This window comes from Rhipicephalus sanguineus, chromosome 11 (genome assembly GCF_013339695.2).
Source record: "Rhipicephalus sanguineus isolate Rsan-2018 chromosome 11, BIME_Rsan_1.4, whole genome shotgun sequence".
NCBI lineage: Eukaryota > Metazoa > Arthropoda > Arachnida > Ixodida > Ixodidae > Rhipicephalus > Rhipicephalus sanguineus.
Genome location: NC_051186.1, coordinates 36,959,988 through 37,104,166, shown reverse-complemented (window position 1 = coordinate 37,104,166; position 144,179 = coordinate 36,959,988). Strand labels below are relative to the sequence as shown.

General features: G+C 47.2%; 1 protein-coding gene across 1 annotated transcript; it reads left to right on the top strand.

Moving 5' to 3' along the window:
- Positions 1 to 59,479: 59,479 nt before the first annotated feature.
- On the top strand, positions 59,480 to 104,807 carry LOC119374171 (dihydrolipoyllysine-residue succinyltransferase component of 2-oxoglutarate dehydrogenase complex, mitochondrial-like). The gene is given in 20 exon segments (XM_037644232.2): positions 59,480 to 59,621; positions 69,115 to 69,224; positions 73,019 to 73,052; positions 78,364 to 78,406; positions 85,301 to 85,368; positions 85,488 to 85,562; positions 86,217 to 86,272; positions 87,469 to 87,580; positions 88,325 to 88,483; positions 89,092 to 89,147; positions 89,344 to 89,452; positions 89,599 to 89,742; positions 93,061 to 93,127; positions 93,129 to 93,171; positions 94,270 to 94,367; positions 97,303 to 97,436; positions 98,257 to 98,324; positions 100,466 to 100,717; positions 102,845 to 103,038; positions 104,355 to 104,807. Coding segments are annotated over 19 exon segments (1,905 nt in total). The 3' UTR covers positions 102,980 to 103,038; positions 104,355 to 104,807.
- Positions 104,808 to 144,179: the final 39,372 nt, after the last annotated feature.

Here is a 144,179-nt window from a genome sequence, read left to right as displayed (position 1 = left end):
GCGCAGCTAGGTGGCCCTCCTTGTTTCTCTTTATTTTTCTTTCTTTCTTCTCTTGCTTCCTGTCTGTGTCTTGTATCTCTTATTTGTATCTGCTTCTTTTTACTAATTTCTTTCTCTCTTTATCTATTTCTTTCTCGCTCCTTCTATCTTTACTTCTCTTTCTTCCCTTTCTTTCTCTCTTTCTTTGTTTCTCTTCATTTCTTTTTTTCTTGCTCTTCCTGTTTTGCTCTGTTTTTTTTTATCTCCTTTTCGTGTCTGTTTCTTTCTATCTCTTTCTCGCTCTCTTCCATGTCTTTCACTGACTGTCTATCTTTTCATGTCTTTATTTTTTTATTGCTCTCTATTTTCTCTTTCTCTCCCTTCCCATCGCTTTCTTTCTCTCTCTCTCTGTTTTTTCTTCCTCTTTCTTTCTACCTCTCTCTTTCTTTCACGTGTTTCACGTGCTCCATTTCGCCGAGAAGAGTTTTCGTTTAACACCTGCTGTACTCGGAAGTGCGGTTTGCACAATTTCTGTGGCGCATACCCACCTTTGGAGTTTTGCACGACGGAGAAAAAGTTACCCATAGCTCAAACAGCTTTGCCGTTAAAAGAGTCTGCCGTTACGCTACTCTAAGAAATGGAGCAACACACGATGGTGACGAACTTGTGACGAAAAGCGGGGACACTAGGGGTCGCCGCTTTTTTCAATGCTAACAAAAGATAATCATCAGCGTATTCATCACAAGTATAGATTAACTACCACTACGCAGTCGGCATCAGCGGACGGAAGTTCGTAGCCACGCCTGAGTACACGTGTGGATAAATTTGTGAAAGATTGTTAAATTCAAGAAGAAGTTGTTCTCCGCACGATACTGGCCACAATGAGCCAATGAGAAAACATGGTTCCCCAAACATCCCTTTCTCTCTGCCAGCTCAGTCGCAGGCGTGCAGTAGCAGGCCTTCAACTAAAAGTCCAGTCACCGTCTCCTCAACTGAGCTGGTCTTGCGGCATTCCACCATCCAGGCCAAACAAATTGAGTGCAAGCCGTTTCACGATCCACTAAAGCGCACTCCCTAGTTCCCAACTAACCCCCAGTTCGTTCTCAGCCAAACAAGCCGAGTGCAAGTATTTTCCCCCATCCACTAACGCTCGATTCCAGCTCCTAACCAGCCATCGGCGTGTTCTCAGACACGTCGCGTTCTTTAATTTTTTTTTTCGATAATCGAAGAGGAATGACCCAACCCCGGTATGCCTACGGCGAGGACCAAACATCGTGGGCAAGTGGTCAAATTAGGCGCGACACGCTCACCACATCCGAAACACGTCAGAGTAGGAAAAAGAAAGAAAAAAAGGTTGACAGCCAAACCCGGAACAGGTTTTTCAGTCGGTACGCAAGTTCAACCTGTCAAACCGGGGCGAAAGTCAAATACGACACGTACTCCGGGTCAGTGAGTCGATGATGTCTTTCGAAAACACGTGCACAAGCACACAAACACACGCACACACGCACGCACGCACGCACACACACACGCACGCACGCACGCACGCACGCACGCACGCACGCGCACACACACACACAGACGCGCGCGCACGGCGCTCACCGGACTCACCCCCCTTTCGAAAAAAATAAATGAAAATACGCCTGATGGGAGCTCGTGCGCGAGAGTCGTTGAAGTGGACTCGGACATCGCATCGCCCTGTCCCTCTCGTTTCATCGAGCAAGTTTCCCCGTGAAACGAGAGCCTTTGCGCGGGAAAAGCCAGCGGTTCGCAAACAACTCGCCTAGTTTTGAAGGTGAAACGAAGAACTAGAAAGAAAAAAGAACACGCGAAAGAAATCTAAAATGCGAGCGGTTTAAGAGTTTCGCCGCGGCCGTCGTTTCCGTCCAACTAATCACCGATTGACCTCTCGTCACAGAACTCTTTGGCTGCCGGTTGCTAAAAGTTTTTGAGGTGCGGCATTGACATTCCGAGCGGTGAAAACCTTGGATAGAGGACTTCACTGTCCATCAGCAGTGCGAGGATATTATAAAGCAGGGTTTCATTCTACAGCCGCCTATAAAGGACGCGTCTCTTTAATATCCCTTCTTATCTTAAAGGGCCCCTGAACAACTTTTGAACATACAAGGAACGAGCACGTTATTCTTTCCTGGTGTTTCCCGTCTTTATGACGCAGTTCGTGACGCCAGCAGTCTTTTCATGTGACGTCATCAGGAAATGAGCTCTCAATAGGTCCACATACGAGGAATATCAGTTGGTAATTTTCTCCTACCCTGATTTGCCATGTAGTCGCGCGCCCATTATGTCTTGAATGGCCTGACTATCGTGCGCGATCAACTGATTTCGCTTCGTATTGTGCGTTTTCGACTGTCAAGCGGAGATAAATATAGTGGGTAGCAGAAAAAGTCGAAATCTCGATAGGCTCAACGTTTAGTGCTCCCATTTATTTTCCACGTGTTTTATGAAGAAAGAAGCGGCTAAGAGGAGACAGCGCCTGTAGGAAGGGTATCGAAGGATAGAAAGAAAGTGATCTCTCGTCTTTCAACTCGGAGTGGTTGAGGGGCCAATTAATGGTACCGACGAAGACTGGGCATGCAACTCGTAGCTATCAGTTGATAAACTTCCGGACAAAGAAAGGGATAGGAAAGAATTACACCATTTCCCGCTAAAGGGGACCACGAGGCGATGCGAAGCCGGAGCACTTGCACGATCGCGTTCCGTTGGCATTCGTTGCGCATGCTACCGACCTCGCGTCGTGGAACGCGAAGAGGGACGCTACGCGCGTCGTATCTTCCATCTAGCCTGGCCGTTAATTCTCACAGGGCGAGCGGGGAACGCGGTCGACAGGCAGGCGAGAGGGGGGCAGCGTAGGAGAGGAGAGAGAAGGGGAGGGGACGCGCATGCACTCGAGCTCATCGCGGCGTTGCGCAGGAGAGACTTTCGGCGTGTCTAGCCCGCGTTTCAGAGGAAGAGTGGAAAGGGAGAGGGGAGAGGGATGGTGAGGGAATGTGGAGAGGGGAAGGGGAGAGGGTGAGGGGAGAAGGAAAGTGGGAGGGGAAGGGGAGAGGGTGAGTGGAGAGGAGGTGTGTGGAGAGGGTATGCCCATGCGCAGTAAGGGTGGTCACGCCGCACACCACCACCACCACCACCGGATTGAGCTCCGCCTTAAGATACTTCGCATCTAATATGAATGTGTATCCCTGCATGAGGGTGATGATGGTAATAATAATGATTAATCGCAGTTAAAAAATATCGCACGCCTTCGAATGATGACAAAAATGGCCTTGTGTTCGAGCCTGCGATCTTAACGCGAGCTTGAACAAGCTTAAATGTGTAGCTTAGAGTAATGTTAAACTAGCTTGCATTAATTCAAATTACAAATGAAATAGCTTCAAACACCTTACACTCTTTATCTCATCGTTAGCTTGAACCAGCTTATAATTTTTATCTTAGCATATCCTTTAGCCCAACTCAGATCTTTGTGACATCCTAAGCTTCAATCAGTGTGAGATTTTTATCTCATCGTAAGCCTGAACCCAACCCCCCCCGTATACGATACTTATTGTATATAGCGTAAGCTTCAACCTGCTTACAATGTTTAGCTTAGCGTAATATTAAACCAGCTTATAATATTTCAAAATGCAATTGAGATAGCTTCGAACACTTTACAATCGTCATCTCATCGGTAGCTCGAACCAGTTTACAACTTTTTTTCTCTCAGCGTAACATTGAACAAGGTCAGGTCTTTGTGACATCCAAAGCTTCAATCAAAGAGATTTTTATCTCATCGTAAGCTTGAATCCACCTATATACGATACTCATATCAAACTGCCCCCGTCTCTCGTTAAAACGACGCTCGCGTTCCAACGCGCCCAATTGGACTCCGCCGATAGGGAACTGGAAAGAAAGGCAGTTTCGCATTTCAAAACGCAGCTTAAACAAACAAAGAAACAGCGGGTTAGGTCTTTGTGGATGCAGCTCTCCGGCGACCGAGTTCATTAATACTTGGCTGGCGATCAAATACGCGCCGGGACTCAGGATTAAAAGTCAGGTGGCCGGAAAACTCTCGGCTGACCCACAGCGCTTCGAAGCACCAAGCAACGAGCAGCGTCGGGGCAAAAGGGTTGACTATGGAAAACAGCAAAGCGAGAAAACCCAGCATGGAGCTGGCAGAAAGGACCCGGTCCACGCTGCAAGGATAAACAGGCTTTGAAAATCGGCATGCCGTCTTCATTAGAAGAGAAGTACGGGTCACCTCGGAGGCTTCGCATTAAATAGAACTCACTTTTTGAGTAGTACTAAGCACTGAAACCTACAGATCTGTTGATTGTAGACGCAGGGAATGAGAGGTTGTGTGGAGCTGTAGAATGAGGATTCTTCAGACCGGATTAAAGGTGTAAGTTTATGCTGTAGGTCTGCAGACAACCGAGATTTTAGACAAAGGATCTGTGGTTGAGATGGTTGATCTGTGGTTGAGAAAGAAGCACGTGGTTGAGATCTGCTCTAAAAGGTGCCGCAATAATACCAGCTGCTCACGAGAAAGGGTCTGTTCTTTCAATGAACTAATTCAATTAATTTTCATTAATTATCCTGACAGTTTACTGGCCTTTATCTAAAGTAAACTTATATTCCGATATCACACGTATCCAATATAACTCCTAACTTGAAGTATAACCGTCTATTTCGTAGCCGTTTATTTTAACAGCTAAGCCGTCTTAGTCTAGTCTGTGCCGCCGCCGTAGTAGTAGTAGTAGTAGTAGTAGTAGTAGTAGTAGTAGTAGTAGTAGTAGGCGTCACGCCAGTCACGTGACCAGAGGGGGAGTGAATACCTAAATAAATAAAATGAAGTTGATGCCGAAGGAAGGAAAACGGGAGAGAGGAAAGACAGGGATGCTAACCAGTTTGGCATAACCGGTATGCTACCCTGTACAGGGGGAGGGATGGGGGAGATTGAAAGAGTAAAGAAAGAGAGAAAGAGAGGGGAACGCACACGCACACACAACTTCACAGCGCAGAGCGGCAGCCTTGTGCGGTATGCGGCATCATTAAAAAGTCTACAGCCGCTCGTGTAAGCCTGTTGTCCTTAGGAATTTGAGCAATGCCTTGGTTGCTTGAATTCTCGATGACTTATCAGGATGACATTGTAGAACTGTTTCTAGTGTCAACGGTCTGTTGTGAAGACGAGCGAGAGCGAATATGAGGGATCGTCTCTGCGCATCGTAGCGAGGACAGTCGCAGAAGATGTGCTGCAAGGTCTCCTCGGTGCCGCAGGCGTTGATGCCGATGATGCTCGAATCGTGTAGGCGCTCCTATTTCAAATCAAGCGGCTTATTTACGACACCACGTGATCTCGCCAGCCAATCACACACACTCGCGCACTTACAGCTTCGCTACCCGACGGTATTCACGGCGCGAAACTGGTTGATATTTTTTTTTATTCCGAATATTCGGAAAGCAAAGTTCTCGATCGGAAGTGTTCGGAAGAGGAACAAGAGTGTCACTAGGTGTTCGTGCCATTAAAAAATAATAAATTACCATCGAGTGTTTATTCAGGCAATGCTGAGGATATTCAAAGTCGCGACAGGCACCACGGGACGAAGGCACTTCACGCCTCCGCCCGTTACTTCCACGGACAATTCTGAATAACGGCAATCGATTGCGTCCACTCGGCTTCTCGCCGACGCAGTTGGCGTGTCGAGAAACGATCTGCTAAAAAGCGATGGCTCATTAATAACGCGCCGCGCATGTGTCAGTCCGAGAGCGTTGTTGCTTCTATCTGAAAACGCGGCTTCGCTTCGAAGAAAGAGAAGTATCGAAGTGAAGGTGCGACGGATACAACTGGGCGTGCGTTATATATACATAACTGGAACGACAGTGCCGCGAAGCGGCCCGTTCTTATCGGCGCAACCGAAGTGCAAAGTCGTAAAGAACGAGCCCGAAGTGGGAAGAGGGATTCGAAAGCAGTGGAGGGAGGGAACAGCCTCAAGGCAAAAGCCATCACCACTGCCATACGGCGCTCCATACTCGAAGCAGCCAAGCGACGCGCCGGTGGCTACTGCTACGTCTAGCATACACTCTTGCGTTCCTACGTGTTTTCGCTTCTTCTTTTCCTTCTTTTTTGCCTTAACGACGTCCGAAGCGGGCGGATCGTTGCGGTGTGTGTACACACAAGTCATATAGGTGTGTGTGGGTGGGGAGGGGGGGCGCATATAGATGGTAGGCGGAGGAAGGCAGGGAGGTTGTGTTCTTCCGTGCGACACGCTTATGTGCCGTGCTTCGACGCCTTTAAACGTCACGGCACGCGTCCCCGGTAGAGACAAACACACAGACACACACCACAACGACGACGACGACGGGCTGGCGGCATCGATTTTGAGCGCTTAGCACACACGCACAGGAGTAAGAAGCAGCATCAATAGTGGCGGGGCAGTCAACCGCCCTTTGCATTAACGAGTCGCGCCCACACCCTCGCCCGCCCTCATACGGCGCGACGACTACGGGGTTCGGTAAGGTTTCCTTGCACTCCTGCGAAGGACGTCACCGTGTTTTTTGTTGTTTGTTTTTTTCAAAGACGCATACGCTCACCACGAACTGTTACACAGCAACGCGGAAACCGCATAGAGGAACAGACTCTCGTCTATAGACGATTTTACGTAAGACAAATAGGCGCCGCCACCCTGGGCTGTTGAGCGAATGTTTTCCTATTTTTCTGCATCGCAACAAGAATGAATAAGGTCATAAAACGCCGAATTCACCTACCGAACCGTTTTCATGCGTATGCGTCAATCGCAGCACTGTTCGTTTATTTGTTAAAGATACAAAACGGCAAGGTTAACAGCCCAATATGGCGGCACCGAAACCCATCCGTGAAATAGCCTATAGGAGTACTTATGAGTGAAGTGGATATCCGCTTTATGGGTGCAGGAGAGGAGGAGAAGGAAGAGGAGAGGTGAATTAGATGGTCACGCGACTCGGACCCGTAAGTCGATATGAGCCCCGCGTTCCGAACTAGAAGAAGAAACGAGCAAGACTGGGTGAACGTCTTTGCGAACGTTGTGCCTCGCTTCTTTTTTTCCATATCTCTCGCCCATTTTTCTCGACGGAAAGTGCCGCTTGCAATGCAAATACCCGCTGACGCCGAGAACGCTGGTGCAATCCACTAAAGAAACCGTAGCACGGCGGCAGCGCCGACAGTATCGGTCTATCTCTGTACGTATGTGGTGCCAGTGTATACACAACCGTCTTCGCAACAGCAATACCTGCCGTTGATGCGCGCAGTAGAGGAGCCGCTGATACGTGACAAGCGAGAAAGACGCTCGCGTCGCAGAATGCCTCGGCTTTGTCGACGACGACGCAAACTGCCGTTCGTGCACCAGCCATTCCCGCCCCCTTCTCTACCCCATCTCGTTCTCAGAGTTTCGGAACCCCTTCAAAACATACCTTCCCCAACCGTTTATACGCATACTCGCCCTTTTTGTAATATCATTTCTCTTGCACCCCGAGGCGAAATCGCCAGCCTCTTCGACGTCATGCATAACGGCAGAACTGGAATCATAGCGGGACTTTGGACAGGCGCTCGCGCCTGTGTCGTTGTTCGCGGCTTTTGCTTTATGACGTCTTTCGCGCTGTTATTATGCGGCGTCAAGTGAGGCACCAACAAGCGCCTGGCTTCGTACACCTCTACATAGCGGAACTGTCGCTTTTGGAAAGATACACAACTTCTAGTTGAAAGAACGCGCTCGCAGGCGAGAAATCTTGCTCGCTACGCGTGGAATCAAGTACGCGCGTGTCCGGTTAAATCGCGCCACCTGGCAATATATGGTATTCAGAAAACTCACTTAGGCATCGACGACCCGTTTGACTCTCATAACTATTCTCTTAATGGCCCGAGAAACGAGGAACACACATGTTTCTCTTGCAGGAAGTTCCGGTCGGACACTTACTTCCGGTTACCAGATTATTCAAAAAACGTGTTTCAAAAGATAAAGCTGGTACGAAATTGATAGTTCTGGTTCGAGTTAAGAGTTACATTGGATACACACGCTATCGGAGCATAACTTTACTTACGATAAGGGGCAATTAACATACGGTATAATTAAACAACATAATTGAATGAATTCATTAATGGTAAATTTTCAGTTCGTCAGATTTTTCTAAAATGCATGAAGGTGGTATAATGCATGAATGTGGTATAAAATGCGTGAAGGTGGCGACGTTACAGGAATAATTACTGCGAACTGTTCGCACTCGACCCGCCATGGTGGTGTAGCGGTTATGGTGTTCGACTACTGACCCGAAGATCGCAGGATCGAATTCCGGCCGCATTTTCGATGGAGGCAAGAATACTTGAAGCCCATGTACTGAGATTTAGGTGCACGTTAAAGAACCCCAGGTGGTTGAAACTTCCGGAGTCCTCCACTACGGCGTCCCTCATAATCATATCGTGGTTTTGGGACGTAAAACCCCAACAATTATTATTAACTGTTTGCCCTTGTAACCTAATAGTTTGTCGGAGCCTGTTAATCTGACAGGCGACGAAGTCGCGTGACTCAATGAAAAGAGTGAAGTCTGTAAAATGAACTACTAGACTACAACCAATCACGATAATTCGATGCATGGCTGAGCCGCGGCACTTCCACCTTCCGTTGGACACAGGCGGCGGATTGCTTCTTTAGTAACTCTTGTATGAAAACATACGCCCACAAACCCTTCCCTGTTCGTTCACCGCCGCTTTCCCTAAAACAGGCTGCCTAAACGCTGGAAAGCAAACGTCGTACGAACGCCGCGAGAGGGCGTAAGAGACAATGCCTGTCAGGGGCTCTCGAGAGGCCCGCGCAACAACGCCCACATCCTTCTTTTTCTTTCCAGGACCAGGTCCAAGCGAGCGTTTGCTGCCACGGCACACTTTGAGGTGGAGGAGCAGAGAAGGATGAACTCCAGGAAGCAGCAGAGAACCGCACTAGGAAGAGGAGGAGAAGGATCCAGAGAGGGAGAGAGAGAGAAAGAGAGAGGGTGTGTGTGTGTGTGTGTGTGTGTGTGTGTGTGTGTGTGTGTGTGTGTGTGCGTGCGTACGTGTGTGTGTGTGTGTGTGTGTGTGTGTGCGTGCGTGCGTGCGTGCGTGCGTGCGTGCGTGCGTGCGTGCGTGCGTGCGTGCGTGCGTGATGACACTAGAGCGCCGCGAGGAGGGTTGCCCAGCAGTAAAGGAGGAGGAGGGGACGTTTCGGCAACACAAACAAACAAGCGGCCTCTCTCGCGGCAGCAGAAGACTAAGAGAGCAGGGGGAGCATCGGAAAAGCTCGCGGGATCTCCACTTTCGCACTCTAATTAATTCTGTCCGGCCCCGGGCGGTCGCCTAGCCGTGGCGGCAACCGGAGCACAGCGCGTGCCAAGGGATGCGGTGGCACACCAGCAAAGAAACAATAGGAACGCGAGCAGCTTATACGTGGTTGGGCTGCGCGTGTGCGTCGGTGCCGCGCGGGCGCGTGACGACGACGTTTGAGTGTGTGCGGAGGAGCAGGCCGCCCACGCCTTACCGACGTTGATAGGGGAGTTGAGCTGAGGTGGCAGAGTCGGTGGAAATGAGAAGGAACGAAAGAGAGAGTCAGAGAAGAGCACGTGCTTGAGACGCAAGGGCTTCGAACGCGCTCTACGCTCGTCTTGAGTCTACTTGTTCTTCGATAAGCATTTCTATGCGCGCGCAGTTCGTGCGCCCCAAACACAACGTGAACACAACGTGAAAGGGGGCGCGCACCCCTCCCATTCATGCGTTGTGGATATTGTTGAGCAGTTCCGTCACAGTTATTTGACACTCGTTTGGATGAGTTCCTGCGTTCTTTGGCGATGTTCTGAGGCTAGAAAGCAGAACACGGCTGCTACGTTGGGCTGACTTAAGGAAACAATCCCTGCTTGAAACGCACTGAAACGACTCGGCGATCGTTCGATGTGTAGCCACGTGGTGCATGAACATGATATCCCATTGGCTGGCCCATAAGCTAACGAAGATGTATTGCTTTGTATAGAAGTGAATAGTATGTGCGTAACACCTTTGTCTGCGCGACCCTGTCTGCGAGGTTTAACGAAGAGCAGGGAAAAAGGGAACACGGGCCTTAACGCGCTCAGCACTTCTCTTTATAAATCTTTTTCTTCCCTCTCTTCGTGTTCACCTTTTCTGCTCCTCATAGCATGATACCTGACTAGATCGGAATAAAAAGATTGTACGACAGCACCACCAAAGAGCACTGTCTCGATATTGAAAAACAGACCAAGCTGTTCGAGGACAGGGGCATACATGAACAAATATTCGCAGCAAAATGAGTCTGCAACGGAATCAATCTGGGACACGCTCAGCACATTGCAATATAATTAAATGACGGCCCCTAACGGAAAATTGAAGACGGAAGTGTAATTCGCTAGCGGTCTAGATTGCTAGGAGACGATTTCAAATGCCTCGAAAGAAAAGTGAAGGGAGAGGGCGGGGGAGCAAACTCAGGGCTAGATCGCCACAAGGACAGGTAACTTTGCATGATAAAGCATGTTGAGTGTAGATTGTTAGACTACCACAATCCTTTCCTTATTTGTAATCTATCTATCTATCTATCTATCTATCTATCTATCTATCTATCTATCTATCTATCTATCTATCTATCTATCTATCTATCTATCTATCTATCTATCTATCTATCTATCTATCTATCTATCTATCTATCTATCTATCTATCTATCTATCTATCTATGACATATGTAGTAACGCGTATACATAGCGAACGTAGCCTAGGTGACTGTATGTCGCCACTCTGATTTAAAAAGGCGATGTCTTTAACAGTAATCATTATTATTTTCCCGATACTCCGCCGTCAAAGCAACACGCAAAACTTTTCTCGCGTATATGAAGGAAATGTTTCTTTTCAATTACAAATCAAAAACACAACGTTGTACGGTCCTTTGCTCACATATGCCTGAAACCGAATAAGGACGTAAACATTGTTAAAAGCAGGGAAGTTGCGCGCGGGGCCACGTTTCGCAGCAAGTCAGTACCTCGACAATAAAGGGCGTGTGACCACAGATTGATGCCCGCGCAAATAAAACACAGCAGGGAAAGGGAGGGGGGGTTGCTGTGGCGAGCTCCAGTATCAACAACCCCTACCACGAGAGTGAAGTCAACGAAATAGCGACGCTGTCGAACGCAGAACCCGAGCCGCCAGCGAAGGAGCAGCGCCCACACTCGCCCTCGATATGCCCGGTTCAAAAGAGGGTTGCGACTTCCCTTCGTCAAGGCGTGTGGCGAGGAGGAAGACCTGAGAGACAGACGTAGGTAAGAGGAAGAAGAGGAAGGGAAAGATCGGAGACGTAAGGGAAAGAACGCGGCTCTCGGCCAATAGCGGCACGACTACTGAAGCGAGGGGTCATCGTGACGTTAAGGGTTAGAAGACAAAAGGCGTCGGCGAGTGCACCTAGAGAGACGAGAAGGAAAGGAGGCCAGCGAAAAATACGAAGCCGGGGGCAGCGCCGCTCGCTGGAGGTTAAAGGGAAGACTATGCCGGAAAAGTGGGAGAAGATGAAGAAGAAGAAGAAGGGAGGCGAGACTTTTCTCCTGACCAGCCAGGGCGCGCAGGAACTCGTCTAATTGCGAAGGCGACAAAGCCGATCCGATGGCCGCGCAGGCCGTCGGTGGCTTCTGTTTGTGACCGCGCCGCACGCGCCTTTGTACAGCGTCGAGTGCCCTCTACTTCGCCCCCCTCTCCCACCACCCCCACCCACTCTTTTACTCCCAGCCTTATACCTCGGAGTTCAACTCCTGCCTCGGGTTTTAAAAACCTCCCTCCCTTCCACCGTTGCTTTCCTTTTGGCCGCTTCATTCCGAAAGCCTCGACCCGTGCGCGTATTCCGCCTCCTCATTCTGAGAGGAGCGTGCGTCGAAAAACACCGTGGACTGCTCCCTCGCCTTCTTGCTTGCTTGCTTTATGCCTGCTAAGCTAAAACAGAGCGAGCAAGCAAACGACGGCTGCAGTCGTGGCCCGGGAATGATGGGGTGGTGTGGGGGTGGCGGTAGAGACTCGGGGAATTAAAGTTTGGCCTCAAAGCCGCCTGAGGGGAGGGTCGGCTTGTTTCCAAAATCCGTCTTTACGTGGCTTGAGCGCGCGTGCGCGCGCCGGACGAAATGAAGGGCTCGTGTGTCTGTTTGGCCCTGTCCACCGCCCACTTTTCCTTATTTCATTCGTTCGCTCGCTCATTTGCCCCGTGGGTCCTGAGCGCGCGCGCGTTGGCACGGTGCTCCTTCGACGAGCCGTAGGGCATCTTTCCTGCCGACCTGGAACTTTCGATTCCTCCTCCCTCTTCCCCCCCTCTTTTTTATTGTTTGTTTTCGTGTCGCTGAGCTCGGCTCGCATGCCCTCCGAGGTTTTTCGGCGAGCGGTCAGCGAAGAGATTTTCGTATGTTGCAACGGCGAATATGCAAGCCTGGCGTGTTTCAGGAGGCACGGGGAAAACGGACGGAGTCAGCCGGCTCCCTTGGACGGCAGCGCTAAGCCTTTCCCCTCCTCCTCGTCACTTTGTACTCCTTTCTTTCCCTCGCCACCATCCAAGTAAAGCGACGGCTCCGAGCTTGTTTGTGTGTCTGTGGTTGCCCGCGAAAGAGAGGCATGTGGTCGCTGTGTGACGAAGCTTCACGAAAGATTAATTCTTTCAGAAAAGGGTTTTTGAAGAACACGACGCGTAGTTGGGCAGAACATCAAAGAAACGTTAAGACGAGAGACGCGAAGTAATTATTTACGCCGGGAACGGATGTTCGAGCTAATCGGCGCAGGGTGGAACTGACTGGGTAAAACATCGAAACCGCGAGCGTTAGTGCCCTTCAGGAGGGCCATTAGAGAACGTTTTTGTGGTTCGTTGAGACAGGCAGTGGAACTTGACGGTGGGCGACGTGGGGCGTTACTTCCGCTTGTCAATGGATGGGAATAACGTCCCATGCTGCGATCAATAACGGACGTGATCCTGAACCAGCAGTATGTTCCGTCTGTACAAATTACGATGTATGTACTCGACCCGGTGTGCACAGTGTTCGCATCCTTATAGAGTAGAGAAATGCTCCCCGAACTACGAGCACTTCATGTGCAGAATATCACAAGGTTTACATTTTAGTGCTCAATAGGTGGGACACCCTGTATATCCGTCCGGTGTCACAACTGTTTTCTCGGAAGCGCCATCGCTGTCTTAACTTACAACTATATTGAGAGCTCCAATGGCCTTCTATAACAAGTAATACTACTAAATAGCGTAACCATCGATACTACTGCGCTGTTAAGGTACGCGTATAAAACTTGGCTAATTACAGTGAATTCAAGAATACTTATGCCTCTTGTATAACTGCTAGCAGGCACTGGCTCGTATTGATTCGAGCTCTTGTAGGGCGAGCTGCAACGCGTAGGTCACATACTGATCACCGACTGCGAAAGCTCTTTCAAGATAAGAGTGGCTGATTTTCGACTGGTTGCAAATATGTCTTTTTTTTTTTATGGTGGGGGGATAGCTCATCGAACAAATACTACTTAGGGAGTCCCACATTCAAGAGTGTGTCAATTATCAACAAAATATATGCTGAAATAGGTTTGTTAAGTTTAGTTGTTTCCTTGCATTTTTATTTAATAGTCTGTACATTTGCGTACCTTATATAACGATGTGATAAATGCGACCGTTTAATAATAATAATAAAAAATAATAATAATAATAATAATAATAATAATAATAATAATAATAATAATAATAATAATAATAATAATAATAATAATAATAATAATAATAGTAGTAGTAGTAGCTGTAGTAGTAGTAGTAGTAGTAGTAGTAGTAGTAGTAGTAGTAGTAGTAGTAGTAGTAGTAGTAGTAGTAGTAGAGTAGTAGTAGTATACAACTGCCCCCAAAGGCCTTCATTACGAGAGTATTACATGGGGAGGTGGGGAACGTCAGTATTGCACACTGATTACACATCATGAGAAAAAATGACACAGCAATACAAAGTTAAGCATAGATAATCTACCAAATAATTATACGAACAGAAATAGCAGGGGGGGGGGGAGTCAAACACATCTACGGGTGTACATAAGACCGTAAAATACCAGAAAAGACAGCCACAATATCACCTCAAGGATTTAATTAACAATAATGATACAATGAAGTGGTTAGTCGGGAGTAAATTATATCTTCAAAGTTAGTTAGGCTGTGTTCATTGGCAATGTGTGATAGCAAGGCGTTCCCATCAGTTATTCTGCGTGGTTGAAAGGCGAACTTAAAAGCGTACGAACTTGATCTTGTTGGTACATAATCACAGTAGAAAATAGCGAATAACGACGAAGACAAGAAAAAGGGGACCATGAGGCGATGCGAAGCCGGAGCACTTGCACGATCGCGTTCCGTTGGCGTTCGTTGGGCATGCTACCGACCTCGCGTCGTGGAACGCGAAGAGGGACGCTACGCGCGTCGTATCTTCCATCTAGCCCGGCCGTTAATTCTCACAGGGCGAGCGGGGAACGCGGTCGACAGGCGGGCGAGAGGGGGGCAGCGTAGGAGAGGAGGGAGAAGGGGAGGGGACGCGCATGCGCTCGAGCTCATCGCGGCGTTGCGCAGGAGAGAATTTCGGCATGTCTAGCCCGCGTTTCAGTGGAAGAGTGGAAAGGGGAAGGGGAGAGGGAAAGTGGAGAGGGGAAGGGGGAGAGGGAAAGTGGAGAGGAGGTGTGTGGAGAGGGTATGCGCATGCGCAGTAAGGGTGGTCACGCCGCACACCACCACCACCACCACCGGATTGAGCTCCGCCTTAAGATACTTCGCATCTGAAAACAAAACAGGACCAGCGCTGACTTCCAACAGGTGCACTTATTTTGCCTGTGCAAATATATACGCATTCGGGAAAGGGGAAAGACGAAGGAGGAGGAGTTTCTTGTCTTGGTTGGTTTGCGCTGTTTTCTGCTATGACAAGAAAGGAGAATGGACAGATGGAATACCAGTTTATGCGTTATTATCCATAACTATACCAATAAAGCAAAACGCCGAGATAAATAAACGCACAAGCATGTACGTTTATTTACTGGCAAACAAATGCAACCGACGCGGCAGATTTGGAGCCAGAAGCGAAAAGTCGCGTAAGGCAGCCTATACGGCGTACACGCCTTCGCTGCGGGAAAGCCCTCCCTCGTCTCAGACGGGCGTCTAGACCGTCTCTAGGCGCCAAAGGCGTTCCCCGGGAAAATGGGCCGAAAGTAAGGAAGCGTATAAGAAAAGGGAAACCCAATAGACTCCCCCGCTTCCCTATTTTTCCCTCGGGCAACCGACAGAACCCGCGAACACGCCCAGTAAAGACAGGGGGTAAAGAAACCCAAAAAATGTTAAGGAAAAAATAAGTAAGAACGCTTCCACATAACAAACAAGACGCAAGGAACTGCCAAGAGGCGAAACGGATGGAGAGAAGAGAAAGCGACCGTTATTTGTTCCCCAAACGACGTCAATAATGGGGAGAATACCTCCGAAAGAGTCGGGAAAAAAGGGAAGGGAGCCGATCGTCTCGGCGATCACGATAAAGAAAGAGCGCCAGCGTACAAGACAAAACGACACAGAAACCAAGGGAAAAAACGGGAGAAAAGCGGTCTCCTCTTCCCGATTCAGGAGAATAAGGAGGCGGCTCCGATAGAAGGGGGCGTACTTTGGCGCGACAGGGAGAAAGTGTAAGAAGCGAAGAGAAAGAGAGATTCCGAGGGTGTGGCAAAAGAAAGAGAGAAAGAAAAAGAAAGGAACGTTCTCCTAAGAAGCTTGTCAGGAGGGAACACGAAAAAAAGTGTGTGGAAGAGGGAGGACAAGATGGGGAGGAGGCGTTCCTCTTTTCCTCGACCTTTCTCCTTGAGGCCGTCTCAAGGACGCTGCAAGGTCGAAGCGGAGGAGACGACGACGCCGGCTGTGAGAGTCACCGCCTCGTTTGCTCGGAGTCGCTGGCAGCGTTTCCCGATCGATGGCAAGCCCCTCCGGGGTTCTCCTTCGCGAGCTAAAAGGCCTTTTCTTTTTATTATGTATTTACCTGGCTTTGTGTCTTAGCTTCTTTCCGCGCTGCTAAAGGCGTTTCGGCGGGGTGGAAATCACCGTCTCCTCGTCTCTTTATTTTGGTTGTCTCTCTTTTTGTTCCTTTTGGTTTTGAAGGTCTCGTTTTCTTCTTCATTTGGCCTCCTCCGTATTTTCTTCTTTATTTTGGTCTTGCGCAGTTTTGGGTAATGGTAGGAGACCCGGTAACCTCTATTCGGGGAAAACGACTGCACTCGCTTTTTTGTAGGTAGTGATCTTATGGATAGCTTGTGATTCGTGACTGATGCTCTTTCCTTTTCTTTAGCGTCTCGCACTTTGATGAAGTCGAAATATGTGCCGATTTCACGCTTTTGTCTTTCTGCCTAGATGAGATTGAAATGTATTTACTTTGCTTCGTTCTTACGGGAGCTTCGATGGATGTCAAAAATATTTATAGAATTACCCTTTAGTGCTTATTTTTCTTTATACCAAATTGGTCATTTTTGTTGCAATTTCTGTTTCATAAATAAATATCAATTTCCACCTATATACTTAAACTTCATAGCTTTCAAACTAACCTGAATTTCTATTATTTCATTCATTATTAAGTGAGAAAGAATAGCACAAATTTTAAACATTTCTTTTAAACCTACTAGATTATTAGGATGGGCAATTATGATGATGATGATAATGATGATGACGCGTAAACCTTGTCTGTCAACAAGATGAAGGAAATGGCGGGAAATTCTTTTTCCTGGAAGACACGCTTTGCCGCAATTACAGTAGACACGCGGCAAAGCTTATTTCAAGGTCAATATTTCTAATTCATACAGGTGGTGAATAAATAAAAATTCAGAATGACAAATATGTGAAAAAAAATCACAGTTTCACCGCGAGGGTGAAGCGATGATTGCGATAGCAACAAATTGTAGTGTTACACGAAGTGAGGCTGGCAGCTAACTGTATTGTAACCGATCTCGCGTAACTACAAAACGCTGGTGTAAGGGAATACGGCCGCTCCAGGGAGAGATGCTCTCCGCTTAGTCACTTCGCATTAAGAGCGCAGCACGTAGAAAGGTATGCGAGCCGCGCGTTGTGATGGCTTTCGAGATAGCACGCGCGCCAGCGATCGCCACCGCACCCTTAGATCCAATGTTCAAGGTTGCTCCTCGCGCGACGCGACACTCCCCCTCACCCTCGCGTCTTCACGTCTTTTAAGGCTCGTTAAAAACTGGCGGGGCATTTCATTTCTGCTTCGACGACGGGCCTCCCGAGTGGGGTGATGTTATCGCATGCACCCTCCGAGCGATGGACCGGCTTGTATGAACTCTGTTTCGGCCGCGTTCGTCGCCCCCGCTCGCGCGCTTTTACCCGCAGTAGAACATACAATGCGCGGGGGATCTTATCAATTTGGACTTCATACCGGAATGACATGACGGCGACGGCGACGGCAACGGCGACGACAAAAACCCGTCGAGACTTCCATGTAATTGCTATCGCAATAAAAAAAGCTGTCTGTAAAGCATGCTTCGCTGCTACTATTGTTAGCGTATGGCTAAGCCCTTTTTTAAGGTGAAACGATGAGATGCTTCATCAAACGCGAAAATTGACCGCTGTCCCGCGTCGGCGTCTCCCGTCGGCGGGGTCAACACGAGCGATGCAAAAAAAATCGTCACATGACGACGTCACATATGACGTCGTCATGACGTCACAGATCGCTTGATTTGTGACGTCACATGACGACGTGATTACATGACGTCGTAGCTTGCTCAAAGGTGGGCCGATGATGGAGGCAGTGGAAAACCCCGTTAGGTGCAGAACGCTTTCAGAGGGCGGCGGGAAAGGATCAATACATGGACTGAAATGAAAAAGAAGATGGTTTTGGCCTTCAAGTCATCTTATGTGAGTGCATGAAGGAACCTGTGAAAGCTTCTTTTTCTTGTTTTTTTAAGCGCAAGGTTCGCAGCTGTACATAGTGTGTGAGTAAGCGAAACCTCGAGATAAAAGATATCACTAGGAAACTTGTCCTTAAAAGCATGATTTGCAGCAGGTATTAAGATCATGTTTTGAAGCCTCCTTTTAGGCGTATAGTTGGTAGGTTTACATGGGGAATGATAAAGCGACATCACGAAATAAAACTTAGAAAAACTTTTGCTTGTAAAGCGTGCTTCACTGCAAATAAGGTGTACATGCGGCGAAGCTTTTATTTGTGTAAGGTACGTAGATTGACCGATGCGGGTGACTGACAGAAATCTCGACATGCAGCAAATTATTCCAAAAGTTTTGTCTTAAGCGCGAGCTTCGCTTGAAGTAAAGCATGCGTGAGCTGTTTTTTTTTTTTTTTTTTGCATTGAAGTTTGTAGGCTGCCCTAAGCGGATGATTCATAGAAAAAAAAACCCGATGTTGAGTTGAGGTGACTTTATTTACCACATACAGTTTTACAATAAGTGGTTTGGGCAGGGAAAAAAAAGCTGCATGTAAGCAGCTTGACAATGCCACACTTTACGAAAAAAAAATCACAAAAAAACAGTGCCTGAAAACCGTGCTTTACTGCAATATTAGTACGCATGTGACGAAGCTTTATTTTTAAGCGTAAGGGTTGCATGTTGACACAAGCGGCGGGTGACTTGACAGGTAATTTTAAGATAACTGAAAGAACACGAACCTTAGAAAGTTGCTTACTGCAAAGTAGCGTGTTTTGGTTATCATACTGATCGCCGAATGTCTGCGCAGCTAATTACAATAAAAAATCCAGTTGCCAATTCCGTCCATACGTCCATACGTCCATCGACGTAGCATGCAAGGACTATCAGAGCGCAAGAAAGCTGCGTACGGTCCGTCACGTATCTGCGCTAACAGCTGAGTAACTCCCAAAGCGTTACGTTCGGTAAAAGAAATAAAACAGCGCGAGCGAAAGCGGGAGTGAAAAGATGCGATCTACGTCTCTTTCGCGAAACTGAAACACGACGCTGAACTTTCTCTAATCGACTGGGAACCCTTTCCCTGCTTCTTTATGGCTCTAGTTAACTCATGAGACGTGTGGTGAGCTGTTTCTGGAACTCCAGTCATCAAAGTGAAAGTAGGTGTAGGTACGTATAAGATAAAAAGAATGAGGGAGAAAAACAGATCGAGCGAAAGGCCCTCACGTAAGTTGGAGTGGTTGCAAGCACATAGCGTAGGTGAGGCAGCGAGAGAAGCAAAAAAAAGTTGAGGAGGAGGAGGTAAATGAAATGACGTGGCCATCTACGTAAACAACATTCGGCCCCACATACACCCTGCAAACGAGCCAACGAAGAAGGACCCGCAAGCGAGCCCCCGTAGGCCCGACAAAGTGACAAAAGAAACAAACAGTAGGTGCCCACAAACCTCACCGAATCGTCCGTCCGTAGCGGTAAGCACCATAGCACAAGTCGCCGTATACGAAAAAACATACCCTACACTTCGAGAACGTGAGCCAGAACCACTTTGCCCTTTTCATACATTTTCCTTTCTTTTTCTTTTTTTGTACACCCGCACATCGTCCCCTTTCTTCTTCCACGAAACCTCATCTACTCTACGCGTCGTCTTTTCGTTACATTTTTCTCTATTCTGTGCATTGAGTCTGTCGTATCTTTTATTTGTTGTTGCTTAAGGTAACACCACGTAGGTACGTACATTTTCCTTTCCGCGAAGCCCTACCTATAGTAGTCCACCTTTTCTGCCTTCTTTTCCTCCGCGTCACGTACGCACAGACGCACTTTACGTACACGCCGCGCCACGCCGGTGCTACTTTCACTAATTACTAGAGCGAGAAAACGACGACGCCACGCCGCTCGTCCTTTTTTATACGGCGCACACAACATTGCGGGAAAACGGTGGCGGCATCGTCGTCAGCCTCGTTGCAAACAAAATGAAGAGGCGCTAGAAGAAGAGGCTTCGCCAGAGCCAATCAGAAGAAAGCACGACGGAAGGATCGCCACGTAGGCGAGGAGCCGTCAGAGGTAAACTCGTAACGCTGCCCTTTTTTTTTTTTTTTTTTTTGAGACTGAGGTAGACGGAGAGCTGGTACTAAGCGGAGAGGAGAGTCGGATAGCATAAGTAAAGGAAAACATACTACCTTTGCTTTGGGTTGGAGAAAAAGACGGAACGGGAAAGAAAGAGTACACAAAAAAAAAAGAGAGAGAAATCGCGAGTAGGAAAAACAACCCTGTCTAACAATCTTCTTTACTATATTTTCTGATCTTCCTGTCTCCTTTCCCGCAATTCTTTTTTTCCTATCCCTCCCTTTTGAAGTGGGAGACGTTACCTGGTTCTGCTTTCAGCTCAAGGTAGGTGCAGTTAGGCGACGCAAATGACTGGGGTAAGGAAATAGGAGAAGCGGAGAGGCGCGTAGGCTGGAAAAATACGCTCGTACGTGGATTTCGGTGCTTCTGATAAATAAAAAAACAAACAGAAAGAGGCGAGTCAGGGGCTGATGAGGAAAAGCGAAATGGAAACGACCAGCCAGTCGTGCTTCTTCGGTCTAATTTGTTTCTTATCTACGATCTTTGGCCAAAACACTCTCACCACCCCCCACCACTACCACGCTTCTCCTCTCTCACTCTCTTTCTCATCCTTCCAAGCCTTCTGGCCTGACTAGCGAGAACGGGAAAATAAAATTTCTTTTTTTCGGCGAACTGAGCGGCCGCAGCTACGTGATCGTGGAAAAAAGCGGCGAAAACAGCAGCCCTCGCTGGCGCACAGCTAATGCGAGAGGTCCATAAAGCTCCGCTGCAAACGAGAGGCAAAACAAATTAATCCTAGAAGGGAGTTGAAAAAAGATAAAAAAAGAAGGCGAGTATAAAAAACAACAGGGAGAAGGCTCTTTGCGTCGTCAGGAGAAGGCAAAATAACAGCTTTGCCTTCGGCGGCTGTGACGGCAATTATCACGTATTCCCTTCCCCTTGCGCGTGGAGCTGGCCAGAACCGCCGGAATTATTCGTCCCGACCTGCAGCCTAGGAGTTTCGCTCGTGGTAGTAGGGTGTGTGTACGCTAAGGCTGTTGCTTCTTTCTTTCCTTGCTGCTTTTTTTTAGATATGTAGAAAAGGATGAGCTGCATTGCAGTAGGGGAGCGATGATGCACGCATTATTTGTTTTCCTTTTTTGCGGATTGTTTGTCTATATATATATTTTTCTTCGCAACACAAAAGTTATCAAACACTTGTTCAGGCAAGCTGAGCTCTGCGCGTAGCGGTTATGTGATTCATTGGCAAGAAAAGCAGACTTCTCGCATTTTTCCGTTGTGTTTTGCAGAACTTGGTCAATGGGAAAGTCTTCTCAAATTACCGAAATTGGCGTGCAGTCATTGAGAATTTTCCAGCTAATGATCAGCTACGCCAGCCATGGCACGCGTCCTTACACTTAGTGGAGCACGGCCATAGCGCTGAGGAAGGCGGGGTGTACAGAACCAGCGCTCGCAGAGGACAGGCGTGTTTATGCACTCGTCATTTCAAGCACTGTAACTGTTTCGTAATGTCAGGAAGCCACCAGACAACTCAATGTAAGTAAGCAACATTTAGCAATAACAGCCGCCATCGTGGATCGGTGGTTACGGTGCTCGGCAACTGACCCGAAATGCGCGGGTTCGATCCCGGTCGCGGTGGTCCCATTTTCTCTGGGGGTGAAAATGCTAAATGATCGTGTACTTTAGATTTAGTTGCACGTTAAGGAACTCCAGGTGGTCGAGATCTCCGGAGCCCTCCACTACAGCGTCTCTCATACCTTGAGTCACTTTGGGACGTTAAACCTCATGAAAAACCAATCGGCAATGGTAACAGCATTTTCGCTAGTGACCTTATTAACGCCGTTCGCTTGAAGTTGGCGGTGATTTCTTGGCCCGCGCTCGCTACAACTTGCATCGTCACGCGCGCCAATTGGCTGACGCGGGCTAAAAAACCACCGCCAACTTATCGGCCTACCGCTGCAACGGAGCCGGCGAGTCGCGGTCGCAGTTGATTTCGTTCGCTCCAACGACGGCTGAGAGCAGCACGATCGCTGCGCGCGAATGCGCTAGTCATGTGTTCTTCGTTTTTATTTTTCGCGGGCTTTCTTTGCAGATTTGAAAAAATGGTAGACATGAGAGAGAGAGAGAGAACAATTTTATTGAGGTCCGTTACAGACGTGGGGAAGGGCGTCCCTCGCGCCCACCCGGCTAGACTTTCTTTTTCGCAGGTAATGCAATGGGCGTTTGTAAAGACGCTCTCGAACTTTGCAAATCTCATTTCTTGCCTAAAGTCAATATTTAGCAATTTAGTAAAATAATATTAATTAACAAATGGAATAATTACAAAACAAAAAATATTTGTAGCGTGCAAGGTGGCTGTCAGCAATATGCAACTGATTTCACTCGCCTGCCTCTAATATTGTATTTTTTAAACCTTGGCTAAAGATAACTGGGACACCCTGCATATTTTTTCTGTGTGAACATCCCTGCCTTTTCTCATTACATATCTCTATCTCTTGTCTATAGACTGGTGTAATATGGTCATCCAATCCTCTCTGTACTGTCTGTCTGCCTGCCTGCCTGGCCTACTCCAATCTACAGACTAGCCTAGCTTTTTTTGTCTATCTTACATTGCCCTTCTGTGCGTACATTTGCCCTTCCCATTCTTTCTGTCTCACTCAACGCAGTCACGCCAAAAAGGGATGTTTGCTTGCGCTTTTAAACGTTAAAACCTAACGCAAGGGCGCTTCGTCATTGTTGCCTTCGCAGGCACAAACGCAGTAGCTTTTCTCCGCTTCGCGGAGCTTTGCTTCGTCCATTGGCGTGCGTTTGTCAGCGAGAAGCGAACCGTACACTCACCGTATTCGGGGACAAATTACGATCCCCGAACACACATATTCTAGACCATCACGCAACGTGAAAAAAGAAAGAAAAGAGAGAGAGAGAGAGCTAAACAGTGTTACGGTCTCAAGATTTACACACACAACACACACGCCAGCGCGCGCCGACATTCGATTCCAGCGCTGTTCCGCCAACGTTAGATACGCTGGCTGCGCGAAAACGCGCACGACGTAGGCCCTCTCGCTTCGCGATTCGCGGGTTGCTTCTCCTTCTGTAGGATGCGGCAGCGAGAGCCAGTCCGGGCCATTTACTAATGAACCGAAATCGGCTCTCTCTTTCTAAGGTAAAAGAAAAGGAAGGACAAAAAAAAAAGAAAAAAAAGGAAGGTCGTCCCGAAAACGAGTTCCACGTGCGCGGCCATTGCGCGGCGGTGGCGGGCGCCGCTGACCGAAGAAAAAACGAGAACAAAAAAAAGTAAGCTGGACGGAAGGAAAGAGACGACGACTAAGGCGGGTGAGGAGGAGGAGGTAGAGGAGAAGTAGGAAAGGGTCGATTTCGCCTTCTAGAAATCAATAAGACTTGGGGGAGGGGAAGAGAGAAGGCGGAAAGGAAGGAGAGAGAGAGAGGAAAAGAAAGAAAGAAAAAGGAGCTCGACTCCTTTGGCGCTCCGCCCACTTTCCTGTCCGCTATAGCTGCGATATGCGCAGAGATGCAAGAAGCGGAGGTGAAGAAATATAAATGAAAACGTGGCAACCGAGGCAAGCGTGACAAAAGGAGCGTAGCGAATTGCCCGTAAGCATGAGCGAACGGCAAGAAGAAGGAAGAAAGAGAAGACGGGAATTAAAAAAGACAGAAAGCTCGATCGTTGCCGCCGAGGGCACAGCCTTGGCGACGCCGTTATATCAAAAGCAAAGCGGGGCAGGCAAGCACGAACGGGACCCGTGGCTGGCCCCGAACACCGGGGTCGCTGCCGCCGTCGCCGCCGGGCTGCGAGAAGTCGCGCTCCGTTAGCCCTAAACGTGACATCTCGGCGAATGAGGCGGTGGTCGTCGCGGTGAAAGGGAAGGACGGAGTACGTACACATTGGCCGCGGAGCGACCGAACGTGCCGAGCTAAGAACTTATACCAGGGGGGCTATACTAAAGCGCAAGACTAAGCATTCTCTTGTTTTTTTTTAATATTGTTATGTGTTTTTTTTTCGCAGCGAGACGCGTATACAGTACTACTACAGACGGGCAGTAGTAATACTGTGGAACAAGAAGTTCCGGATAAAAGTTCCGAGAAACGAAACAACTGCCCCCGTTAGAACGATAATATAGTACACAGAAACGACGAACTATAGAGGAAAGAGTGTGCAGCAATCCGTGAGAGCGAGAGTTTGGGAGAGGAGGGAAGGGAAGGCTGAATAACTGATTAGCGCGGCCGTTGGCCGCGAAGAAACAAAGAGCATGCGTTGAACTGCTGGCTTTCGGCGGTGTAACAATGATGGGAGATAGCGCGCGCGTGTGTTTGTGTGTGGGGATGGGTGCGTGCGGTTGGTTTCTTTCTAGCGTGAAAGAAGTGAGCTCAACTGGGGCAACGACATAAAAAGTAAGGCTTGCCTAGACGGAAAGGAGGGCGTGGAGGAAAGAAGGCCTAGAAGCGAAAGCAAAGAAGTTTCAAGCCTGCCAGACCGAGACGGAGATAATGGAAGTAAGGCGCCTCATTTAGTAGATGGGCGGCGCAAAATTAGACGCCCGCGGCGGTGCTGCCGCGCGGTGAAGACGCCACCGAACCGACACCGCCGGCAGCGCATTATCTGCAGCGCATGCCCGTGCTCGCCGGCGACCGTGGCTCCTAACTGCCGGAACAGGGTCTTTTACGTGCGGCAAAGAGGCATACGAGATGTGACAGATTTTGTACACAGGTGGTCTAAGTAGTCGATTCCACTGAAGGCGAAGACATCGCGTGCTCGTTCTTTGTGTAAGTGGCGACATTCCGCGCAGTTCAGAACGTTTAGCCCTTCCACACTGACATGGCGTTATATCGTATTAACCGATAACATCAAATTAACCGATACGGCCTGTTCGTAATAACCTGGTTTCGGTAGCATTGACACAGTATGCCGTGCGTGAAGTACACACGCCATCAATCGAAGAAGGCAAAGTTATAATAATAATTGTTGAGTTTACGCCTCCCTAAACCACGATATGATTATGAGGGATGCCGTAGTGGAGGGCGCTGGTAATTTCGACCAGCTGGGGTTCTTCAACGTGCACCTAGATCAGTACACGGGCTTCAAGCATTTTCGCCTCCATCAAAAGTGGCCACCGCGGCCGCGATTCGCTCCCGCGACCTTCGGGTCAGCAGTCGAGCACCATAACCATTATGCCACCGTGGCGGCTAGGTGGCAAAGATTAATGACTATAGTAGTAGTCGTCGTCGCGTGCACGTTAATGAGCTGAGAAGCATGCTTCGATTACGCCCTAGAGGAAGAAGGCTTTAACGCGACGCGGCCCATGTGGCCTCGGCTGCATGTTGATACCAGCGCCGCCCGGGTTCAAAACGTCTTATTAACGCCAGCGCGACTACATCATATAGCTCCTGAGGGACGCTTGTTTGCTTACTTGCTTTCCTTTCCTTCTTTCTTTCTCTCTATCTCCTTTCTCTCAAACCAGCGTGGTCAGTGCGAGCTCGTTTTATTTCCGGTCGTCCCGCTCCTCAGCATGCGAGCGCTGGTTCGGTAGCAATAATGTGGCGGCGGCGGGAGGCACACACACGCGGTAGCGCACCGTGCTGCTACTGCCGCTGCGGCCGGCGGCGCCAGCGTTAATAACGGTCGCTCGCCCGCCGCGGCTTCGCCTAATTTAATGAAGGCAACCCGAGCGAGAAGCCCCGCGTCGTCCCCCAAGTGCGGCGCAAGGTGACCACGCCCTGACCACCGCCGCCACCGCTGACCTCTTCGCCCCCCCCCCCCCCCCCACTTTGCTCTCCTCCTCCATACCTCGGCTGACCATTTCTCCGTCCTCGCCGTCCACATGTTCCGCTACGTACAGCGGGGTAGACGCCCTCTTAGCCTCTGTCCCCTACACCACACCACATTGACTCATTCTATACTGCTTGGCGTTTGATAATATAGCGTTACGGTGGTTACGCTGTTCACTGAATGTCAGGTGGTTCGATTCAGTGGCCACAGACTACGTACTGAGTCGGCGCCATTGAGTCAGCGCCTTGATACACCCTTAGTGCTTAGGGATTGACTTGGTTGGCACTGTAGTGGAGTCATTTGCTGGCGTAAACCTGCCTCTTTGGTAAGGATATAGCTAGAGACTTCGGGCGTTGCCTTTGTGATGGCATAGCGCGAACGTTTGTTGTCACTTATCTATTCGAGCGATCGTTGCGACCGCGAGGGAATCTTCAAATGATTCAATGTAAAAGGCTGTACTGAACGCGCGTTTGTTCTTCTGAATCGCGGTTAATAACAGCTGAATGTCAGTAATGAGCGCGTAATACTTCGAAATGTATCTGTTGCGTAACAATCACAAATATTGTTTCTGTTTCTTACCCGCTTCGGTGGTCTAGTGGTTATGGTACTCGACTGCTGACCTGAAAGACGCGGGCCCGATCCCCGCCGCGGCAGACGCATTTCGAAGGAAGCGAAATTGTAGAAACCCATATACTGTGCGATGTGAGTATACATTAATTATGTAATACAATGTGGTCGAAATTATCCAGAGCTCTTCTACTACGGCGTTTCTCGTAGACTGAGTTGCTTTGTGAGGTTGAAAACCATAAACCAAACCGTTTGGTAATACAGCGTTGTGGTGGTCTCGCTGTTTGCTGAATGTCCGGTGGCCCGCTTCAGTAGCCAGGGGCAGCACTGAGCCCTCGCCTGAAAGCATTCCTTGATACACCCTCAGTACCAAGGCACTGAATCGAGTCGTTTGCTAGTACAAGCCTGCCTCTTTTCCACGGATATGGCTAGAGACTTTGGCTATTGCCTTTGTGATGGCACAGCGCAAACGTGTGTTTTTATTTAGTCTATTCGAGCGATTGTTGCAACCGCGAGGGCTGTGCTGTGTACTGTTCGTGTTCGCTTTCTTTTTTGCACGTGGCAGTAATAATAAATGAATGCCACTGTTAATCAGGTCATCCGTGAGGTGCTAGAAGATAGCCAAGAAGCAAGTCCGACTTGGTTTATTTCCCTGGCTATAGCCGGCACTTTATGCAGGACTTGATTAAGGGTCGACCAAGAAGCCCGATTCATCGAATTGTGGCCGCGAATCGCAGCCGTTGACTTTATGCTTACTACCGCAACGCCGCTTAGTCACCACAGCGGGCAAGAATACGCAAGTACGCGCGTCAAAAACTTACACCGTCCCTTATCGATTTGCCCAAGACGACTCGAAGGCGAAATCCATCTTTTCTTTCTTGTCAGACGGTTCTATTAATCCAACCGCCGCACCTCCTGACCTCCACCGGAAGCTTTCTCCACCCAGCGTGGTTTCGCACTGCGTCCGGGAGCGGCCCACCTTTGACCAAGCGACGATGCCATGTGATAACGGGATGACGTCATCATGTGACGTCGCGTCATGTGGCTTCAAGATAGTGACGTCACCTGTTAACGTGATGATGCAAGAAATCATCATGTGATGACGTCACATAGTGATGTCATCAAGGTGCATGTTTGGGCTAGTTGGTACTCCATTTGAACAGCTAAACAGCGCGAACTTCAGAGACGAAAGGCAGGAGAATGCGACACACACAAGCGCTAACTTCCAACTGAATTTTATTAAAGAAATCACATGAATATAAAGGGTAACACCGCGCCTGCGCAGCTTCACATCCGCATAACCACATTCACAACACCAGTTACATAGAACAAATAAAAGTTAATAAATCACATGTCACTATCTTGCAATACGCCCAAAAAACATAGTTCCTTTGCTGACAGAGCAATGAAAGGCACCCAAGAAATTGTCAAGCCTTTGCAAGATGACATGCCCAATGGCCAAAGAAAAGCGCACGTGTTCTACGAAGCAACGTGTACGCTTTGCAGAATGTAAAGAAGCAGTGGTTTACCCCTTTCCTTTAACATGTGGCAGCAGATATGTGGGACAAACCGGGTGCTGCTTAAACGACCGTCAGGAGCACGCGTACAATGTCCGGGGGGGGGGGGGGGGGGGTCTGCAAGGTCACATGGCGACGCATTGCCGAAGCTGTGGGTGTACGCCGGAATTTGAAAAATGTGCAGTGCTGTTCGCTCATGATGACCAAAAAACGCGAGAGATAGTAGAAGCAGCAGAGATGGCCAAGTATGTTAGGCATTCTATCAGCGTGCCTTCCACTGCTCTGTCAGCAAAGGAACTATGTTTTTTGGGCGTATTGCAAGATAGTGACATGTGATTTATTAACTTTAATTTGTTCTATGTAACTGGTGTTGTGCCTTTAGAGAGATGAATCTTATCACTTAGGAGTGAATGTGGTTATGTGGATGTGAAGCTGCGCAGGCGTGGTGTTACCCTTTATATTCATGTGATTTCTTTAATAAAATTCAGTTGGAAGTTAGCGCTTGTGTGTGTCGCATTCTCCTGTCTTTCGTCCCTGAAGTTCGCGCTATTTAGCTGTTCAAATGATGTCATCACATTATCTTTTTTTTTTTTGCATCACCCATGTTGACGCCGACGGCTACTGTTCGCGTCTGATGAGGCATCTAAGGCTTTCGTCTTAACAGTAACGACGTTTTTGGCATGGCGGTCATTCTAAGCGACAGATCTTAACTGTACTTTCACACAAAACTAACATCAAACTTCATCTCGCTCATTCACTTCTTTCGCGCGGTCTCTTGTTTTGGGTGCAATTAAACGACGTCGTTAGGCACCGAAAACGTTTGTATATCCCACGCGGTGTTGCCATGCGCCGTAAAAGTTCAAAAGCAGCAAAGAAACAAGAACGTCGTTCTAGAAGCGGCTGGCGCCGGATCTCTTTCGGACGGGGCGTGGTTGGCGCGACGTGCGCAATCTTGGGGATGGACGTGGAGGTCGTAAAAAAGGGCCCCCAAAGAGGGCCTCCCCCCTTTCGCTTAGAAGGCTTAGGAAGGAGTAGGAGTGGGTGTACGGGGGAGGCAAAGGTATACGCGCGCCTGTGGGACACGCGGCGACGAGGACCCCGGCTGAAGGCAGTCGTGCGAGACGCGCGCACTTGCGGTGGCGTCCGCGGGCCGGACACGGCCACTCGAAGCCGTTCGTTGAGCGCGAAGGGGAGCTTAGCGCTGTGACCCCGCGCGTGGCGCCGCTTCGAAGGCTTTCGGGAACGAAGGAAACAATAACGCGACTATTGTCCGTGCGAAAAGCTGTGAGGTCGAGCGAAGGTCACTTGGAACGAAGTTTCGCTAAGATGGAACACTGGGCGAGTTGGTGAAGCTTCGTAGATTTTGGGTTGACATCGTGTATTGCCTCGTGCCTTATATTATGTTTGCATTTTGAAGCTTCGCTTCAAAAGCGCGGAAGGGGAGGTGGGTGTTTCGCTGAACTATGATTGTCAAAAGTGCGTGCCCCCTTACAATGGCAATTACACAGGGATAAGAACGGTTAGAAATTCCTAGAAGAAAGGCTTCATTTTTACTGTTTTTCGTTGTGTGTCTACCATATCTGATAGATACAAGATGGAATTTGAAATTTAACGTTCTTCTTTTTGTTTCTTAAGGCTCGTTCACACCGGCGACTGGAACCAGTCACTCGACCAAATTAGTCACAAGCTGTCGCAAATGGCCGCTTTGATCGCAAAGCAACAGCTTTGGCGCAGTCGATCGTTGCTCCACTTTGCAGTCGCGCGACTGCAGTCGCAAACTTCTGAACCAATCACATGCGCAGGAACCGGACGCCAGCTTATTTTACAGGGCAATGGCAATGCGAGCCATATGCGAGCAGACGTGAATTCTGTGCGGCGACGAGTGTAAGTCGCACTCAGATGTGAACATGGGTCGCCTTGAGTCGCTTTATGGTCGCCAGTCGCAAATAGTCGCGCGACCGGTGCTAGTCGCAGGTGTGAATGAGCCTTTAGTGTCCGGGTTGTAACACGAAAGTGTTTTATGCCGGGGTCCACCAAGACTTTCATGACGCATTTCCGTCACGGAAATACGTCAGCAAAATGAACGTCATCAGATGGCAAAGAAAAAAAACTGTAAGAAAAAGTTCCGTTCACCAGGAGTCGAGCTATGCTACTCGAATAGCTATGCGTTGCATAGCTATTCGAGCTATGCAACGCACGTAGTTTAATTTCAGCCATCTTCTGCCCGTGTCCCATCGGTGCAGTATTGGCTTGTACACTTGAATCAGAGCCAACACAATCTTTGGTGGCCAGATTCGTAGCGACGTGACATGCTTATCTCGAGTAATCGCACGCACCAGCTGCTATATTCGAAGTTTTGATGTCGCGTTTAAATGCGTGAGCACTGTATAGTACGTAGGAATAAAACGAAGGTACAGTGAGTTTCAAAATGACGCAGAACGTTCTCCTCTAGGACGTCCGTGTGTACGTCCTCTCATAAAAAAAAATGTTTTCTCCGCGCTGATGTTGTCTATTATGTGCAGCTTCTCGCGTGGGTACTATATTTCCTTGTGAAAGAAAACTTCTCATTTCAGGACAGATATGCGTATCCCGGCCTTCATATGTATCCCTAATTGTCTCTTACGATCACTCACACATGCATGTAGAATGAAAATAAATGGCAAAGAACACCTAAGAACTTCGAATCCTTCGACACGGTGAGCATCTATCCAACGAGGGCTAAATTCGGCGTACTATAAGTCCGAACTGGGCGTTACAAAAATTCACAAAACAAGCCTTACCCCAAGCAAGTCCGGCCGAGTCGAGGCCGCGGATAGACTCATCACGTCGTTCGGCGTAATCGTATGGAAATGAAGCCACATCGCGTTTCGCGGACAGATTCTTATTTTCTATCAGCCAGGAAACAGAGAGAAGGGCGGAACAGTCATTGCGTGGGACGCTGCCCTTGTCGAACACGCCCAAGCATACACTGCGCGTACTTTGCGATGTCGTTTCAACTCGTATGACGATTGAACGTAAAAAAAAGAAAGAAAAACATAGCACAGAGACATCGATAAAGGCTGAAGAACGGAAGGGCAGTGAATGAACGTGAACGAGCCACACACTTCAAAATGGGGGGGGGGGGGCACCGCGGACATGGCCGAACACGAGACGATGTCTCAATCTGCCGAGATTTGCAAAAAAGCCCCCACACTTACTATACTACGCTGGAAGATTGAAAGTCGAAGCAGAGAGGAGGGGCAGCGTTGGACAGGTCAGTCATCGTGTCACGCCAAGCCTAATGGGTCCGTCTCACGACTTGAAACCTCACCGTCTCCGCCCTCGACAGACACACAGCTCGATCGCAGTGAAGGTTCGGTATGTATGAGGGTCGGTCGGTTTTGCTTCATCCTGTGGGCTCAACTCGTATATTTTTGGGACCCGCGCGCATAGTTGCTCGCGTGGGAGTGAAGCGATGCGACGGTCTATATGAACCCCGATGCCTTCCCACTGAGTGTGTAATAAGGCCGATGACTAAATTCCGCAACCGTGAGACGTAAAAAGAACATGCTGTGAGCTCATGATAAGCGTGGGCTTTCACGTACCTCACGCAATATTCTTTTTACATTCGAAAGCATCTTTTGGCCACTCACTCATCCATACTGTGATAACTATGGTGCATTAGAAACAGTGGGACATATTTCGTTAGAATGCCAGGCATACGGAGAGGAAAGAATTTGTCTCTTAAAGTAGAATGGGCTTAACTTCCCATGTAGTTAGTTACAAGAGTGTCGATGTAGGCCAGTTGGGGATTCATCATCAGGAAAGGTAACCGCAAAACAACGTGGCACACAGAAAGAGACAGCGTGTAGCGGTACTGACAAACGTTCATTTAATGAGACGAACGCCAAGCTTATATGTATCAGACACACGTGTGCACCGATGTATCTCTAGATTAAATCTAGTGCCTCTATAGATCTCGGAAAGATACTTGCTCCTATGCCTACTCCTTCACAGTAGCGTCAAATTTAAACATTCATTTTCATGTTCCTCGAGGACATTAACTTAAATGGGAAACTCTAAAGGGGCTTACATCACATCCTTTACGTTTAATATTTCACCTGTACATACCACAAGCATATATGTTTTCTTTCTTTCTTTTTTTTTCTCATCCCTTCCGGCCCTCCTGCTCCTAGGACCTTTTTGCCCTGAACCTCCTACCCCTATAAAGAGTGGCTAACAGTCCCAGGTATTAAGCCCACATAAGTACCCTACAAAAAAGTGGACGGGTGAGCACACCTCCGTTGCATCTCAAATGGTAGAGCATCGGACGCGTAATTCGAAGTTTGTAGGTTCGGATCCCACCTACGGAAAGGCTGGTTTTTCGTCCTGTTTAATTTCTTCCAATTTAAGTGAGAATCATTACAATACAGTTAAGAAAACACAAATAATGTTCCCTATGCCTTCCTTGGCTTAAATGGCTGTCGGTTTCATTAGTCCCCTATGCGGAGTAGCATGTAGGCGCCGTTATATACGCCGGCGGAATTCTGTTTTTCATTAAAGAGTTCTCTCTCTCTCTCTCTCATATAATGACTTGTCTTCTTGGTGCTGGAGCGACATACTACGCCTATCATAATCTCTACTTCAATCACTCATGCCTTAGAAGATAATTAAGCTGAGAAAATGAATTTAAACATGTCTTCGGTGACTGATATTTCTCAAAGCAGGGCAACAACCCCTCGAGACGTTTCCCGGTATGTGGCCTCAAGAATGCCTTCCAATCATATCGTACACTAGTGACACAGTTTAACCTTACCTTCCACATTGATAATAATTAATCGTTATCTATTTGCATATACGTACGACAAATTCTCCTTATTATGATATCGACGCAAGGTTGAACTAAGTCAGGAGCTTGAAGAGGAAAGGCGTAAAGAATGCTGCTTTGCTAACCAGTATTCATATGGTATAGTCATCTCCTATTGCGCTTTCGATTCGCCACCGGCGCTTCGATTGCGAGAGTCTACAGTCGGTGGGTTATTTGCATATCCTATGCGCTGATCTACAGGTCGATATGCTAAGGACTGGAGCTAGTCGCCACTACTTCGATTATTCATTCCTTAGAAAACGAACGCACACGAGAAATCTATCAAATCCGCGTACAGTGATTGACGTTTAGAATAAAATGGCAATATTTCATTTACAAGTGGTTATTTTTCTTTCTCAGCATCTATATTGATACAGACTGGTGTAACTGCGTACGCTTAAATGCTCGCAGCATGCTTGTAATCAGAAGCGGTTATCATCTTCCCGCAGAAACGACCAAAATATGCGAGCTTGAAGGGCCCCTAAACCACCCAGAGTTCAAAGACGAGCGAGTTGTTTTTCTCTCGCCTTCACTACTCTTCATACAGGAGCTATCTCTTACTCCTCGCCACTAGCTTACTTCTTCATAAAACACGCGCACAATGTCAGCACTAAGCGTTGAGCATATCAGGATTTCGGTTCGATCCCGCCCGCGGCGGTCGCTTTCGATGGAGGCGAAATGCTTGAGTACCGTGCACTGTGCGATGTCAGTGCGCGTTAATAGAACACCGGATGGTCAAAATTTTCGGAGCCCTCCATGCACTACGGCGTCCCTCATAATCATATAGTGGTTTTAGAACGTAAAACCCCAACAATTATTGTTATTATTAGGATTTCGCGCTTTTCGGCTGCACGCTATTATCTTCGCTTGAGCAGTGGAAAGCGCACAAAACGAAGTGAACCAGTCGATCGCGCACGATAATCATCGTATATTCCTCGTATATGGACCAATCGTGCGCTTATTTCCTCGTGACGTCACGTGAACAGACTGTGTACATCACGAATTGCGCCGAAAAGACGGGAAATGTCAGGAGAGAATAACGTGCTCGTTCTTTGTATTTTCAAAAGTTAAGGTCCCTTTAACGTATTAGTAAGCGTAAAATCTCTAGAGGAAAGAAGTTCGAAGGGACAACAAAGGCTCGAGATTGACGAGAACTCATCGAACAGGCTTCATTGCTGGAGGCCCAGCGTTTCGGCAAGGCGACCTTTAGATGCGAAGCATCTTATGGCGGAGTTCACTCCGGTGGTGTTGGTGGTGGTGTGCGACGTGACCACCCTTACTGCGCATGCGCATCCTCCTCCCCTTCCTTTCCTCTCCTATGCCCCCCCCCCCCTCTCGCGCGCCTCATTCCCTCTTGCGCAACGCCGCGATAAGCGCCAGCACATGCGCGTCCTCTCCCCCTCTCTCTCCTCTCCTACGCTCCTCCCTCTCGCGCGCCTGTCGACCCAGAGGGTGTTGGTCGACCGCGTTCCCCGCTCGCCCTGTGAGAATTAACGGACGCGCGTGGCGTTCCTCTTCGCGTTCCACGACGCGAGGTCGGTAGCATGCCCAACGAACGCAAACGGAATGCGATCGTGCAAGTGCTCCGGCTTCGCATCGCCTCATGGTTCCCTTTAGCGGGTGATGGTGTAATTTTTCTTAGTCTTGCATTCTCTCCGACTGGGCAAAATAAGATTTAAAGAAAACGAGTTCTTTTGGTCCAAGCGTTCGCTCCAGCGACATTCTTTATTTGGACGGCTGATCTTGGCACACAAAAATATTTAGGTATGCAGCTCAGCACATCAACGTTCGAAACGCAGCGTGATACGAGTGAACTATTCGAGTATGCACGCAAAGAGAATGCATTTCATCTGCCCTATCGTGAATCAGTACGGTGAAAAGGCGAAAGGTGGTGTTTTCAACCAGTTATCGCTATAAGAAAAAAATAAATAAAAAGAGGTGTAGCGTTCTGGAAACCCCTACTCTCGCCATTTGGGAACCCAACTCTTATCAGTCACCCGCCGCTATGTTCTAGTGGTTGTGGTGCTTGACTGCTGACGCGATGGTCGTGGGATCGAAACGGCCGCGGCGGCTGCATTTCCAAAGCGGCAAAGCTAGAGGCCCGTGTGCTTGTAATCACATCGTGGTTTTGGGACATAATACCCCAACAATTATTGCTCTCGTCATTTAATCGGCACAATCAACAACAGTTACCCTCTGGCTGGTATCGCCTAACCATTGTACGTTTACATATAATACTACTTAATTCGCCTCGTTTCGTATTCAGTTACCCGCTGTGTAGTGTATAGCACGTAAGGTGTCGCGCTGCTAAGCTCGAGGGCACGGGTTCTATTGGCGGCCATGACTTCCGCATGTCGGTGGGAGCGAAATGTGAAGAACGCCCGTGTTCTTATATTTAGGTGTACGTGAACGAATCCCAGGTAGTTGAAAAGTCGCCCACCACAGCGTGCGTCATAATCATATCGCGGTTTGGGATGTAAAAGCCCAGCAATCGTAATTATTATCATTCATTTTCAAGAAGCACCGTTTGTGGATTCAACGTTACACTCTAAGAAAAAAAAAAGGTGTCCGTTGACTCTCATTTGCTACACATGTGATTCTTTCATGTATAACTCTCTTTAGAGAGGCACACTGTCTCTCGTTAGGAGAGTCGTGGGATGTATGACTCTCTTTAAAAAGGCACGCTGACTCTCTTTTGGAGATTCGCGCGTCCCACGACTCTCCTGAAGGGAGTCAAACGTGACTCTCTAAAGAGAGTTATACATCGGAGAGTCAAATGTGCAGCAAAGAGTAGTCAAAAGACACCTTTTTTCTTAGAGTGTACGGGGCAACCCGACGCTCAGAAACCCGGCGTGACGTCAGAGGGGAGTCGTTAATAACCGGAACGCGATTCGACGACGCAACGACGTCACGAGAGAAGAAAAAGAAAAAGAGGAAAGGACACAAGACGAAATACACTTCCCTGGCCTAACATTACTCAGAATCGGACTCTACCACCAACGTTCCGGGCCAGAAGAGTACGTATCGCTATCGAAGCTCGTTTTCTGTACCGTTTCTTCGAAAGCGCATATTCTGCAGCCTCGCGAAAGACGGAGTGTTCCGTACACACACACGCACACGCACATACACATATCGTTATATCGAGTTGCCCCGGAGTTATACGCCGTATGTTTGGGATTCGCACGATCCAATCTTCTTGAAAGTGAGTAAGAGAGAGAGAGAAAAGCGAGCGGCCGGTCCACAATTCGGGCGGCCAGTTTTCTTGTCCGACGAGCGCTGAATAATTCATGACTTTCGCCGCGATCTGCGACTCCGCGTTGGATGGCCCGCCGGCCGGCCACTCCTGCGGACACCACACGTCCCCGTATACCTGAAGTGTATCTTTTTTGTCCTTTGGTGTTTTTTTTTTTTTGTTATTATCTATTTCTTTCTTCATCCACCGTCCGGCTCAGTCGCAAATTGAGGTCGCGCAATTTTCTAGCTCGTTCTATAACCGTAATAATATACGGACCGAGAGAAGACACCGCAACGTGTGCTTTCGTCTTTTTTTTTTTCCTGGACGCGCAAAAAAGCCTTTGCGCGCACTCGCGCCTGCCCACACTCAGTCCACCGTCTCCAATATCGTGCACCGGACACTGACGGCCGGACGACTTCGATGTATATACTATACAGCGAATCGGTTTGACCTCGACACGATTGAAAAAACGGAGCACGTCGTTTGCAGACGAAAAGTGGACCCTATTTCCGTCTTTTTTTTTTCTTTTCTTTGAGAGCCGCGGCATTGTCTATATACTGTAGGGAGCGAGCGCGCGTGCGATCTCTTTTTGGGACAGCAGCTGTGCTGCGACATTGGGTGGGCAATCAATTTTCATCAGGTCGGCTTTTCATTAGGAGATTGTGGGCCGTTACGAAGGGAAGCACGTGCGCCTTTATAACTTGAAATCAATAAGGAGGCATATAGCTTTTTTTGCGCCACGAGGAAATTAGATAACCGTTCAAAAAAAACTGCAAAAAAACCCTTAAGTGCGACATCCAAGTTGCGGGGTCAGCCGTATCCGCGAGAATGGCAAAACTAGGACCATTGTGAGGTCCAAACCAAGATTACATGGTCTATAAAACGACTAAGTCATCAATAGATAGATAGATAGATAGATAGATAGATAGATAGATAGATAGATAGATAGATAGATAGATAGATAGATAGATAGATAGATAGATAGATAGATAGATAGATAGATAGATAGATAGATAGATAGATAGATAGATAGATAGATAGATAGATAGATAGATAGATAGATAGATAGATAGATAGATAGATAGATAGATAGATAGATTAGATAGATAGATAGATAGATAGATAGATAGATAGATAGATAGATAGATAGATAGATAGATAGATAGATAGATAGATAGATAGATAGATAGATAGATAGATAGATAGATAGCCATCTGCCATTTATCTACGTACAGGTGTCATCTACAACATTTATAAGAGACTCGACTAGTCCGTAAGCTAACGCTAATATATTTTTAAAAAAGCTCAACTGCAAACATGCGGTTTGCTTGCCATATTGGGGTTTTTATCTCCACTTATCATACTAACACTGTTTCACAGCAGTTACACCAGATGACGTGAACAGCGCGTGAAACACACAAGGACGAGTAACCGACGAGGACTTGTGTGTTTCACTCGCTGTTCACGTCGCCATGGAGTACCAACAAGCCCGGTCACACACCTTGTTACAGCAGAGTTGTTATGCCCAAGGTTTGCCGTGTGTCGTAATTAGGAAATTATCATCATCATGAACCGGCACGCGCTCTCTTCGTCATCTTTTTCATCATCGTCCTCCTCTTCCTCTTGCTCTTGGTGCGCCCATTTATCCGGCGTGGGATGCAATAAATCTGATACGTGAGATAAGGAGTGCAGGGAGAGAATAAGAGAGAGAAAGAGAGAAAGGATGAGAAATGTAGTCATTCTCGTAAACTGTTGCGCGTGGAAGACGTAGACAGGGAACACAAAAAGAGAATGACAAACCAACAAGCTTAAGTTGACACCCTTCTTGAGAAATATAGATATTCTTGGTGAAAAAAAAAATTTCTTCGTGCTTAGTACCACGATCCGATGGCGAGGCATGGTAACCACTCGGCTATCCAGCACGGCCGCTAGCGGCGCACCAGCATAGCCTTGTATAGGTGTTAGTATAGTATAGCACGGGAGTGGGAAAGGGAAGTGATGGTGAGGAGGAGAGACGTGATGGTGAAGAGGAGGAAAGAACGAGTAAAGGGAGAGAAACGGAAAGATAAATAGATAGAAAGAAAGAAAGAGAAAAAAGAGAGAAATATATTGAAGGCGATAGAACGACTACCGAGAGAGATAAAGAGAGAAACAGAGAAAGAAAGAGAACGAGAAAAACCGAGAGATATGAAAGAAACAGAGATAGAAAGAGATAGAAAGAAGCAGATTAAAACGAAGATTGAAACCAAAGGGAGGCAAGCCTAGCCATGTATAGAGAGAGATAAAACATTTTTAATGAAGCTGGAGATGTTTGCCTGGCTGTTCCGGCCTGACATGCTACTCCAGGTGCTGGGTTGACGATTATGCCTAGCCATGTATAAGTATAGTATAGGTATAGTATAGTATAGTATAGTATAGTCTAGTATAGTATAGTATAGGTATAGTATAGTATAGTATAATTAGAGTGTATAGTATAATATAATTAGAGATAGAATAGCATAGCAAGGGATGGGAGAAAGAGAGAGGCGAGGGTAAAAGCCTAGCCAAGCCAGTACCAGCTACGTGTCCGCCAGCTCTGTCGTGACCCAGCGCCACTTAGTGCGAGCTGCGCTAATTTTTTTTTATTTGAGTTTTCCTTTTTGACGTATTCCCACACTAGAGTAGGTTTCTTTACAGCTTGTGATTTTGCATCACACCTCACACCTTTTGTTCCTGTGTACGTTGGCAGTAATTGCGCACACTGGGTACACGTGTGAAACTTCAAACATGCTGAAACAGAGCAACAACACGACAAACAAGCGGCGCGTGGGACGGAAATTGCCTGCCCTGATCAAAACACGTGCTGAGTTTTCGTGTTCTCACCCTGATTCTAATTAAAATTCTGCGCAGAAACGTATTGAAAAATGCGGGCGGAAAAAAGGTTTCTTACGCATCGAACGAAATGTGACAGTGAAGGGCCAAGCATTCAAAAATGCAAGTTATTTCTTTCGACTGATGCTCACTATTTCTCTTCCACCTCTCTATCTCTTTCATTATTATAATTATTTCCCGAAAGTTCAAGGCTACGCTGTTCTCTTCTTTCTTAACACGTGGCAGTAAAACCGTGAGTCCCGTATTTTCCCTGGTGTAACCCGCATTCATATACCCAGTCGTCGTCCAACGTGATAGAGTTTTCACAAGTCATGTTTAGAGCACTTTTCCAGACCTTGTTTTACAAAGGCTGTCATTGATTATTTACCAAGATCCGGCACCAATAATGTTATATATGAGAAGTGCAGGCGCAAATACAAAAACAAAAAACGGCCACCCATTCGACGTTTCAACCGGGGACCGTGCCCCGGTCAAAACGTCGAATAGCTGTCATTTTGTTGTACGTTCCTTGTGTGTGTGTGTGTGTGTGTGTGTGTGTGTGTGTGTGTGTGTGTTGTGTGTGTGTGTGTGTGTGTGTGTGTGTTGTGTGCGCGCGTGTGTGTGTGTGTGTGTGTGTGTGTGCGCGCGCGCGCGCGTGTGTGTGTGTGTGTGTGTGTGTGTGTGTGTGTGTGTGTGTGTGTGTGTGTGTGTGTGTGTGTTTCATTTCGTATACCGTAAAACAAACACGGGAAAGAAGTGAGGCAGGAACAAACCGGAACGGAAACAACAAGACAGCATTGTACTCGCCCATTCTTTCCCCGGCTTTCCTTCGCAAATCCCGAATTTTCTTTTTCTGTTGTAACCGTACTACCGCCTTACCCGATGCCTTCTTGAAGGCCTGTAAGGTATCTGTAAATGAACACACAAATAAATAAATAAAAACAAAAAATGCCGCGACGTCGCTCGCTACTTCTGCGCCACCTATAGCATCACTCCCTCCGCGTGCCACCTTTACGCAAACGCAATCCACGTGCGCCATCCCTTTTCTCGACGCCCGCTCCCTCCTGTTGTTGTCGCGAGGGATTAAAGAGGTGTTTCGGGATTTTCCTCCCAAGAACGAGTCAACCGAAGAAACAACAATAGCTGATCGAGCTTCCAACGGTGTTCGCGCTTATTTCCTTTTTCATTTCGAAGGCAGCGCTCGCGCCGTACGTTAACGAACAAAGTAGCGACGCCATCCCGTCTGTCCTGAAAGGCGTTCCGAGCATCTCTTTCGTGATCTCGGAAAACAGAGGGCTTTTTCATTCGAACCTTCGTCGGGTGCTGTGAGCGAACGACAGCTGCGAGTGTCTGTGTGTGTCTTTACGTGTGAATTTGTGAAGAGAACGAAACATTTTTAAAGGAAAAGGCCTACGTTGATTATCATAAACAAGAAAAGCAGACTCACAAAACTAGTGGCGTCATTACCTATGGGCGCCCTCAACGCTCAACAGTAATAGGCTTCCAAAGCGACGTCGAGGGGCGCCACTGCTCTTACCGGAACTGGGACTGTCCACGGCCACAACACCGCCGCCCCAGCTTCCGCGCACGCGCAGAGCTCTCAGATTGCACCTGTGGTGCGTCACAGTGTAACTATTGCTGACTATCAGGGCTCGGGCCGAATGAGGAGGGCATGCGCGCACGCGTCCTTGCTGCCGTTGCTGCCAAATCCGGCAACAAACTACCTACGCGGGCAGCGTCTGCCCCCAGTGACGCATAGCTCGGCCGCGCTAGCGTCGCGCCCAAACTTGAGCTTGGCTTTCCTTTGGGCAAGCGAACCTAAAAGTGTGCGTGCCGGATGTACTGCCTTTCTTTCTTTCTTTCTTTCTTTCTTTCTTTCTTTCTTTCTTTCTTCTTTCTTTCTTTCTTTCTTTCTTTATTTCTTTATTTATTATTTATTTATTATTTATTTATTTATCTTTCCTTCTTTCTTTCTTTCTTTCGCATTGCGCAATGCTCCCTCCTCACTTTTTCCTTCCTCCATGCCGGTAATTGGACCTTCATCCACGTGCTTAGCAGAGCAACACTGCAGTTGCTACAGGCAACAACGATGGTCATGCGTTCACATCCAGGCAACGACGAAATGTGGCGACGTGAAATGATGATTGATCTCGATAAAAGATTAGATTGCCATATCAGAAACGGCTGATCGCCGACAAGCACACGATCGAGGAAGCGTCAGTTGTTGGAAAAACATGCACACAAATACGTGTCTGACCAGCGCACCGTCGATGGCCGCATTTCCTGTACGCTCGCTGGCGCCAGGTATTTGGCCTACGACGCCACCGAATGCAGTGAGTTATAACAAACTTAGCTTGGTAAAGAGAGTATATTGGGGTAAACTTAGTTATCACCCGAGTCACAGCATCAACGTGCGATGACGCGCCAATGGTGGTTCATGGACGCACGCATGCAGGGTCAACAGTGAAAGTTTGTGCTGAACTTCTCAATCTTCTTTACCTTAAACCTCACAAGGACAGGCTGATGGGCTAATTGTTAGTATATAATTAAGGCAGGGAAATGATAGGTGTAACCTTAAGAGACAGGAAGAGAGCAGAGTGGGTCAGGGAACAAACGGGGGTTAAGGACATCATAGTTGATATCAAGAAGAAGAAATGGATATGGGCCGGCCACGTAGCACGTCGGCAGGATAACCGGTGGTCATTAAGGGTAACTGACTGGATTCCAAGAGATGGCAAACGCGTGAGGGGGAGACCGAAAATTAGGTGGGTAGATGAGATTGAGAAGTTTGTAGGTGTAAGGTGGCAGCAGAAAGCACAGGACCAGGTTGATTGGCGGAACATGGGAGAGGCCTTTGCCCTGCAGTGGGCGTAGACAGGCCGCTGATGATGATGATGAATTAAGGCAGTTGCGCAAAGAATCACACGGACAGCGAAAAAGCAAGACGGGACACAGCGCTCTGTACTGCCTTGCCCTTTCGTCGACCGTGTGATTATGTGCGCTACTGCTTGAATTACCTTTAACCACTGATACATATGCGCTGGCGGTAGCGATACTCGTGAAGAAGGCGCTCTCTCCTCTACCCACCTCCCCTCCTAACCTGTTATCACCCGAACCACAGCAGTAGGTCGCTGGAGCCAAACAAGGCATAAGTTCAGGAGGAGATGCAGACTGCAAAAAAAAAAAAACGAAAACGTCGCAACTCTCGATAGCGTGACCTGCATAAAATGCAACCGCGCTGGGTACATACTGAAGCCGTTTTCGCAAGAATAAACGCTCAACAACATTGCCCCATAGAGTTTCCTAAAATTAACTAGAGGGGACTGTGGCGCTGCGATCGTTCAGCCACCATGGGAATGATGGGTTGTACACGGATTTGCCTAGTCTTCGTGCTCGCGGGCTTCGAACGCACTTGTGGCTTTGTTTATTGTTGTGTTTCGGTTTTCTTTTGGATAAAAGAATGGATCGTTGTGAACTTCGTGGCCAGATTTGAATTGGTGAGCCTAAAAAGGTTAAAGTGGTGAAGTCGAACTGCTGACTTTTGATGAACTTCGTTTTGCGACAAAGCGGATGCAGGCGACGCGGATCCAAACGGAGCCGAAAGAACGAAGTTTAGACAAATCCGTGTACTACCCATCATTCCCATGCTGGCTGAAGCGCCATGCGTTGCAGCTCCCATAGACACTAGCGCCAGAGTTCTCTCTAGTAAGATAGATAGATAGATAAACATTTTAATGAAGCTGGAGATGTTTGCCTGGCTGTTCGCCTGACATGCTACTCCAGGTGCTGGGTGACGATTATGATATATACAGTGATAACCACATAACACATACAGTCACACAAGTTTACAAAGTTTGGTTCAGGCTCGTGGCCCGCAAGAAAGTAAGTATTGTAGGAAACTCTATGCGTTGCCCCACATTGGGCAAAAAAAAAAAAAGTCACCAGACAAACAGGCGATCGCCGTCGCCATCTTGCCATATGTTTCCCCTCCTCGCCTACACCGACGTAGGGGAGCAGCTTCGAGGGCGAGATACGACCGGGGGACCCTAGGAGCGGGCACGCTGTTTACATTTCGTACGGGCGCCCACCCTTTCCTTAATCTATGAGTCCCGTTATCTTCGAGTATCGGGGCAGCAATCTGAGGAGAAGAGAGCCGACGGTGGCAGCGAAGCAGCGCGTGCCAGCCAGACCAGCGCTGTGCTCTCTGCTCTCTACCGCACACTCCTTCCTCCTCTCCATCTCCTGACGGAACCCGCAATACCTCTCGAGACGCGCACGCCGAGATGATAGCAGCGAGTGCGGTACACGCGAGGAGAGAATTGAAAGGCCCTAGAGACGCCATCTGTCGTCTCGAGAGGCAATGCAAAATGGGGCGAGCGCTCGCGCGTGCCCGCGTGCCCTACGGAAACAAACCGTAAGGCCGCGCAGCTGCTCTGAGCCAGCAAACCGTATAGGTTTTCATAGAAGGGAAACTTTGGCACAAAGCTCAATCGTAGGAGCGAGATTGAATACGTGGAGATGACGTTGTTGCAAAAAGTCACATGTTCGTTTATGTATTAGCCTAAGGTGACTGGAAGGCGAAAACCATCATCTTTTTCTCCTCAGTCGACTGCAATGACTCGAAATGCTGTTCAATGCAGTCGACTGCATTGAATAGTCGACTGCATCAAGTCATTTGATTCGACTGTTCTTCCATACACGAATAACCGGTGGTAATTCATTCACGAAGGAGTACCGCATGTAGACAACAACGACAACCCGGTATAGACGGAGCATTCATTACTAACATCTATCCCATCGAGATGTTATTACATGGTGCATCCGTTTCGTGCATGGATTTCATACGGATACTATCCAAACTATGTGCCCTCCCATAATACTCATTTGAAGGTGTCGACGCACAACAAATGAATGAATGAATGAATGAATGAATGAATGAATGAATGAATGAATGAATGAATGAATGAATGAATGAATGAATGAATGAATGAGCGTGAAACCTATCCCAGAGATGTCACACAGCCTTCGGTCGAACGTAGCTGTAATCAGCGTTTTTCTCAGACATCTATTCAGTTTAACCAACTGAAATTCCCACTGATAGTTAAGCAGGTGTTTTCGTGCTAAACTGCCCTTTCACACGATTCGGCGTCATCTCCTTGCAGACGTGCTCGTTGAAACGCCCTCTGCTCCGCTGCCCAGGCAACGGTCGATGCCGTACAATGACACGCAGACAGTCGGCGGATTGCACCACCGTGCACAGCGGCCTTATCACTGAGCCAAGCTATAAACTTCGAAACACTGTAGCACTTAACTATGCAGCGGCTCATTCTTACTATTGAGCGCGAGCGGGCCCAGGGGAGTGTATATATTGAGGCAAAAGCCTTATATGCCTCATCAAACGCGAAACGTCACCGTCGGCGTCAACACGAAGTAATAAAAAAAAATACTTGTGATGACGTCATCACGTGACTCCATCACATACAATCGAGAAAGAAGAAAGAGAAGTAGAAAATGAAGAAGCAGAAGAAGATGGCTTTCGCCTTCGAGTCGTCATAGGCGAATGCATAAGGGACCCCGTGACTTCATATAGCCCTATTTGAAATTTCTTAGTCTCATTGTGCTCACGTGTTCAATTCTTATCGTTGCCACGCAACGATTCAGCGATTCAGTCGAATCAATCGATGTACCAATTTTTTTTACAGTGCTATTTGTTTACCACTAGTAATCGTATCTAGATAATACAAACGAAACATACGCTCACACTTGGCAGGTATCCTGACGGTGGTGACGTGGTTCTTTTCTGCATTCCTCGATGTATGTGCTCCACTTGAGCCTAAGGGAGAAATTGCCAAACTGTAATTAAACGGGAAACAACGTCTGGACGCGTTCGAACAACACTCTAAGGTTTAAATTCGAGTTATTTGGCAAGGCAATATGCATGTCTATTCGCCACTTGCTTGCCCCCCCCCCCCCCTTCCTTTTTTTTTTAAGCTTTCGCCTTTCAAAAGTCATGCTTCATCGAAGAATTCAGAAAAAGGATAGTGATGGTGTGTATGCAAAGATTGTTCGAATGTCTTCGCAGTCTTTCTTTTTCTTTTTTTTTTGCAAACTGTGGCGTTTAACATGCTAAAACCTAACTGCGGAAAAACGTAGCGCTTAATGACAAGGACACAGAAGACACAGGACACTGTAAGAGCACTGTCTTGTCAAATTAGTGATCAGTGCTCGTCCAGTTCTCTGTGTCTCATTCACGCTACTCTTTTCGCGACATTTCGCGTAGTGAGTACGTTTCTAATGTACTTGTATTAGTAGCCACAAGAGGCTTTATAACTGGCTCTAGAAATGCCGCTCTTCCAGCTTTCGCTGTGACTGTGCGGCGATTTTCACGCAGGCCTGGCGTTATTTTCCGCAGTTAAAAATAAACCAACTTGTCCAAATTGCCTGAGAGAATTGTCCAGTTGTTTATGAGCGACAGCTTAGCGGAGGGTGCCAGATTTAATTTTGACCACATGGGTTTTTGTAAGTGTGCACACAAAGTCCAATGAACAAACCCATTATCATACCGACCCCATTAGATTTCAACAGCCGTAGCCTGGAAGTGAACCCCCGACAACTCTCTCAGCAGGAGAAAAAAAAAACATGTTTTTCTCATTACTGCGAAAAACAGTAAAACATCGTACATCTTCCTTTCACATCGCACATTGAACGCTTTGTATGGTCCACTGTGATTCGCTTTTCATAGCGTTATGTAGCTCCTTGCAAGTACAGCTTTTATTTTTTTTTTCGGTTGTCTGGACATCGCACAGAAAACAGTTCGCATAGTCCTATCCTCGACTGTACCGTGCTATTCTTCTGATAAACGTGACACGTGGTTATTCGGTCCAGTCGTCACTATCTATCGTTGTACAGGACAGGTAAATGTCCGGTCTTCGATTCTTCGGTCCGCTTTCGTTATCTAAGCATCGGACAGTACGGATAACCGTATTCCCTCTCTATCTGTCTTTTTTTTTCGATGTCACCGTCTTTAGGTCATGGCGGAGAACAGCAACCGACACTGGACACGGTTTCACTAGCACCGTGTGTAGAGAAAGACCCCAGGACAGCGTGGAGAGCTCGAAGAAACATATGGAGGTGACGGCGAAATGTCGCGCTTTATCGATCCGAGATACGAAGTTGGATATGGTGAGAACGGAAGAAATGAGGTGAGGAGGGGTGGTAATGGAAGTGTGTTGGAAAAGACCGGGGGCCCGTGCCTTGCGGCCGTCACCGTGTCTCTGCGGAGGGCCCGGGTCCGCGATAGAGTGAGAGAGGGAACGGAAGTCGCTAGGAAAGAGTGCTCGCTCGCGGCTGAGACCCGGGGCTCTGTCGAGTCATCGATCTCGCCTCTCTCTCTCTCACTGCGCACGAGACGTCTTCACGGCGCAGTCTCAAATCTCTCCTCGCCCGGCCGAAGGAGGAGGCTAAGAAAAGGAGAAGCGCTCCGGTACGGAGGAACCGCCCACGGAGAGGAAGCCTTGGCCAATAGCGAGACGGGCACCCTTTCGCCTCCGCGCCGCCCCATTGGCCGGACGGGGGGGCACCGCGTCTTGAAGCGAAAGGAAAGGGGGGGAGACCCAGGGCCGGGCGGGAGCGGAGCCCCCCTTCCAGCACCTTCGGCGATTGGACAAGCTCCTTAATCCCGGTCTCGCCCAGTCTCCCAAGGAGTCTTCCAATCTCGTCCTTTATGCCGAGAAAAAGAAATCTCCGTCTCGTCGCTTCGGGCCAATGGGGGTGCGACGCGAAACTGGAGACGTCTTGGCTCCGCCCCCATCCGCCGCATCACCGTGCTAAGAAAAAATAAAAAAGATAACAGCGATCTTGCCTCCAGTTCTACGAGGGGAAAATCGTTATGCAGTGGAAAAAAGATCGAGCCATAGATATGCCTTTCCTGGGTCGTCCTGCAACGCAGCGCCAAATAGATCTGCTTTCGCAAGAAGAATAAGCGCTCGACGGAGTTTGAATTGTGATGACTGAGATAGCCTGCACCAAAAGGGTTTATGGTTAGAACAAGCAATTGCCTTTACGAGTTTTTAATGATCATGCGTCGGTTACGCGACGGTTATCTTTGTCCACTAATAGCATGAACGACATCTGATCAAGGACACTTGCATCACGTGACGCACTTTGACGATGAAGAACTCTCTCCACTACTACGCTGGCACTGCTGAAGGATATTCATCTGCTTTGTCAGCACGGCAACGCTGTACTAACGTATCGACAGTTATCGTTGTCATGGTGTACTAGCGAACGGCATCGCTTGCGACAGCGTCACAGACAGACTTAACAACAACGTTAGAGGAGCGCTGAGCACTATAGATAACGTTATTACGCGTGAATAAATCAGGCGAGCTGAACTTAACTTGTTGAACAACTGCGATAGTGTGCGGCTGCACGTAGGAAGCGTGGATCTTGTAATTGACGTTCGTCGTGGCTACTCCGGAAAGCGTGCTTTGCCGCAAGCAGTATGTTACTACGGAGAAGCCAACTTACTACACGTTGCCCTTGATTTCTTTTTCTCTTTCTTTTCTTCAACGCCGTTTCAATTTCATGCAAAACGCACTACGGTCTCCAACAAATCTTACGATGAAATTCTTTTCAACTGTCATGTCCCAGTGTAAACCTCCATAAAAAAAAAAGAAAGAAAGAAGAAGTCCACCACACGGATAAGTTCAGCTTGTCATCAACTTAGTTTTTTGCTCATTCTATCTGCACGCGTTCTGATGCGATTTGGTCCTTTCTCCAAGGCGGAATTTCGTGTTACAGCCGTATAAAATGTTATTCTCAATGACTGGTAAGCGTCCTACTACTAGTCACTTTTTTTCTGATCACTTCATTACCAGCCAGCGCTGCTTTCAGGTTCTTAATCGCTACACACAAATAACGCTTCCTGCCTGTTCATTGGCTAGCACCTCGCAAACGAACAATCTCAGTACCCAGTCAAAAGTCGTGAGTTATATGTTGAGCAATTAATTCCTCATCGCGTCAATCGCTGAAGTAAAGCTGCCCTACATACTACGTGACACAGCTGTTCATCCCTGGACAGTGCTGAGTAGCAGTGAACGTGTGCAAGGTATCTATCTATCTATCTATCTATCTATCTATCTATCTATCTATCTATCTATCTATCTATCTATCTATCTATCTATCTATCTATCTATCTATCTATCTATCTATCTATCTATCTATCTATCTATCTATCTATCTATCTATCTATCTATCTATCTATCTATCTATCTATCTATCTATCTATCTATCTATCTATCTATCTATCTATCTATCTATCTTTTTTTTCTACTTATCTATGTGGCTAATGACCATATATGTGTGGCGTTAGGAAAGTTATCCAAGTGGAGGTCATCTTTAATATTATGTGTGTATGTCCCCACGTTCGTCTTCGTGGACACCGACTTGCAAGATGGTTGAGAGTTAAGCACCAGAAAACGGTTGCTGAGACGCAAGGTACTCGACTTCGATCGGCTTAACGTCCTCGACAGCAAGAAGGAGCTATAAGCTGCGCGCAACGAAAGACGACGACAACAGCCATCTTCGTAGCGAGCCGGTTCGAGCCGGTCCACTGCGACGGACGCCGCGGCGAGCGAAGAGGCGGGCCGCAAGGGCAAGCAAGCAAAAGGAGCGCGCTAGCTCGTTCCTAGAGGTTCCCATGGCAACCAGTTGTGCGCGCCTTTGCTGCCTTGCCTTTGCCTTGTTTTTCATCGGCGCGCTCGAAGCAGCATTCCGTCGGAGGAAAATTGCGCGACGGCCGGGGCCGTTTCGCCGGGCTCGCTCTATAGCTCAGACGCCGCGAGACCGGCAACGACACGAGAGCACAAATAAAGGCCAGCTCTCTCTGGGTCGTGTGTGCGAGCTGCGCCGGCTATGGAGCTGGATTACGAGAGGACCGAACTTGCGACAGAAGAATTCGCGTTCTACTTTCATTATACTCTTTTTTTCTGCTTGCCGTTGTTGGTCTCCCTGAGTCCTCTCTGCACAGAAGGCATTTGTGTGTAGTCATAAACGCGTTTTATAAAACACGTCTCGTAGACGTCGTGGGCGAGACATCTTGTAGACGTTGTTTTAGGTACATTCGCGCTCAGTATGATTTGCAACACGGGAGTGCGTGGCCTCACAAGTTCAAAGATTACGCATGGCTTCAACTTGGCCTCATTTCCACAACTAAGTGATAATTTCTTGTTTAAAATCACCCGCAAGTGAGAGATAAGCGTTTAGTTAGCGCAATAAAGGCTAGCGGAAACCGTGGGTGATGTTGGAGCTCGTGAAGCCACGCGCTCCCGTGTTGCAAGTCGTATTGAGCGCGACTGTACATGGACGTCTTGTGCAGTGATAATAAAGAAAAAAGTAAGCCAGCTTCACGCTAGCGGTGCCGAGCCTGAAGGAAGTGCGGAGCTGGGGACCTTCTTTGTTTCTCTTATTTTTCTCTTTCTTTCTTCCTCTCCTTCTTTGTTTTTCTCTCTTGACTCTGTTTTTTCTGTGTTTTTTGTCCGTTTATTTCTATTTCTTTCTTTCTCTCTTTATGTATTTCTTTCTCTTTCTCGTTCTTTCTATCTTTCTTGCCTTTCTCTATCTCTCTCTGTCTCTATTTCTCGCTTCCTCTTTCTTTCTATCTCTATCTCTATTTCTATCTCGTTATTTCTTCCTCTCTCTTTCATTATCTCTCTTTCTCTTTATGTCTTTCTTCCCTTCCTTTCTAACTGTTTCTCACTTTCTCTTACTTTCTGTGCTATGCTTTAGTATCTCCCCTCCTCCTCACCTTCACTTCCCTTTCCAACCCTCTTGATATGCTATACTATACTATACTATACTATACTATACTATATACTATACTATACTATACTATACTATACTATACTATACTATACTATACTATACTATGCTACACTATGTTATACTAGAGTGTACTAGAACAGGGGAGTGCTCGGAACGAGCTTCGAAAAGTGAAACGCAAACAGGGTCAATCCGCTTGCAACGCTGCGATCGGTAGTCTGCAAAAAGTAACGTAAAATGGGAAATCTCGTTTCGAGTCTCGTATTCGCGAAAATCTCGGAGGCCATACTTTACGTTTTTGTTCAATCCCGGGCGGTCGCGCTGCAACTAACTGCGCTCACTTCCAGATTTCTTCTATTTTACTTCACATTTTGCGTTACTTTCTGAACCAACACGTAGCAACTGAAGCTAGCTTTAAGAAACAAAGGAAAACAAATACAGCTGTAAAAGGCGACCCTAAGAATAAAACCCCACCATCTACAGCTGCGATTCGAACCCGGACCTTTCTGAGTGGGAAGCAGGCATTCTACACCTGCACCACTTTGGCGGAGCCGCGCGCAACTCTTAAACGACGACACATTGTAGAGTACCGATAGCAGCGCCGCAGGTGGAGTGATCCTGTTTGGGCTTCACTTTCTGTACATTGGTGCTGCGGCCGTTCCGAGCACTCCCCTGTTCTATTACACTCTAATTATACTATACTATACTATACTATACTATACTATACTATACTATACTATACTATACTATACTATACTATACTATACTATACTATACTATACTATGCAAGGCTGTGCTATGCTCTGCTCATTTGCCTGAATAGCCGAGTGGTTACGACGCTCGCCTTTGGATTACGGGTACGTAGGTTCAAATCCCGCCTTGCCAAGAAAGATTTATTGCCAAGAATTTCTCTCTTTCTCATTCCATCTATCTCTTTCATTCTCTCTCTCTCTCTCTCTCTGTGTGTGTGTGTGTGTGTGTGTGTGTGTGTGTGTGTGTGTGCGCGCATTCGTCCTCTCGCCAATCATAGTTATTGCATCCCACGCCGGAGAAATCGGCGCATGTGTTCTGGGAGCGAAGTAGAAGATGAAGAAGAGGAAGAAGAGGACGAAGTGAGCGCGTGCCGGTTCATGGTCATGATAGTTCTCCTTTCGCTCTGCACTGGAATAACGGTTGGCTTAAACAGTTCGGCTGTTAAAAAAGTATGGAGAAAACTATGACAGAGGAACACACGAGGTGTCAGCCTGAGCGAATCCTCTCTGGGCTAGCGCTCTCTATTGAGGAAAGTGTTGCAACAGAAGCCTTGTAGCTAGACTAGCTAGTAGAATAGGCCAAAGGTATCTGACGTCTAGTTGGTGTTGTGCGAAATATACCAGAAACTTATAGAAGGAAAACAACTATAAGCATATTATATGCTGTGGAGATACAAATAATTTCGTCTGAGCGAGCTGTGTGGGACTGTGTGGGAAAAACCACTATGACAGAAAACACCATGACAATAAAAAAGGAGAATATTTCCGAGGAAGATGGAATAAGGTTGCCCTGTGCAAGCATTCCGTTGCTCACACGAGGTAATCTACATATGCGGGATGTTAATGAATGTATCGTTGTTTTAAAAAATATTGCCATGGTGCTGTTTGGGTGACAACTTTAGTGTGAACACGTGAGCTGTGATAATTCCGGGAATACCCCAGTTCCGTTCTCATTACCAGCGTACCATCCTATAACCTTGCGTAAGTTCGCATTCTTGAAGAATAAACAGTGGTTGAATATCCGCGCTTGTTCGTGTTTCGCGGCTCTCACGCTCATTTGCCTGGTGCGGCCTGGAATTGGCTCTCTTCCCTTTATTTTTATTTTTTTTTTTTGGTCTACGCATTCTCGGTGCGGCGACCAGTGAGAAGAGGCTCTCCTTCCCCGGAGGGGACGACCACTTCCTTTTCGCCGAACCGCAGGCGTGACCTACTTCCGGGACTAGAGGAATATCGATCAGCCCTCGCCGGGAATCCCAAGCAGCAGTGGCGATGGTGGCGCCCACCCACCCGTACCTCCTTCCTTTCTTTTCTTTCTTGCAGCATTCTGGCCAGCAGCAGCAGTTGTAGCGACCGCAGCTCAAGCAAGAACTACGAGCGCTCTAGCGACTGCAGCTCCACGGCAGCGGTAGCGGAGGAGAGCGGCAGCACTCGAAGAACTGCGAGGCGCCGGACTTCTGGGGCTTTTCTTCTATTCAGGATGCGCGAATATTCGAGAATTCCGAATGTAGAATGTAATAGTGTCATATTCGATTTGGTCTTCGAATTTCTGAGCCGGAATTTGTGGATACGAATATTTTTTTTCGAATAGTTCAAGAACAGTCCAATATTTGCAATTACACCGAAGTAGATACGAAATCGGTGCGAAAGCAGGATAAGTCATATAAGCAGGATAGCCCCCTCCAAAGGCATAGTGTAGGCGTAAGATATGAGAATTTACAGTTACGCAGCGACCTACCTCACGAGGTGTGTCATGTTCTACATGCTAAGGGACAATAATTCACACCTTCTGAAGAGCTCACAGCATGCGAAGACTATTTCTGTTTTTTCTTGTTTCTTGGCTTGTGCTTTTAATGTTAAATATATGAATGCTTGGACGCGAACCACCTGTCCTCTAATCCCATACTGGTCATTGTCGTGCGTTAGCCCGTTCCCGCGTCACTTCTCGCGGACGCTCACGTCGGGCGGCTTATTTATTTATTTATTTATTTATTTATTTATTTATTTATTTATTTATTTATTTATTTACCCTAAGGACCTTTCGGCATTACAGAGGGGAGTGGATTACAGGGGAAATACTTGAAAAGGAGCGATTAATAACACTGGTAACATTAAACCGCGATTAATGCAATATTTGTTAATCATACAATACTAGCTGAGTATGTCAATACGCTGTACAACGAAGAAATGAAGAAAAAAATATCAAATAATAAAAAAATAAAATGAGTGTCCCTTATTATACAATATTAGCTGGGCATGTAAAATACAGCGTCGAAAAAAAGACTGCAGGTACGTTTTTTTAAAGGCATGATGAGACTGACAGATGTAGCATTAATAACACACCATATAAACGGGCAGGTAACATTAGTTCATACAAGTGATTGTTACTATACGATGTTAGCTAACGCTTTACGAAACTTCTCGTTGTTAACAATAGACACAATATCAGCCGGAAGGTCATTCCATTCACGTGACGTACGAGGGATGAATGATTCTGAAAAGCATGTTGTGTTACAAGCACAAATTCTAACTTTGTGCTGATGATCAATGCGGTGAGTAATATGGTTTTGACATGAGTTCCTGGTGTAGAGTAGGATGGTGATAAAGTCTATGAAAAAATGATAAACGAGAAATTTTACGGCGTGTAGCCAGTAACTCAAGCCGAGAAGTGATTTCATTGAGGATGCACTGCTATTCGGTTGTAATTCTAAGGAATAAAACGACAAGAGTTATTTTGGATTAGTTCGATGGAATGAGTAAGGTTGTCGGGATAGGGGTCCCATATAGCTGGTGCACACTGTAGCTTTGGCCGTAGCAATGTTTTATAAAGTAGTAATTTTAATGGATGAGACAACTGCGTTCTACGCGAACAGAAGCAAGCCTCTTCTCTTTTTTTTTTGTTATTCTGTTTATTACTACTGCGCGCGCCTTCGGTGCCCGCAGTCTTCTACCTCTTGTTGTCTCCTATAAGTTTAAACAGGTTCCGGCCCACAACAATAGTTTTATTCTTCATTTTTAGTGGACCAGTGGTTAGTAGTGGGATTTATTCAATTTCTGTGGCATATACCCGTAAAATGAACCACGTGATTAGCGTTACGCCAACATCGGACACGAAAGACTAGACTATGAACAGATTCGCTGTTAAAACAAGGAAACATTCAGAATAAACCGCCCGCTACGGTGATCTAGTGGTTGTGGTGCTCGACTGCTGACCCGTAGGTCACGGGATCGAATCCCGGCCGCATTTATATGGAGGTGAAATGCTGGAAGCCCGTGTACTTAACATTAATGTGCACGTTAAAGAACATTACATCGTAAAAATCATCCGGAGCCCTCCACTACGGCGTCCCTCACAACCATATCGTGGTTTCGGGACGTAAACCCCCAGTCTTCGCACTGGTCCCCTCTTTTTGGGTGTAATAAAGAGAATACCACCAACACCCAACAATTATTATTATTATCCCCAGCAAAGCATCATCAGTAGCAGTATCATCACTTGGAAACTTCCTGATAAAGTAACGGGAGTTTTTCGAGTCTCCAATTGGTGGCGTTGTCCGAGAAAAAAAATGCCAGGCCTGGGCGGAAAGCGCAACACAGTCACAACGAAAGCTCGAAGAGCGGCATTTCTAGAGCCTGTTATAAACTCTCTTGTGGCTACTAATACAAGTACACTAGCAACGTACCCACTACGCCACAAATCATAATTTTTGTGAAATTGGGAAACACCCACCACGACATTACTCGTCATTCTGCGGAGAAGCGAGATACCATCTGTAAGGCATTATGTGCACTTTATTGATGCGACGGTTGATGACGATGAAGAATCATGACTGAGCCTTTTGTAATGGGTTGGAAGCTTTACAGGACCCACTAGTTACGTAATTCGCATTGTGTGACGCCCGGTCATTATTTCACTCTCCCAGCACGCTTTATAACATACGCTAACGTGAGAAAGAGATAGAGAGAGAGAATTAACTTTATTGAGACCCTGAGGAAATGGATCATGGTAGCCTTATGGGCTTCCTTGGCAACCAATAGTAGTGCACTTGTGAGGAACCCACTACGCTATAAATCATCATAATTTTTGTGAAGTAGGGAAGCAGCCACTATGCCATTTTTCGTCATTCTGCGGAGAACCGGGGTATCTGCTAAACACCTGTAAAGCATTATGTGCACTTTGTGGATGCTGTGTCTAATGACGACGAAGAATTATGACAGAGCCCTTTGTAATGGGTTGGAAGCATTCAACAACCCACTCGTTGCGCAATTCGCATTGTGTGATGCCTGGTTACAGAATTCGCGTTGTGTGACGCTTGGTTGATATTTTACTCTTCTACCACGCTACATTACATATGTTAATGTGGTTTCCTTCCCGATATGAAGCCTGTATAGGGTCTTTTTGCAAAGCAGTTTCAAGCACCGGCGTGGCTCTGAGGTAGAATACTGGGCTCCCACGCAGAGGGCCCAGGTTCGAACCTCGTTCCACCCTGGAATTATTTCCTTCGTTTTTTTTTTTTGTTCCTTATTTTGAGCGATAGTGGTTACGGACACCGGCGGCGGCGGCGGACAACTACGGCGCCAAAAACGGCCCTTGTTGTGATCTCATAATAGCTTTCGCTGTAAAAGGTGGGTAAGATAAAGAAGACACTGAATATGCAAAGTCTTCACACACCTCCCCCCCCGTCCATCTCTTCCGATGGCCGCAGAAATCAAACAGAAACGCATCTGTCAAAGTTTTCTTTATCTCTCTCTCTCTCTCTTTTTTTCCCCTCAGTCTTAGCTTTCCATTCTATCCTGTGACAAGACCCACGTGAGTCACCCGCTACGTGTGCGTACGGCGTCACGCGCCTCAAGCTGCCCATATAGCATTCCTAACCTCGCCCCCCCCCCCTCTCGCCCATCCCACCTCCCGCCCCTGTCTCACTCTAGCTGCGTTGACTACGCGGAATCTCGAGACAAATAGAGGTATGGAAGGGAGGACACAAAGAAGCCGTCCCGCTCACGAAACAACGACGTGACATCCGCATCCCGTGAGTTACGTGCAGTGCAGTTGAAGCCGCTGCGCGCCTGTTGCCCTCCTGATCGTGAAGGACGATGAACAAAGGCGAGCTACCGACCTTGGTGTGCGCACATTTATCAACGACTACGCCGATCAAGAAAGAAAACATGCAACAAACTTGCTTAAAATTGAGATGGTATTGTGCAACCACGTGCACTCAGCATGTGTACTAACGCTGCCTGCGGCAAATCAGTTGACCGTAAGGTTCTCGAAAGGGTGCATGTTTGTAGCACGAAGCGACATAGGAAAAACCTATCAAGCTTCTGCCTAATGGAAGTGTCTCAATTGAAGAAAATTATTCTTCCTGGTACAGGGTTTAAACTGTAGACAAGCGATCTTCCGGAGCCCCGCCTCTGAAAGGCTTTGTTACCTGCTTTCCCTAAGATCAAGTTTCCTTAAGCAAGCACTAAAGAAATTACTTAGCAAACCATAGTGCCGGTGAGCTTGTCAACAAGACATTAGCTCGAAGTAGGCGCAAATATATCATTTCGCGTCAAAAGAAAAAAAAAACAAGAAAATAAGAGACTGCAAGAACCGCTGCGTCAAACTTCAAAACGACTTTATTTCGCGTCTTTCTCTAGTTGTCTAGCACAGCTCGTTGCGATGATTCTCTTCCTTCTTCGCTTACGTAAGCCGCTACACCAGACTCCATTGCACAACTTCAGCGATAACTTCGTACACAATAGCAATAATAACATCGCGCAACTCTAGCAATAAAAAAGCAGCACCCCTTACTGCACAGAACTGGCGGTAATCGCGTGATACTCGATGCGAGTCGGCAAGGTCTCCCCCACTATCCCAGTTCGGAGGCAGGCATCCCGCTTCTGGAGTCCTTCGATGGCGTCGTTGGGGACGTTGAGGGATAAAAGTGCAGTGATGGAGCGGGAAGCGGAGGGGAACTAGACGGGAAGCTACGAACAAGAAGAGAAAGTGAAAAAAGGTTAACCCCCCCAACCTCCACCTACCCGTCGTTCTGATCGGGAGGGGTGAACGAACAAAAAGCGGCCGTCCCGCTGTGTTGCCTTGCCACGGGACAGAGCTTCGCAGGAAAGATCCACTTACAGTTTTTCTCTTTGGATCTCACCCACCCGGTCTTATACTCGCATTCGTGACTAAGGAGAGCGAGAGAAAGAACGGTTCACCCCACCCCCTTTCCTTTTCCTCGAAAAGCGTGCTTCCCCGCCGAGCAGATGTGCACCCCTCGATGCCGAACCTCCAGGGTCCTCGCAGCCTCCGCATCCCGGCCCCTATCTTGGCGTTGTTCCGGCCGTTAGAGAAGGTATATGAAGGAGGGCGCAATATAATGCCCCGAGAGTGGGTGCTCAGGCTGCTTCGAACGAGTGCAATACACGGGACGTCCCGCGACGAGCACATACGCTGGTGGCGTTGACCGTACCGCTGTAATCAGAGCAGCTCGGAGGCCATTTCTCTCGAGCTTCCTTTTATTGCGATAGCAATTATATGGACAGTCTCGGCTGCTTTTTGCCATCACCGTCACCGCCGTCATGCACGGTAAATAATTCAGAAATACTTTCCGACGCGCGGAATCGAACGGCCGACCTCTCGCTCCGAAACGCGCGGCGTTAGACGGCTAAGCCACGGAGTAGCGTCTTTCAGCATGCTAACGGCGAGCTATTTATATACACCATTTACTTCAGCGTGCTTTCTTACTCACCAGCGAGATGGCGCGATGTGTTTTCAAGTGAAGCTTGTTATGAGTTACAGGTTTCGGTGGCGTCGGCGGCGTCGTACTCGGAAAACCCGGCGCCGACGAGTGTACAGAAATGCAGCCCTCGGAGCTGCGCAGGTCGCATGCGTATCTGTACCGATATTTTATCGGTACAGATACGCATCCGATATTTTATCGAGGTCACTTGTCGTTTCACGTTGCCACATTTCATTGTTGCCTGGAGAGTTCGAAAAAGAAAGAAAGAAAGAAAGAAAGAAAGAAAGAAAGAAAGAAAGAAAGAAAGAAAGAAGAAAGAAAGAAAGAAAAGAAAGAAAGAAAGAAAGAAGAAAGAAAGAAAGAAAGAAGAAAGAAAGAAAGAAAGAAAGAAAGAAAGAAAGAAAGAAAGAAAGAAAGAAAGAAATACAAGTGGTAGGCTTGCCCCCATTTTCCCGGAAGGGGAAGGGCTCCTGAATTTTTTTTTGTCCACTTACAAGCATTGTTTCTTATCTGTTTTGCAAATTGTCGACGTCATAAGACAAGTTCTATGTCTTTAGTTCGTTAGCTCTTGTAAAACGTTTCCTAGTTCATAACCTCTTGTAAAACAGAAATATGCATGTAGGAAGGAAAACTAATCAGGGTTAAGCTGTTTTGACATGAGAGCCGTGTCTTCAAACAAAACTTACTCGCCTGCAGCAAATACCATGGGGACGACGTAAAGGAATCATTTATGTGTTTTGGAAACATTACATTTCAAAAACAAAAAATAAAAGGAGCCATTCCACTCTGTGAAGGTGAATGACCAGCGAAACTGTTTGGAAGACGACACAGAGGTTACACAGAATTCTCAGCAAACGTACGTACTAATCTTTTAGAGTGTTTTATCAGGACCGTTTAACCGTACGGTAAGTTGAAGAAGAATAAACTTTGTTCCATGAAGAGATTACGTGGTTAATCTCGGGTGTAACCTAAAGCCCGGGTGTAACCTAAAGCTTGGGTGTAACCTAAAGGGGCTTTAGCGTAACCCTCTTGTAGAGCCCCACTGGCCGCGGCGACCCTGCCGGGCCTGCTCTAGGGTTACCATTTGGCTCCCCAGTGCCAGCTCGGAAGGCCGTGCCTCCCAAGACTACGTAACCACGTTGCGAGTGTAAGCAGGGAAATACCGTACCGTCATGGCTCAAGAAACGAGGTTTGCGGCTTTTTAGTTACTTTTGCCCTTTGTTTCGTACCACATGACATCTGTATGAAATCGCACAAGGCTGCATGTACTCATACAATCAAATTCGGCGACGTCGCTGAATTACTTGGGAAGAAGTGTGCGAGAAACGGTTACATCTGGCTGGATAGCCACTGCACCGAGCTGTTCATATGCTGGATGAATGGATGGATGCTACGAGGGTCTCCTTCATAACCGGACGGTGGCACGTGCGCCACCAGGCTCCTCAAAAACAAAAAAAAAATACTTTTTTTTTCTTGTAAGTTGACTGCTAGTGGGGCTAGAATTCCCAAGGTTAGCTGTATCAGGATATTAGGCATGCTCATTTCAGCGGATGGACGTAACACGGAAACTTTACGTAGATTAGAGCAACATACCGCGGCTACGCTTCGCCTCAATGTTAGAGTTTCTAACAGGAAAGGAGGCATGAAGGAGGACAATCTTCTTCGCCTCTTTCATGCCTTCCTCGTGAGTCACGTTCATTATGTTGCGTCTATGCATCATTGGCTCGCTGCAGAAAGGGAGAAGCTCAATGTACTGATCCGTAAAACTGTTAAAAGGGCACTCGGCCTTCCAATCCGAACTAGCACGGAGGGGCTGTTAGCATTAGGAATTCACAACACGTTGGATGAAATTATAGAGGCTCAACGCACGGCGCAGATCTCTCGCCTCTCGGTCACCCGGGCGGGTCGGGAGATTTTGGCACGTGCCAGAATTTCTACAATACTGCAGGAAGAGCGGATGACTTCTCTTGACTCCGCCGTTAGACAGGCACTCGCAGTTTATCCTATTCCTAGGAATATGCACCCTCAATTTAACGTCGCAAGGAGAAGGGCTAGAGCCAAGAAAATTTTGGAGCAGGTGCACTCGAAGTCGGGATCGTCGACCTTCACGGACGCTGCGCGTGCGGATAGGAATCGTTATGTGGCCGTTGCGGTCTCTGAGCGAGGTACAGTAATGTCGGCATGCTCTGTCAAGGCAACCTCCCCGGCAATAGCTGAACAGGTATCCATCGCACTAGGGCTTTTGGACTCATCCCGTGTTCAGATCTATTCTGATTCCCGTTCGGCGGTTAGAGCCTTTGCCTCTGGCAGGGTCTCCCCACCTGTTGCTAGAATTCTCAGAGATAGGACCATCACTCCACACGAGATCATTTGGTTCCCGGCCCATATGGGCTCCACGATCAGCGGCATCACCAACTCCAACGAATTGGCCCACGCCCGGGCGCGAGGACTTGCCTTCCGCGCGGGGCTTCACGGCCCTGGCACGTTGGACCGCTCCGCCCCGCCCGGGGCCGATCCTCTGGATGGGGGTGCGGCTGATCGAGGGTCGCGGGACGTTCTAACGACATTTAACGAAGTCACTTCACATTATCGTTTGAGTCGTAGGGTCTTTCCTCCACCCCATTCGCATCTTACCAGAGGACAAGAAGTCACGCTCAGACTACTACAGACAGGGGTTTACCCTTGCCCAGCTAATGTATCTATATGGATATATCTCCTGACTGCCCGGACTGTGGGTGTGTGTGTACATTTGAGCACATGATGTGGGACTGCCACCACATACCCAAGGAACTCAAGGCGCAAATCATCCCAAGACAAGGGTTTTATACCGCCATCAAAAGTACGGATCGTCACCGTCAGCTTCTGGCAATCCAAGGGGCCCACGATGCCGCAGGCAGGTACTTCCTGCCTGTTCCAACGTGGGAGCGGCCCGCAGGGGCGTCGGGGTAAAACCCGGCTCTCCTCCCTCGGTGTACAATAAAGTTATCTATCTATCTATCTTGTAAGTTGGCCGAATGCCTTGTCCCCTTCAATTAAATTGATATTACTATAGAAGAAAAGACCATAAATTCAGAGCCCAACTCTCTGCCGGTTACGTCAGAATGACCTGTTCTTGCCGCTATTTATTTTTGTCCTGTCTCTACTTTTCCACCACCAATCTTCTAAGTGTCTCTTACTTATTTCTATCGCGGAAGAGCGCTGCTTTCCATTGTTGTCCCTAGAGAGAAATAGATGAAAAGAAAACGCAGGGAGGTTAACCTGGTGTGAGTGACCGGTTTGCTACCCTGCACAGGGGTGGGGAAAGAGGGGTGTTGTCCCTAAAACCCAAGGCTTCATGTAGGCCCGTGCCCAAACATACACCTGGGTGGATATCTCTACATTCAATTAGAACATGCTCCGTCGTTTCCTTAGTTTCTCCACAGCATGTACATTTTTTTTCTTCTTTACTGAATCTTGATTTATAACTGCGCGTTTCAAGGCAACCCGAGCTCGCTTCAACGAGTAAAGCGCTTCCACTACGCCCCTAGCGACATCTAGCGACGGAAAGCGGCAACTCTCAGGAAGCGCGCGCGTCTACGTCACCCGTCGAACGGGAGCCCGAGCAATCAAAAAGAGAATACGTGGGTATGTAGTGGAAAGGGGGGTAGAGAGAGAGCAGCGAGAGGCGAGGAAATGCTGGGCCTCGGTGTTGCGTCGGCAAAACAAGCCACCACCGCGACCTGCAGGCACGAACGTCGGGCTCACAGAAAGGCACGGTTACACAATCACCCACGTAAGCAGCAGCGGCATCGTGATCAGCGCGTGGCAGCGGGAGGCGACAACACGGTGATGAAAAGCCATAAATTCCGAGCTGTTTGGCAGACAATCGCTGCGAGGAGGACGAGGAGAGACTGAGGCGCGGGTCTCTTTTCGAGGCACCCGCTGGTTGTTCCTGCAGCCCCATTTGTATTACAATAGAGACACCGCCACACGCTTCCCCTGACGCAGGCATGGCAAGCGTGTCGCGCGCGACCCCCTCTCCCCCGTACCACTCCATTCCCGGCCAGCCCCACGCTTCGTTCGTTCTAGAATCTGAACCCCCACAATGGTTCATATACGCAAGGACTCTCGTTTTTGTACTCGTAGACGAAAGAAATGCGGAGGAGCCCTCAAGCTTTCTTGAATGGTGAAAAAAAAAAATAGCACATCATCCATAACCACTGGATTAATATTGAGAGTAAAACGTTGCTGTTACAACAGCGGATAGCTGCCAAAATAAGCCAACATTATAAAGAGCCATCATATCTTCGTTTATATACTTCACTGCACACGGCGCCAATCGGAATCACAGTGCGGAAGAAAATACTAGTCAATACATAATGCAAGTAATAAAAAACTGCTTGACATCTTATGTGCTTTTGGGTCTAGACAAAAAAGTATTTATAACTACGTAATATGATACAGACGAACAAGGACACGGACGAGTAGAAAGACGCGAACATCGCCAGTTGATGTCTTTCTGCATAAGTATGTGGGATGACGTGAGGCGTTCACTTTTCCCACATATTTTATTGCTGCTTACTCTCCGATGTCAGTCGCCTCAGGAACGCCATGAAAGACGTGTCTCCTATCGCACCACGTCAACACTCACGCCCAAGTTTCGTCAGTCGTGCTCTGCGGGATTGCACACACGTCTTCGTACGGCACGACGCTATCAGACCACCACTACAACCGCCTTACGACGGACCCTTTAGAGTCATCAAGCGTTGCCCCAAGCATTTTGTCCTGCTGATTAATGGACGCGAGGACAGTGTCTCCATTGACCGCATTAAGCCGGCCTTCCTCGACACCGACGCCGTCCTCGCAGACGACAAGCCATCCTCCAACACCAGACGAACGCGCTTCGCAACAGTAGCAACTACCAGCTACTCATAAGGATCGCTCCTTCGCGCACTGGCTACCTCGCTAGAGGGGGGGGGGGGGGGCTATGGTGAGCCGTCAACGCGAGAGAAGACGACGAAGTTGCGCTTCAGCTGCTCCGCACGTTCGAGCCTAGCGCGTGAGAAGACGCCCGCATATTTAGCCAATTCAAGTAAACATGACGACAACTGTGTGTGACTGATGATGCCTGTGGCAGATGCCACGAAATTAGGACGGAGTGCTTTTGAGGAAGCCGTCGCAGTAAAATAGGAGAAAGGTGAGAATAAAATGTGAAGCGCTGAAATCAAGTAAGTGTCCTCTCTCGCTCTCTGTATGGTTGTTTTTAGGCAACCTTCGAGTGTGCTCTCTTATATAGCAGTCGTGCAGTACCAAGAAAGCACTCCCCAAGCTAAACAAATTTAAGTATGAAGTCGTCATGTGACTTCAAATAAAGCGTACAGACACATCTTCTGCCAAAGTGAATCAATCTAGACACATCTCGAAGACTACAAATACTAGACAGGCTTCAGTCAGATAAACAATAAAGGCCACGCTTCTCGGATCTGCGAAAGCGCTGCCAACTACGGAACAAAGAAACGTCACTCGACGTTTTCGCTAACCAGGCCCTGCACTTCGCAGAAACTACCAACCCCCCTTTGTTCTCCCCCATATCCCTACGAACCTCCCGTGCGTAGGATGGGAAAAAAAGGAAAAAGAAAGCACTGCGCAGGCTTTCCCACAACGTCGTCTAGGCTCCGGGGTAAACGTCCCACGCCAGATCCTCTAGCTGTATCGTGCCTACCGCCGCCACCAGGGGAGGGACCCTGTACGACAAAGAACACGCACACCTCCTCCCGTATGGGGAAGCGAACCTTCACGGCGTCCCACCGAAACCCCCGCAAATCTCTCTTTCTTTTCTCCCTCCCCCTTCGTCAGAGTCCCCATCTCCCGGATCCCGACTTCCCTTCGCAGCGTCCCCTCAATCTTCTACCCACAGGGCGCATCTGTTCTAGCTACGGCTAAAGCAGGAACATGGAGACCCTCCTTTTAACTCCTCTCCACAGCACTTAGGGAGCACGTGGCGGTTGCTCGCCTGGAGGTCGGAGGACCTCACGTGTGTCAAGGTGGCCAGCAGCGGGACGTTTTGATCACGCCAGCATAGCGTTTCTCTACCACCCTCCTCTCCCATTGTTCCCCAACTCATCCCCCCTTCTTTTTCCTTTCCCCCACGAAATCTTCGGCGCCTGCCGTCCCGCCGTTGGTTGGGCTTCGCCGCGTCGCCTCGATGAGTCATGATGGGAAGACAGACTTACAGAGAAAGCGGTGGTGGGTGAGAGCTTCAGGAGGTGGCGGGAGCGGACCCGTACGTTATTCCTATTGCATATAAAGACGGGTTCTGAGGGCAAATTTTTTGTTGAGGGGAAAAACAGAATGAAATCGGGGCCTCTCAGATTGCGTCCCGTGCGCGTAGCAGTTGTAGAATTTCTAGAAAGGGGCTGCATGGCGTGTATAACCTCGTTGCTACGTTTCTTAAGGGATCACAGAAAATGAATGCATGATCAGTGAATACGCAACATCCGATAACGATTGCCTAAAAAAAAGCCTGAAACTGGACGACTCACGTTTCAATGCAGAAGTGCCGGGAGAACATACAAACGGGAGTGCAAAGCGAGAGGAGAGGGAAGGCCCCACCGCTGAGTGAAATAAAACTAATTTGAATCGCAAATTATGGTAAAAACTGAACAAGCCAGAATAAAGCGCCGGATAAAACTGATTTAGCGAGACTATTAGGGGCTCCAAGCGGCGGCTTTTGTAGGCGGTGGTGTGGCGGCGCTTAAGCACGTTGTAAGCTTTTATCAGGTTTGTTAAGATTGCGAGAAACGCAACAGCTACAGAAAGGCGACAAGGAATTCCAAGTGCACAGCTGGAAGCACGTCATAGGCGCCATTCGTGACGTGTTTCTCGCGACGTGATGAAACTCGTAATAACGTCAATGTTGTATCTGGAATTATGGGCACCACCTTTGGAAGCGAACATTCATTACCAGCGTTACGTAACCTTGATACTTGACATCATATTTTAATAATAATAATAATAATTGTAACTGTTGGGGTTTAACGCCCCAAAACCACGATTTTGATTATGAGAGACGCTGTAGTGGAAGGCCCCGGAAATTTTGACCATCAGGTGTTCTTTAATGTGCACCTAAATCTAAGTACACGGGCCACAAGACGTCACCGTTTACCCGTCTCACGTACGTGACAGCAGCGTTCTTACAATTCGTACAAGCGGAAAACAAGAGGGTGTTACTCAACAGAAGCAAACGAGACGGTGCTGCTCAGTGAATTTCTTTTTAACGCGAAAGCATTGCTTAACTGTGTTGGCGAAAGTGCGCACCCAACAGGCGTCCGCAAAAGCCGTGTCTGGAAAGCACGTGACTTCTCCTACCGGAACTGTAGCCAAAGCAGACACTTCCGCGCTCTCATCTCATTAAATATGCTGAAAGATGTTGCACAACTAACTAAATGCGTAAGCATTTCTATGCAACCATATGCATAGCCAAAAATTTGCTATGCATATGGTAGGAAATGATATGCATATCCAGATTTTTTTTATTTTTTTAGGAGGGGGGGGGGGGTCACCATACCTTATGTATGTTCGTGCTTGCGTTTTCATTCTAAAATGACAGGGCGTGAAAACACGGACCCAAGAAAGAAGGCAGGACACCACGTGTTCATGTGTGCGTGTATATATACACATGCAATTTTGAAAATTTCAAGGGGGTGGCGTTTAAACAACACCCCCCCCTCCCCCCCATCCCGGCTCAACGAGAAAACTGCGTGCCCGCTCGTCACGTGAGACGATCACCACAATCAACGCTATAAAGAAAAAAACTCGCAAGGTCTTTTATGCATTCGCCTAATACGACTCGAAGGCAAAAGCCATCGTTTCCTTTTTCTTCTCAGTCGATGTGTTGATCCTTCCTCGGCCACATCTGAAAGCTTTCTGGACGTCATATGGTGACGTCATCACGTGATGATGATTTTTTGCATCACTCGTGTTGACGCCACCGACGGAATACGCCGAGGTGGGACGCCGGTCGATTTTCGCGTTTGATGAGGCATCTAAGGCTTTCGCCTGAAAAAAATGTAAAAGGAGAACCTTCCTATATGCAGGCTTTGTTGACATATTTCTTGATGGTGGAATAGGAAGTCCTCTCTTGCAGATGTAATGCCAATTTCGAGCGTCGCAGGCGTCGGAAAAATTCCGACTGTGCGAAAATTCAATGCCAAACCCGCGCTTCGGTGATCGTGGGATGGGCCCCTCGTGGCGCGCTTTTCAGATGCACTAATGAAATGCTCCAAAGAAGATGAAAGGCGGCAAGCCGATGCAGGCCGAAAACAAAGTTCCAGGAAACGTCGCGACTATACACTTTCCTTCGCCAAACTGCATGCTTACGTTACACATAGAAAACTCCCAAAGAAAATATTGCGTGGCTTTTATTCGTTCGTTTATGGCGATGACCGTCTTACGTGACTGGGTCCGCACAGGAGTGCTTACGCATTTAAGACGGTTCACGATTTCGAGCACCGTGGGCTCTAATATTTGAGAGCCGTATGGAGCTGTCCCTAGGAAATGATGAACAAAAAAAATTAGGAGCTCTTCCTAAACCGGGAAAATGGCGGTGCAGCGAAGCTTGGCGTGCGCGCGCCTGAACTACCGTATTTAACGAGAAAGTGTTTTATGTCGGGGTCCACCAAGACTTCACTGACATCGTATCCGTCACGGAAATGACGTCGGTAAAACGCACGCGAGCAGATCACAAAGACAAAGTAGAGGAAAAATTTACGTTGACATGTTTGGCCTGGGAATGAAACCCACGACATTCGTTCGCGACAATAAGTGCCGGGAGCGCTACACACTGCGCTACCCGCACACGTGCATGAAGAAAAACGGCCAGAGCATGCGGCAAGTGGCAGATGACGACGCATGTCGCCCGGCAAAAACGACGCATGCTGCTCAAAATGAAATAACTTAACAGATCATACGATAAATTCAAAAAGGGCATTTCTGGACAGACATTCCGGATTTAGTTACAGGGCGTGTGATTGCCTGAGGTTCGAAATTATGCGTCATTAATGTGTCGTGTGCTAAAAAGCTTTGCTGAGTCATCTACCTTCATACAGTGGAACCGCTCCTCTTTTCTTTTTTTGTCCACATTTCCTTATCGCGGCCGCCATGTTGAGTTGGTGATTGGTGCTCCGGCGTAGTGTCGGTGATGTCACGTGCCACTAGCACTTTTGTATCCAACCAGGGAAAAAGACACGATGCGAACAAGCAAATCGACCTCGGTTACGTCTTAGAAATGCTCTGTGAAACGAAAGCGTGTTTTTCTTTCTTTCTTTTTTTTGCTGGTCTAAATCATGCACCACTTACCGCGAGTTGAAGGGGACATCCATACCAGTAGCCGCAGCAGCTAAAGCCTAGGGTATCGAACCACGGACCTCGCTTTCGGAAGCAAATTCATCACAGTGGTCTGAAACAAGACGTGGAACAACACAATCCCGCCACATCAGAGCGTACTGGTCACCTTGAACGAATAAATAAATTTATTCATTAATTAATCAGAACATATTTTATATCATTTTTGCAAACAAAACCTCCAGGATAACGAGAAAGAAAGAGGGACGGCTGATTCATTTACACGGAGCTGGTCTGGCACTCTTCCCGCTTTGTTCTTATTGTAAGGAAGATGAACCAATGGAACACTTTCTGATCTCTAGTCGAAGATTTTCCACATTGAGAAAGCGATCTCTAGAAGCACTTTCCGCATAATTGAATTACATCTAACTCCTTCAAATTACCTATCCCTAGGTGCACTGACTTCTAAGCACAACGACGGGAAAGTATGCGCGGCCGTTGAAGATTCCATAGCACAGTCTATGAGATTTGCACTATAATGAAGGAATCAAAACTTCATTCTCAACAAAACTAGTCTCCGTATTATTTCTTTTATTCTCAATTTACTTATTATACTCAAAGAACTAATTCGACCACTCCTTTTTTTTAGCCAAATATTAATTCTAGTCACAGAGATTCATAACAAATAAAAGAAAGAAGAAATTATTTTCCTTTCTATGTCAGTCAGTCAGTCAGTCAGTCAGTCAAGAACTTTATTCATCGGTCCTGAGGAGTTTAGGCCGCCGGGGGATCCAGGGGGGACACCCTAGCAGCCGCTACCGTAGGCGACGCCCGACCCGAGTCGGGGCGGGAACGTGATGGCGTTCCGCCAGTTCTTGGGCCCTCTGGACTGCCTTGAGTTGTTGGTGGAGCTCGGAGCTCCTGAGTGCCTCTTCCCAGTCGGACACACTGGTGAGAGGTCCCTGAGGTAACGCGGGACATTGCCATAGCATGTGCGAGAGTGAACAATAGATTATGTTTTAAGTATTTTATCTTAGTTACCCGTTTCTCGGCCAATCCCTCAGGGTGGATGTGAGCCGAAATTTTAGGATCTACATCTACAGCTGCAAAAACTCTCCGACTCATAAAATAACATTGTCCAATGCGAGAATGATTGATATGATCAATTACGTTGAGTAATGAGGTCGTCGAATGCAGGATTATACAACGGTAATGCACAGCTTGCTTCTGCTTCGATAAACACGCCTAAACATTGTAGTCAGGGCATTATTCGATTGCACGTCACTTGTGCAACACAGCACAGCTTTTTATGTGCACAAACAATATCACCACCAGCAACGTTTCAAATAGAAGAAAAGGCATGCGCACAAGATTGTGTATTTATTAATTTTGCCAATTCATAATTTTACTAATTATGAATGTCTTACACGCTTCTAGAGGCATCACATGGAAGGAAGATGTACAGCCATAGGCGTGCGCAGGGTTACCCATCAGAAGGGGGGGGGGGCGAAGGTTCATCGCAGCTCCCCCCCCCCCCTACTAAGTCAATGTACGAGGCAGATATTGCCTCTTAGGTGACTATAGGGGGGGTCAATGTATGGGGCAGATTTTGCGCCCCCTCTCTTAGATGACTAGCCCCCACATGTGCGCACGCCTATGTGTACAGCTAGAATGTACTACTACAGCAACTGTTACGGTTCTGTTATTCAAATAACAGAGATATGCAGCAGCAATTATTTGATACACATAGAAAATCACATAAAAAAAAAGAAATGGAAAGGCAGACAGACTGACATTTTTAACAACAAAAAAAAAACAGTACAATTGTTGGAGCAACTATTTGACCAAACAACACCGGATAACAGGGAAGATATCGTGTGTAAACTGTACTGCAATTTAGTACCACAGCATTTCGGTTACAGAAGCCGCGAAAGCCTGTAATGATTGGCAGTTCTAAGCATAGCCTCAGACCGCTGTGTCGACCATCTCGGATGCCGGGCAGTAGTTTCGCTTGACACTGTTTCCTGCAAATCAGGCTGCTGCGTAGACCCTGGTACTGCTACTAAGAACGTGTTCGCATTGTGGTGAAAGACATTTACAAAAGCAAGGCTGAGCTTTAATGTGACCGTTGCAAAACTGAAAGATCTTTCAGCAAGTGCGATAATCGCTCACCTCACTTATTCTGTTTTTTTCGTGCTCTGAGCTCGTCAGATGGATTAAGTTCGATCGAAATCGTAGTGGTTTAGTGATGCATAACAAGTTAAACTGGTGCTTTCTTAACCGTCACCGCTCTGGTTTATCGCCACATTGTACTAGAATGGCCGGTCATTACTGCATCACCTCACGAACTGGCGCAAGTTAGCGTGACAGTTTTTACGTCTCTTTACGACTGCTGTCACTTGCGGGATAAACCAATCAATTTCGTCACTCACCACAGTGTGAAGTAGCACGAATGTCGTCACGAAAACACAAACCTGATGACACTAAACACGAACGCCATCGCTAACGGCTGTACTGTGATGATGCGAAGCAGACGACATTTGTCGAAATATCGTGGTTCTGTTAAATTAAACTAAAACTGACTAATAATTCAAACTCATAAAACAAAATTAATAAATAACGAAGAGCGTATTCGGTTGAAACTTTATCTCGCGTTTTGACAAATTACGCGTGCGCGTCTACGCAGGTGCGGCTGACGCTAAACCGTAGCCTTTAGCAACATGGCGGCGTTCTTTGCCTTTCTGAACAGGAACCCTCTCCGGGTTATTTATCGGTTAAAAGTTGTGAACGATTGCCACGACGCCTTAAAGGTAAGAAACGGCGATGTCCTGTCTCGAACTTCTCGCACGAGCGCTTGCATTCCGACTACGTTATCTCCTTCTTGCAGCCGTAACGGCGCGGTGCCCTCCTATGCTGCGATGACCTTAGATGCTCGCTTCAAGTGTCCTACTTCGTTCTTTTTTCGACAAACTCCGGAAAAAAATAACAAACCCCTGATTTGCTTGCTGCAATTCTGAACTGGTTCGTATTGCGTGCATTGTCCCTAACTACGTCGAGGGTGATCCAGCTCGTTTCTGAGAAAAAAAATTGAGAGGTGCCGCTTTGGAAACCGGACGCCCTTGCTTCCACTTTCACCGCAAAGCTAGGCGATCGTAAGTGCTGTCCCAAAGCCGGGATATGACACAGTATTCAACGTATGTTATTCATTAATGTGCACACGTAAAGAACTATAACGTAGCATCGTTCACATAGCTGGACCCAACCCTATCCAGCAGGACCAATCAATACCCCCCACCTGCTACCGACTCTAGTCAACTGCTTGCCAGATGCTCAACGCTTTTAAAGTGGCTTTGCTTACTTCTGTCACTAAAGGACCTACCCTTCGAGAGCCGAATTTTATGTGACCGCGTTATAACATTGCTACGCTTCTTGAAAACCGGGTTCCGCAGTAACCGAATTTAATCAAAATAACGGCGTTCTGTAACCAAATTGCAAGGGGCAACCCAGTTACGTACTAAATTCAGTAAGACTACACATTCTTTCGTAGCACCTCTGGCGGCTTTTTAAGCGCGATCATCTCGCTACGAATTGTGGAAACTAAACTCAACCCTTTTTATTTTTTGCCCACTTTAATAAAGCAGCTTTTGTATAGTCTTTTTGTTTAATTTTAAATAGCTAAATACGGCGATTGCGACAGGCTTTACGCACATACCTCGGGGTTAACGATGTTAATGTGCTGACTTGAACTTTCTGACAAATGTAAACCTTCAAATACCTGTATTTGAAGTATTATTCATTGAAACGTGGCGATCGATCTTTTTTTAGCTGTGTTCGTTCTAAGTCATTGTTTGTGGCAGCAGGTTGCCACGTGCGTACGAAGTCTTCGTTCAAACAGCACAAATAATAGGTTTTTTTTATGTAGACATTCAACACAACCTGTCCGCTTCTAAGGCAGTTTCAGTTTGTCCCCATACCGCTACGACATACCTACTGTGGCTGCACTACATCCTTAAAGATTCGGTGCAGAGTGCAAGGTCATCAGTTCGATTTCCGCCTGCGGAACTCATAGTGAGACGAAACCATAATGCATCAACACTTTCCAATATTCCGACACAGCACACCTCACTGCCCAGCTGTTCCTTCCAGGTGTTAAGCTCCCAACACACAAAGAGTCAATTGATCAGCAGGCACTGCAATCTTTGTGCATCCCTCTTCCACAACTGAGCTCACTGCATTGCTCTAAGAGCTACGGGAAAGCACACAAGTTTCAGGCCTGAACACCACCTACTGTCCTTTGAGCATGTCTCGCCTTCTATAGACTGCTAGAACTATAGCCTAAGAAATGATTTAAGCTCCGCTCACAGAACTGCCTTGCACCTGCCCTTCAACTGTGAAAAACGGTCATGCTAGCCGGTTTCCACTCGATCAATAACTGCGTTTTCTTGGCTAATGGAAATACTACGCAGAGTAAGAGTTAAAGGTTCGCCATTACTACCTACAATATCACATTTGGCTGAGCATCGATGTCAGAATCTCGACAAAGTATACCAGGACGTTAAAGTTTCCGACCTAAAGCCAGCAACACCAACATGTGTCTGTATGGGAAAGTCAACCATCTGAAACACTCTAGAAGTGCTTGATATTACAAAAATGAGTAAGTGCTAATAGGTGGTGCATTTATGGAAATTCTTTGTGGGGGGGTGGGGGGGGGGCAGGGGGCAATAATGGCTTTGTGCAGAGCTGACATTATTTCTTAGGTTGTAACCGAGTCTAGGAAATGCAATGGGCTCTGTCTTCCCAACCCCATGAAGCACAGAGAAGAATATGATTCGAGTTGAGTTGGTCCGCTACAATAATCAGCTAGAAAGGCTATGGCCCAGCTCTGATTACACTCTGAATGAAGCCGGCTGAGTCCTGCGCAGAAAGCACAGTAGTAGGTTTAGTGGCAGAGCCCTCCGCCCTTCTCAAAACTCACGGTTGGCTGTTGTTGCCGATTGGCTGACATGATTCGTAGCCTTTACTGCACTGCGCAGGAACTGGTGAAACGAAGCATAGCCTTGGTGTCTGTGAGTAATGGATTTGTGCATTAATAAAGCCATTTGCTATCAAGTTTAAGCTATAGCACGAAATTGCACGCATTCATATTGCATCAAGCGAGCACGTAGCTACGTGGTCTACGTCAAGGCACAGGTAGATTTAGAAAGCTTTGCGTGTAGCTCATGAACTGCACTTGCACCACTGAATCAGACCTACATTATGAGAGTTTATTTAGTAGAGGGCTATGACCAAGCAGCTTGGCTCGTTTACTGCAGGTACTGGTCGCTTGTGAACAAAATGTTGCACAATGAGCAAGGAGGGTGTGCTCCGTAGATCATACAATGTATGTGTTCATGGTTACTCAAAAGAGGATCGGTATTGTTGAGCGAACATGTAGAGAAATACTTTCACAAGATTTCACCTGACTGTAGTCAGATACAACTTTAGAAGTCCGCATCATTTCTGCCTCAAAGGCAGATGCACACAAGCCAGCACCAATGGGCGCGCACTCAGACTGATGTCATGAGCCGGACATCCGGTTATACCGCCTTCGGATAACATTGCTGAGCGCATGAGCGGGGCTCTTTTCTTTAGTCGCGGAGGCGATCGGCTGCCACGTTTCAGTCATCTGAGTGTGACCTTTCCGGACTTCTCAAGTTGTATCCGACTACAGTAACGAACGTGTTCACATCATCAGCATGTGACAGTGATCTTGGTGCGGTTCCAAATCTGTTGTCGCTGAGCAGTGTCAAGAATGACATCCCCCGTAGATGTCGGCATGCCCTTGGCTAGTCACGCGAATTCTCGTGAAAGTGTCTTCCAAAGTGATCCATCAAAAATACCGCTACTCATTTGTTAATTGTTCTTTGTTCATTGCATAATTTCTATAGCTGTGCCTTGAATCAGTATGCATATCTTAGAGAAATACAGTCACTTATACAAAGGCACAACATGCATGACTGAACGGCGGTGAAGACCGATACACACGCTCACTACATTCTTTGGTTAGCTGCCATATGCCTAAGATGTATATTATCTGCAGTACCCCCTCCCCTCCCGGGGCTTCAATGACATTCTTCTGATGATGCCGCAAGCCATTAACAGTGGCACATATTTCAATTACTTGCCCACATATCGAAAGACAAAAACACTTTGGTGTATTTTAGAAACTGCACGTACATACTACTGCACCCAATGTTAATGTTAATAGGCGACGCACTGGTACCTGTGGCCGGTTTTCTTCATGAATGACTTCTTCATAAAAAGCATTGTTGCTTAACCAAAGGGACTGTACAGGGCGATGTTAGACTTTTGTCCTTTTTGCAGAGAGATGCACATTTGAGCGAGTTGGTGACCATACATGTTGTGAAGAAACAGCATGGATGGAAAACGAAGACAAAAGTAAAGGAAACGCAGCGCTCGTCTTGTGTGTTTCCTCCTACTGTTCTCCTTGCTTTCCCTCCGCGCTGCTTCTTGATAACATGTCATTATTGCATTGCACACACAACCGGATCCACAGTGATTGATATGTGTTGTAAGAATTCTTTGTTTTCTCCGTCTCTCACAGATTCAACAGCTCCGACATTTGACCTCATGCACAAGTAAGGCTTTTGCTTGTAGTATTTCTAAAATTTGTTACTTGGAAGAGTTACCCACAATGGGGTAGCTCAGCAGCTAAGATGTTGGGCTACTAAGCTCGTGGATGCAGCTTCACTTCCTGGCCTTAGCGACCGTATTTCAGTGGGGGCGATATGCAAGAACACGCTGTGCCAAGGGGTTTTTGGCTTAGCTTAGACTTAGCTTACCCAGGTGGTCGAAGTTCATCCGGAGATCCCCACAATGGCATGCCTCATGATCATGTTGTGTCATTATTATCTTGGAAGGGTTGCAGCTGGGCTAGTTGACGTTGCGTATTTGAGTAGTTGTGCAGCTCTAGAAACTTCCCGGTGGACAAGGGACGGCGATGAGAAGTGTCTCTGTCAGCTGGTACTACTGTTTAGTTTATTCAGTGGAGCTGTGCCTGTAGGTGAATGTATTGGCCAAAGTTTTCTTGAAACTCTAGTAACTGGTCATAATTGTGGCAGATATTGTCGTAAGTCTGGATAAGTATACTGCAACAACTTTTCCCAAAGTTAATTCTCAAGTTGTATCATGAAAATGTGCTGTCCCTCTTTAGTGCAGCTGAAGGCACATTGGTGATGAGTGGGCAGCTTCTTTCAACTGTGTGTGTTGTAGAGTGCTGCAGTGCTTTGCTGTGGGACTCGGTGCCAGTCATGAAAGGCACAATACGGTGAGAGTGAAACGTAGTGATGATTGTGCACTGAGACTTATACTGCACATTGAAGAATCTGTTACAGTCAGGATTAATCCATAACCATCTACTGTTTTGTCCCTCACAGCCTGAATGTTGCATCGACGTGTACACTACATACAAAATTATTTCAGGGCAATGTCTCTAATGAACAGAGCAAAAGAGACAGGTGTAAAGTCCAGAGTTTCGTTGATGCCTGCTACGAGGTCGACGTCATTGTGTGTCAATGGAAATACTGACTGAGATTTTCTTGCTTGTGCTTGAAAGAAAAATTGTCGAAGGTGCCGACCATGTGGACACTGTAAAACGTGTTGCACAATCAGTGAATGTGCTATGGGATACTGTAGACTTTCTGATGCAATCTTCTCGACAGATTGCCTCAGAGGTGGCGAGACATACTTGCATCAGACTTAACACAATGCCAACATTCTTGAAGGCTGCAGCAAATGTGGCATATTCTGGCTTCTGCGAAAGCTGATTGTCTGACAAAAATTAGAAGCCTTTCTTTTTTTGCATTAATAATAAGTAATTTTGCTTCCATGAGTTATTATTCGTCAGCAACTCCGTTTATTGAATAACGTCCAACTGACATTCGGCAATGAGTTGTAACACCGGTTGGTCACATTCTAATGTTTATTCAAGGTGAATGTGCACTTAAATGTTGTCATGCAGACACAGATGAGAAAGCCGTGAACTGCCATGATCAAGACCATTACATACAGATGAAAATAATGAGATACGTGCAACAACAAATCAAATATAAGAAATGCAGTGCACGGTGACTGTGTAACATATTGGCATTATTTCTGTTGGCTTCTCTGTAGGCGAAATAATATTGAGCCCCTCAGCCTCTCATATTCATGTTACACATCATAGATGCAAACAAGTCTGAAGTTCAGGGGAACATTGCTGACAAAGGAAAAAAGAAAAGCTCATTCCTGCGTCTGATGTTACAAAGGCGTTACACTGTGAAAGAGGCAGATTGCCCAGCCATAAACCAGGTCGCGCTTTTATCAGCTTTTATCAGGGGGGAGTCTTTGGTGAACAATAGTAGGGCAGGCCAGACGATAAGGTCTGGGAGGCTGAATTGTTAAACCTTTATCAGTAGTGGCGTAACACGTAGACGTCATGCGACTTTTTTTTTCTTTTTTTTTTTTTTTTTGGCGCTCGTTGAAGCGAGAAATGCTCGATGCTGATCCCACACTTTCTCGCGTCTCCGGATGCCAGTGATGCAATGACGGTGGCGCATCTTCATAGTGCCGCTAGAAAGAAAGAAAGAAAAAAAAAAAGGCATGTGCGAGGGCAGGTTATATAAAAGAGCACTGATGGCATGACATTCTTGGAATTTGCTAGAGAAAATACTGGCACACGAGCCTTAACATTGCCACTAACCGATTTAGAGGTGATATATACAGGGTGTTTTTTTAGACAATACAGTTTTTTTTTAAATAAAAATCCTCTGACAGTAAGGCTCTTGTCGTTTTCGCACACGCACTCCACGTCGAGGCGGAAAAGCTTTGCCGCACTTAAAATAACGCTGTTACTGCTAATTAACAAAAACTCATTAACTAACTTTTTCATTATTGACTTGAGGGCAGGTATTTATATTAGAGTTGTAGTGCGTACCAATTTTTGACATACCTATTTTTTACAAATCACAAAAGTTGCACGTAGTTCGACATATTCTTCATCGAATGTCAAGGGCAAAATCGAAACTGATCGCGCAAAGCGCGCACGAAGCGTGACCGTTCTGCTACGTCAGACCGGAACTGCCCGTCACAAGGGAGCGGCGAAACTTCAACGAATGGGCGCCGCGGCCGTATGTTATCGTGAAAGGCTGCAAAGTCATCTCACTTGTGCCCGCGCATCGCCTTATTTTCGCGCTTAGTGTTGGATGCTTATCCGTTTCTTTCGAACTGTGCACAAGAAAACCGCGATATCAACCTTTTCTTTGTCTGGTAAGCATAAAATTCAGGTGCTGCCACTTCGGCGCTTCTTATCGCAGACACGCGTAATAGTTATTCGCGCTTTTTTATAGCTTAAGAAAGAAACACATAAGCACCACCCATCGCACACTAACATTAAGCTGTCTACTTGCGTGTTTCAGAATGTTTGCCGATTTTTCTTGCCAGATTCTGCTTCTGCGCGCCTTCATTCGAATTTCGTCATTTCCCTGTCACGTGTCGTCCCGGTGTTCCGCCGCACTTTGTGCCCGCCGGGTGCGATCAGTTTCGATTTCGCCCTTGAATTTCTATGATGAATATCTCGAACTACGTGCAACTTTCGTGATTTCTAAAAAATGGGTGTGCCGTAAATTGGCACGCACTACAACTTTCTAATATAAACACCTGCCCTCAAGCCAATAATTAAAAAGTCAATTAACGAGTTTTTGCTAATTAGTGGCAACAGTGTCATTTTATCTGCGGCAAAGCTTTTCCGCCTCGACATACAGTTCATGTGCGAAAACGGCAAGAGACTCACTGTAATAGGATTTTATAAAAAAAATGTGTATTGTCTAAAAACACACCCTGTATTGTGGGCCAGTTCCGCCGAGTTTACTTTGCACTAAAGGTACATTCACACCGAAGGCGGGGCGGCAAAGCGGGCTTTTCAAGGCGGTGAGCGCGCGTACCTGTTCAGACCGCATGGCTCTCTTGGCTGCCCGCGCGGCCGAGGAGGCGGGGCCTCTCGCGCTTTAGCGCACGTGTCGCTATCACGTGGTACGGCTTCTCCCAAAGAGACACCTGCACCACCGCCGCGCCATCGCGCCGCAGCGCGTTCTGATTGGCTGCGGCAAAGCGGCGAGTAGCGGCGAGCGGCAAAAAATTGGTCCGAGAGCGATCGGACCTGCCGCCTCGTTTTCCGCCCCGCTTTCGCCGCCTGGAGAGGAGGTTTTGCCTCTTTCCGCCTCACCGCTTTGCCGCTTTGGCCGCCCCGCCTTCGGTGTGAATGAGCCTCAAGAAAGGAAGGATTACCTGTTACTCTTTATTGGGACTCCTGACTTTCCACTTATAACTTTGCCACATACATAACCCTAAGGCTGACAACGCTGCGGAGGCTTGACCCATCTTTCCACACTACCTACAATCACTGCAGCATCAAAAATATATATTAATAATAATAAGAATAACAATTTGAACATAGCGTATGCAAGAAAGTTGTTGACACAGATCAAACGCTAGAAGTTCGAACCACGCGGAGCGATACATTTTTCTGACCCCACGGCTTCGCGTATGAAGCATGCAACGCCCGGCTGTTATCTTTCGCTTTGTGTTCATTGCTTGTTTTTTCGCATCTGCTTCTTCGAGTGCACGAAGTGACAAATTCATCACCGTGATTGTCAGGACTTGCTCGCGAGATGGCCGTCGCCTTGTGGTCACACGGTCCGGTTTCTTCATCCCTCTCTCTCTCTCTCGTTTCGCGCTCGCAACGGACCCTCGCGACGTTAGCGAAGAATTAAGGCTTAGCCGGCAACTTTTTTGCGCCCTGATTGATGGAGAAAAAAGGCGCGACGCTGCCCGAAGGAGCTGTGCGTATGAGCAGACGCCGCACGGCACACAACTTTGTGACCGTGGCAGCGAGCGAGCGACCGAGTTGTTCGGACTTGGTGCGACGGTGGCGGGGGAGGAAGTTTACTCTGTTGCGGTCCGCGTGTAGCTAGGGTTTCTTCTGTTTAGCTCCGGGGCGTGGCGGAAGAAAGGGGCTCGGTTTTTGTTGTTCTAATTAGCGTGGCGAAGCTAATTTGAAAGGATGATGCAGCGCTTCCTCTCGCTCTCCTCCGTCTGCATGCCTAGCGCGCGCGCCGCCGCCCGCACTGGGTGGGGAAGCTGCGCCCCCTAACGAGAATGAATCGCGTTACACCGAAGCCAGCGCCGCTAGGCGGCGGTGGCGGCGCATCCTGTGTCGGTGTACGGGAAAAAAATAAAGGAAGGACGACACCGCCCGCAAGAAGTTGTGTGTGTACATGTCGCGCGTGTGGAAAGCCGCAGTTGCTTCTTGCATGATTACACTTCCAGAGTCATCGTATCTGTTACCTTTAACTTCGTCAGTACATTTTTAATCGTTTTCGCTGATACGTGTCACTTGATTTTTTTTTTTTGTAAGCGTCTGTTTTCTTCTTCTTTCCCGCACCCCTTGATAGCTTATTTCTTTCCGATCCGTCGTCTCTGTTCTTTGCCCATCCGTCATCGTTAGCGGCGTTCGCGGTCATTTCGCGACTTCGTCATCTCTTCCCCTCCTCCTCTCCGTACTATTTCTTTTGTTTGCTTGTTTGGTTTCGCATTCGAGCCCCTGCTAGCGCATCCGCGACGTGTCGCGTCGTATCTTGTTATAAGTTACGGAAGAAAGCCCACCGCGTATAAGTATGTCACGGCGGAATTAGGAAGGGCGCCATCAGTTTCCAGGTTTCCGTATTTACAGAGCTTTGTTACTGTGCTTAAGATAACAAAAAGTCCGGCAGAAATTCGATAAGGTTCATACGCAGTTCGGTCGGTCTACTGCATCGTTGATTGCATTGCGTAGAAAGCAGGAATGCCTACGTATACTTAAACAACTGTTGTGTATGCCCGGTATCATATTTTTTTTTTTATGTTTGCACGCAGGTGCAAGAACGCCGAAGAGGCAAGTCCACAAGCACACATCACGGTGAGTACCCTTCTGACTGATTCGTTCGCGTCGTTGCTTTACGCGGAAACCACGTCCCATCCCCGGCTGCTCGACGTAATGATAAACCTCTATGCTCTCCAAGATGGGTTCTGGCAAAATAATGACTCGTCGCTATGTGGCCACTACAAAGCAGTCTAAAGGCTATCCCCCCGGTATCACTCGCGGTGTTTATTAAATCAATAGCAAAAAAAAGTGAAAGTAGAGCTTCTCCGCACAGTGTCCATCGCAACACCGATCCTTTCATTGCACCCCGGGTGCTGCCTTTGCAATCCGCCTTTTCATTTTCCTGTTCTGCTGCCCTCTGCCGTTTTGGTAGGGGGGCGGAGTTACGCGTGGTGATCCTGGATGGTTCGGATCGCCAGAACGAAAGCGTCCGAGATCTAGAGGCTTACAGAGACCATACCAAAACGTTTCGCGCCGTTTCCGCTATGGAAAGAGCGCATGCGCCATGGCACCGTGAAAAAAAAAAAAAAACGGATTTTCTTAAAGTCGGCTTCGCAGCAAAACAGATATAGTTGTGGTGAAGCACGCTCTACATGCTTGCTATTTCCCACTTATTATGATTTGCTACGGCGATTACCTTGTACGTGGACTAAAGCGCCTAGGATGCGCATGCAGCATGCGCCATTTTCTCTTTTCTGTCGTTTTGTTCGTGTCTTTCCTTTCTCTCTCTCTCTCTCTCCCTCTCTCTCTCTCGTTTTTCTCTTGCGCCCTGCCGAAGGTGCGTAGGCTTCGCCGCGGCACAACCGTGCGTTCGGTGAAGCACGCTTTACAGGGTCCTGCAAAGGAATGGAAGGTTTTAGACAAGCGCCGTACTCCCCTTATTCTCCTCTCCCACGTAGACAGTAGGGCACGGTACGTGGAGGCGTTGTGTACCCACCGTCCTCGAATCGATGAAAGGTGTGCTGTAAGATTTTTTAAAATATTTCAATCTCGCCAGATATATCGAAAAAGCCGCGCGACGAATCTCCGCGCGCGCCGTCCGAGAAACGCATTTGTCACATTGCGCCAAGAATTTCGCTCCCGTCCACCTCACCCTTTCCTTCTTTCTTTTCTTTTGTCGTGCGTCGTCGCTGCTGGTGCTCCCGTTCAATCCCGGACTTCCGAAGGCTGCCGTGAAATCAAATCTAGCGAGGAAATGGCAACCTGTACGCTACTGCCTAACGTTCATACCATCCGTCTCCTTCCATCCATCCATCTATCCCTGTCACCTCCCACGATGTCGTTGTCGTCTATGTGTTTATAGTTCCTTATTCTTTCGCACCTACCTCACCTCGGTGCGTGTGTCGGGCTTTGAGAAAAAATTTTTTCAGGACTCGAGGCATACCGGAGACCCGAGCGCTTTTAAAAAGTTTCTCTCGTTTTTCGAGAGAGAGATTACCTTCGCGGGTTTTTTTTTTTCTTTTTTTCTTAAAAGCGCTTTACATCTGTAGCGCAGCGTTCCGCACGGGAACGCGTTATGAAACCTCGTCGCCGACCCGGTCTACGAACGAACGAAGTCGTCGAACAATGCGCGTAGCCACTTGCTGCTACTGTTCCTCCACTCCCGGTAGCTATAGCCGAGTCGAATGGAGCGCGCTAGCTGGAAGTGTATGGGATACAGCCCGTGCGCTTGAAATGTGGGGAAAGTATGAGAGGAGGATGAGGAGCGGGAGAATCGCGTTGTGGAGGTGAGGGGAGATTTTAGGTTGGAATTCGAAGAGGATCGCTACGTGTGCCGGGTGTGCCGGGGCGTTGCGTCGGCGCGCCTTTCTTTCTTTCTTTCTTTCTTTCTTTCTTTCTTTCTTTCTTTTTTATTTCTTTTTTTTCTGTCTCTTTCTTTCTTTCTTTCTTTCTTTCTCTGTGTGTTTTTCTTCCCGAGAGCCATAGCTCTGGGAAGGAGAAATTCAGAGGGAAAAAAAAAGGGAATTGTTCTTAGCTCACGAAGAAGGAGGAAAATGAAGAAGCAAGCAAGCAGAGATTGAAAGTGGTCATTTTCTCAGTTTTTTTTCTTTTCATTTCTTCGGGGATATTATATTTAGGGGAAAAGTATCAAAGAAAGCGTCGTCTGTGGAACGACGCTCAGTGTTGGCGACTCGGTTACAAAACGCTTTTTGAAATATGGCGCCGTTGTCGTCGTCGTCGTCCCATATAGAGGGCGCTTTTTTCCTTCTTCTTCACTTTCTTTCACGAACGTAGTTCGTGAACCACTTTAAAGCGGAATGTCGCCCCTATTTTTTATTTTTTTTCCTCTTTCTTGACCGCACTTCCAGCGCGCGCGCACCAGCTTTCTTTTGTACTATCTATAGCCTTTATATGTTTATGTTTACTTCATTGCAAAACTCCCCGTCGAGAAAATATTCTCCTTCTTGCGAGCTAGACGTGATACGAGCCTCGACGTTCCAGTTTTCTCGGTTACAGGGATAGCGGGGGAAAAAATGAAATCGAGTCTGTGCATACTTCGTAGGAAGAGGGAACGATAGAAAAATAAAGGAAACTATTAGAAGGATGGGATAAGCAAGAAGACGGAGAAGAAGCGGGAAGGGGGTGGCATCAGAAAGAAGGTTGTCTCGTCTCTCTACCGCGGCGTTGCTACTGCATAGTCGTGTACAAACTACGAAGGCACGGGCGCAACTTGTTCGGGCGGAATGCAAGGCCTCTCGCGCGCTTTTCGGGCACGCTGTAATCTCGCCTCCCTCGCAAGGTGTGAGAACCTTTTGCGAGCGAGCGTGCTTTGCGTATCATAGCTGCTGGTGGTATATAGGCAATTTTGCCTTCGAGAGGGAAGCATTCTTTCGCAAGGCAGCGGGTGTGTGCTGATGGGAACACTTGCATTGATGGGTACACTTGCGTGCGGGGTATGTCAGCATTTTGCTCTCTTGAAAGGGCACAGTCGCCTAGGTTTTGCAGCAGGTAACCTGTGCTTGGCAGTTCTGACGCCTTTCGACAAAACTGTGCAGTGCGCACGCATCGTTTCTACAGACGCTTGCAGTTTAGGGTGCCAGCAATACAAGAGGCGCACGCATGAGTGTTCCCTTTAACTGTGGACCGGACTGTACATGTGTGTTTAGTCTACATATGTGGACGCCGTCTTGTGAATGGACGCTGCATTGCTAATGTGTGTGCTTTCTTTTATGTCGCACAGTTTCTTTTTCCTTGCGTAACTTTTCCGCGAGAACGATGGCCAAACAACAACGCAGTGTTTTCCTGAAGGCGCTGTTCTGCCTGGCACACTCCTAAGAAATGAAGTGTGCCCTGTTTTCGAAGCTCTTGTATAGTAGTGGTGGCTTGAACCAAATAGTGCGACTGAGGTAAGCCACATTAATGCGACGAAGCACACAAGGCCTGTGCCGATCATACTGCATATTTGCGTGGTGCGCGTGCTTTGCGAAGCGATTCTCGCGAAAAAGCGCCGTGTTCTCGCGTTTTATCTTTCGCTAACCCTCCCCGCCCGTAAAACCTCCACTCTCCCGCCCCGTCGCTGTGGTGACTTCCGCTCGCGTCATGTGTTTACGCGTCTTCGTCGTTGGGAAAGAAAGAAAAAAAAAGGTGGAAGGGGGGGGGGGGTTGAAACGCCTCATTGGAAACCGGGAATGCTTCGGCGCGCGCATGCGCACCAAGGACAACGCAGTAGAAACAAGAAACCGAGAGATGGGCAGCATACGCAAGCCGTACACGGGATTCGCCTTCGTTCACGGAATACCGCTCACGCCCCGGTTGGTTCGTCGTTTCCTCGTTAGCCAAAAGAAATGGTTGCGGTGCAGAATTCTACCTATCCATGATAGGGCAAATTGTTGCGGCGAGGAGAAGCGAACGAAGGCCGTGTTGGCTGTGCTAGGGTGGCTAGAATAGCTGTGCTGTTGCTGCTTCTGTACCGTACTCCTGCGTTTGAGCACGTAGTGTGTACGAAGCCTTCGAGCGCCCAGGTTAGGTAGTCCCATCGCTTCAGGGATGAGAAAACAAAGCAGACGGGGAGAAGGGCGATGTAGCGAAGAACTGTCCCGCCCGCCGCTCCTGTAAACTTTTTCTTCGTTTTGTGTTTTTCGAAGGAAACAAAATTGTTCGCCCACTGCAGGTTGTGCCGGTGTATGGCTTGCCAGGGCCGTTTGGGGTCTACTCGTTGTGTTTGCTGCTTAACTGGGCGTGTGACGGCACGACGGTCGCCACTTCCGCGTGTTCTTTGTTTTCTTTAACGAGACTGGGGAAAAGTTTGGGGAAAAGCGCCGCGTAGTCCGGGAAACGGCGAAACTCGTCCGCGCGTGTGGGAAAAATATGACGGTCGGGTTGCCTCTCGCGCCATATCCGACGGCACGCGGCGGATACGGTAGATACCTGAAGTTTGAAGCCATAGGCGTGTGCAGGGTCCTTCATTAGGGGGGGGGGGGGAGCGAATATTAACCGCAGTGCCCTCTATCCCCTGTCCCCCCTATTTCGACCACCTCTCACTGATGCTCTTACGAATAAGTACGCAGTGCAAAGATGACGTACTTGGGCAGGCCGGAGGGGGGGGGGCACCTCCTGTCTCCAACCCCCCTCGCTGCTCCCCTTGTGCGCACGCCTATATTGGTCAAGGTTACTCTGTTCTCGCCTTTCTTTTCCATTTGTTCTTTAACGGCGACTGCAGTTAAAAGCTTGATTTCCCGCCTAGGACGATTTCATTCATTCGACCGTGAGCTCATGAATCGGAAAACGCTAACGTCATAACCAGTGGCGGTACAGTGGCTAGCGGCGGTGAGCGAATTCATCGTGGTGGCGCTCCCGTCAGCGCGCCTCGTCAACAGATTACGCAACCTCCAACGTTAGCGCGGGCGGGCAGCCACGTCCGAGTCCTCGAGCGCGCCCGATCACGTGACCACAAGGGCGTGCTAGAAGACTGCGCACGTCGTGTCTCGACACTAGTCGTTTCAGCTCACCCTTGCATCTGCGGCGTAGGACACGCGGGCGCCGCTTATTAATGTCACACTTCGGGATTTTTTATGGAACATCACGACGACGGCGGAAAATTCGCCTTGACTGCTCCGTGCAATTATCGCAATAGTATGCCCTGGTGATTACTTGGAAGACCTCACACATGTGAATTAATTTGTTAGTGAATAAACAGAGTAGCACATTTACCAGTTCTGCACCTCTTGCGTCTGTGCACGTTGACATATTTTGCAGACAGTGATAGGCTATACTGTTTGGGCTGAGAATCGTTGAGCGTGCATATGGTACATTGTGATTTTGTGGGGGTGTGTGTTGAGGGGGGGGGGGGGGGGGTACATTGAGAATGCAGGACGAGATCAATTGCATAAGAGTGTCTAAGGAATCCTTAAATAATTACGTGATTTGTGGAACAGCATGAATTGTGCACTTTAACATGGTAAATGCTATACAGCCTTTTTAAGTATACTTTTTAAGGCATGTTGATTAGGCAAAAAGAAAGGAGGGTTCTTTTTTTTTCTGATCGATATACTTCAAACAGTGCCTCCTCTATTTTTCAGTGCCTGGGCGAACGCTCTCCTCGGGCCGTCGCGCGCGCGCTCCGCGTCCGCTCGCCGCTGCCGCGTGGTGGCGCTGTGCAAGTAGACTACGGGAAGCTGGTGCTGAACGGCCGCGCGTATCACGAAGCTCACAAATTCGTGTTTGCATCTGAGTTTAATTGCATTTGTGCTTCTTGCAGGCTTTCACAGGTACAGGGGGATGGAAAGAAACGCAAACATAGCGGCGCGCTGTTTTCATCACGCTCTAACCGTGGTGGCAATAAAAAGGTGCTAGATGGTCTTTTATTGTGTCAGGGATGACGTCGTCTTTTCATCAATCATCCAGGCTATACCCACTTGAAAATAGATGCGAAACAGCAAAGAACACAGATGCCGCATGTTCGCGTGTCTTTCCATCCCCGCTGTACGTATTCCGCAGGCAGTCTGTCAGGTTGTGCATGCTGCCGGTTCGATACTTGCACTCGAGTTTGATAGTATTCGCGTTTTATTTTCTATTTCAGGCTATCGCAACCGCCCCAATGCCTTAGTATGTCATACTGCTGTGTTCCACTCTGCAAATTGAACTGAAAGAAATTACGATTGTTTTTTCTTATTTCCCTTTATTGATAAAGAGAACAAATCTCACAGGGTCCCATATGCATTCATCTAAGACGACTGAAAGGCGAAAGCCATCGTATTCTTTTTCTTCCAGTCAATGTATTGAACATTCCCTGCCTCCCTCCGAGATATTTCTGCACCTAACGTGGTTATTTTACAGCGTGTAGGGTGCTACACCACTGAGACGGTAGCACGCATCGGGGAAGGAACTTATGATGCCCAAGCTTTCAGTATTAGCTCTTGGCAAATGCTGCTTTCGAAAATCGACTTTCAGACAGTCAAAAACCGACTCCCAGTCAAGCTAACGTAATGGTGACAAAACAATTTCCGCTCGTCACTGGCATGCGCTCTCTGTACCGGGCTAGCAGACGACGCGCGAGCGTCTCGATCAAATAGCCGCGAAAGACACATGCCTTCCAAATTGGCTGGTTGCCCAGAACGACAAGTGCTTCATGATTCCAGTTTACAAGTTTTCATTATACTTTAAACAACGCGAATACAGCCGAAAACTGAACCATACAGCAGCTTCAAATGCAGCAACGGCATTCGTTTCCGCGAGCGACGGCGTGACGGCAGGTCTACTACGGTGGCGGCGCCCGGCGGCTAAAAGCCGCACTAACGCCGACGGTCGGTTCCCATTGCGCTCCGCTCCTTCGCCCAGGCACTGAAAAATAGAGGAGGCGCTGACTTCAAAACATTTCCAGCAACTTTTCTCATTACTGAATACAGCCTGTTGCAAGAACTGTCGAACGTGTGAGCTTGCAGTTTTCATTTTGTGCTCCCAGTTCATGAAACCTGTCTGATCTTGTCGTAGATGCCTAACCAGTCCCGGCACCTGGCACGTGCACTACCTGCGACACATTTCGACGACGTCCGTGCTTGGTAAGCACTTCCTTGTACGTCGCCTGTGTAGTTGTTGCCACTTGTTTGTAACTACATCTTTGAACATTGTTGGAGAGAGCAAAGAAAGAAAAGAAGCTGGGGTCACTTGTATCTTTCAGGCGACGACTTTCGAGTCATCAAGTGTCCGCAACTAGCCGAGTCCTTGAGTGAAGGCGACATTCGGTGGAACAAAGGTTTGTGGCTTCGCTGCATTGCCCTTTTCACATTGCATTCTCGCCACGTCCAAAAGGCAGGGTAGGTAATGAAAACGTACACTTTCATACTTCTATCTTTGCATGAAGCATTAAACGTTTCGCCTTCATCTAAGGCTTTGTGTGCAGTCTTTCACGGGCCTTATAAGATTGCACACAACTCTGGGAAGTTGAATAAGTGCAGTATATAACTACTCAGCATGAGGCTAAGGAGCGTGGTGTTCAGAGGTAGCGGGCAAGCTCATCACAAAGCTGGCATTCCAATGACATACATTTACATGCTATTCTCAGGGTCAGTGAGGCACGTGCATATTTGCTGCAGGCCCTTTCCCCCGAAGCTTTTCCACTGCTTGCTTATAAAGCACCGAATCACATGCTTTTCTTGGAATGTGCTTAAACGTCCCAGAAGGGGTCCTTTGTGAAAAAAGCAGCTTATAGACAAGGCTTACTTTGAAGTATGGTATAATTGTATTAGGGCTGTTGTGGACTGACTAGCTCAATCAGCAGCTGAGGATGGCCACCACTGCAAGCACTATATTGTAGCTCTAATTGCACTTCAAACTGTTTCATAGATTGCGTTGGCTAATTTCCTGGCATTCACATTAGTAAGATGCTTATGCTCTGTTGTTTTTCTAGCTGTTGGCGACACCGTTAAAGAAGATGAAGTCATCTGTGAAGTTGAGACAGACAAGGTAATGAGCGTATCTAAATGCCCTAATTGATAACTGCGGAGCTGCATTGTAATTCATTTGTTCTAACTGTTTCAGAGAAGTCAAGTGGCATAGATTTCTTTCTGTGTATGATTTGTTTTACTATGGGCTGATGTCAAGCTTTGATTGATGTCCAATTGACACCCATACCACCCACCCCCCGTGGCTTTGGGCATGTGTTGTCCAGCCGCGATGGCCACATATGTGGATTTGGGCTGTTGTGGCAACAGACTCAATCAAAAACAAACAAAAGCACACGTGCACAAACTGAAAGATTCATTTCCTGTAAAGCATAGACTGCAACATTTTTTCAAATGTTTTACTGCAGTTGCAATACTTTAAGCAGGAACTACAGCCAAGCTCTTTCCTCAGATGGTATGTAACGCAATTGGGTACCATCTGAGTTGGATACCATATGCAGTAGTGCAGTCGGCATTTTCAGGGCTCTACATCGTCAGTTTAACTGAGATACAGGGACCGTCGCTAAAATAGTGAGACTATCTGGTAAGAAAATTTATTAATCTGATCAGTACGTATTCAGTTCTTCAATGTAGTTTATTTGGGCACTGATTCACCGATTACGATGAAATTCTCATGCCGCAAGACTCCCTGAAAGTCAGCCGCCGTGACCTCTTTAAAAGACTCTGTGACAGCCCATTGGATGGCGGGAACACCGTTGAAATGGTGGCCATTCAGGCTGTTATTGAGCTTTGAAAATGGGAAGAAGTCTGGCAGGCTGACATTTGGGCTGACGTAGTCCAGCTACTGCCCTGATATGAGCCCCACAGACTTTTTCGTGTTGCCAAAGCTCAAGACAAGCCTGAATGGTCACCGTTTCGACGGTGTTCCCGCCATCCAACGGGCTGTCACAGAGTCTCTGGAAGAGGTCATTGCAGCTGACTTTCCGGGAGCCTTTGCAGCATGGGAATTGCATTGTAATTGGTGTATTGGTGCCCAAGTAAAGTATATTGCAGAACTTAATGTGTACTGATCAGACTAATAAATTTTCTTACCAGATACATTCTCATTACTTTACGGACAGACCCAGTATATGAGCTTCCGTGTGCTGCTTGCAAAAGAGTGGAGGTTACAAGACTACATTATTGCCCTCTCCTCCATCTCCAGTGCATGTGCCTGTGGCTGCATGCAGTTCAGCTGTACATTCATTGCCTTTGCAGACTTCAGTGCCGATTCACGCTCCAGCTGCTGGAGTGGTTGCCGAGCTTCTCGTAGAGGACGGAGCAACAATCCAGCCTGGCAAGGACATCATGAAGCTCAAAGTTGGACCTGGCAAGTGCCCCCTTTTCAGTTCTGTAGTGTTAAGCAGGGTTGCCAGATGTCACAAACAGGTGCAGCCTCATGCCCGTCACCATGCGGAGCACATGTAATGCTCATGTCTCCAGGAAGGTGCCTATCATTAGAGTCACAAAGAGTTTTCAGCTGTTCTTGTGTAGGTTCAGTGATCCATACACGACACTTCTTATGTAATAAAGGCCGCTAGCCCGTACACCAACAAAAAGCAACTATTGTGGGGCTGCTTCTGTACCACTGTTGTCATAATGCTGAACTTCCACTGAGCTCATTTGCTTAGACTTTTTGTGTCTTTTAAGAAGCGCTACTTTGATCGACGAATGTTTGTGTGTGGCAGTTTTAATAGGTCCGTTTATTTATTCATTTATTTTTACATACTGCAGCCCTGTTGGGGTTATTGCAGGAGAGGGGATCATACATCACACATCAAGTGCAGGCAAAAAAGTCACGATACAGCAATTCACAAACACCTCCTGGTAAAGAATTCCAGTGTTCAATTGTTGAGGGAAGAAAACTGTGTTTGAACTTGTCAGTTCTACTTTGAAATGTTAAAATATTAAGTTGTCAGCCAACACTGTTGTGTTTGTTTTCTGTGTGCCTCCACTGTCCACCTCTTTTCACGTTACTAAACTCGTTTCCGCTTGAACATGAACAACCGAGTGGCCAACGTTTTCGCTTATACAGAGCTTTCAGACTCTGATAAGACACATTCCTGTGTTTTAGGGGGCAGTGCACCATCTGCAGCTGCTCCGCAAGCGGCGGCACCAGCAGCAGCGTCACCACCACCGGCAGCAGCCGCGGCGAGTGCCGGCGAAGTGCGGACCGTCAAGTGCCCGCAGTTGGCCGAGTCACTGAGCGAGGGAGACATCCGCTGGAGCAAAGGTGTGCAGCGGCAGTGTTATCACTCCCGGCAGAGTTCTGTCTCAATAACCTACACTTTGGTTACCTTGAGTTATACTCGATTACAACCTAAGCAAAAAATGTCACCTCCACCCACATAAACGTGGCGCACCTGCGCTGCACCTGTGAAAGACTTTTTTTATGGCTGATGTAATACTACAAAAATTAAGTGTTAAAGGTTCATTGGTGCTACCTAAGACATAAGTTTGGCTGAGCAGCGATGTTAGAATGACAGATTTTTCGAGGACGTTCAAGTTTCCGACCTAAAACAAGTGGCATAAACGTGCATCTGTATGGGAAAGTCAACTATCTGAAACACTCGAGCAGTGCATGACGTCACGAAAATGAGTAAGCGTTGTTGGATGGATCATTTATGCAATTTCTCTGGGGGAGGGACAGCAATGGCTGTGGGTGGAGCTGACATTTTTTGTGAAGTTGTAACTGAGTATAGTTTCGTGATTTTTAATGATTACTGCTATAGAAAGAATTGATGACGTGAAGGAGAAATGTGCTGCTAGCTCTGCGAAGATCTTACTCTCGTTTTTTGCACAGTTTCCAGAAACTGACCCTGAGCGTTTTCTTTTGTCCAGCTGTTGGTGACACTGTGGCCGAAGATGAAGTGATCTGCGAAGTAGAAACCGACAAGGTATGTTGGTGGCATGCCACGTTGGTGTGCCGAGCAACCAACTTCTACATTAAAGTCTGGACGATTTCATATCGTGCACAATTCAGCCACAATCAATTGGCACGTAACTACGATGGGTATTCCTTTTAATGGTATGCTGTACTTTAACTGTGGCACAAACTTCTAGCGCGCTCGAAGTATTTTTTTTAATTTTCAGACCTCTGTGCCAATCCACGCCCCAGCCAGCGGAGTCCTCCTGGAGATCCTGGCACCCGACGGAACCACAGTGCAGCCTGGCAAGGACATCTTCCGGCTGCAGGTTGGAGGTGAGATTCAAAGCATTCTAAATAAACCAAAAATGTAAACAAATTCATAGGTGGGCGAAACTCTCTCACAGCTATGACCACAACAACTTTGGCCAGGTGTAACTTTTGCTCTTTTTCAAGCTTCCGTTCTTTTACATCGTCTGCAGGAGCCGGTGGCGCACCCGCTGCGGCTCGACCAGCAGCAGCGCCAGCAGCTCCGGCACCAACGCCGGTCGCCAGCACGCCACCTCCAGCCACATCAGCGGGACCAATACCGACAGCGCCGCCTCCAACACCAGCAATGCCCTCAGGTAAGCAAAGCACTCTCAAAAAAGCAAAGACACTTCAAAACACTATTCAATGGAGCTATTTGGTTCATAGCTAACGCTGGTTTGAGCAGCAGAACTGAAAGCGAGGGACAAAGAGAAGACAGACAAGGAAGTCGGTGTAGTACTAACAACTGAACTATTATTTCTTTGCGCGGGGCTAAATAACTAGCGAAACATGCACAGTCATTAACAGATATCCAGCAGTGAATGGTGCCTGGTGTCGTTTCCTCGAACTGCTTTTTACCTGCCAGAGAGATACAAAAGTTTCATTAAAACTTTCGTATCTCTCTGGCAGGTAAAAACTGAAAGACATTGTTACACATCCAACATTCAAGTGGCCACGATACCATAGAAGCGCAGACATTAGGCCGAGTTGGTGTGGTTCCTTTTGATGATCTGGCAGCACAACACTGGCACAAACAAAGAAAGCACTTGTCCTTGTGTGTTCTTTTTTTGTCTCTGTTAGTGTCATGCTACCAAATCATTAACATTACCATGGTTTCTAACACCGAATTATGTAAACATCTTTCGCAGATTTTTTTGGCTGGGTCAAGGAATTCTAGATGCGGAACTGGCGCCAGCCGTAGCTTTTAGTTAGACCCAATGTTTCCGAGTCCCATTTGGTTGCTTCCTTAACTGATACGGTCAACTTCTGAGGAAGGGACCAAACGGGTCTGGAAACATCGGGCCTAACCAAAAGCAATGACTGGGGCCACTTCAGCGTCTAGAAAGAGGGCTGTATTATGCATATTAACCCGTGTGCCAGGGCCGCCTTGGCTACGAGTGCCGCTGGCTAACACTCGCAGGGATTAAAACGCTTACAAATAGCCAGAAAAAGTGGACGAGGGAGCGCCCCTCATTGTAGCTCAATTGGTAGAGCGTCGGACGTGTAATTCAAAGGTTGTGGGTTCGGATCCCACCAATGGAAAGGGGGCTTTTTTGTCTGTTTTAATTCCTTTCAGTTTAGGTCATGGTCATTACGCTACGGTTAAACAAGTAATGTCCCCTATGCTTTCCTTGGCTTGTCTGTTGGATTCATTACGGGCATAACAAGGATTCCATTTAGGGAGGGGGGTGGGGATTCCTGACCACCCTGTACATATCTTCATTTGTACGAAGTATGTGTAATGCAGTATACGTACATACAAACTAAGAATTCCAGGGTATGTTCAAACACAATTTCAAGGGTAGATATAGTACGCGTGCATATATACCCGAGACTTTCGGTGGGAAATAGGCACTGCACTCATTCACTTGTAAGTGTGCATTGCACGGGTAATGTTAAGGTGTTGAATTTTGTTCCCGCAAGAGGCAAGATACGCCTTTCTTTATTTTTTTTTTTTTCACCTGCCTTCATTTTGCCATTTCTGCACTTTAACTCTTAAAAAGAGATAAGTAATTTGCCCTACATTTTCATCGCTGTTTCTCTTTTTCGTTGTCTTCGAAAAGTAAGAGTAAAATTGTCCTAAGGGCTGTGCATTCTACTAGGCGTGAAGATTTCTTGGTACAAACTTCGTCTGGTGTTCTGAACAATCACTATCTCGTGATTACGGTAGACAATGTTCATTGGGCAGCGCTGTGCGCACCATCTCGTTGCGGTACTATACTCGGTTACAAGCTAAGAAAAAAAAACATGGCTGATCCCTCCGTCATAGGAATCGGTATAACACGAAAGTGAAACGTGTCTTCACAGAAGCAGTGCTTATTGTGTAGTGATATATGAGAGCTTGTACAATGTCTATTCGTGTTTGGCAGCTATAGCGCCGTTTGACGTGGATGCACCCACGTTGACAGCATGTCTCTATCGCGACGACTAACGCCCATGATCATGAATTAACCGTTGTGGTAGCTGACGGTGTGAACATATATTTGGACACAGCGAATCGTGAATCCCGCGTAAGGATGATATCAACAAGCTCATGATCAACACTGGTACCCGGTATGCACTTCTTCAAAGCGTCGTCAATTAAGGAGAGAAACGACACGGTGTGCGCTTTCTAGTAATGGGTAGCCGACGCCTGTGCTCATGCATACATAACACACACTGTGCTTCAGCAACACGGGATGTAGAGGTTCGTAACCTGAGCCGCAAACGCGTGCGTCCCACTGGCCTCTGTCGCCCAGGCGCCGCTCTCGCTCCGCGAAGGCACGACATTCGCCCGTCGAAATCGCGTCCTTTCTGCAACGCACATTGCAGCAGTTTTGTTAGTCACTGCTCTCGCAACTGAAGATATCGGCGGCGGAGAAATCCCGTTGGTGCACGTGGAAGCTACACTACTCCGATGAGCCGACGCACGCTAACACGAAGCCAAAGGCAAAGAACGTAACTGCGTGAAGGGTGCCTCGGCGACGCCAGCGGGGCGGCTCTGGTATCGAGACGCTTTAACCATGACCTCCGATATCGTGTGCAATCTCGGAGTAAGCGCTAGCGATCGTGAAGCATTACTTCTTTTCACATCTCACAGACGGCGGCACCGCCCCGCTCCGCCCGCCGCGAAAGAGAATGTGTGAAAGATATAAGGCGCGTTCGCGCCACGTGTAGCATCTCCCGAGTTAGCTTAGTCGGTAGCGCGTCGGGCGCTTGCCGTCGCGGCTTCGATTCCCAGCGGGGTGTCTTTTTCTTGGTTTTTTTCTTTCTCACCCGTTGGCGTCCATTTTATGAACGTCATATCCATGACGGATGTACATGGTGGACCCCGGCATAAAACACTTTTGTGTTAAAATGTCAGCTCGGCCCACAGAACAGTGGTGCGCCTGCCCTCAACCTTTGTAAGACAGTCATGCCAGCTGGTTTCCTCTCGAACCATAAGTACTTTTTCTCAGCTAATGTAAATACTACGTATATCGTGATTGAAAGGTCCGTTGTTACTATGTAAAACATTGTGTTTGGATGAACAGCAAATTCAGAATCTCCAGGATGTTGAAGTTTCCAACCTCAAACCAGTGACATAAATGTGTGTCCGTATGGGTATCTCAACTATCTGAAACGCTCCAGAATTGCTTGATGTCACAAAAATGAGTGAGTGCCATTGAATGGAGCATTTATGCAAATTCGCTTTGGGAGGAGCAGTTGTGGGTGGAGCAGACATTTTTCTTAGGTTGCAACCGGGTATAGGAATGCTCGTCGCCCCTGGACAGCAACACAGAGCGTTGCCAAGTTGGGCGAGCATGATTGCGTCCTCTAAAGTGATCCTCTGAGAATACAATGTAATTGAGCGAGGCGGCGCAACCCCTGTTGAAAAGGCATGGCAAGCTTCTTTCTCGGAGAAAATACACAAACTCTGCTTCACATATTTGTAGGACCAATGGCCTCAGTTCCAGTGTCCAGCATTCAGGTGCCGGGTCCCAGCACGCAGGCTGCCGATGGCGGCAGCCGCAGCACCGGCAGTCGGCGCAAGAACAGAGCAAAGGGTAAGGGGCTGTTCTTCGCAGGAAACTGTACAGCCTGCAGCGAAAGTTTACGGGACGTGAAGCTTACGGGATGATAAAATTATAGTGAATGTGTTTTATTATTTAGTGGCACTTTTTCCAGATTTTCACAGCATGCTTGCATTAAAGGTTTCTCGGCTACTGAGTTTGTTTGTTTTTTCCGCAGTCCTGCGAGAAACATAATTCAGGGATTCTACTATGTATGGGGCTTTACATGCCAAAACCATGGTGTGGTTGCGAGGCCCATCATGGTGGAGTACTCCGGAATAATTTACACCACCCAAGGTTATTTAACGTGCGCGTACACAGGTGTTCTTTCATTTCACCCTCATCAGTATACCGCTGCCATGGCTGAAAATTCAGTCCACGTTCTCAAATTTATCAGCACTACAGCATAGATGCTAAGCCTCTACGGCAGGTAGCATTTCTATGTGTCAAACAAAACAAAGGTCTTGCTTGAAAACAAATCACTAACAGAGGTTTATGCCCTTTTTCACCTGCTTAAGTAAAATTAAGTATAGTTATGTAAGTTTAGCTGGAGCAATAAGCTCTGCGCCTCCCGGTACAAACCCAATAAATGCCTTTGTGCATGCATTTGACCTTCAAGCTCAGCAATGGTAACACTCACAAAAGCCCTTTTGCAAACACTAGTGTAGCACATTTGCGAAAACTAACAGTGGCTCAGGTTGATTCTATTGTACCGCCACTACCGGAGGCACTGGCTGCATCCAAGTTTACTGCATATTCGCGCTGATAGCGCCAACAGTGCTGAGTAGTGTCTGTGTGTTGTTCTGTAGTGCAACACATTGGCTCCCTTGTCGCGGCGTGTAGTCGAAGTGTGTAGACTTCTCGTTGTTCTTATCTAAACCAAGACGTGAAATAAAATTAAATCTCTGCAAGCCAATGGTCTTGTCCTTTCTCAGAGCAAGCAAAGCCGAGCTATCGCTCGACAGACCTGGCCATGTTCAGCCATGGCAAATTTTTTGTAAATCTCAAGAAATATCTCTGAACTGTGTTGCCCATTTGGTTGTGCCGTGCTATTGTTGTTGTCGATCTGAATCCCTTCCCATTCTTGCACAGGTGAAGATGAACCGTATGCGGCAAAGGATCGCACAACGTCTGAAGGACGCACAAAATACATACGCCATGCTGACGACGTTCAACGAGGTTGACATGACGTGAGTGCTGCATCTTCTGTTTTGCAGTTGAAGGGTTTCTACCAGAGTTGTCCAGTCACACCTTTCATGCCAGACAGGCGTGTATTTGGTCCTCTTGGTGGCAGAGGAAAGTGGTACTGCATTCGCTCGCATAATTATTGCACCCCTGAATTTGGCGTAGAAACTTTTATTGCTTCTTTTTACTCGTGTGATTATCACACCCACAGCTTGGCATCACAGCAAGCGGTAACGACGCTCCATGTTCACCATTTTGACAGGTGACCACTGTCCCTAGCGCTTTGAATTTGATTTACACCATGGTACAGGCCTACAAGTTACAGATCTGCTGTTAAAGGGACACTAAAGGCAAATATTAAGTCGACAGTTGATTGTTGAAAGTAGCAGTCCAGAAACCTCGTAGTGCTACTTTTATGCCGAGGAAGTGCTTATTTTGAAATAAAATCACGTTTTAGTGGTCCGCATCGCGTTAGCGCACTTCAAATCAGCCACCTGAAATCTGACTTTCATACGTCACTGCTGCCGTGCCCAATGTTGCCCGCCTTTACTGCGCGGCCGCCGACACTAGTAGCAGCAGTAGCGAAAGTAGCAGGACCCACAGCAGCAACAACGGCCATCGAAGCTTGCCGCAATCGCCGCAATGGATGTGGATGGAAAACTTGACAACGAGACGTTGGCTCGCGACGCTGGGCTCCAATTCAGCGACTTGAGCCCCGATGAACGCGGTATGCTACCGAGGGCTCGTAGTGCCGGCGTCGTTGCATGCGGCATTTTGTCAAACTTTCTGTTAGAGCGACTTTCACGAGCGCGGAAAACACACGCGGCAGTACGCGATCCCGAAACTACCACCGAGACGCGACCGTGTGAGCGAAGCAGGGCGCTGGGCGAAGAGCAGTTCGGTGAGAACGGAACCTTTGAACCTCGCGCACCGTTCCTCATGGCAACGCCACAGAGGTTCTTTTTTCCATGAATCAAACGGAAACGAACAAACAGCATTTTATTACGTCTTTTGATGCACGGAAGGTTCTTTTTTTATTGCTGCTAGTTTGATTACTCGTGATTTATTGTAGGCAGACTCTCATATGTCATCGGGATCACTTCGAAAATGTCCCACTCGTGGCGCTCATCATGTGATACATTTAGCTTAATTTATCGGTAAGTAGGGCACTGCTGTTGATAATATTGCCGTTTTAGAAGTTGTCATACATTGAGCTTTCACTCTGACATAAATTGTTATTTGCCTTTAGTGTCCCTTTAAAGGATGTGCTTGAGCGAGGCAACTGCACTGCCAGCAGGCACGAATTGGACACTTTCTCACAAAAGTTCTCTATTGGTGCCATATTAGACGTACCATATCTTGAAATGAGGCCGACACAGCAAGAACCCGCACCTATGTGGAGAAACACAAATACAATTGCTGGCGCATCGTGTATGGCCTCCATGAGGGCCCCGCGCATGAGGCCATGCGCAACGTTCGCATCGCCATACGTAGTGCACAACTCAGTGATGCAGGGCTCTGCTCTGTTGCCTCTCACTTGCCGACATGGTACGGGAGCGTGTGACATGTTCAACTTTTTTGGTCATTTTTCTTGTCTAGCACACTTATCAGCTCGTCTGATTCCTGCAACAAGCACTTTCTCTTTCTCACTGTATGATCAGTTGTGGTTTGCGTTTTGCTTTCTGTACGCGATTCTGGTTACTATAGTCGAATACAACTTTAGAAGTCCCCGGCATTTCCTCCTCAAAGGTGGAGGCACACAAGCCTGCCCCAATGGGCGCGCACTCCGGACTGACATCGGGAACCAGACGGCCAGTGGTTCCGCCTTCGGAGAACGTTGGCGCGTGCGTGATGAGGACTATTTCCTTAGTCATGGAGGCGATCGGCTGCCGTGCTTCGGTTGTCTGGGCGGGGCATCTCCTGACCTTTTAAGTTGTATCTGACTATAACGTTCTTTAAGGCAAACATCAGTTCACCACTGTTTGCGATCGGAAAGTGGTCCCCCACCAGGTGGCTGAAATTTCCAGAGCCCTCCACTGAGTCATCTCTCGTAATCATATCGTGGTTTTGGGACGTAAAACCCCAACAATTGTTATTTATTACAAAGTTGTCGGGAAAGTAAACGACGGATTGGTGAAGTTTTCCTACAAACAAGCACTCCACTGGCAGCATTGATTGCCAAGTTGCCACAGGAACAGCCAAACGGAGGTCGATATGCATCACATATTTCTTGGGCTAGCCTTTGTCATTATTGTTTTCTTTTTCCCATCTTCCTGTGCAGCTGTCATATGCGAGGAGGGTGGTAACAGAAAGGTCAAACTTCAAGCTTTTGAACGACACAAAGGTGGGGGTACTCGGTGGCAAGGAAGACCGCTCCATGAACTTCGATGTTTCAGCATAGTTTTAAATTAATATCAAGCTCCTTCATGTCATTTGTGCTTATAAAAATTATTGGATACAGTGCAGTTCCAGCTAAATAGTTTTGATACAGCATAGATTGAACTGGAGATGATAGAGCGAATGGTTTCCAAAAATATTTTGTAACAATCTTCGTGACCTCCAGCCGGTAGTAGCACACCTGTCGACTTACATCTTCCTTTCTCTCTTGTTTGTCCTTATATGTACAGTAGACTCTCGTTATGTGGAACCTGAAGGATGAGGAAAATGTGTTCAGTTTCACAGGAGTCCCGTTTCTGAGAGATGAACTGGAGGGGCACAGGATTCAAGGACACAAAACCAATCGTATTAGAGGAAGTTGTTCTGTTTAAGCAGCAATTCCGTTTAGGAGATTTCCGTTTACTGAGAGTCTATTGTATACCAGACATGCCTTTTGCTCAAGGTCATTACCGTTGAGCTCAATTTTTACATTCCTGTTTTGAGTCCGAGCTCATTCTTACACGTCGTTCACAGTCACAATCTGGCGTGCTTCTGATTGCGCAGGAGTGTCATTCAGATGAGGAACAAGTACAAGGATGTCTTTGCCAAGAAGCACGGCGTCAAGCTGGGCTTCATGTCGCCATTCGTCAAGGCTGCCGCATTTGCCCTACAAGACCAGCCAATTGTAATGCAGGTAAGCATCAATTGACGACACGAATTTAAAAAAAGGTACACAAGGTATGCAGAGGATTTATAAGGGAGACCTCAAAATGTGTTGCTTTACTGTAAAAACGGTATTCAGATGTGCTGTATTGGAAAGTATCCACAGTGCTGTAGAAAAAATAGTATTCCTGGTATGGTTGTGGAATTTTGAGTGGTAATTCAAAATTGAACAATTTTATAATGGTGATTGAGTGTTTTGTTTAATCGGATGCAGTGATTTAATGTGGATTGCTCATGCCGCTCAAGAAACTTGTCACTTGCGAAGAGTTGCAAAGTTAATCAACGATACACCCTTCATTAAACATAGAAATTTCTCGCAATCTTTTTCTTGCAGTAGCGCTCAATATAGTACAATGGCACTCAGTGTGAGTTGCAACATGGTGGCCATGGTTGAAGAGGCCCCAAGCCATTGCTGTAATACCGGCAAACGTGAAATTGGTTTTGGAAATACCATTAGTGGAAACATTGTTTACTTCACTGATTGTTTTCTATGCCAGCACCACCGTACAGTGTTGGCGCTTCTTTGACCAAGGGCAGCATGTTGAAATTCATTTTGGACGTGATTGTAGACACCATAATCATGTGGAAGCCTTATTTGTACTATGCTTTCCTTTTTGGGAGACGATTAATTACGCAGCATTGTAATTTATTGTAAAGCAGTTTTGCCGCGATAACATCGTAACTAGACAGGCGTGCTTCTTGTAGTACCTTGTTAAATGCTGTGGTAGTGTCATATAGAGCAGCTCAGCTGTGTTGGCATTTCAGTGTGAACATGGCGTGGCTCTTTGCTTTCAGTCATCGACGAGCAAGAAATTGTGTACCGTGACTACATCGACATCAGTGTGGCAGTTTCGACGCCAAAGGTGCGTTTTTGCCTGCTGTGTTTTTTCTCCCATTAGTACCTGTAATCTTTTTGTTTTCTTTGGCTGCCTGCAGCTACTAGCCAGACAGTACAATTGACTGAGAGCATAAAAGTAATTAATAAGTGTCTCATGGGTGCAAAGCCTTTCACCTTTGATCAGCCCACCTTTGGCAAAGGCTTTTGCCTGTGCTCTCCTTAGCATTGCCTAAACGGACTGTGAGATAATGTCTTTCTGGTTCTCATTATTATTATTCGTCTCTTCTTTTTCTTGCAAAATCCTTACCTGAGTTTGTACGCATATATACATGGTCTATAATTGCGAAAAAGACCAGCAAAACGTCATAATTTTGGCATCCTGTGATGCAAGGTGTAATGGTGATTGAAAATAGCCCATGACGACTGAGGGGCGCGAGAAAACGGCACACAATGAAAAGAAGTGCATGGTACGACGCGCTACTAGCAACTTGAAAATTTTTATTCAGGAAAGACGTATTTATAACGCAGTGAAATCAAATTTAGCCCAACGAGTCAACCAAAAAATCTATATGCTCGGCATGCCTATGTGAAGTAATGTTGTAGATAGGCTATCTCCCCTTCCTGCAGACCGGTAGAGGGGTGTCTGATGCAATCCGGCCCCTCCCTCTGGATAAAAAGGGCTTCTATAATCTTCCTCTCCGCGGAGCCCCTGTGCCTGTAGATTACAGTTGTCTGCTCAAATGCAGGCTTGCAGCTACCCTGATCGCACTCCCTGCAATGCATCGCCAGATGCGTGAACGGCCTTCCTATTAAAGAGCTGCTGTGCTTAAACGCACGTTGAGGCATCTACCGGTTTGCCCAATGTATGCCTTGCCGCAAGACTCGCGCCCCTCAGTCATCATGAACAAATACCAACTCGCCCAACTTTTTACTTTACTGAAAATTGCACAATTTTATAACTGCTATTGAATGCACTTTTCTCAGTGTGCCCTTCATTGTCCACTTACAGTCGAACCTCAATAACGAGTGTGACGTTGGGCGAGTTGGTGCATAGCTTCATAAAATATTTGTGGTGCAACTGAGACAAGCAAGAAAACAAGAGGGCAGGATAGGGCACCAATGACGAGTATTGAATTCAGTATTAAACTGGATATATTGTGGGCATTTATCAGGCACTTCTTCATCATCTGTACATTGTCATCATCACATGGTGTTCTTCATCATCTTCACTTGTGGGGACACATCTAGAGATTGTTCTGTGCCTCGGATGTGATCGGTTCGCCAAGTCTCGAAGGCTTATTAAAGGCTTGTCAACTGCTAATTATCAATTGTAACAAAGTAAATTAACAGTCTTGCCATTAATACAGCGTTAAATATAAATTTGTTTACAACGAATTTTCGAGTAAACGAAGCTACTTTCTTGTCAAATGCAACCTCTTTATAGCGAGGTTTAGCTGCACATCACTTGTCTGGCGAATGCCATTCGAAATTGTGAATTGTAGGATCTAGTGACGTAATGCACGTTTCAATTCTCCTTTCTTTGTCCCACTGGGGCAATGCAGAACACTTACCCAGAGTAGAATCTCTGAAAAAGGAGCTAGTTGTCTCGAATTCGTGTTATCAAGTTGCGGGCATGCAAAAACGGACCCAAGTGGTGACTAAATATGTCTCCGTCGTCCTTTTCGTTTCTTTACTTGTGTCCACGTTTTACGTGCTGTGTCCGTGTTGTACATATTAAAAAAATTTTAATCTGACGTTTCACTCCATGAGCATTGTACTGTCCTCACACATTGAAACACGACGTCAATTTCTTTTTGTTGTAACGACTGCTGTGAATGATTGCTCGAAATAATTGCATCATATCTCTACAAGTGTGGCTGCTAAAGGTAATATTGGCTCTGGCGTAACTGTTCGAGTCAAAATTGCGCCGATATGATACAAGCTGAAGATGGTGGAAGCAGAAGTATATGTGCATTACTTAGCCCTAAATTTTCACGCTTGTATCCGCGAGTACTGTGCGTAAACAACAAGCTGGGTTGGTTCTGCCGGAATTTTCGCTATTCTGTCATTGTGGTTATTGTGAACATAAGATATTTTCCCATTTTGTTTTGTCCATCTTCACGCCTGTTGTTCTAATGGCTCCTCTGCCAAATGTTGTTTCTTCAGGGCCTTGTCGTGCCCGTGGTTCGCAACTGCGAGCGCATGAACTACGCCGACATCGAGAAGGCCATCTTTGAGCTGGGCGAGAAGGCGCGCACCGGCAGTCTGGCCATCGAGGACATGGACGGCGGCACCTTCACCATCAGCAATGGCGGCGTCTTCGGTTCCATGTTCGGCACGCCCATCATCAACCCGCCCCAGTCGGCCATCCTTGGCATGCATGCCATCTTCGAGCGGCCCGTGGCCATCAGTGGAAAGGTTATTTTGGAACTCTACATTCATTCATCGGCTCAGAATAAGTTCACCTAAAGGGTCACTCAAGATGAAAACCGTTCAATTACACTTGCATAACGCCTGGAGCACCATTCACCAGAAGAAGGCAAGCTGGTGAGCCACGAAATGCACAAAAAGAAATGATGCACAACAATGCTGCCTCAAAGTTCATCCAGCAGCTCGTCGTCACATCGTTGAGTTTAAATGCATCTGGTAGAGAATATAACTAGGCATTCATGTCTTCTAACGAAGCCCAAAACTTTACTTACTATGCCTACGTGGCCAAACTGTGGAAAAAAAAATTGAATTTTGTACTGTGCTTTGAAGAATTCCCTTCACTGAATCAGTCTTGAGATTTGGGTCACATGAAGTACTAGACCTCGCTTTCAAAAAAAAAATTAAAAATCATTTAATTTTGGCCCAATTTCTTTTGTCTGGTGGCAACCTGTGACTAGCTGTCCCTTTGCAGCTTAAAGGGACACTAAAGAGAAAAACGATTTCTCGCGTATTAGTAAATTACAATTTCACAATACCGAAAACACGATTCTTACCGCGGAAAAATGCTTGGTAAGCGAGAAAATGTACAAAAAGTGAATGCAGGGAGCGACACCATCTTCAAATCTCTGCACCAGACGCCGTGACGTTTTAGGTTTTAACTAGGGGTGTGCGAATATTCGAAATTTCGAATATTTTTCGAATAGTGTTTGCTATTCGATTCGATTCGCACTGAAATTTTACTATTCGAACTATTCGAACTTCCCAAAGACAAATGCAGTCAATGTCCGGTTAAAAGTGACCCCTTCAGATTTTTAATATGCTTCACCTCATTACACTCTCGTACTGCGGCAAAGCTGCCTTTCAAGCTCCGTTACGGTCGAACTTAGCCAAGAGACAAAGTCCGGTTGGAAGTGGTCCCTAGATTTTCAGTATGCTTCACCCCATCACACCCCCGTATTGCGGCAAAGCTGCCTTTTAAGCTCCGTTACGGTCGAACTTAGGCAAGAGACAGTCAATGTCTGATCGGAAGTGGTCCCTAGATTTTTCAATATGCTTCACCTACTCACACCCCCGTATTGCGGCAAAGCTGCCTTTCAAGCTCCGCTACGGTCGCAAATGTATTAACTCAAGAAAACACTGGTTCCAAAATGGAGATGAAAGATGTGACAGAGTTGGGGGCTCAATTAATGCTGTTTTGGGCCTGAAATTTGGGCAGGAAGTCCAAAAAATCGGACGCCGAAGCTTTTTAGCATTCAAAATTTCAGATGTTCTTATATATCGACGTCTACAAGGCAGATTTGGAACTCCGGACTTGAAGGGAGCACACCCTTGTCTGCCACATCAGTTGGCCTTCCACAGAAGTTGAAAGAGAAGGAGAGGCTGAGGAAATGGCATCTCTGCCTATCACGTGTAAAGTGTTGTCGGCAACACTTTGGTTGCACCAAATCATGTACATAAATACAATTCGGCCTCTACATTGCCTCATTCTTGATAAGAAAGACAACTATGAAATATGACCCCACCAGCGCTTCATCAACCTCGCGAAAAGAAACACTTTCATGTTGCAATCTCACAAGAACATACTTAGGGATTCTCTGCAACTTTTTCTGTAATTTCACTTCGAATTATTTGAAAAATGTTTGAGAAATATTCGAAAATTATTCGAAATTATTCGATTCGATTCGCACTCAATCTTTATTATTCGAATTCGCTTCGCACCCAAAATTTTGCTATTCGCACAGCTCTAGTTTTAACGGCTTCTACTGGGTAATGTGGTAAAAATGATGTACATTGTTTTCTCAAGGGGGCCATAAACTTGACATTACCAAGTTTCAGGAAATTTTATAGAGCCAACGTCACCAAAATACGAAAAATACACACTGAAATCCGCGACATCACATGCAAAGATTTCGGTGCGAAATTTAAAAATGAAACTCTGACTTTGATTTTCTCCTCTATTAATAAACGTATGATGGTGAAATAAGCAACATTAGAGTTAGAGTAACAGTTTATCAATCTAAGCCGATTCGTTGTTTCACGTTAGTGTTCCTTAAATGAAATGAGTGACGTTATGCCCATTAACTGTGCCTGTGAATGGCCTGCCCGTTGTTGCAGATTGAGATCCGGCCTATGATGTACATCTGTCTGACCTACGACCACCGGCTGATCGACGGCAGGGAAGCTGTCACGTTCCTCAAGAAGGTCAAGTCTGCCGTTGAGGACCCCGCTGTGCTTATGTTGGACATCTAGCACCGAATCGAAGCCCCACAATGCACCCAACGCAGAATTGCTTGGATAGAGTTGAAGGCGTGAGTAGCGTGCCGTCTGTGCTCACTTACGGTGTCAGTTTCAGTTCAGTTTTAACAGCGGAGTTGTTTAAGCCTTCCATAATCTGTCGAACGCGAACAGACTTGACTAGACTCGACTGGAACTTGGCATCACTTCGCATTACTTCATATAACTTAGCATCACTTGGCATCATTTCGTATAACTTGGCATCACTTCGTGTGGCCACATCCAGCTAGGAACCGATCAGCACCACTTTGCCTTTAGCCTTGCGCCACTAGTGCACCTGGCGTTTTTTACTTTCAGCGTCAAAATATAATTTACAGTGATGTCATGGGCAGTGGGCAAAAAGCCTCTAAAATGGGCTTGAAAGCGTCCCCTGACCATAACATTTGACAAACGGCAGTACAATGATGATAAACATTATACACAACATAATGCAGTAAAACAGTGCAAAAGGTAATGCAAAAATAATGTGCAAAGAGAAGTGCAAACTCCCAATTTAACATGTTATGAAAGTACAACATTTTGACAAAAGCGAAAATTCAGTCAATACACAGGAAGTGTTGAATGAAGTGCTCAATGTAAACAAATGATACGACAAGCTAAGCGTTATGCGCAAATTGGTTGGGCACTCAGTTTGACGCATGTGTAAATAGCTTCTGTTGCTAGTACGTATTTACGTTTTCAGGGTGTATGCCAGCAACTTGTGTGAATACCGTATTTACTCGAACCTAAGCCGATGTTTTTTTTTTTTTTAACTATCTGCGAAAGTGGGGGGGATTGGCTTAGATTCGAGTACAATGATTAAGTTTTTTTTTTTTTCTGGCCTTGCGAATTTCGGGGGTTAGCTTAGAATCTGGGCCAGCCTAGATTCGAGTAAATATGGTAAGATTCTTGGTCATGACGACACTACGTACTGCTCAGATTTCGATAGATTTCTCTTATTGTAGTCTTGACCGATTTTTGCATACTGCTATGTCTTAATGTCCTATTCAAGCTTGGAGATTAAGGAAACCTAAAGCACGACCAAACCTCGTTAAAGCATACAAAGTCACGTCGGACACGGAAATAGCTTTGTTATGTCCAATAATTCGTTATGTTTGTAGCACTGTAATAATGGCAAGATCATTCACTTGTTTTCTTCATACCCAGCAACTCGTTTTATCATTATGCATTATATAGGGGTAAACATTATATGGGGCAAGGCATATAAATGGCAAACATACATATAGGCAGGGTTCTACTGTGCTTGACTACCTGTTACAAACTGAATGCATCATGTTTTTTTGTTGTTGTTGTTTTTTTTTCATCTTCTTCTTGCTCCTTGCCTTTACAGGGGAGGCCTGGCACACCTGGTGGATTGTACTTGAGAAGCGCTCTTCAAAGTCTCGGCGATTTTTTATTTAGGTTTTTACAACCGTTTTGAGAAAAGACGTATGGAAGCTAGGCGTAGTAGTTCGAAATGGGTGCGGCCGACTACAAGCGGCACGGCAGCCCTAGCATTGTTGCCTTTCGTTTGTGTACAGGCTAGCAGCTTCTCTTCTCAATTCCTTTTTTTTTCTTCCATCTAGTAAGCAGATATCACCCTCGCTAACACAGCAAGCTACTACTTGCAAGGAAATGTCGTCTTTTGTATAATTGTTTATTGATTGCTTTGACTAGAATGTTTCGAAAGCAGTCTTTTTGAAGGAAAACTGGAGAAGGACTTTGTTTTTGTTTTTACCTTTTATCACTCTTGCCAGTTTTGAGATAAGAGGGCACGATTCATTAAACCATGTTACAAAGCTTTTGTGTGCTGTCTGCGTTCTCTTTGGAGATAGTATACCTCAATTTTAAGTGCATGTTAAGAACTCCAGGTACACAACCACAGTGAACCCAGTTGCGGTGGCGCTATGCTGGTAAGCGAAACATTGAAAATTCATTTAATAATAATAATATCTGGGGTTTAACGTCCCAAAACCACGATTTGATTATGAGAGACGCCGTAGTGGAGGGCTCCGGAAATTTCGACCGCCTGGGGTTCTTTAACGTGCACCTAAATCTAAGTACACGGGCCTCAAACATTTTCGCCTCCATCGAAAATGCAGCCGCCGCGGCCGGGATTCAATCCCGCGACCTTCGGGTCAGCAGCCGAGCGCTATAACCACTAGACCACCGTGGCGGGGCGTGAAAATTCGTTTAGGTATTGTGCAATACCATACTTTCTCGCGTGTAACCCACACAAAAAATACAGACAATTAGGAGCTAAATCTATGGTGCGGGTAACATGCAAGTTTTGGCGTGCAAGGTGGCTTCACGACAATAGATGGGGACCATTTTTGAAATTTTGTTATGCGCAGGGAAAAGTTTAAACACCAGGAACGTCTTGGGCTCACGCTGACTTGTTCAGACTCAAAATTTCAAAACACCCTTGCACTACTTGATCTCATTGTTCACTAAGATTTCGGTCAGTCTTCACTTTTAACAGCCAGCATGTTCCGAAACAATTGTATGCAGTGCAGCATCATGCCATTTCTTTTAAAACAAGAAAGATGTGTTTTCTTTTTTTTTTGGTAAATCTGGCTATATAAGCAGGACTTTTCCGAAGGGCTCGTTTCTTTGTTAGACACAACCAAATGAATCCAAGAAAAGCACAGGAGACATTGTCTTTTAACTGTGCAGTAATTATGATGTAAATTGAAATGAATTACAGTGGACGGAAAATCTGCATTTCCGTTGGTGGGGTGCAAAACCACAATTTGAAGTTTGTGAGTTCGGATCCAACCGACGGAAAGCGTGATTTCTCGTGCATTTTAATTCATTTCAATTTACATCGTAATCACTGTACTACAGCTAAGACTGCAATTAATGTCCCTTATACTTTCCTTGGTTTAATTGTCTGTTCAATTCAATAGGCTGTGCCATATAATGGTCTATTACAAATGAAACGAAGCGCAAAATATCTCGTCGTGAAATTCGAGCGAACACAACATTGCGGCGGTTCAAGGCGCAATCTATGGCTTACTTTTATTTGTCACAATAAAAATGCAGATCAAGCGTAAGCCTTACTATTTTTCATGGGATTACTATCCGAGAAGCCATTCTAATTCATTGCTATATCATGTTAAACCATATCGTCATCATTTTCAGTCTATTCTGGGGCCACTGCAGGAACGAGGTATCTCCCCGTGATCTCCAATCTACCCTATCTTGTGCGAGCTGATTCCATTTTATTCCTGCGGTGTGCCTCGAACATGCCTCCAACTTACGGCAAGCTCAACCGCAACGCAACTAAGGTCTGCGGAAAAGCTGCCTTATAGGCAGCTTTCCTCATTTTGGTCTCATTTTGGTCGCCAGCTTCAGGTTTTAACACGTCAACATTGGTGTAGCCAGGAGTGTGTGTGTGTGTGGGGGGGGGGGGGGGGGCTCAACCCCCCCCCCCCTTGAAATTTTTAAGGCGAAAGCCTTAAATGCCTCATCAAACGCGAAAATTGACCGTCGGCCTCCCGCGTCATCGGCGTCGGCTTCCCGGGGCTACAGTGAGCTGTACTGGGGCGGCGTGCACAGCACGAGTGGTGCAAAAAAATTACGTGATGACGTCACAGATCGCTATAGAATTTGAGATGTTATCATGACGTCATGAATTTTGGTGTGACGTAACGTTCATGATGTCGTCATCGCATGACGTCGTAACTTGGTCAAAGGTGGGCCAATCGCGGAGGCAGTACAAAACCAGGTGACGTGCCTCCGATCCTGGAGGCAGTGCAAAACCACGCTAATTGCACAAAGCTTTCGGGGAGTGGCGGGGCAGGTTCAACACCTCGACTGAGAAGAAAAGAAGATGGCTTTCGCCTTCGAGTCGTCTTAGGTGAATGCATAAAAGACCCTGCGAGTTTTTTTTCATGTTGCATGCGTAGGCGCACATACAAACACGCACGAACATCGTTAAAGGCTGGTTGAACCCCCTTTCCCTCGGAAAGAAATTTCTGGCTACGCTACGCCCCTGCACATCAATAATTAAGCTGCACGAACAAGAAGCGTGAAAGCAAGACCGACGCATGTTGTGAGAGTAATCGGTAAGTGATAATCTTGTGTAGAACGGTCACCGCCAAAAAGCGTAACGATGTGCGTGAGCAAGCCCATATGGGAAGCCATGCTGCACAGCCCGAAGTCGCAAGACCAAATCCTGGCTGTCCGATACGCCCGCGACAGGGCCCACAGTCCGTAACGCATCACAATAAAGTTGTTCTCTCTCTCTCTCTCTCTCACGTGGTGAACTGGCGTCATCGTGGCCGCCACGTTTGAATACAAGCACCACGGCCGCTGGATGAAAAAGCGCACGTGCGCTTTTTATCCAGCGGCCGTGCAAGCACGTTGAGAAGTTGCTTCTTTGACGTCATTCTGGGCTTCTGTGCCATTTTGCTTTCGCAGCGTCGTCTCTCCGGTGCAGTTCTCGCATATGTGCGATTATCAGTGAGGCTGCACGCCGGAGCTCGCTGCTGTTCATTGGCGTAGCCAGGGGGATTGGGGGTTCAACCATTCCCCCCCCCCCTCCCCACGGAAAAAAAAATTCTGGCTACGGAACTGTGAGCGAGCAATTTCAAAAATAAAAACGAAAATTGACCACCCGTTCGAGGCACAAAGCTACAAGGAAGTCCATACGGATATCTCAGAAACGAAAGCTTTTGAGATATCCGTGGAGAGAAATTGGTCCTAGTCATGGGGATCGAACCGAGGACCAACGCCTGTCCGGGGTGGTTGCTCTACGACTAGCTAACCAGGATGTGGTAGTAAATGGCAGCGCGAAAGCTAATTACATTCGGCAACACGAAGCACATGAACTGACTGACTCGAGGTGTCGACCCCGACCTGGCTATGCCCCTGATAGACAGTTCTTCGGATAGTCCGTAGAATTCTTAAATATATAGTTTAAGCTCGATTTCACAAAGTTAGGACCACGCTCGAATTACTTCGTTAAATCGAGAGGTTCGTAAGATTGAGAAGGAAATTTTTCGCGCCTCTGAAATTTAATATTGTAACGTATGAACAACCAAAAGCTGCCGCGCGCCATTGTATTTGCCACTATGACCCACACAGCACGTGTTTCAGGGAGCGCATGAAAAGACACCAAAACGGGATGGCAAGCTCACTATGGCATAAGCTTTGCGTGCTTGCAAGAAATGCTCTAGCGGATTTTGATAGATAACAGACGGCTTAATTGGAGCCCTGCAACACTTTTCCAAGTAATCATCGAATAGATTCATTAAAAGAGCTTATTGCCTTACGAATCGATTGTCGCAAAAATTTTGAGAATCCGTTAAGTACGAGCGGAGTGAGAGGGATTTTTCGCACGCTTCAAGCGCTATTCTCTCTCCTTTCGAACCTGCGAGCGCACTGAAAGCTACGCAAAGCGGTGGAGGGGGGGAGGAATTGACAATAGCGCAAGAAGATGCGTCCGTTCGTCCAGGCGCTGAGCCGTGCTCCCAATTAGGGTTGCAGAAGTTGCGCCTTTTCCTTTCCTCAACCTCTCCTCCTCCTCCTTCGTTCGTCAGCGCGTGTCGTGACCTTGAGCACCATCTTTGTTTTTTCTTCGAACACGCGACGCGGCTTACTTTCAGTGTAATCGCGAGCACGTGGCGCCATCCCACGGCAGTCGCGGTAACTATGCAGCCCGCCCACGGTGCTCAAATCAGCCAATGGCCGTAGACTTTGGGTTTATGGCGCGGTCATGTGGGCTTAGGGCATTATTTGTCGAGAGAAGAGGGAACTATTTCTAGTTGACTTTGAGAATTAATTGTAAATTCCAGGCCGCGTGCTCTCAGAAGCCTCGACTACCGATCAGCAGGACCCCTTTAGAGCTAAATTATTTGAATTTTGAAATATAGAAACGAAGTATGCACGATGGGGAATAAAGGAAAGCTCTACCTTTACGCGTTATAACAAAAAAAAATGCTCAAATGAAAAATAAAACCTATGTTTCTAGAAACAAAATGGCCGCCATGGCAATATGTGTGTCCCCCTTTGTGATTTACGACACTAGTATCGCATATTCGAAAGACGTACCTCTCGCTCATTGTTCTGTGCTAATCAGGGGCACCGCCAGAAAATTCTTTCGGGGAGCAACAGGGGGGGCGGGAGGGGGGTGTTCAATTACCTTTTATGTATGTTCGTGCATACGTTCATATGTGTGCGACATTGTGCGTCTAAAGTTCAGATGAAAAATATTAAAAAATCGAGGGGGGGGGGTTAACTCCCCCAACCCCTCCGCCCACGGTGCTAATGGATCCATAAAGCTCTCAAGTACAGTCATTATATAGTCTAAGAAAAGATAGAGTAAAAAAACGGCAGATCTCACGCCCTGTGGGAATCGGTTTCATGCGCGAAACAATCAGCGAGTAGTTCTATGGTTCTATGCTGCATTTTTTTGGCTTTGAGCCAAGCGTTGCGAGGTGGATCGACGTGTTTTTATACGGGTGGTCAGGGCCGCACCCAGGAATTTTTTTCGGGGGGTGTTTGTGTGCAGAACGGCTAACTTTGGCAACTAGAGGTCGCTGTGAAGACGTGCAAGTATTTTAGTGTCACCCGAAAGGTTAAAGCATGCAAAAATTTCGGGGGGTGTTAGAACCCCTTCAACCCCCCTTAGTTACGGCCCTGTTTGTAGCATTTGTGTGCACCTCGTGGGCTTACCAGGCACGTCGACGACATTGGCGTTTAAAGGGTAATTTATGGTCTGACGTGACGTCAGCACTCACTAGAGCACATACGTCAGTAATATCGAAATGAAGTCACCTTACGGTGCAATGATGTGAATTGATCTCCTTGATCTGAGTGGGGGCCGCCGGGCAGACATATGTGGTCGAGTGCCATTTTTTGCTCTGTATGCCATAGCAAAAAAAATTTTAAAAAAATCGGGGAGGGGCACGGGCACGGTGTGCCACCCCCTGGCCACGCCACTGTTAACAAGCCTGTAACAAGGCTAACAATGCTCAAAACCAGCGTAAAACAGAGGTCTAAAATAATATAAATTGCAGAAATAGCCTATATATATATATATATATCCCTAGCAAAAATGCCAATAGGATTTCCTATTGGTCCAATAGGAAATCACTATTGGTTCTATAGGACATCTATTGGAGCTGTATTGGTTGTACAAGACTTCTATGGGTACCAATAGACACCAACAGCCACCACCTATTGGTGTCTTATTAGACCAATAGAAGTTGTATTGGCCAAATAGGGGCTGCCTTTTGGTGTGTTATTGGACCAATAGGAGTTGTATTGGTCAAATCGGTGCTGCCTATCTGACTTATTGGGCCAATAGGAGTTGTATTGGTCAAATAAGTACTCCTATTGGTTTCTTAATGTACTAACAGAAGATGTATAAGGCCAACAGGAGTTTTATTGTTCAAACAGCTACCGCCTATTGGTAGCTGTTTATAACATCTTATGACTGATTGAGCGCGTCGGACCCGATCCCGATCAAATTTCTTGATCATGATTGGCTATATTATACGCAAGCTGCAGACGGGATCAATTCACTTTTGATAAGTCTGATCCCGATTGAGCTTAATCGTACACCGTGAGACACCGTGTGCAGTTAGCAACTCACGCGACTAAAAGAGTCATATAAAAAGGCTGCGTGTCGACCACGGCGGTACGGTGTCTCCGTACATGCCGTGCGGTAAACGGGCACTATAGTAAAACACGCTAAAGAAGAACTTGCGAAGGAATCGACAACACAGACACCACAGAATAATAATAAAGAAACCGCCATGAGATCACAACCGGCATAGAACCAGCCAGGTGACGAACAACAAAAAAAAAAAAGTGAGACGGTGCGCGAGGTGGCGACGCTGCATGTTTGAACATTTTTTTTTTTTTTACATGTTCCTTGGTTAAGCAGGCTAAGCCATGTGCTAAGCTATAAGATAAGCTTTGGATAATATGTAAAGTTTATAACTATTTATGCTAAGCAATATAAGTAGTGCTGTAAAGATACAGGAGAAAGAATTGTGGATCTGCAAACGCGACCGACCGTGCGTTTGGCGCGCCATCCGCGCTCGGCCGATACGAAGACAAGCCCAGCCTGCGGCCAAGCTAAGCCAAAACGTTGTGTCTGTCGCCATAGCGCGCGCTTTGTGTGATCTCGATGCTTCACGTAAGCCTGCTTACACGATGTTTGCTTTAGTGTGCTTCCGCGACGATAACGTGAAGACTGTGTTCAGCGTGCACCAGATGGAGACGTTCTGAGCCATAAATGTCTTGGATTTCGACCGATTTCGACTCTACAAAGTGGCACCAAGAATAATGGCAAGACGAGCAACAAGGCCCATGTGCTCCGATTGTTTGGTGAGTTGAGTGGGCATGGTAGTTACTCCTATTTAGTATTTATTTGATATCACCTTTTTTTTGTATTCAAACTTGGGACGAAGCTGAAAGGTCGGGAAAACAAGTCCCTCGTCCTTTGTATCCGGTATTTGATGACAGCGAGACCAGCAACGCCTCGATTGCAAGTCCACACGCTCTCAGAAGTTGAATGATTGAGCGCACATATTATTGTAGTTTGTTTTTGTGTTTGTCAGTATGCACAAAGAAACGTAGCATAGATTAGAGGTAAAGGACAGGCGCCCTGCTCGTGAGTGTAGTTGGAGTCTCGCAAGCCCTTTGTAAGTATTTACAACGTGCGTGTTAAGCCGAAAACGCGTTTATCGCCTCATAGTAAAACGCTCTAGTCGATGCTGTTTGTGTGTTGTAGTGCGCGCCAATCGGCTTATCATACTTGTTCGACATAATGTCACAAGAACCACAGAAGGCCACATGATAATTCATTATACAAAATGTGCATAGCATATGTACTGCACTGGTGCGATTTTTTATTTCATATTTTTTTATTTTTACATACTGCAGCCCAATTAGGGCTATCGCAGGAGTGGGTTTATTAATGTTGTTGGCTTAATTGCATAAGCACGTAACATGCAGCACGTGTGTTATATCCAACTCATTGCAGCCTGACTGCTGTGTTGGGCTTGCAACGATATGGAATCTAGGCTGCCTTTACTACTGTCTTACATATTACCGTTGCCTCATCGTGAATCTACCCTAGCTTAATTTATTTCATGCCATCTTTAAGTTGAGATTTAGTGGCATGCTCTAGTATGATAGTCGCACCACCATCGTGAAAAAGAGCACGTCACAGATAGTAAGTGATTATTGAGTTTGCTGTAATTTAAGGACGAGTTTGCAGTTCATTCTTGGGTACAGCTCAAAAAACACAGGACGCAAGCGTGTAAACGGGATAAGGTGCTGCTTAATTTTTTAAAAAATTTTGCCCCTTTCTTTTCCTTCCTTTTTTGCCGCAAAATTTTGCCGATATACTGTTTTCTTCCACGCAATAAGCCACAGTTGGGTGTGTAATATTTCACTCAGTTTTTTGCTATAGTTCAGCTCCTGCAACATTGTGAACATGTGCAGTGAATTAAGGTCTAGATAATTTCTCACTGTGCCGTCTACTTTCTATACATTGCTTTGAAGGTAAACTTTAATTAAACATGTGTTACTGTTTTCTGATTTCATGGCTCTGTTTATTTACAAAATCTTTCAGGCACTTCCTCGAGTGCGGATGAGGCCTGCAAGATGCAAGATCGCCAACATCATCAAGGGCCAGAAGAAGCACTTGTAGTTTTGATTATGAGAATATATTTGAACATATGTCTCATTCATCCACTGTGATTATCATTGCAGGGGCGCTGCCACAGTGTGGGCCTTCTGCATGACGACAAGACACCCATAAAACACTTGCGCAAGACTAATTCTAATGGGGCTGAGAAGTGGGCAAATACAAAACTAATACAATGCCAGCAGGCAAATACAGAACCAATAGGCCAATATAATTCCAATTGGCTAATAGAGAACCAATACACCAATATAGGTCCAGTAGGCTGATATAGAACCAATAGACCAATAGCCAAATACAGTTCCAATAGACCTATAGAACCAATAGACCAATAGGTGTCAATAACCCAATAGCCTATTGGTTTTTTATTGGGAATTTTTGCTAGGGATATATATATATATATATATATATATATATATATATATATATATATATATATAATGAATCGCAACAATTATTTACCTAAAATTGCGAAAAACGGTTCTGAAACATACGGCTAATACCTGCGCCGCACAAGAGAGGGCGCCACCACCTCGACAAGCGCACCATTGCCAAGGCGGTGGCAAGCGCGCGATTGCCAAGGGAATCGCTGGGTTGCCCGTGTCACGCACTTCATCGGGTTTCACGGTAGTGAAACTGCATTAAGCGCAGGATGTAGAATTACTACACAAGAACAACATTGGTGCAGGATTTAGAACTACACCAGCGCCTCCACAAGAACGACACCAAGACTTACACTAGAACTGCATTAGCGCTACAGTAACCGCGGTACTAGCGCTGGATTAGAGCATAATTAGCGCTGCATTAAGCGCCGGATTTCGTTATTTTTTCTTTAGTGTAGATTGGTTTTTAGCCTTACCGGCGGAGTTACCTCTCTTACTTGGACAATGTGATATACAAGTTGTTCTAACAGCAAAAGTACCTCAGGTAGGGCGACGTTTCGATAGGTGGACCTGTCTTCGTAGGCGCCTCATGATCCCTGGCATATTTGAAATTTAATGAAATTTAGGGTTTGTCAGTGACGTCATGCCACGTGATTTATTTCGCTGTCGGTACTTGTAGCCTGCAAAAAAAAAAAAAGAAGCTCGTGTAGCATTTGGGGTAGTGCTAAACCCTGCGCTAAATGCAGCTCCACTATTGTGAAATCAGAGGAAGTGCGTAGCACGGGCACACAGCGATTTCCGTTCTTCGAGTTCCCACATGCTCCGTTCCAAACCGCCAATGACGTCAGTGTTTGAGGTAAGCGTGTGCGGTTTCACCGTTACCGAGGGCAATCTTGTTAGGTAGATTCGCAAACTCGGTGTGCGACACGCGCGCTACTTTGTGCTGCGCGTTACCGACTTCCTGCGTGTTACGGCAGTTGAGGTACACGTCGTCTGCAGCGAGTTCCTTCAGGTTGTTGCCCCTTCAGATGTAGCGACGAAGCGCCGGTGGGAGGAGCAATCGCTCGCTCGTCGAGGCGGTGGCGCCCTGTCTGGCGCGGCTCGGGTGTCAGCCGCATGTCTGCGAAGTGTTTTCTTTTAGCGATTTTAGTTCATTATTGCGATTACTTCTTGGTTATTTCTGTTAATTTTATTATTTTAGACCTTGTTCGTTTATTTAAATCCAGTTTGAGGATTGAGATAGCCTTGTTTTAGGCCTGTATTGAGAACTTGATTGTGAGCGTGATCACGCCACATGAAATCTACGGACTACAAGCCGGGCCCCTAGAGTGCTACGCACTTAAAAAAACGGAGAGGCAATCAGCATGCTCATTTGACGCTTGTGAGGTGACTCGCTTGCTTCGGCTGCCCTGCATGAAATTAGCGCCAAGCTAGTGAGACATTTTACAGCAGAGCTGTTATACCCGCCGTTTGTCCGGTTCGCGATGTAGACAAGAAATTATCATCATGATGCCAGCCATGACTGTCGTCAGGATTTTGTCTTGGGGGGTGCAGACCCGTCTTGCATCGCGGCTGAGGGAAGGGGAGAGCGCTGGTGTAGCTTCGGTGGGGGCAGGCGCTGGCGTGACTTGAAGGGGGCAGTGCCCCTATTGCACCCGCCTGCCGAAGCCCATGATGCCGGCGCGGCCACGTGAAGCCAAGTTAAGCATAGCTGTGCCTAGTTAAGCCAAATTAATCATAGTTAAGCCTAATTAATCCTAATTGAGCGTGGTAATGTCTTATTAGCCAGGCATAATTAAGCTAAATGACACATTGCCTAATTAGTGCTAATTAAGCCTAGTTGAGATACTCGTGCGTCCAGGCAAGATCAGCCGAACTAGCCTAAGACAATATTATATCAGCCCGCGTTAATGCTAATTAGACTAGCTAGCTAATTAAGCGTAGGTTGACTTTGGATTCAAGCGGGAAGCTTGGTTAGCCAAGCCTCGAATATGCAAATCAGGCCAAGTAGGCTAATTGTCTATTTAGGCTAATGCTGCTATAATTAAGGCTAGGTTGACTTGCGGTGCAAGCTAATCGAGACCAAGCTACGAATAAGCAAATTAGGTAAAATAAGCTAATCAGTCTAATTGGGCTAGTTAAGGTAATTAAGCTGCTTGGAGCTGTCATTGCCAAGCGATTCCCAATCGAAGCCGAACGATACTTAGCCAATACTCGTGATTTACAATTTGGTCACGTCGACCCTTCGTGCTCGGCGTGCGTGTGCGTATGCAAGCCAGAATCAGCCGCCGTGAGTGTTGACCAGCTCTGCTCTACGCCAGCCTTGCGCGACTCAGTGCAAGCTGCGCAATTTTTTTAAAACCTGTACATTTCCGCTCAGTGGTGAATAGCTTAGAAGGCAAAGTGACGCAAAGATTAATTTTTTTTTTGTTTCGTAACATAATCGAAAGAAGCGGAGGTGATTGAGGGGCCTGTTCTTGTTATAAAAAACCGACGTATAAATTCTGAAGGCAAGACTCACTGAAGACAAGGAAAGTGTAGGGAACATTATTTGCGGTTTTTGTAATTGAAGCGTAGTAATAAAGAGATGAAGGGAAATGAAAAAGATCGAAAAAAAAAAAAACTTGCCGTCAGTGGCGAGCAAACCCGCTACCTTCTAATTACGCGAAAGGCGAGTAGAACAACATGACAAGGTGGGCACTGCGCAGGCATCGCCGAATGGTCCGTAGAGGTTGAGCGGTTAGGTACAGTTGAAACGCGTTATAACACTGATATAACGAATTATCGGTTATAGCGAACTAAGCACGAACTTCGGTTGGTCACGCCTCATTTCACCGTGGCATCTATACTTTTTGTAACAAAACCGAAAACGCGAGATCCGCCGCGATACCGGCTGTAAAGAACTATACCGCCCCCCCCCCCCCACCCTCTAGATACGCCACTGTTGCTGAGTGTGAGTGTAGATGTCCCATACTCAGTGGTAACTAACTAACTAACTAACTAACTAACTAACTAACTAACTAACTAACTAACTAACTAACTAAATAACTAACTAACTAACTAACTAACTAACTAACTAACTAACTAACTAACTGTAAATATTTTCTACCACATTTAGCACATCCCCCCCCCTTTCCCCCACGCCTTTGACACGAAGCAGCCGCTGTACTAGCGCAGAGATGTAGGTGCCTTGTAGATGTGAATGCCGGAAGCGCGGTAGCGTGCGCCATCAGCCATCTCCAGCCATCGCAATGAAGTTCATAGCCCTAAAACTGGCGTCGAGACAGGTCGTTGGCGCTTCCGCTGGCGGCAGAGGACGCATGCACGCTTCAACAATGCTCGCGGCGTCATTTCGTGCAGGTGCCAGGTGCGTTTGAGCAGCCGCCACCGCTACCTGAGCGCGACCCGCGAGAACAGCTGTTGCGCCGCCGTTTCAAATCCGCTTTCCGTTGGCGCGCGATGACGTAAAGCGTTTCCGCGTTCGTTTTCGACTGTCTATCTGCGTGAAAAAGCAACCGGAGAAGCTTTTACGGCCGCTGTAGATGCAGCGCGAGCTGCCGCAAACTGTCGTAAATGAATCAAACCGTAATATTATTGCACAAAAAAAAAATTACTCTGATGAACGTCACGGATAGCCGTGACGTCGATTGTAAACAACTTCCTGTGACGTGCGAAACGCACCACGACATGAGTGGAGCATGTGGGTGCTCGCTGAAAAGTGATACTTCGGTGTTAATCCCTAGAAGGCTACCGAGTTAGCCTTTCGTCACGGCGATGACATGTTCGTGATCACGAAAGACGCAGCGAAGCAAAAGTGAGTGCGCCGGCCCGCTTCACTTTCACCTCCGAGACGAAAGTTTTTCCTGTTGAATCGGATGACCTATTTTTTCCCACTGCCATTAGGCCTATCGCGCCGTATAACGTGTGTGTGTGTGCGCGCGCGCGCGCGATGCTTTCGAGTGCGATGTGTGTGTCGTGATCGGTGTTTTGGGAGAGCGTCTGTGCGGTGTTAAGCCTAAGCATTAGCACGCTTTATCGCGTGTCAAATCCGTAATGCACTGGTTTCCGTTGCCTCCCGGAGCATCACCATACTCGTACCAACGGAAGGGAGTTTTTGAGCTCGCCGGGTGAGTCACGGAGTGTCGCTTTTCCCGTGCGCAAAGCGGCGGATCGTACAGTCCGTTGGATCTGTCCCGCTCTGGCGAGTGTTTACTTGTCTCTGAGTGCGCGCATTTCTGTGTTTCCTTTTGTGCGAGAGGCACGTCGAAGCAACGTTGCGTGATACGGAGCATGTCCGAAGACTTTCAAAGTCGCATCCGTAAAGCTTCTTCAAGGGTACCGCATGGCAGCGTAGAGGAAACGTAAACATACGGGGCTCTCGGTCACAACTTTCGCTCTGTCGCTCACGGCTTCCCCATGACACTTTCGACTTCGAAAACAGCGTCGTCTTTCACGAAACCCTCAGTGACGCTCTGACGCGTCGCAGATTGTCTGATCGGTTCGTCGACTCGATAGTGCGACGCAAAAAACGCTTCGACTGACGAAATTTGACGTGAGCCTTCTCTGCGTTGTCAATCACGATCAGGTTTCGTGACGGGCGGGATTTCTACGGTTCGCATGAACTGGTCGTGTCTATGACGCGCATAGAGACTCACTAGCGCGTGCGAAGCGATGTAAACAGGACTTTACGTAGGGTTATTTCGTAGTTCTCTTCTAGGCTTACGTTCACGAAACGCTGGTCAGATGCGGTTTTACTCTGTTACGCCATTTCGTTGAGAGCCCTGCAATAACCCCCTTCGTGAATAGGCTTGTTTTTCTGAGGTGATTAACGAAACCGTCGAAGTGAACTGTCAAAGCGATCGCTGGGGGCTTTACTTACCCTACTGTGTCATCGTTGCTTCCGCTTGCTCAGATGTTTGCAAGCCGTTTCTCGTGGTACTGTGGGAGATACGGTGGCCACGAGATTACCATACTAATCTATCCATAATGTGATAATTAGCCACAAGCTTCAAACTCTTTATTTCATTGCCGCTGAAACGAGCATATGGTGCGTTGGAATTCGGTGACACTCGTTGCACAGGCGTTACTGATACTGTTTTGCATGTTGATGGCTTTAACGAAACACTGCGATTATCCCCGCATTGTGTGTGTTGCGGTTGAAACACTTTAGCAGCTGTCACGTCGTCCTTAATGCACACTTGCCAAGGAAGACACGTAGTCACTAGTACCTAACACTGGTAGTCACTAGTGGCCCAACAATTCATCATGTGAACCACGATAACCATTTTTGCATCGTTTCAACAGTGTGCGATTGTTATCTCACTAGTAGCCTAACAATTCATTTCAACCGCGATAGCTCTTTTTGTATGCAGTGTGCAGTTGTTAGTTTGCTTGTAGTCACGTTATTCTTCACGGATGCATGCAATATTGTTGAGTAGCGAAAGTGGAATACATTCACGTTACTGTTACGAGTAAGACGTGTAGATTTTGTCGGCCCTATTGACATTTCGGTAACCAAATCGTGCTCATTGACTTGCACGACACGTCTGGCACATGGCAACAGGTGTTGATACGTCAGACGATTGAAGGGAGCTGTCCAACTGTTACCAAAAGTGTACACGGTGCACGCTTCCGTTAGTCGAGGCTTGTGTTACGTCACTGCTGGAGTTTGTTTTCTTCCTTATCTGTATCAAGTCTTATTTTGCAACGTCACATTATCTCATTAACTGGATTTTTCAGTATGTTCATCGCTGTTGCATTGTTTAGGTATCAAAGGACGATCCGATATGCTAACGCACCTTTGTTGCATTAGCATACTGGATCTTTATGACGTTCATATCGCTGTTATCGTTGATGCGTCTATTGTGCTGCGCTTTGTCCATATTTCCACGCATGCATTTCACCAGCGCTACATTATGCTCTTAGTTGAACATACTGCAGGCACCATATGCTCTTGTGACTATGCTTTAAATGCCATGCACTGGGTCGACGGCTAGACGATAACCGAGACAGGGATGTTTAACGTCAGTACAATGCCTGGAAACACCTGTTCTCTTACGGCCTGCATTTTTAAAATTACGTAAATGATCAAAGCTGTGTTTTGAAACAATTGTTATCTTACCTGTAGAACAGAACTGGCACTTGAAGGGGTTATGCACGAGCACTGCTCAAATGCCTCAGCGTTGTGGGAATGTCGCTCATAATGGTAGTAGCGACAACTCCTTGCATTATCACATGCACTGTTGGTTGCACGAATCTTTTGAAGCCTTACAAATAGCCTGCACACCGCTGGTCATCTGAGCTTGGGCTTTTGCAGCCCATTTGTTGGATACGAGTTGCAGGCACACTGGTCAACAGTCACATAATGCTGATAGTCATGTGACGCTACACGTTGTCTGTGATGAAAATGTTATAAACACATTGTATCATTTCCATGTTCGTCACCTCGCACAGGCAATAAACGCGGCGCGTCCCAGTAAACTGTGTGATATGTTCTGGTACACTATGTAGTGCTTCCAACCACTTCCACATCTTGTATTTAGGGTGGCATGCCAACTCAGCCATAATGTTATCGTTTCCTCAGCTTTGAGAACCACAGCGTTTGGCCCCTCCAAGCCTTTTCGTATTATGATGCCTTTGTGTTCTTATTGTGGTGCTGTACAGTCATAAACAGTATGAAAGGGAACATTGAAGTTACCTTCAAGTGGCCGTGGTGGCTAAGCATAGTTGCCAAGCACAAAAGTGGTCGTAGCACTAGATGCTGAAGTGGGAAGGTCCCTCTTGCAGATCACTGTGTCAAATTTTTATCTGCACATCACCAGTAATCGTGGCTTAAACATGAAATTGGTGTTCCCATTCATATTGCTCATGACTATACATTGCCACTGGTACTTCCAATACTCTTCCTGTTTCCCATTGTCTTCTGTGACACTGTGTCCGTGCTTTTGCCGGGAACTGCCACTTGATGGCACGGATCAGAAGGGAACGGAATCGGAAGGAGGATTACCTTATTCTCTTGTTTTTCCATTACATTAAGTTTTCTTTTTTTTGCATCTCTGTTCTCTTTATTGTGCTGGTTTTTTTCCTCGACTCTTTCCACCATGGCATGATTACTAGCTCTGCAACCGCGGTGCTTGCCAGAACGGATTTTGCGATAAATTTGCGAAATTACGAAAAGAACATACAAGGGCGGCTGGAGGTATGTGTTGCCAGGTGACGCGCGTTGTCAGCATGAACGGTAGTTTGAGTCTGGAAATGTGGACCGTGTGGGGCAGCAGCTGCGCGCAGCGGGAACGCAGAGTCACAATGCGAGAATGTAGACACTGTAGTTGGCACCACTGAGGTGATGTGGCACTCTGTGGGGTTCAATGTAGTGATGCAGTGGCTTTTCCATCTGGCTGCGTAGGTAATGATAATAACAATTGTTGGGGTTTTACATCCCAAATCCACGATATGATTACGTGAGACACCATAGCTCTGGATACTTTGACCACATGGGGTTCTTCAACGTGCCCCTAGCTCTAACCACACGGGCCTCTAGCATTCTGCCTCCATTGAAACGCGGGTGCCATGGCCGGATTTGATCCCGAGACCTTTGGGTCAGAAGTCGATGGCTGCGTAGGTGAACTTGGAATCGTGCCTCTACTTGATCACTGGAACTGGATTGTTACACCCCCTGAGAAATGATGTGTTGCGCTTTCTGGATTCATTCGTTTATGAGCTGCATTTGTGTTGTTCTGATTTGTGGAGAGTAAGGGGAACTCCTTTCTGAGTCATTCGCAAAGTTGATACCATCTTGCTGCAAAAGCTGTCCTGTAACTATTATTGTACGGGGCCGGAGAATGTGCAATTCCACAGAGCCAATTTTCAGGGAATTTCTTATGTCAGTCCCATCATGTTCCTTCTTTCTGGTTCTTATCTTCGCATTGTGGAGTTTGAGCAATGGGTGGAACTGATTCGCTGGTACAGCCTGGTTTGGTACAGTTTGGTCTGGTGTGGCCGTGGCACTGAACTTGTTGGCACATTTGTTACTTGTGATGTATCATCCGATACTGACTTGCAATGACTGTGACGTCATTGCTTGTGCAGTGACGAGACGTTGGAATTTGAGGGTCAGAGCATGCAGTAACTTGAAGGGACTGACAACCAGCCAAAATGTATGATTTGATCCCAGTGGAGATGGGAAGACGATGAATTATAGCGACAATGTTGAGCGTTCCCGTTGCTATACAAATAGCATTTGTATTTTTAAATTGCATTTGAAAGTCGCAAAAACCGGTATGTTGCACCACCTAGTGGAAGAGCCTTGGTACTGAGGAAGGAGTCATTTGCGTTGCTGTACGTAGTCTGCCATGGTTTAGAGGCGCCATAATTTGTGCTTGGATATAGTCTATATGATTAGGCACACCCGCTTCTTTTAGTGCTTATTATGAAGTAAAAGGAGTTGACGCAGGGGCAGTGCTTCCTTTGTGGCAACTGGTGGAACTGGAAACTTATGTCGCGCCAGGGTGCATGCATGTGCCGCACATGTGGGCCTGCCACATGTATTCATGGCAAATCTCAGCATGTGAACACAAATTGCAGCAATGCAGAGTTCACAAACACAAGGCCTCGTTCATTTGCCGGCATACAGCTGCTATTGTACTCGCCTACCACTGCAGCATGTGTTGCGTGTATGAGTTCATCAGCACCTCAGGTCGAAAAAATTCCAAAACAAATGTTTCATGGCATTTTTCTATGTTACCATGATTAGAAACTCTGACCTGTGAGCTTTCTGTTGCACTAAACAAAACTTGTACCATAAAAATTGGTTGTCAGTCCTTTTAACCCTTTTGAAACTTTCACCGACTTTCCGGTCGTTCTGGTCCGAAAATATTTTGCCAGTTTTGAGCACCGTGAAAGGAAAACAACAACTGCGCAAGAAAAACCCATCGGTCTTTTTATTTTTGCAGTTGATGTTGTGCCCAGGTCTTGCAGTGATACTGAAGCAGCACGTGGTGCTCAACAGCACACTGCTGGGGCCGCGTTCCATTGTCGGGCGGGGGGGGGGGGGGCGACAACGGACTGCAAAGGGTTAAACTTTTACGAGCGGTCTCTAGGTGTGGACTACTCTCTCGAACACATCTTGCTGCATGAGCGTGCAGCGGGAAATTTGCAGTCTACGGTCGTTGGCCTCGTGACATGCATTGCACACCTTTTTTATAGAAAGGCAAAATATGGACTGCTTGCAGTAAGGGATGGCATTTTTGCCTGTCACATGCTGCAACACTAACGAGGGGCCGCATCTACCTATCAGAGTACTTTTATTTGCTGTTGTGAAATTGCTTGCTATTACTGCGGCTCTCCCGGGCACATCAGTAAGGTCTGCATGCACTGGGAGCAGATTGAATAGTTTGCGCAAGTGCTGGCAGGTGGCTGGGGAGGAAGATAGCAGTAGTGACTCTATACAGTCTAATGAAGCAGATAGAAATTTTGTCATTGAGTCGTTAGACAACGCTGCTGTATGAAATTATGTGGGTGGTAGAGATACAACACCTTGTTGATTATGTTGTTGCTGTTTAGGTTACCAACTGCTCACTGAAGCTTTGAGGTGCTTAAAAGAATTTTCCAAATTTCGTTGGTGGAGGTATGGCTATTTTAAAATAGAAAACAGGCAGCGAAGTGTTGGCAAACAGCAGTTGTGGTAGCCTATCACATAAGGCGTCGCATTGCTAAGCTTGGGGTCGTTGGTTTGATCATCGGCTACGACAGCCACGTCTCAATGGGAACTAGATGCAAAGGACACCTGTGCGCCTAGATTTGGGTGCATGTTAAAGGATCCCAGTTGGTTGATGGTTGATATTGATGTGGAGTCTCCCATTACAGTGTGCCTCATGATCATATTGTTATTTTGACATGTCAAACACCAGCAATTATTAATTGTCGGCAAGTAAATTAATGTCTACTGTTCGCAAGTAAATGATATTGCTCTTAGTGTGCCTCTGTGCACACACGAAATATGTTGAACTGTTAAAGGTGCTGTTAGTATTTGGTCAATAATGACCAATGGGGTGTGGAACGAATGGTTACCAGCTATTGTTTTATGTATTTACACAAACTTTTCTCCTTGAAGGCATATAAGTGCTACGTTACTTTTGCTTCTGATTAAGGTCCTTTTTAAAAGTGGATCAAACCCATATGTAGTCCTTTTTGTAGAAATTATGTAGAAGGTTATGGCCTAGAAATGTTGCCTAGCAAGGAGGAAGAGTTAGGGCAGATAGAAAAAGCGACTGTAGGACCGTTTAAAGAATTCAAATTTTAGTTGTAGCCAGTCACGTGACAGCACTTGTTTCTGTGTTGCATGCTTGACTGTACGCATTGCATTGTTGCCGCATTCGTAATGTTCTCCTTGGCATTTGCTTTGTCTTCTGAACGTGTTCCCTTTTCAGCGTGAAGGAAAGCAGATGATTTTTCAAGGGCTCGTTTATCTTTGTTAGACACAATATTAATGAGAACTAACAGACAATCTGTTAATAATAATCTGTTAGTTCTCATTAATATCTTTTCAGCGTGGTGTGTTATGACAGAGCTTGCTTTTGCGTTCCTCGCCATGAATTAATTTCGCCATTTTCTGGTTTCTGCAAACCGGTACCATGAGCAGTAGATGTGCTGCAGCTAAGCACGATGTCGCGGGTTTGATTCCTGGCCACGGCAGCCACGTTCGGATTTACCCCAGTTGGTTATAAAAGTTTGTTCGAAGACACTTCATTATGGCGCTCCTTATGAAAAGCTTTCAAGACATTATACTTAGGGTTGTTGGCTTTCGGGTTTTACATTTTTTAAATTCGGGGGGGAAATATCTGGTGCTATTTTTCGAACTAATTACAGAGGATAAATGAGGTTTTTTGTGGAACCATTCTGCGATTCAGGGTTTTTCATGTTGAATGTACAAAAGTTCCAAGTAACAGATTAATAAAAATTAATAAGTAATAATGACAGCAAACAGTTAGGCACGCTCATTAGGCATTTGGTTGATAGCTGTGTAGCGTCCACAGTGCTGCATGCAGCTTGTAAAATGAACTAAAGGTCGCCGGAGTTCACTTAACGGGATTTAATTTCGTTGTTCGAGGCATGGTAGTTGGTGCATGGGCACCGCAAACTTTGTGCATTGCAAAAAATTAAACTGTGACTGTGGAATTTGGGGAGCAATCGGGTTTAACCCGATTCTCCTGAAACATGTTCAGGGTCTAATAATCGGGTGAAATCGGATTTTTACCCATAAACGAATAAGCCTAGTTTATACCCTCAACTTTCTAACCTACGCCAGTCTCACACTGCTTCGTTGGCAGCAGTGCTGCACATTGTCGCAAAGTCGGCCTAAAAGAAAGACATTTTTTTTTTCGGGAGCTTATTCTTCGGGTCTCTTTATTGTCCGAGCCTAGCTAGCTTGGCAAAACCAGTACGTAATGCTGTTCTGCTCGCGCGTGCGTGAGCGCACCTGCCCCCATTGTCCATTGTCCGTTTCTCAAGAAAAGCTGCCCTCGCGTTGGAGACGTTGCTGTGCTTGTTCCAGGTGCCTTAAGCCTAGTCGCCATGAGTAAGGTGGGACATTTGTTCCTGCACTTGCGATGGCACTTGAACAGAATGAAACTTTATGGCGTGATGTGAACACGTGACAGCTGTTGCTTTCGTGTGCCGTCCAAGTTATTGTCTGTAGGGCGACCGAACTGACGCCAAAAGGGTATCGATGCATCTATGAGATGTGCATTGCGCGTTGTGTGTGTTGGGGGGGGGGGGTAGTACTACTACACTGCGGTCCCCATTGTTTTGTACCGGTCTATGTGTTCTTGCATGGCTTCGGCCTGGGCTGTTTTGCTGCCACGTGTAAGGAAGCGTATGCTGTGCTCCAAATAACTTATAATAGTGTGCCCGTGATTCAAAGCGCGAGACTTGAGTAGCACTTTTGACAAACTCGTGGCGAAAATGTGTGAAATATTCAGCATCTTGTACGGTCCAACAATTGAGATGCTTTCTCCTTGAGGAAGGCAGCAGCTGTCTTTTTTCTTGCATAATTTTCTAATTGTCGTGAAGTTTAATCTTTTTGGATACAAATAACATGGTACTGGAGATTTCTTACTGGTTGTGACGTAGTTACAACAAACACGGCCGCCTGGCCAGAAATGTTCCAGGGGGAGAGGGGGGGTCAACCACCCTTCATGTATGTTTGTGTGTATGTTTGTATGCGAGGTGAGCGCATGCATATACACATAGAAAATTAGAAATTTTTGAGTGGGGTGGGCAGGGGTTGAAAATCCTTTTGCAGGTACTAGTATGGGCCTGCTGTTTTCTTTTATCCGAAAGCTTTTGAATGGTCTTCTTCTTTTGTTATTTCTAAGTGATCTGCCAAAGATTGTTTTCACATTTTTCTTTAGCAGCTGTCGTGGGCTCGGAGGGGGAGTTATTGGGTTAATACGTCACTCATGGGCTGTTGTAGACTTTGACAAGAGTGCATAGAGATATTATCGCAGTAACAGGCTGTGTCCAAATTTGCTGATGTTGCAAAGAAATCGGCAGCATAATCATAACATTCAACTTATCTAAAGCCATAAAGGCAGCAGAAATATCACATCCAGCTTATCTGATGGCATAAAGGAATTGGTAACGAAATTATCACAAGTGCAGAGGGGATGGCGTCTTTGACTGAGAGTAGTATGAAGTGCGGCAACTTTTCTTGTGCGTGGTGGTTCAATATGCCATCACGAAATGTCGCTATCATCGTCGCTGCTGTTGTGTATGGGGTATTAACAGACATTCTGAAAATGTCAGTGTGTAGGTGGACAAGTGAGAGAAAAGCACAGACTCTGTGTTACAGTTTATATGTTCTTTATGAAAAACTGCGGCTACCAGAAATGTTCATGTGAGCGGCCGCATTAGTGACTCCACCCTGTGGTGAAGGTGTTAACGAGACGAGGCTTGGGCCAGCTGTGAGTGCATAACGTTGGCAGGGACCAATTAAATTGCACCCCCCCCCCCCGCCTCTTTCTTCTTACTTCCATTTAGTGAGAACACTTAGGCAACTCAAATGCACTTCTATGCCATTGTGACTAAACAATGGCACAGGTGTCACCATCTTCACTAGCACTGCTCGCAACAGGCTCCGGTAAAGTGGCGCACATTGAAGTATAATGCATTGTGTACATTGGCACACATGCTTATTTTTAAAATTTTAATGTGATTGGACTTAGCCCACAAAAACCTCTTAAGACCACTCGTACAAGCTTACATACGAGCATACGAGATGTACGAGCAAAAGCTTCACGTTGCTGCAATGATATTTTCGGCGAAATGGGGTGGGAAATTTCTGCTAGTTGTGTTGCAATGTCTTGTTAGTACTAACCGAAAAGCTACCTGAAAGATTGCCTAAGGACACTCATTGTCCTTGCGTCTTTCTTGTGCCTTTGTCAGTCGGCATTTCACACCCATTCCAACAGCTGTCGCATTTGTGGATGACACTTTTAAGGTTTTGTTTCGGTGACTCTGCATATGTGCGGTGTGTTCCATCATTTAAAGGGCGCGTGAAACGTGTAACGAGGGGAATATAAGTGAAATGTTGCATTATCTTTATTAGAAAGGAGTAGCTGATGTAATCGAGACCGGTGTAATCAAATGTCAGCCTGTAGGTGTTTGCGCCACATCTCGGCAAGTTGATATAGGAATTCTAACTGCTTGTTCCGTTCAACAGGAGACTGCACTGTGCTATTAGTGACCCTTTTTTGCATACGTGTTTACAAAGGCACTGTGTGCTAGGTCTTTTGTTGTCTTTTCAAGCGAACGAGATGATTGCGGGATAGGCTAGTTTCGGCATTCATATATGGCTTTTAGACCTACGCTAAACGCTCCCTTCCTTCAACGGGTCTAGGTACATTGGTTGCTTGTATGTATGTATATAGATACATATATATACATACATGCATACATATATACATACACCTCCCTCACACAGGGAGGTGTATGCATTTACTGCTGATCACCAGGCATGGTGGGGGAGGGGCGGGTCCCTGTAAAACTTTTAGAAGCACCTTTTCAGTGTTCAGTCCTAGTTCATGCCATCCCTTAGCAGTAATTGATGTCATGATAGTGCTAACTTCTTGTTCCCTTTAACGTTGTATCATACCGTACTTTACCCTCTGCGACCCTCTATTTTGTGTCCATGTTAAATGAAGACGCCTCTATCTCGGCTTCTGCTGCCTTTCCAAGCTGTTAAGCGTATTGCAGGATAGCATAGTTTTGGATTGCGTTCGTTTCTCTTCGTCCTTTTCCATTCAGTGCTGCTCGTGCGGCGTGAGTGGGTTTCGTTCCGCGGAAGTCCGCGAAGGGGCGCTCGCTGCTCTATCTGCGCGTCCCGATTCGAGGCGCGGCACAGAGGAAAGGGTTTGTAAAAGAAAGGGGGCGGCACGGGCGGGTTGTTGTAGAGGCCATTGCCCCATTGTGTACACGCCGCGTACGCGGCTCTCGAGTCCGCGTCGGCGGCTTAACTAGACGCACGCTACACTCAGCTGGCGTGTCTGATGAATGCCTCCGCCGAAAGGGTTAAAAGACGCGAAAGAAAGAACGGCCGCGTGTAAACGGGAGCGCGCATGGGCCGGCCTAATTGGTGGAGAAAACCGTCAGTTTCTTCTCGGCGGTATTGTTCTCATAAGCGATGGCTGCTGCGGACTCGTGAAACGCTTGAATGCGTCAGGTGTCTGGTCTCTTGCCGTAACGCGGTCGCCTCAAATATCGGGCTCCCTGCCTCGCTGATTTTGTGGTTATGATGCTCGACTACTGACCCGAAGGTCGCGGGATCGAATCCCGGCTGCGGCGACCGCATTTCTATGGAGGCGAAATGCTAGAGGCCAGTTTGCTTAGATTTAGGTGCATGTTACAGAAGCCCAGGTGGTCGAAATTAATCCTCCCCCACTGCGGCGTCCCTCATAATCGCATCGTGGTTTTGGGACGTAAAACTCCACCAGTTATCATTTGTTGAGGCGAACGCCTTAGATACCCCATTAAACGCGAAAATTGACCTTCGGCGTCCCGCGGCGTCGGGGACAACAAGAGTGATTAAAAAAATCATGATCACGCGATGACGTGATCCTAACGTCACAGATTGCTAAAATTTGTGCCGTCATTATGACGGCATCGTGACGTAACGTCACATGATGACGCCATCACATGACATCGTAGCTTGGTCGGAGGTGGGTCTATCGCGGAGGCAGTGCAAAACCAGGTGAGGTCCCTCCGATCCTGGAGGCAATGGAAAACCATGATAGGGGCAGAAAGCTTTCGGAGGGTGGCAGGGCAAGATCAGTACATCGACTGAGAAGGAAAAGAAGATGGCTATCGCGTTCCAGAAACGATAGAGCATTTCTTCATAGCATGTCCCCGATATCAAAATATAAGGCAAAGATTTCTGAAACCACCTTTTCAAAAACTTGGCCTCGAGCTTTCCACATCGGCATTACTCTCCCTGGGGGCGTCGGCACTGGGGCAATGCAACAGGGTCATATATGATGCCGTATTTAATTATATAAAAGAAACAAAGAGACTGCCATGTTAATATTATGAGTACATCTATATATTATCATTTATTTATTTATCTTATCTGCACTTATTTATTTCTTTATATTATTTAACATTAGTTTAATTAGCATTTCGTAAAGAAACCAAAATTACCACAAATATTTTGCTTCGCTATAAATTATCTGTTTCGCATATACCCCCCCCCCCCTGCCTTCTATTTCTTTTTTTTTTTTTTCGCAAATACTACTGCCGCACGTTTCGTGGCCGATCCCCCGTGGTGGGTTGTGCCATTCTTACAGGAGCCAACCAACCAACCAGTCGTCTTAGGTGAGTGCATAAGGAACCCCTGTGAGTTTTCGTTAAGGTGGCGTCCGATAAGTTTGCTCTGGAGAAAGTTTGCTTTGGGCAACTCAGTGAGCCGTTCGATGAGAGGACGTGTGGTCGTAGAGCACCGGCGAAGCCTTCCCTCCGGCTTTGTAGCAGATTGCTTGCGCGTAGTGGTACCTTTGTATTGTATGCGCCTGCACAAAGCATGCGCATTGAGACCAGCAGGCACTTGCACACCTAGAGTACCGGTAATGCGAAAGCAACCTAATGGGACGTGCGTTCCCTATAACGTTGGGCGGCAGTGTTGATTGCCTAGAAACTTCTGATACGTATGAATAGTCTCACGATGGTTAATGCTTATGACATCAACGTCGGTGTAGTGATGGTCACCTAGCCTGTGTGAGCAACCTACGTACGTGTTAGCATATTGTAATTTCTTTCTGTCATAAAGTGTTGGTACATCTGGGGGTATAATGATGTCTGTAGCGTCATACACCTCCTCCCTCTCTATTCTTGAACTTCTAAGGAACATTGCGGTGTTTGTTATGTGAGTATATAATGAGTGTATTTGTGCAAAATGTCCCCCCCCCCCCGTCACACACACACACTTGATGTCAGCGTGGCGATGTAGGTTTGTTGTAAATGAAGTTAGCTATGTCTATCAATCCCATCTTCCCCCTGTCTTACTCTCCAATACTCCGATAATCTCTTGCCGATATCCGCTGTCAACCTGTTCGCACCCCCCGCTTACCTCAAACCATTGCAGCGTCTCTAAAGGTATAGACGTTTCCACTCGATTCTCGCGATAGAATAACGCCTTCGCGGAAGATAGACGGTCATATAGCACGGCTGCAGTCCATTGTTGTACACTGCTTCCGCGAGCTTTTCCGCATCTCCTCGCATATTTCTTCTCTGTCTAGCCGTCCGTCCGTCCTTGAGTCGGTCACAAAGTGTACGACATTTTAGGGGCGAAGCTCCTTATAGCGGCACCCGTTCGTCCCTCGTAGCGTAGTATGTAACCAGTCTTACGCTTTGACCTGCAAGGTGGTGCCGGTGGGAGATTTTTCCTGTGCGTTGTTGAACAATAAAAAATTCGCAGCGTTAGCTAAAAGCCGACTTCTTCTGTCTCTCATTCCCATTAGCAGCCATTCTTTACCTCCAAGGTAGTGCCTGGTGAGATTTCTCCTGTGCGTGATTAAACAATAAAAAATTTGTTCAAAGCGCCGTTGATTGATGAAATAAACCAACAAAAGACGCCAGATGTTTTGTAAAAGCAAAACGAAAGAACGCCAGATGTTTCTAAAGCAAAACGAAGAGACGCCAGCTGCTTAACGAAAGACGCCAGATGTTTTCTAAGCAATGGTTTTCTAAACAATGAAAATTCACAGCGTACATGTAAAATTAAAGTGAGCTGCAAGTCGTCATAACTCATCGAACCTTTAGTATAAACGCGCCCGATCTCACGTCGGTGATGATGTACTGGGCAGAATTCACGGAAGATTCACGGTTTACCGATGAACCTCCGCAGCTTCGCCCACTCATCATCATTCACTCCGTGGATATGCTGTGATTTTTTTTCCTCCCTCTCTCGCCAGCGCGCCCATTGCTCTCCCAAAAGCCGCGCGTCCATATCCCCGCGAAACGACGCGCGTGCGTATCGTGATCTCGCATCTCCGTCTCGACGCGGCTGACCAAGAGAGATTCGGGAGCACCGCCCTGCCCAGTCGCGAGAGGAGAGTGCGACTCTCGTTGGAGCCCCTAGCTCTCTCTTTCCTCATCTTCCTGGACCGTGCGCGCGTTCACTTTCACTGGCTCTGCTTCTTCGTCTTCCTAGTTCCTCGTCGTGGCCCCGCTGCTTCTCCTTCTTCTTCTTGTGAGATCGTGCCGCTCCGCTCCTCTTCCTCGTCATCAGCATCCTCACCGTATCTCTCGAAGTGGGGAGCGGCCGCAATGGGGTGCTTCTTCGGCAAGGCCGTCTGTACTCTTCTTCTTCTTAGCCTTTGAAGCCCGTAGTAGTATTTGTGTACACTCCCGGAGCTTCTTCCTCGTCTGTTATATACCTGCTCGATGATGATGATGATGATGCGAGCTGCACCCCCCTCCTCTTCTTTTGTGTGTGGCTAGGCTTGGCAGGCCGTTTCGGCGGCGGCGCCCTCTAAAACGAGGGCAATGCTGCACCGCGAACGGGCGCAGGGGAGAAGGCTGCGCGGCAGAGCGAGATTAACCCTGCCTCATTTTCTAGTCGGGGCCTATGTTTGTGTTTTGGCGATAGTAGGAGGCACCACAACAGGTGCTGCGAACCCCCCCCCCCCTTTTTTTTTGTAGCTGTCGTAGTTGGCGGTGTGGTGGTGAATAAGTGCGCGGGGAAATCCCCCCGAATGCTGACGCGGACAACCCCTATCTTTTTCTGTTCTTTTTCGAATCTTTCCAGCCCGAGGCGACGCCCGAGCTATGCCGTACAGGTTGAATATGCATAGTCGACGTATAGTTTTGCGGTGTGTCTATGCATTATGGCAGAACAGCGCAAAATGCGGGACAGGGACACACGCAGGACAAAACGCTGACTATGAACAGCTTATAGTCAGCGTTGTGTCTTGTGTGTTTCGCTGTCCCGTATTTTAACCTAAATTTTCATTATTGGCTGCGCGCGCACTGGAATCCACCGTACCAGCGCAGTGTCGCGGGTTCGAGTCCTGGCTACGGCGGTTGCTGATCCTGTCGGTGCGCAGTGAAATAATGACATCCGACTACTCACCACTGGTCTACTAAAAATGAAGGGCACACAAGGGCGACAAACACCAATTAAGATTTCTGGACAGACGTAACCATAACTGACAAAGACCTTAATGAACTGTAGGTATTAACCGACTCATAAACACTGGGGGTTTCAACTTTGCCGGTTAATCATGTTTACGGGGTGCGTGGGCAGTGTTTTTTTATTTAAGGCAGCCGTTGAGTGTTGACAGGGCAAGCTGTAGAGGTCAGTGAACGCCAGAGTTCTGGACTTTACCGAGCACTTCAAGGCGCCCCTCACGTGTAGGCAGTGGCTTTAGTACAGACAGATTCATGAGGGGGTGTGGAGACGGAAGTGGTCAACGGTGGCCGAAGAAGGGAAACCCCCGACCGGAAACTCCCCCATTATCGTTTTGTGGTCTTTTCATTGTAGGCTTTTCAACGACGGGACTTGCTGTCGTAGCGACTCCTCGTCTTGGGAAGGTTTCGTCGAGAAGACTTGTCTGCTATCATGTCGACGGCTTTTCTTTGTCAGCGCATACGTCTTGTAGACTTCGTTCTGAGAAGCGCTAACGACGAGACGAGACATACAATACAAAATGCACCAACAGGCTCTATCGTCAACGCTGCTACCACTGGTCTTACGTGCGTGTGTGTGTGTGTGTGTATGCACACACAAAATTGAAAAAAGTTTGCGAAAAGGAGGAGGAGGGGTTGAACCCTCCCCCTTTGGTTATGACAATGCTTCTTGTAGACAATTGCCGTCTCGTAACGTTTCGACAAGCGCACCTCAAAGGGGCCCTGCTGTCGTCTCGTCGGAGACTTTTAAGACCTTTAAAACTGGGTCGTTTTGTAGACGTTTCGGCGAGGGGACTTCTAGACTCGCCTAAACCTTTGACGGTGCCCTGACTCTTTTCTTGTACGGTAGACACCGTCAGTTGATAACTAACTCGTCGCACAGACTTCTTTCGAATCACCCGCGCTTCCGTCTTTGCAACGAGTCGAATTAGAGAGGTCGATAACAGCGCGCGAACGCGTTATCAAATCCGTTCCAATTTATCTCGGCCTGCCGGCCCTTGCGTTGCAGACCTGGGCGTTGCGCCGGAGGTCTACGTGTCGCGACGTTTTACACGGTTTCGTATCTGTAACGCATAAAAAAACAAAGGCAAAATAAATAGATGTAGACAGGAGGAGCGTAGACAAGACCTTCAAAGCGTGTGAAATTGAGCTTGTTGGCACGCGATTATAGTGAAAAAAAAAAGAAAGAACGAAACCAGCGCGATATGAACACCAGAAAGACCAAACAGGACCAGGTCCTGTTTGCTCTTTTTTTTTTCTTTTTACTGTGGCAGGCAAGACAGCGCTTGTCCTTTCTACGTCTCTTTCTTCCGCCCCTGTTTTTTCAGGCCCTATTCATTCGAAAAAAGGAGGGATTGATCGAGTCCTCGTTTCTTTGTGTGACACACTTAATGAAACCAACAATGACGCGAAGGAAGGTATAAGAGGTACAGGATATAGGTATGTAGGATGTATGTCTCCTATAACTTCGTTAGCTTCATTGTCTGTTGGTTGCATTACGTTGTTCCTGCTCATTCGAAGTCATGCATCTTTACCAAACTGCCCAGCTCGCCGCACTTGACATTTTACGCCCCCTATGGGTACCTATTATCGCTTGGTCTCGAGTTTGACCGCATCTGGGCTACTGGAACGGGCCTGGTCGTTCGTTTCCGTGACGAGTCTTTGCACTACTGTGCTGTCTCGGCCCCAGGTGGCGCAGCGGTGCGGAGATAAAGAAACAGTTCTTAAGTGAAAGGGGGAGGAGAGATGACACGGTGGAGGAGGAGGGGAGGAGGACGGCTTCGCAGCGGCGGCAGGGGCAAGGCGTCGCCTTCGTCCTAGTTCTGGCAATCAGGCGGCCCTGATTATTTCCCGTTCGAAGAGCAGAAAAGAAAAAAAAAAAATGGAGAGGCAGCTCGCTTTCGCTGAGGTAGAGCGGCGAACGGTCGGTCGGTCGGCCGGTCGTGAAGGGGGACCGCTAGAAAGACGGGTCGAACCGGTATATGCGAGAAAAAACGCGAGGACGATGGGAAAGAAGGTGTGGGAGTTGAGGTATAAGGGGGGGGGGGGGTTGACGAAAGAGGTCTTGGCTGGCCTGGGCCTGGGTGAAACGAAACGTGCGCGGTTTGTGCTGTAGAAAGAGCGAGACGAAACAGGAACAAACGTACGGGCCTTCTTTCTCTCTCTCTCTCTTTCTATCGCCACTGTAGCTAGTGCTGTTTGTTGAGGGGCTCCAGTTGCTTTGCCTAAAGTCGTTCCTCCACTCCCTTGTTTCGATATCGGTCGGCTTCTATTTCCCCCTCTCCACTCTGGCTCGCTGCTGCAGGGCTTTCACGCTTTCGAATTGGAGAGAGAGGAGGAGAGGGGATCGCGGGCAGGTCTCATTTATTTGTTCACTGCTTTTTCATTTTCTCTGTGTCTAATTCGTTCGTCGTTTTCTGGCCCACAAATCTTGCTAGGCCAGGTGTTCCCCCGCTGCAAAGTGTCGATCAAAAAAAAAAAAAATGTGGTGGAAATCAGGTTTTCTAGAGACTGCAGAATTTGAGGGTTGTAATGCTGTCAGCGTAGTTGCAAGCGGTGTTTAATCGAGGTTGTACTCGTTATTATTGAATTTAGAGGGATGGAAATGTTTGGATCATTAATATTGAATTAAAAAGGGGAGGGGAGTGTTTGGGTCAAGTGGCTTCTAGTTAGTGAATTAGTCGAATGATAGAGAGATAGGGAGAGAGGGTGTATACTTCATTTGCTCGAGAGCTGTCGCTTCGCAGAGCTCCTATCTGGCTGGCCCTCGTCGGGGCAAATTCTGGCCTCTTTAGCGTGAATTGAAGGGTGGCTGAACAACAGATGGACATAAGCTTAGCATTGCGGCTGGAATTAGCTCAGACCCCTTGCATGATAGCCTGATAGGTGGACATTAATTTGGCGAACATCCTGTGGGCTGCAGTGACTGTGCTGTCAGTCCTGCGTCTGTAACGCAGTAGGCATGGCCAGTTGTCGCTGCAAAATTTTACTGTTCCCGGTTCGTGCGACGCCTCGCATAATTCGTGTTTTACTATAAGTTTGCCCTTCACTGGTTGACCGCTGGAATTTAGTGCTCTGTGTTAGGTGCTTGTTGAAAACCGTAGGGAGCCGAAGCTGATACGCAGCTATCCACTAGGGCGATCCTTTATAAGTTCCTGTACGCATTTTTAGTCGTTATTTCATTTTAAAAGCGGTCTCATTTCTTTGTTTCATATTTAGAACTTGTTTCGCTATTGTTTATATCTACATAACCGTGCAGTACGCTGACGTTATTGCAAGTCGTTTCCACGGAAGCGTTACTTCCACGCGTTCGATCTGGGAGTCGAACACACAACCTCGCGCCCAGCAGCAGCAAGAAAGAGCGTGCTGCAACTGACGGCAAGCCACACGCGCGTGTGAGCTTTCTGCAAGTTTAAAAGGGATCATTAGTGTTACTTCGCAGTCGACAGTGTACATACGATGACGTCATTCAGCCATTATGGTGCGCACTCGCAACGCGCGGCAAGTCGGACAACAGCTCCAGGCGGTAAAAACACAGCAGCGTATAACTAAACTGCACAGCGTCAAACCTTGACGGAAGGCTTTCGCCTTTCCTTCCTTTTTGTTTTTTTTACACGTGCCAAGGTTTCGCGCTCTACAGTTCAGTGTCATTTGATCTGCGTGCGCTCGGTTAGGGTTAAGCGATAGAGGAGAGAGGTGGTCTTTAACGTCCTTTTTTGCATAAGAGCTAATCGCGCACGTCTCGCGAGTCTGCACGTCCGTCGCTCGCTCGCAAACGGCGTCGGCGCCCTTGCGTTCCCGCGCGGTTGTTGACACCAATAGTTGCCGCAACCTCGGGCTTTCTGCTGCCGCTGCTCTCAGCTTTAGCGTTCCTTCTCACACTCCTGACGAAACTCTTATTGTGCCTCGACGGTGTGCTGCCGCGACGTACAGGACTTCGGCGTGCTTCGCGCGCCGTCGCCTGCAAGGCCGGCCGGCTTGCCTGGACGACTAGCTAGATGGCGGGTCCAAGGTTGGCCCCCCTGTACCACCAACTGCTTGCCTGCCTTGCGTGCTTGCCTGCGGACTTGCCCGGCCCATACGTGCACGTTGCCACTAACCCTGTCTCATGTGCTTCGTGTGTGTGTGTTTTCTGTGTGTGTTGTTGCGACGCTTTCTCAAAAGCTTCTGGCGCCGCCACCGCGGGTAGTTGTCGAAGGCGACGACGTTTGCTTTTTTTGTTATTTGTTTCGTGGCCGCAGCCGCGGATTCTTGCGAAAATGGCGTGCGCGACAACGAGCGCGCCGGAGGTGAAGTAAGAGTCAGTTCCCTTTCCCCGGTGATGATCGTTGATGTGTTTGTGTGCGTTTGCTGTTTGGGGGTGGAGGTGCCGAAAGTCGGCGTCGCGAATAACGGAACTCCCTCCCTGCCCTCGTCCGTCTCGTCCTCATTGCGCCGTGACGACGCATTAAAAAGCAAGTTTATGCACTTATACGAAATTTCTGGCTTGTCGCTTTTTTTAGTTTTTTTTTAAATACGAGTCGTTACATGGGAATTAAAAATAGAGGTTTTATATAACCAGTTTCAGAATCGGCGTTCAGACAAAAGAGGCATTTTCCGAGCTAAAATTGGGTAATACTTTCGCCACTTGTAAAAGACAGCTCGGAGAGTTGGAATCTCGAAATTTCGTGCTGCTTGCGGTGTGGCGTGGTCTTTCTCGTGCCCTTCAACCTCGCCCAGATAGGGACGCGCTACACCATCATTTGCTATAGCAGATGTTTATGCCTGCTAGAGAAACAAGGAAGGCCGCCCTGCAGCTCCGCACTTCCTTCAGTCTTGGCGCCACTATGCGAAGCTGCCTTGACTTCTTGGAGCTCGTTCGTACGTGCATATGAGTACAGTTAGTGGTCCTACAACAAAGAACACGCGTTTCTTTGCCTTGGCTTGCCGTCAAGTGCGTGCGCTACGGAGTCGGAAGAGAGAGAGAGGCCAGTGCCAGCCAGAGCTCGTCGCGCCCCGATTCCGCTGCGGTTCCCTTTCTCCGCGTGGATTTTGCGCTGCGTGCTTCTACGTAGTATAACTCAACACCCCGTGGCCTGGCTTCTCCCGTCGTAAGCGGAGCGCGTCGTCGGGCACCAGCACGCCGCGATACCTCGAAGAACAACCATTGTTCGCGGCTAGAAAGGGGCGGCACTTTCACTCGCGTTCCTGGAAGGTTGTTGCGCAAAGGGAGAGGGGTGTCTGCATTTTCACGAGACTGTTATCCTTCGGAAGTTCGAAGAGTACTTCTTATTGGGCGAGTTTGTTGGTAGTATTACTTTTGCATCATTTTATTGCGCATGTACGGCCTGTGGCATAGTTCGAATAAAAGTGTGACCACTTGTATCAAGGAATGGCCGATACACATATTGTGCCGAGGTGCGATAAAAGACAAAGAATGCCGTCGATCGATCATTCTGTATATTTACTTGTATTATCTTAATATACTGCTATTAAAGATTGATTGATTGATGAGTGTCGTTATCTGGAAGTCGACGTTTGTCTTCGCCCGTCCGCGTGTGCCCTTGTTCGACCTTCTCTGCCCCTATCTCCGACACTGTCGTTCTCACTCCTGCGACGTTTCTTGTTCGGCAACTTATCAATTCAGACCTCCATCTTCACGTGAACTTCCGTAAAAAAAAAATTACATGTTGCATGACTCGCGCGGGCGCTAGGGCTTTTCGCGCTGTTCCATTCAATGACCATGTTATGAACTCGAATTTAAAGATTTATTTTTCAACTTTTGCTTGAATTGGGGCACTAGCGCCACACTTATCTCTGTGCCGCTCCTTAGGCTAGTTGGCTTTAGGAGCATCAAAATGAAAAAAAACTGTAAGAGTTTTTGTGGCTAATTTCGGCTAACTGGCCAATGGTGTGGCTAATTGGTGGGGCTAATTTCGGTGGTGTACTTTGCCAGTGGCTGTCACGGTAAATGGGAAGTGATTAAAGGTAATGCTAACGCCTTTCTCTCGCACTTACCCACTAATTCGCCACAGACATTTTCTTTACCGTAGTAATCCCTGCGAACATAACATATGGCGGTGAGTGGGGGGTGGAGGCGATCCTCGTTATGTATGTTCGTGCGTGTTTGCATGTAAGTATATGTACACACACATACAAAATGTAAAATTTCCGAGGAGGGGGTGGTGGTGATGTTGAATGAACCCCCAAAGCATCATCATTCCCTTGACTACGCCAATGCTGACGTCCGAGATCTCAGAGCCTATGTTGCACCCCCCATCGCCCCCTCCTCAGTTCGGCCGCTCAGCGCGAATTGGGAAGTGTGAAACTTGCGGGAAACGCGACGCGCCCCATTTGGCCGGCGTTTCTGCGATTGAAAGGCCGTCCGCTTCCTGGCTTCTGCTGCGGCGGCGGTGCCAGTCACATTTCCCTCTCATTCGGTTCTTTTTTTCGTTTTTTTTTACCGCTGAGCGGCTGTGGCATCGCGGAAATTTTGTGCTTCCTGTTTGTCACGCTCGGCTAAAGTGCGCTGCTTCCTTGCTCGTTTGTTTGTTTGTTTGCGGCGAGCCGAAAGCGATTACTCGCCGGGCTCCATGCTAACATTTTCATGACCGACTGGCCACGCGTACCGTGTTTTCTGTCTTCTAACTCACACATTAGGAACAACAGACGAGGACAAGCGCTCGTTTTCGTCTGTACCTTGTGTTCGCTTCGTACAGGTTATGCGCACTTATTGTTCATAGGTATAAGAGCTTTGTCGACGCAAGATGCGATGAAGCTCATCAAGTGTCAAATAATCGACAATCCAACCAGAGACGTCCGGGCTATTCTGGGTTTAGATTTGGAAAAAGCCTTTGACAACGTGTCTCACGCACACATTCTGAATGCCATATCGGACCTCAATTTGGGCGCATCCTTTCACGGTTACATCAGCTCCTTTTTCAAGGGGCGGAAAGCGACACTTAAAATTGGAGACCTAACAACTGACGCTTTCGAGCTTGGCCCTAGAGGAACACCGCAGGGAGCGGTCGTTTCACCGCTATTGTTTAACATCGCAATGAGAGGTCTCTCGGAAAAGCTCTCTGCTATAGACGGTGTTAGTCATACAATCTATGCAGATGACATAACTATATGGTGCACCAAGGGATGTGAAGGAGATGTTGAGGCGAGTCTCCAATCGGCAGTCAATGAGGTTGAATCATACCTGGAAAACACGGGACTAAAATGTTCCCCCAGTAAGTCCGAGTTACTCCTTTATAGACCAATCAGACGAGGTCCCAAGCCCAGGGGATGGAAGCCACTCGCAGATGTCGATATCAGGCTAACCACACGTGATGGAAACCTCATTCCTAGAGTCGAGTCCATACGCATGTTGGGCATGGTTATCGAATCCAATGGATCCAATAGGCTTACGTTAGATAGGATTACCAAGAAAACGGAAATGGTCATCAGACTCATTACTAGGGTGTCTAATAGAAGAGGAGGCCTGAAAGAAGACAATTTACTCCGGCTCATGAGCCACATCATCTACGTAGCGGCCATGCACACCTGGCACAACTTCGAGAAAAAGAAGCTTAACACCCTCATTCGGAAAAGCATCAAAAGGGTGCTAGGCATTCCGATGACGGCTAGCACAGAACGCCTTTGTCAATTAGGCGTGCACAATACGCTGGATGAAATCATCGAAGCACAAGAATCAGCCCAGCTTGCTCGACTATCCTGCTCTTTGGCAGGGAGAAGAATCTTAGCCATTCTGGGCCTCAATCCAGTGCTGGCAGAGGAGAGAAGCCATCCAATCATCGAGGAGCAAGAGAAAATATTCTTGTCCCACCGATCCCTCGCAATATGCATCCGCAGCACAATGAGGGAAGGCGTAGAGCAAGAGCGATTGCGATCCTGAAGAAGATCAAGGATGATCCTCAATCGGTCTGCTTCGTAGATGCGGCACAATATGGTCGCTCATCTCACTATGCCGTGGTCGCAATAGATAACAGAGGTGAAATCATCTCGTCGGCCTCCCTGACTGGGACCACTTCTTCTAAAGCGGAGCAGGTTGCTATTGCTTTGGCACTCTTGGATGATAAGAGGACGCAAATCTACTCGGATTCTAGATCGGCAGTCAGGGCGTTTGCCTCGGGCTCCATAGCGAAAGAGGCACATGACATTCTTAAGAACCGGACCATAACTATGCACACAATCATTTGGTTCCCGGCACACCTAGGTCAAACTTTGGACTCGCTCACCAACCTCAACGACATCGCCCACTCCCAAGCGCGCGTACTAACTCTCCGCGCGGGAGGAGAAGCCTTGTCACAGAGCAGGGTTCAAGAGTTCCGAGACACTTTATTCACATTTAATGAATTCACGAGGCATTTTTATCTGGAAAGAAGAGTATTTCCTCCACCACACAAAAAGCTCACGAGACCACAGACGATGACCCTTAGGATGCTACAAACTAATTCTTATCCGAATCTCGCTTTCACGCACTGTCTATTCCCAAGTGACTTCAGCTCGCAATGCCCTGGCTGCGGGGGAACGTGCGATTTAGAGCACATGCTTTGGCGGTGCCCCTCGTTACGTGGGGATAAGGACCTCACAGAGCAGAAATGGAGCTCGGCCCTCAAGAGCTCGGCATATCAGCATCAACTTTGGGCTGTCCAGAGAGCCTGCGATGCGGCGGTTAGGCTAGGTCTAACTGTCCCCACGTGGGAGCGGCCCGCGGTGTCACCCTAAAGGGTGGCACTTCTCCGGATCTTTAAATAAAGTTCTTCGTACCGTATAAGAGCACAAACCTAACAAGAAGCCAAGAAGACAGAGGACAGCGCGCTGATCAAGGTAGAAAACGAGTGTGTTCCTGTACCGATGCGATTTCCGTGACGGAAATGACGTCAGTCAATTCTTGGTGGAGCCCGGTTTAAAACACTATCGTGTTAATTTCGGTAAACTTACGATCAGCACTCCGTCCTGTGTCTTCTTGGCTTCTTGAAACGTTTGCGCTGGTATACCTATGAACCATGCATCAGCAAGTAGTCTGACAGTAAATGTTACTAATGCGCACTTGTCGCTTGCTCAATTTCAATATGTGATAGGCGCCCCGCCACGGTGGTCTAGTGGTTATGGCACTCGACTGCTGACCCGAAGGTCGCGGGATCGAATCCCGGCCGCGGCGGCTGCATTTTCGGTGGAGGCGAAAATGTTTGAGGCCCGTGTACTTAGATTTAGGTGCACGTTAAGGGAACCCCAGGTGGTCGAAATTTCCGGAGCCCTCCACTACGGCGTCTCTCATAATCATATGGTGGTTTTGGGACGTTAAACCCCAGATATCATCAATATGTGATAGGCTGTTGCAGACACGGCATGGCTGCCGAAAACTTGTAAGTAGCGAACAGAAAACAGCGTTAAAGACGGAACACCAGAAAGAGGAAGACACACAGCGCTGTAGTTTGTGTCCTTTTTCTGGTGTTCCGTCTTTCGCGCTGTTTTCTTTCCTCTATGTCGTACCAACACGCCCAAGCAACCACTTTAACTTATAAGCACTCGCGCGACGCGAGGCCGACATAAGTAGTGGTGATCAAGCACGCCGTCATTGCCGTGTGCCTGACCACCACCACCACCAGCACCACCACTTGTGTCCTGTTACAGCCAAACGCTTGCTCTCCCTGGTTCCTTTGTTATTGGCTCGTTTTGTTTAGGTTTACTGCGTCTTTCTTCAACTCTCTCTTTCTCTGGTCTTGTATTTGTCCATCGATTCGTTTGCCGTACACAGCACTCCTGAACCGCAGCTTTTGCGTTTCTTGAATCTTCTGCGGCCACCAAACGAAGCGATAAAGTCAATTTTCACGTGTCACACCTACTGACATCAACACTAGCGTGTTGTCAGGCTGCAGTACCAATTAAACGCGAGCATTCTTTCTTCTCGTGTTAGAGACTGAATCCGCCGAAGAAAAGGTGCGTGTCGAGACACTGCTTCTACGGCGAACCGCTAATTGCCCCCTTTTAATTTTCTTTTTCTTTCTCGTACGCCGTAGCCGGTCGCAGCCACGAAAACCGCGCACGCGCACTCGTGCCAGCAGTGTTCTATAGTGCATGGTGTGTTAGCCGTGTAGTGCTTGGCCGAGTTGGTAAAACTAGGTCACGTTCGTTCATTTCTAAATGTGTTTGTGTATTTTTCTGTTCGGTTTTGTTCGTGCTGTCTAAGTAGGTTTTTGCGCCGCTATGGACCGCGCGGCTCTGACGCCTGCAGGGATGGGGAGGGGAGGGAGTTGCACTACTTAACGAGAGGAGAGAGTACGCAGAATCTTATTAAAACTTGTAAGGTGACACTTGTACTGTACCTTTTTCTGGTGTCTGAGCCAATTGGTACGGTTCCATGCACCACGTCGGCGCCCGCGGTGCTCACTGTTCTGTTTGTTTGTTTCTTTCTCTCTCTTGTGCAGTGTACGTCCTTCACATACTAATCCTATCGCTTCAGTGGTAAATGCTCTAGAAGTTATCGTGTTTCTTTTTCTTCTTTTTTTGTTTTCGTTGCTACATTACGACAAGTGCTGTTGCGTTGATACATCATGACAAGGACGATCGCTTTCGCCTTTGAGCGATCGCCCTGCGTGTCTTCTTGTGTGTGTGTGTGTGTGTGCGTGTGTGTGTGTGTGTGTGTGTGTGTGTGTGTGTGTGTGTGTGTGTGTGTGTGTGTGTGTTTCTGTAGCTCTCATAAGTACTGACAAGTTCGTACCAGCTATACTCCGTTTCACACATCAGGTGCAACGCTGTTGAAGGTATGCAAGAAGTGCGATCAGCAAACTCCGCGCGTCTCGTTGTCGGCTTTCGTGGTTGTGAATGCTCGTGCGAGCCGAGCCAGCGCCCTCTAGAATTTTCTAGGTGGCATTGGCCGAGCACGAGCCTGCGTGTGAGGCGTCCATGCATCAACGCAGCCATGCATCAACTAAAGAACGCTTGGAAGCGCTGCAAACGCGTGACAGCTCCTCTGTCTGGTTTACGGTAACTGTGGTTACGTCCGCTTACCCGTGTAGCGGTTAAGCTTACCCGTGTGACAAGGGTATTATAAGGCACAAAGCATCTTCACGCATTGTTCAGCCTAAAAGAGAAAGAAAAAAATGGAGTTCAAATCCAGCGCTAATGTCGTTCTTGTATAGCGATTGGTGTAGTCCTCAATCGTGCGCAAAATGCAGCTCCACTCTTGCGAAACCTGAGGAAGTGCGTAGCACGGCACCCAGCGATTCCCGTTGCGCTGTTAGTCTCTGTCTATGAATGATCTCTCGCAGAACTTTCGTAACACCGGCGCCGGAGAAGCGCCGGTGAGAGGAGCAATCGCGCTCTCGCGGAGGAGGTGGCGCCCTCTCTTGCGCGGCACGGCTGTCAGCCGCTTGTTTTCGAAGCGTTTTTAGCTATCTTAAGTTGATTATTGCGATTACTTCTTGGTTATTTCTGTTAATAATATTATTTTAGACCTTGTTCGCTTATTTTAACCCGGCGTTGTGTAGGCCTGGGTTGACCACTTGATTTTGAGCGTGATCAGTGATCACGCCTCATGAGATCCAGTGATGGACGACGAGCCGGGCCCCTAAAGCGCTACGCACTTAGAAGGTTGACATTATGAGCGCTAAGACCTTGAACTCTTTCTTGGTGCGAACGCATTTAGTGCGAAGAGTCTCCCTAGTCTCGACAGCGTTGCGCCTGGTGTATGAAACGGAGTATATATATAGCTCACGCACATACCCTTTTAAGCTGTGTATACATGCGGATATTTAACCACATGGACTGGGAGAGTTGTCACGCTCTGTTTGTGCTGTCCAGTGTAACTAACCCTCAGTCACGCCTTCCCGGCGTTGCATGTCTTTCCCATATCGCTATTATAGATCACAGATCTGCCGAGGCCGCGACGCTCAGTTATAATTAGTCGAGAGGGTGGGGCCCCACGGTCGGCATTGTGTAGCGTATACTATTGGCGCCGCACTTGCGTCACAGCGTGTCAACGGCAGTTAGAAATAACGGGTTTCCGGGCGACATCGCAGCGAAGCCGAACGCGGAGATGCGTATGCCGATACGTTCTTTATCCCGTTTGTTTACGCGTATTACATGCAGTCCACGAAATTCCGCATGCGCAGTGTCACATTAAGGTAATGATATTAATTTTTTTTTTTCCTGGATATTGTTTGTTGACCGTCTTGGCCGCGACAAGGGCGGTTACAGCAAGTTAGAGTTTAACATATCAAAGGAACCAAATTGAACACGAAGCAAGGAATGCAAAGCTATAGTCAATACTTTAACCCTTTGTAGGGACAAAGTGGTACAAATGTGCAGCACTTTTCAACTGCGTTTCAAGCACCCATATTAAAAAAACAGTCAAATTTGAAGCCGCTCTTACTGGTGGTACCATCTACCGCGGTATTGAAGAAGGCTATTTTAAGTTGTTATACGACATGTGGCGCGGACAGCGAATAGGATTTTGCAC